This window comes from Peromyscus maniculatus, chromosome 6 (genome assembly GCF_049852395.1).
Source record: "Peromyscus maniculatus bairdii isolate BWxNUB_F1_BW_parent chromosome 6, HU_Pman_BW_mat_3.1, whole genome shotgun sequence".
Lineage (NCBI taxonomy): Eukaryota > Metazoa > Chordata > Mammalia > Rodentia > Cricetidae > Peromyscus > Peromyscus maniculatus.
The window spans coordinates 72,413,020-72,557,198 of NC_134857.1; the positions used below are offsets into that span (position 1 = coordinate 72,413,020).

Here is a 144,179-nt window from a genome sequence, read left to right on the forward strand (position 1 = left end):
TCTGTGGAGTTAGGTGGCTAACTGTGTGTTATAAGAGGCCAAATTACGACAAAAGTAAAAATGCAGCTTTGAAAACACCCACTATCCATGACCCACATCCTCAAGACTCAAATGGATGGCAAAGACTACAAAGTCCCTCTATTGTATCTCAGACAAGGCAAGCAGCGCAGCATCTCCTCTCTGTGGGTGGCTAATGTACTAAATAATAATAATAATCTCTGCTCATAAAACTACTGAACTCCTGACATACTCGACCAGCGGAAGCTGAAATAACCAAAGCAGTATGCCTGAGCAACTCAGGATCTCTGGTACCTAGTGAATTTCCAGAACACTGACAATGGCTAGATAATCTCCGCAGAGAAGGGCCCATGCTCTCTGTGCCAGACCTAGACCAGTCAGTTTCAACCGTGACCACACAGGTTCCCTGCAACAATCCCAGGCAATCGGGATTTCCATTCATATCTGCCTAACCCTCAGATGCATGCCCTCTCTACCTTGAACTAGATTACTAAATGTGACTACAGAATAGTATACACCATAGACAGACTCCCAGGAAAACATACTTGTGTTGCAGAATTCAGATTTGCTTAGGACAGGATCGCACTATGCATCCCAGGCCGTCCTTAAATTAACAGTCCTTTCTGCCTCCACTGAATACTGAGATTACAAGCATGGGCAAGTCACATCCACTATAAGCAAGTTGGATTCTAACTGTAGCTTTAGTGTTGACTTTTTGTGTAATCCTATATGATCTTGTAAAAAAAAAATGTAGTTTTTTTTTCTTAACAGATTAAACTTTTTTTTTGTCAGAGATAAGAAAACTACTGAATGAAGCCTATAGGACTCAAGGTATAGAGTTCTGGTCCTTTCAAGCCACAGCTCAACCTTCCCACTCATTTTCCACAGCTGATCTTCTGGCACAGGGTCAGGCTCTGAACTCCTGTGTAAGGTGACTACCAGTCTCTCCCCTTGCAGGCTGCCATGAGCAGACTGCTATGCTGCACAGAGAAATGGAGACAAGTACTCCCACAGGCAGACAGGCACCTGCTGTGTTTGTCCAGCCCCTATAACGCGTCACAACAAAATTCTGCCTGGCCCTCATACTCCCGAAGCTCTGAACTGTAGCCAGCTCCCCCTCTGCTCCTAGTACAGGAAGGGGCAAGAGACATGATTCTTTTCCAGCAGGGTAACTGTGGCCACGTGGATCATTCATGACCACAACAAAGGAGCTGGGCTTTAAAGGCTATGCGTAGGCAGGACTCTCATGGCTAAGGAGTGTGGTAATTAAGCCAAGTCATAGCTGAGGCACACACAAGGAGATGAGGCTCTTGGAGGGTTGGAATTAGGAGCGGAGTGGCGGGGAAGTACTTGTCCAGGCTTGTCCCATTGTAGGAGAAGAAGCATGATGATGAAATTCCACTTATATTCCAACCATGACCTCCAGCTCTCCCAAAACCTCTTTCCAGAAGCCTCTCTTCCCCTGAAAGGTCTGACTCCTTCACTAAACATTTGACATAAGGATAAATGAACAAATAAAAGAATGAACCAGGGAAGGGGGGGGGAGAGAACTCTTTCCTGGCCCCAACCCCACTCTTCTTCCCTGTTTTTTCCTATGCCAAGAGTGTGTTAGGTGGGCCTGACCCAGTGGGTGTATCGCTCAAGCATTAACTGAACTTACTTATGGGACCAGGCAACAAGTCACAGAGAATCGGGGACAGTGTCCTTCCCCAGTTCTACATAAAATCCACCAGAGCCCATAGGCCATCCTCAGTGGCCTCTGATCTCTAATCCACTGGCTGAACTTTGCTGGCAAAAGATTATTCTCCTTACACAGCCAAGATAACTTTGCAACTGGCTTGCTCCTGGTATGCACTACTGTTTTCTTATTGTCTTTTTCCCTTTTTTCTTTTCCTGGCAGGGTCTTGTTATTTTAACTTAAGCTGACCTTGAACTTGCTATGTAGCCCAGGCTGGCCTTGAACTCCTCACCTTCCTCCTGCTCCACATCTCCACCCACAAGTGATGAAACAATAGATTAACAAGTACGTCCTACCATACTCATCCTGTTCACCCGCTTTTCTCTCTGTGATCTCTTGGGACCCTGGATTCAGCATCCTGTTAAACTGAACAGCCAAGAGAATGAGACATAGACATGAGCTTAGAACAGCAACCATCTGCTCTTCTGGAAGCCATAGGACTAATACCTGCCAAGGATGGCTTGGACATCAACCTACTTGCATCAGGAGCAGAGCAAGTTGAACTCTGGAGGGTCTATGACAGCAGTTCCCAATCCCTTTGGGGGTTGCCTAAGACCATCAGAAAACACAAATATCTACATCATAATTCATAACAGTAGCAAAATTACAGTTATGAAGTATCAATGAAAATAACTTTATGTTGGGGGTCACCACACAGGAGGAACTGTATTAAAAGGTCACAGCATTAGGAAGGTAGAGAACCACTAGTCTGTGAGTTTGATTCTCCCCTAGCACTGACTTCAGCTTGCCTGCTCCAGAACTGCCTGGCACACATCGCAGCATCACAGATGAAGCCAGCCTCCTGCTCGGGACACCTCTGAGCCCTGTACTGTATCTCAGGAATGGCCTCCCAGATGGCCGAGGAGAGTGGACATACAGCTCTTTCTAAGGAGCAAATGCAGTTCTCCTGTCCCTTCTGTATGTAAGGTCTTTATACCAGCTGCCATTCCCTGGACCTCTTGAAATCACCGTGGTCCAGCAAGGGTCCTGCTTCCAACCTCTCTGAAAAATTGAACCATGACACATTAGTGTCTTTGCCACATTCACAATGAAACTGGGCCAGAACCTTGAGGGAAACCTTCCCGTTTCTGAGCTACAAGCTCTCTGGTGTACTAGGGTGATGAGCAAGGAAAGGTTATAGGGAAAACAGAATATCTAACTGCTTTACATCCATCAGCAAGTGGGAAAGCACAGGCTTCCGCACATCACATGCCCCAAGTTCATTCGAATATGGCTGACAGCAGAGGTTCCAGGGAGCAAAGAAAACACTCATCAAGTGAAACCCTAATAACAGCTAAACTATGGTGGAAACTTCACAGATTACAAAGCGCACTTACCCCTACCCATTTTCCTCCACTCCAACTTTACCTCAGGATATATGCATTCCTTTGATCAACAAATCTTTATCAGATGCCTATTACCAGAAGTGCTTTGGTAGCTGCTGAGTTACAAGTTGTGCAAGACCCTGGGAGGCACAAAACAACAGAGGTAACTCCATATCCCTGACCTTTGCTCTGCCTCTCAGCAACTCAACCAGGCAGGTTTTGCCTGTTGTCATCCTCAAGCCAGGGCATTCAAGCTTACCATCCCTTCCCATCTTGAAACAACTCTAAACAGTCAGCCTTTACTCAAAAAGTAAAAAAAGTTTCCATATCACCAAGCAACTCCACTCCTAGATGAAGATGAAAAAAAATAACAAAATCATAGAACCACACAAAAAATACCTGACTGTTCATGGTATCGTGATTCGTAAGAGTCCAAAAGCTGAGCCACCCCCAAATGCCCATCAAAAGATGAGTGAATAAACAAAATGGTTCATTTATATCCTAAAAGTATTAACTTGGACATAGAAATGAATTATTAATATATGCTATAAAATGAATAACCTTGAAAACATTATGCTAAGTGAAAGAAGCCTAACAGTGGAATGTTCTATGACTCCATTTACATGAAAGGATCAGAATAGGCAAATCTAGAGAAACCCAAAGTTTTAGCACCTCACAGGGATAGCAACAGAGAAGAATAAGAGATGAATAGTGGTGGGCACAGGATTTCTTTTGGGGTACAAAAGTGTTCTAAAATTGGGGGCCAGAGAGAGGACTCTGATAGTTAAAAGCACACGCTGTTTTTGTAAAGGACCAGAGCTTAATTCCAAGCACCCATGTTAAGTAGCTCACAACTCCAGCTCCAAACAAAGCTTTCAACATCCTCTGTCAGACTCCAGGAGCACTTGCCCTCATGTGTGCATATCCCTACATGCATACACATAATTTCAAATCAAAATCTTTTTTATAAAGTATCTTAAAATTAGATTATGATAATAGCTGTACAACATTAAATGGTGTTGAATTGTATACTTTCAGTGGTAAACTGTATGGTTTATAAATTATTTCAAAGCTTTTTTTTTTCTTTTAAAGATGTCTCATTATGCCACTGAGGCTGGTCTCAAACTCCTAGCAGTCTTCCTGTCCCAGCCTCCTAAGTGCAAGGATTACAGGCATGAATCACCATTATAAACTGCAAGTAAGGCCATTAGGAAAAAGGAACTGTAGTGGTCCAGAACTGTATTTCTGGGACTTAAGAGGCAAAATCAGAGAATCGTTGTTAATCCAAGCCCAGCCTGGCCAATAAAGGAAGTTCTAAGCCAGTTTGTTTAACAGCGAGAACGGATCTGTAGAATCCAGAAAAACAAAAACAGGAGAATTGCCACGAGTTTAAGGATGCCCTTGTGGCATATTGTAGTTCCTCACAGCCTGGGCTACAGAGTCAACAACAAGAAAAATTAACAAATAAACAAACAAAAAACAAAATACCTCAAAAACCTTTCTGATTAGAAAGATCCAAACGTTGCCATCTTAAAGACATCTGTTTGGTCTGTAGCATTCCTAGCCATGTTTTAGGAAATAAAAATCCTCTGGGCCAAGCTCAACAACAGCTTCAGATACTTACTAGCACATTTCAATTGGGTTTATGATAGAGCATAAAGCATTGGGGAGGAGAGAGATGAGATGCTCTTAGAACAGAGTCCAGTGGTATAAGAGGCACAGAGACAAGCTGGGGTAAAGATCTCAGCTCTAGAAACACTGTATGTACTCCAGAACTCCCAGGCGGAATTCCTCCTTTGGGCTCAGAGCATACTCTCGGACAAGGCTAAAATATTGCTGAGGCCAACGTTGCCTTAAAAATCCCCTGACTCCTACAGATGTTATTTAGGGAAATGGCCTATAATTAGGAATGTAGTTCACTGAAAAGAAAGACTTAAAATGGCAATTTATTTATGTAATGATAATAAATGACCTTTGAATATCAAGAAATCTCAAAAGAGTCTATTAATTAGTCCTCTCTGGTGGGTGTTCATTTGTCCCATCTGTAGCTTTAGGCTCCTGCTGAATGCCAAGGGGTAGCAGGAATGAAGTGCCTACCTAACATTGCACCGGGAGCCTTCTCTTGTAACCCAAATAGCCATGTTTGGGATTTCTGTGGGCTTTATCTGACTAGAGAGGCACCCAGCATTTCATCAGAAGAAGGAGGTCTGAGAATTGTGTGATAATCATCTCTGATGATTTGGCCAAAATACAACAATGGGTCTTCCTGAAAAATCCATTAACTCAGACTCATACCTGTCAGGTCCAACAGGCATATCTTTATCCAAGGTAAATGAATACCAAAGGCTTGCAACAGGGTCAAGAGTCATACAGAGGGATGATGGATGGCTTATCCGGTTAAGATCCTTGCCACCTGACAATGCAAATCTGATGACCTGAGTTCCATCTGGAGAGGCCATGTAAAGGAGGGGAGGAGAGACTCCACAAAGTTGTCTCTGACCTCCACATGCATACTGCTGCAAACACACTGTGGTACACATGTGTGGGTGAGTATGCACACACACAAATAATGATGATAATAATAATAATAATAATAATAATAATAATAATAAATGCTTTTATGAATTCTCCCTTTTAATTTTCTTAAAAGAAAAACACTTAATGGGCAAGTAGAAATTTTACCTCATTTCACACCAGTCTTCAGGACTGTCAATAGTAAACGCAAAAAGTTGCATTTTCTATGTAGATTTCTTTTTTCTTTTTTTTAAATTCATTTTACATATCAACCACAGTTCCCCCTCCCCTCCTCCCAATCCTCCCCCACCTCCCCCAATCCACCCCTATCCACTCCTCAGAACCACCCCCATCCATTCCTCAGAAGGGTAAGACCTCCCATGGGGAATCAACAATGCCTGGCAAGTTCAGTTGAGGCAGGATAAAGCCTGTCCCCTCCCCCCATCAAGGCTGAGCAAGACATCCCACCATATGGAATGGGCTTCAAAAAGCCAGCTCATGCACCAGGGATAGATCCTGGTCTCACTGCCACGGGTCCCACAAACAGACCAGGCAACAACACTGTTGCCCAAATTTGGTCCCAATGCAGGCTCCCCAGTTGTCGGTCTAGTGTTTATGTGCTCCCACAAATTCAGGTCATCTGTCTCTGTGGGTTTCCCCATCATGATCTTGACACCACCACCACCACCACCACCACCCACCCCCTCTCACGTAATCCCTCTTCCCTCTCTTTGACTGGACTCCTGTAGCTAGGCCTGGTGCTTGGATATGGGTATCTGCATCTGCTTCCATCAGTTACTGGCTGAAGGTTCTATGATGATAGATAGTCAAGGTATTCACCAATCTGATTACAGGGGAAGGCCAGTTCAAGCACTGTCTTCACTATTGCTAGGGGTCTTAGCTAGGATCAAATGACTCTGAGATATCATCTTACAACCATCAAAAATGGCTAAAATAAAAAACACTGACCACAGCCTATGTTGGAGATGATATAGAATAAAGAGAATACTCCTCCACTGCTGGCTCTAGTACAAACTTGTACAGCCACTTTGGAAATCAGTATGGTGACTTCTCAAAAAATTGGAAATCAATCTACCTCAATATCCAGCAATACCACTCTTGGGCATATACCCAAAGGATGCTCAATCATATCACAAGGACACATGCTCAACTATGTTTATAGCAGCATTATTTGTAATAGCCAGAATCTGGAAACAACCTAGATGCCCCTCAACCAAAGAATGGATAAAGAAAATGTACATTTACACAACGGAATATTACTCAGCTGTAAAAAAAAAAAAAAAATGACATCAGGAAATTTGCAGGCAAATGGATGGAACTAGAAAATATCATCCTAAGAAAGGTAACCTGGACTCAGAAGGACAAACATGGTATATACTCATACGTGGATACTAGATGTAAAGCAAAGGATAACCAGAGTACAACCCAGAGCTCCAGAGAAGCTAGGAAACAAAAAGGACCCTAAGAAGGACACATGGATTGCCCTGGGAAGAGGAAAGAAATGAGGTATTCTGGGTAAACAGGGAGTGTGGGTGGTGGTAAACAGGAGGGAATGAGAACATGAGGGGATGGGTTGGTTGGGGGAGGGATGGAGTGGAAGAGAAATGAAAGAGATATCTTGATGGAGGGAGACATTGTGGTATTAGGGAGAAACCTGGTGCTAGGGAAATTCCCAGGAATTCTGTGTAGATTTCTACACCAAATAATCATCTGTCTTATCTCTCTAAAGAGAATGCATGTGCTTTCAGTGTCCAAACTATTTTTAGGCACTGGAGGAACAATGGAAATCAAATAATAGATGTTGGATTGGCTAAGGAATTCTCTTTTCAATGCTAGATGCCTTCACAGGATGTCTTTAGTGAGTTATTTTGTTCTTTTTCACTTTAGTCTGTGAGGGAAACTATTTCTCTCCTAGAGGAATGGGAAGCAAAACAGGTCTGTGAGCAAGGGCTTTGGAATGAGGAAGACATGGGTTCAGACCTTAGCTAAGAGAGCTACAAGCAGCACAGCCTTGAACACATTATTTATCCTTCTCTCACCCTTAGTTCCCTTGTTTAGAAAATGAAAATAATATTCCCTCCTCCATGCCTTATTTTGCATTTTAGCATATATAAAAAACCTATCTGAGGATAGTAGGGAGACTTCAATAGCTGGTGGCTTCAAACCTCCTACCTTTGAGATCAAAATCCACTGAGAAACAATAAGCAAAATGGCATAGGTCTTCACAGAGTTCATAGGTGCTAATAAGGTGGCAGGGCAGCCATGACTGCTGTCTCCATTTTCCATAGAGGAAGAGTGAGCTTTCGTCAAATTGTGAATACAGTGAAGTTAACACTACATGAAAGTCCCTGGTAGACCTGCGATTGGAATCACCGAATCTTAGAATGCTTGCTTCCAAATGAAAGCTTCCAACTTCTATGAATGTCCATCTGCCCAATATTACCCAGGACATCCCATGATTCCATCAGTACAGGGCAAGCACAAGCAATCTATATTATTCTCTTTTTTCATTTGCTTGTTTGAGATATGAATCTTACTGTGAAGCCCAGGCTGGCATCAAATTGGTGATCTTCCTGCCACAGTTTCTCTAGTGCTAACATTATAGGCATGCAAATGTAACTATTTCTAACTCCCAAAACCTACTCTTCTTCCTACATATCCTACCACCTAGTAGGGTTTAATGTTTTGTGGGGGTTTTTTTAATGATTTATTTTTTTTTATGTGTATGAGTGTTTTTGCCTGTATGTATGTCTATTGCCACATGCCACATGTCTGGTGCACACAGGGGTCCACAGAGGACATCAGATCCCCTGGGACTGTAGTTACAGACAGTTGTGAGCTACCATATGGGTGCTGGGAATTGAACTCAGTCCTCTTCAGGAGCATCAAGTGCTCCTAACTGCTGAGCCATTTCTCCAGCACCAAACCAAAGGCCTATAAGAATGAAAACCAGGAAGGCTGAGGAGAAGGCTCTGTTGACCAAGTGCTTACCGCACAAGCATGAGGGTCTGACTTTGGATCCTCAGCATCCATGCAAAAATCTAGCGCAGCAACATGTGCCGATAACCCCAGCGCTGGGGAGGCAGAGACGGGGCAAACCCTGGGGCTTGCTGGTCAGCAAGTCCAGCATTAATGATGAGTGAGTGCTTTGGATGCATTGGGTCTGGTGGCACACACCTTTAATCCTGACACTCAGGAGTTCTCCATGAGTTCTCAGCCAGCCTGATCTACATGCTGAGTTCCAGGACAGCCAGAGCTATGTAAAGTGAGCTCTGGTTAAGCAAGAGACTTGTCTTAAAAAGTAAGGTGAGGGGCAGCTGGGGAAGACAGTTGATGTTGAGCTCTGGCCTATAAGCATACCTGTTCACACACAGGCCACACACAGAGACACAGGCACCCGCACATAAACAAAGAACAGGGATTGTGTTTTGACTCTGGACCTACAAACTGGCCTTCCGTATGCTCACAAGTATCCACTGAATAACTGACTAGGTGATTCTGACCATGCTAGAGAGCTTAGGTGTTAAGTAAATTCATGGAATGAAGCTCCTACTTATAAGATCATGATAATCCTGCGACAAACACAGAGAAAACAGTTGAAGCAGCAGGAAAACCAGACTTCAAAGGACAGAGACCCTGGGAATGCCAGCAGAGTCTCTTCGTCTTAGATTCCACCAGCCTCATTCTGAAGTTACATTCCTTCATTATATAGTGTGGTCCTTTTAGTCACCTAGATTAAATCCTTGGGATGATTCGTGACATCCCCACTTTCTTTTCCACTTCTTGAATCTATAAAAAAAATGTTTTCTTTCCCTATTTCATCCATCCATCTTCCTACAGTTTAATTTGCTCCATTAGGATCAAAGCCCCTTGCTTCTCACCAAAGCCACACTACTGATTCCTAACTGGCCTCCCTGTTCTGACATTCCTCTTTCAGGTCCATCCATTCACCACAAACTACAGTGATTCATGTATCCCAGGCTGCCCAGAACGCTTCCACTTTCAGCACTCGTGTCTAATCGTGGGAAATTCCTCAGTTCTAGATTAATGGAGAAAACTAGTCACATACTGCAATGAACTTAAAATCTTCCCCCAAACAATGCTGACAGCAAAAACAACAAACCCTTAATTAACATGTATCACTAAAATAAACCCTTAAATTGGGCGCTAGTTAGCTTCCATAGAATGCATAAAAATGCATATTAGCCAGGTGTGGTAACACACCTGTAATCCTAGAAGCTGAGTGCCTGAGAAAGGATGATTGTCATGAGTTTGAGGCTAGCCTGGTCTACATAGTGAGATCATTCCTCAGAAAAGAGAGATAGAAATAAAGAAATGAAGAAAAGGAAGGGAGAGGAGAAGAGAGGAGAGAGGAGGGGAGGGGAGGGGAGGAGAGGGGAGGGAAGGGGAGGGGAGTGTACTGTGCTAAGAAGGTAAATGTGCATCAGGCCTTGTGAGAGTCCTTCAGCAGGTCATTCAGTATAACTAGAAACTTCAGTCTCTTCATCTGTAAATGAAGAAGCTAAAGCTAAGCTTCCCTTTCAGCTCCCGAATTCTCTACCTCTACTCTTCTGTCACTCTCTACTTCCCCAGGCATAGGCACCCATGTTAATTCCAGCCACGTGGGGAGTTCTCAACTATGCCGCTTCGCTTCGGTCTTTGCTTTCTCTCCTTCTCTTCCTAAGTGTTCCAAAGAACAACATAAATCTTGCTTACAAAACAGGAGTTGAAGGAATGCCAAGGCCAGCCCAGAAGAATTCCATCCAGATTTTCTAATTATTGAACACTTCGCATGTCCTACGCTGGTCTTTCAAAGTCTTTTTGATGTGAAGCTTCTTTAGTCCAATTAGACTAAAATCTTTCTGACCTTTTATGATTCCTTTTAAAAAATCCTAAAGACAGAGTAAATAAGAGCAAGTGCCATCACAAGCAATTGACTTGGAGACTAATTATATAATCAATTGATGTAACTAATTATATAATCATATAATCAATTATTTAATATGATTATGTATTCCATATGTAATTATATACAACTGGCACTTGTGAGACAAAGCAGAAAGGCAGGTGAATCTCGAACTCTTTGTTCCTTACACAAGATTCATTCTCCAATGTGTCCACAATTCAACAATTCACTTAATCCTTGAAGATTTATTAAGGATCTCTATGACAAGACACTGTGCTGATGTGTCACAGGTGTTACTGAGATGGGCGATAAGTGGAGGCTCAGGTCACAAACAATATCTCTATCTCACAGACATCATAAGCTTCCAGCTTGTCCCCTAACTCTAACTTTTTTGTAAGGCTTAAAGACTCGAGTGTCATGCTGGTGGTGCACACCTTTAATCCCACCCAGAATTTAGGAGGCAGAGGCAGGTGGATCTCTGAGTTCTAGTCCAGCCTGGTCTACAGAGTGAGTTCCAGGACAGTGATGGCTACACAGAGAAACCCTGTCTCTAAAAAAGCAAAAAGGAAAACAACAATAAAACTCTCAAATGTCAACTCTACCTTCATCACCTGCCACCCATTATGTCCTTAAAATTGATCGTACAACTACTTCTCCTACTAGCCTGCAGAAAAGAATGGCCATTAAAAATAGTAAGATATACGAGTATCTACTTGTACAAGCAAAATATAAGTTTAAGATTTATATTTTCCAAGAAGTATATCCTGACCAAATGTATAGACTCGCTAATCTCTACTTGAGTGGGATTTTTTAATAGAACATATAAACATCTTTCTTTGGTATGACTGAACTGTTATCTACCCCCATCAGCCTTGGTATGGAACAATTTCTAAGGATCGATTCAGCCAGAACCTCTGTCTTTTCAACCCTGCAGTGTGTAGCACCTACACTCCCTTAATTAAGTGGGGCTGAGACTTGAAAAGTGTCACCTACTACAATGACAAACAGGTTCATGAGCAAATGGGGGAAGTAAATAAACCAAACGGTTTGCAGAGGGAGAGGTCGAGCAGGGTTGAACTGGGCTGAGCTGGGTTGAGCCCAGAATGATTCAGACACCCACCACAGAATGGGTGTCTCCTGGGATGACTTAGTAGGATAATTAAAAACCTTATAAATAGGATGGATTTTCAGGTCTCTAACATCCTCCCTGGCTCCTGAATCTTCAGCTCACTCTTCCTCCAACAGGTAAGACATGCATGCTGGAGCAACAGCAGTATCTACAAGTGTGGCCGTATATACTCCTTATAGTAGAAAGCTAGGAGGTGGAGGGCAGAGACTGTTTCCTGTCGGTGATACTCTTGGGCACCTTTCTGCTTCCTTTTCAGAGCTCTATCTTAGAATAGAGTGCTAGAGCAGCCTACCTCTAACTATGTGGGCCCTACCTATCCCCAAATGGAGCTTCTGAATGACCGGTTGACAGCTGCCTGTTCTGGAGTGAAGCGCTTACCTTTTGTACAAGTTAGGCAAGGCCTGGACCCTGGGGACTCAGCAACACCCAATTTCACTATCATCAACAGTCACAAAAGCCGCGGCTTGTCCCGTGCAATCAATTATTTGTCCCTCACATGTACAGGCATTACTGTCTGCCCATGTTTTGTCATTTGGGGAGCATTTTCAGAAGCCTGTGAGCATAGTTTTTTGTACCACCAGAAGGACTATTGGCATGCAGATTGCAGAAGACCCCAGCTCCCCAGCATGGCCAGTGCTGACCTGACTGTGCAGTATCTGTCATGTGTGCAGCGTGTCCACTTGCTGCTTTTCTCTGTAACTTTTTTTTTCCCTTTACTGATTCTGTTTAATAAGCTGGTAAAAGAGTTTTCAAGAACTTAACCTCTCAGAAAGGCTTCTTGGACCACTGAAAGAGATATTTTACCTCCTTTCTTGCTCAAAGAAGACTCCTTAGAAGATAGATACCTCTTCAATGGCATGCATTTACTGATCTCTGCAGTCACTGCTGGAAAACTGCACACTTCTGTACTTCCCTCTGGCCCATCCTCTTTGGGCTAACCTTCCTTCATTTTTTGCTCTCACATGAGAGTCTCAGTCAAGCAACTCCCACCCAAAGTAGAGAGGAAGGCCTGTGAAATGTCTACTACATAGGTCTAATTTTTTAAGAATTTGCCTTTTCCTAGCAAAGAAAAACTGCTTTGAATCACTGCCATGATAATATTTGACATTTGGAGCCTGAGTGTTAGTCACATGACTAGCCTAAAATTATGGTTAAGAAGGGACTCTGTGGTTTCTTAAACCTCTTTCCCAAACCCAAGCAACCACTCTCTGGAAATACCGACTCCAGGTCTTCATCCCACACATAAACAAAATCTTCTTTCTTTCTTTCTTTTCTTCTTCTTCTTTTTTAAAGATTCACCTGTATTTGCCAGAATGCCTCAACTTCTTAACAGCATACTCAATGTGAGTAAGGCATTCCAGAAATATGCTGAACACCATGGGGCATGCACTTCACTGAGCAAGATGGAGTTGAAGCAGCTGCTTCTCACTGAGTTTGGAGACATCCTTCGGGTAAGACACCCAGGATCTTGATCCTGTGGCATGGAATGCATGATTCTGGTGTCTGCATTCAAGATATCTTGTTAGTATTTTGCTTTGTTTGGTTATTTCCCACCAGTAATGTACTGATAAGCTCCTTCTAGTTCAGACAGTTCCTCAGTAGTTCTTATACACACACACACACACAGACACACACACACACACACCTCCTTCTTTGTACATGAACAAAACACAGAACAACTTCAAACTAATGGGGAATAGCTTTTTAAAATTCTGTCATTCATATTTTCTATATGTAATCCTGTGCACACACCTTCTCAGGTATTTATTCATTAATTTACTAAAAATTCATTGAGTGCCTATTCCATACTGGCATGGTGCGAGTTATGGAGGATACAAACATGAAGAAAACTAACTTCTTTTCCTTTGATAATGTCACAGTGTAGTGAGAAAGAGGTATATAAACATGTAGGCTATACCATATAGAAAGATATAATAACCTTCTCAAATGATTCAAATCCATTGTTAATATAGTTGCCTGTTCCCTGTGGTCATACCCCATTGGTTCATCAAAAGATGAGGTTCAGAAAACAAGCTGATCAAAAACTAGAACCAGAACCAAGCCACTTCACATTAATAGTTTCACAAAAAGAAAGGAAGAAAGAAAGAAAGAAAGAAAGAAAGAAAGAAAGAAAGAAAGAAAGAAAGAAAGAGAGAAAGAGAAAAAGAAAAAAAAGAAACCCTGTTTGGGAGCTGATTGAGGCATTAAGACTGATAAACAATCCAGCATCCATAAAAGGACATTTGGTTTTTTTTTTTTTCCTTTTTTTCTTCTCACAGAGACCAAATGACCCAGAGACTGTGGAAACCATTCTGGAACACTTGGACCGAGACAGAAATGGATATGTTGATTTTCATGAATACCTCTTGTTGGTGTTCGAATTGGCCCAAGCCTGCCATCATAAGCTAGATAGTAAGTTGTATGGAAGCAGAACCTCCCCCCGGAAAGAACAGGATCAGAAAGGAACACAGAGCCATAAGTTTTCAGAAAACACAGGCAGACAACATAGGCAGAATTCTCACAACAGTCAGTCTGAGGGACAAAGTCAGGATGTCCAACATGATCAGTCTCAGAAACAAGATAAGGACTCTCACTGCAGTCACTCTGAGAGACATGATACAGACTCTCACCATGGTCAGACAGAGAGACAAGATAGGGATTCCCACCATGGTCAGTCAGAGAGATTCCATGGGGACTCCCACTATGGTCATTCTGAGAGAGAAGACACAGATTATAGCTCTGATCAGTCTGAGACAGATGATCAATACTCTAGCTCTGGTCAAAGATTGAGTTATAAATCTAACAATGACCAGGCCAAAAGTCAAGGATATGTCTTTGCCTTAAATCAGTCCAAGAACCCAGCTCAAGTTTCTCATTATGGCCAGTCTAAAACATTTGGACAACAAAGCAGCCATGGCCAGTCTGGAAGACTCCGACAAGATTCTTATTCTAGTCAAACCAGTCAACAAGAATCTGGTTCTTATGAACAATATGGAAAGCAGCATCAGAAATCAGGCTACAGTCAGACAGACAGACAGGCCCAGAATTCTCACAATAGCCAGCCAGACAAACAAAGACATAGTTTCCAACATGATCAGACAGATGGACAAAGCCACAGTTTCCATTATGGACAGATGGATAAGCAAGGCCAGAAGGGTTTCCAACGTGGTCAAATAGATGGACAAGGCCAGAGTTCTCATGACCAGAAAAACAGCAAAGGCCAGAGTTTTCATTATGGTCAGAAAGGTAAACAAGGCCAGAGTTCTTACCAGGGTCAATCAGACAACGAAGACCAGAGTTCAAGCTGGCATCGGACAGACAGACAAGGCCAGAGTTTTCATTTTGATCAGACAGGCAGTCAAGGTCAGAGTTCTTACCAGGGTCAATCAGACAACGAAGACCAGAGTTCAAGCTGGCATCGGACAGACAGACAAGGCCAGAGTTTTCATTATGATCAGACAGGCAGTCAAGGCCAGAGTTCTTACCAGGGTCAGAAAGGTGAACAAGGACTGACTTCTCACTGGGGTCAGAAAGGTGGACAAGGACAGACTTCTCACCAGGGTCAGAAAGGTGGACAAGGCCAGACTTCTTACCAGGGTCAGAAAGGTGGACAAGGACAGACTTCTCACCAGGGTCAGAAAGGTGGACAAGGACAGACTTCTCACCAGGGTCAGACAGGTGGACAAGGACAGACTTCTCACCAGGGTCAGAAAGGTGGACAAGGACAGACTTCTCACCAGGGTCAGAAAGGTGGACAAGGACAGACTTCTCACCAGGGTCAGAAAGGTGGACAAGGACAGACTTCTCACCAGGGTCAGAAAGGTGGACAAGGACAGACTTCTTACCAGGGTCAGAAAGGTGGACAAGGACAGACTTCTTACCAGGGTCAGAAAGGTGGACAGGGACAGAGTTCTCACTGGGGTCAGAAAGGTGGACAAGGACAGACTTCTCACCAGGGTCAGAAAGGTGGACAAGGACAGACTTCTCACCAGGGTCAGACAGGTGGACAAGGACAGACTTCTCACCAGGGTCAGACAGGTGGACAAGGACAGACTTCTCACTGGGGTCAGACAGGTAGTCAAGGACAGACTTCTTACCAGGGTCAGAAAGGTGGAAAAGGACAGACTTCTTACCAGGGTCAGAAAGGTGGACAAGGACAGACTTCTCACCAGGGCCAGACAGGTGGACAAGGACAGACTTCTCACTGGGGTCAGAAAGGTGGACAAGGACAGACTTCTCACTGGGGTCAAAAAGGTGGTCAAGGACAGAGTTCTCACTGGGGTCAGAAAGATGGTCAAGGCCAGAGTTCTCACCAGGGTCAACCAGACAGTGAAGACCAGAATTCACAGTGGCATCGGACAGACAGAGAAGACCACAGTTTTCATTTTGATCAGACAGGCAGTCAAGGCCAGAGTTCTTACCAGGGTCAATCAGACAACGAAGACCAGAGTTCAAGCTGGCATCGGACCGACAGACAAGGCCAGAGTTTTCATTATGATCAGACAGGCAGACAAGGCCAGAGTTCTCACCAGGGTCAATCAGACAACGAAGACCAGAGTTCAAGCTGGCATCGGACCGACAGACAAGGCCAGAGTTTTCATTACGATCAGACAGGCAGACAAAGCCAGAGTCCTCACTGTGGTCAGTTAGAGATTGGGAAAACTGAACTTCAAGGGCAAAACAGGTACTTCCAAGGAACTGATGAAACAAGGAGAGATTCATATGTTGAGCAATCTGGAAGGTCAGGAAAACTAAGTCAACAGACTTCAAGAGAGGAAGTGAATCAAACCCAGAGACAGAGATTCCAGGATAGAAGGGATCAGCAAACTCACCACCAGGCATGGAAACCTGAACAAGATAATCAACACAAACTCTTAGCTCAGATACAGCAAGAAAAGCCATATTCCCATAATGAGTATGACTGGCAATCCCAGAGTAGTGAGGAGGGCCACTGGGTAGAGGAAGAGCATCACCAAAGCTGGGATAGGCACAGTCTTGAGGATCAGGAAAGTCTATATGAGATGCAGAACAGGCAAACCCATGAAGATGAAAAAAGCCATCAGACAAGGGATAGGCAAACCCATGTAGATGAGAAGAAACAGCAAAGACAACACAGGCAAACTCATGAAGAAAGTCAAGATCATCAGCATGGTAGACAAACCCATGAAGATGAGCAAAGCCATCAGAGACAAGACAAACATCAAAATCATCATCAACAGTGGGATGAACAAACTCATGAAGAAAATGAGAGGTTTCAAGGATCCCAAGACCAATCCAGGAGTTTTCCCAACAAAGAAAAATTCCACATGAATGAAGATGACCAGTGCCAAGGATCCCAGGACAGACATTTCCATCCAACCCATGGTGGTGAGAGGTCCCAAAGAAGAGAACAACACAGAAACCACCCTACCAAAACAGCTAATTCCCCCAACCCCCTCTATGATTATGTACGAGAGCAAGCAGCTTATCAATACTAGGCTGCCTGAGCAGCAGAGGTAACATAGCTTGAATCTAATGAAGAAACCTACATGTCAATTCACCTTTGCTTCTGTTTAAAAGGTTCAAGTTGTATGTCATCCTTCTCTTTTTCGTCTATCTATGAGAATGCTTCTGAAGACTAGTCTAGCAACCACTTTTTGAAATTTCAATTCTTTGAGTAGCAATTCTAGGGTTATTTGGTTGGGTGGAGTAAATTAGATGAACTAACCAATCTTTATTTTGATGACTTTGTAGATTTAAATCATTCCTAGTTTGTTTTCAGTTTAGGTGATACTTGGTTGAATCATTGAATTGCAGAAAATTCTCCCTAACGTTTAGTAACAGGAAAAGGAACAATGGAGACTTATACTACATTTGAAGGAAAGGATTTTGGACTTTGAGTGCTGGAGAATGGGAGACAATTCTGAAAACCTTTCCAACAAAGACCACATGTAAAACATTATATTAATTATATTAAAATACTCAATAAATGATTGGTGAGCAATGATGTTGATGGCTTTTTCCTTTCTTCAATATGGAAATATGACCTTCACTTATGGACATTTTCTAAGAATAAATTTTCATTTCTTAGGGTTGGAGAGATAGTCCAGCATCTAAGAGCACTTGCTATTCTTGTAAAGTTTTGGGGTTTGGTTCCTACATCCATGTGTTGGCTCATAACCATCCATAACTCCAGTTAATTGATAGCTTGGGCTACCAGGGATCTTCAAACAGATGAGATATAGTTTCTCTCTATGCGATGGATTATTAGGGGTCTGGTCAGCTCTCATGACCCATCAACAGAGGAATAAGAGCCTAGACATCAGAGATGTCAGTGTCATAGAAGCTCTCTGTGATCTGTAGCTCTCCTAGAAGAAAGGCTTCTCACTGTGCTTCATCAAAGTCTAGAGTATGAAGCTTGTGGTTCCACAGTTTCCCTAGCCCAGTCTATTTCTTTCTTTCTGATCCAGACCCTTCCAGATGCCTCTAGATATTTTCTCTCTCTTATTCACCACCACCACCACCACCACCACCACCACTACCACCCCACCAATGGAGCAGTCACATTTACTGGGCACCCTTGCATACAAAAATAACACCGAGAACAACTATTAAAAAGATGTCAAGCCGGGCGGTGGTGGCGCACGCCTTTAATCCCAGAACTCAGGAGACAGAGCCAGGCGGATCTCTGTGAGTTCGAGGCCAGCCTGGGCTACAGAGTGAGTTCCAGGAAAGGTGTAAAGCTACACAGAGAAACTCTGTCTCGAAAAACAAAAACAAAAACAAAAACAAACAAACAAACAAAAAAGATGTCAGGGCTGGAGACATGGTTCAGAAGCTAAAAGCCCTGGCTGTTCTTGCAGAGGACCCTTTGGTTCCCAGCACCCACCTCAGGTAGCTCATAACTCTTTGTAACTCCAGCTCCACAGGATCTGATACCTTCTTCTGGCTTCATTGGGCACCCACAAACACACATGGCATACATTTACACAGACATACGCATAAATAAAAAAAATATATTTTAAAATATGTTTCTCACAATGCTCACCAGATAAATCAGAATGAATTAAAAACTTTCATACTGAACATGTAAAGACATAGGAAAAGGCTTTTGGCAATAATCTGGACTATGACTCCACCAAGAAGACAAGAAAAAATAACTAAGTGGTACTACAGCAAATACAAAAGCTTCTATGCAGCATAGGAAGCAATCAATGGAATGGAAAGGCAACCAGTAGAACTGGAGAAAGTTTTGCAAAACATATATCCAACAGGGATTAAAATCCAAAACATGTAATGAATTCAGACAACAGAGATAAAAACAATCCATTAAAAAATAGGCAAGACAGTGGAATAGACATTTTTCAAAAGAACACACACCTATGGCCAACAGGTACACAGAAAGGTTCTCAGCATCAGGGACCACCAGGGAAATGAAAATTAAAACCACAGTAAGATGTGGCCTCACACCTGACAGAATGGCTACTCTAAGAAAGACGGGATTATGGAAGAGGTTTGGAAGACTGTGCTCTGTGAGAAGAACTGTAAGGTAGAGCATACAGAGCCTCCATGAAAACAAGTGCAGCTTTTCCTCAAAAATTAGGCATAGACATATGATTCAACAGTCTTAGTAATGGTTATATCTTTTTTAAAGTACAAAATCAGTATTTTGAAGAAATGTCTGTACTCTCATATCTATTGAGCATTGTTCACAATAGCTAGAATATAGATTCAATAGCTAGAACATGGATTCAACCCAAGTGCTCAGCCATGGATGTAGGAAGGGTGAAATATATGTAAGTGTATATGTTTGCCTATGTATATAAAATATGCTATATATAAATATACATTATGTATAAAAATAATACCATTTGGCCACAATTTAAAAAAAAAGAAGGAATTCTGCCATTCATGATAGCATGGATAAAACTTGAGGCTATGAAGTTAAGTCAAGTAAGAGAAATACTAAGACTGTAATAATATCACTGTTCAATAGAGTCTTTAAAAGGTGAACTCATAAGAGCAGAGACTAGGACAGTGTGGCTTCTCAGCACCGAGGGACTAGGAAAGGATCTGCAGTCAGAGGACACAGACTTCCAGCTGTAAAGATGAACAGTAAGTTCTGAGGGCTACTATTAATACTGTGTGGGGACTGTAGTTAACTTTACTATTATATACTAGGAATTTGTAAAGATGGGACATTTTAAATGTTTTTAATAACACAAAAAAAATATACAAGGTCATATACATATTAAGTAACTTTGTAAAGATAATTATTTCATAATACATCACAGTGCATAACTTCGATCTTTGTGATTTTATCTGTTGTACTTCAATATAGCTGGAAAAAATAAAATACATAAATAGCATCAAGAGGAGAAGGGGGGATGAAGGGAGAAATAGTCTGAAACCTTGAAATCCAGTCCTGACACAGTTATTAACAACACAGCAAACCCGGGACCAGTCATGGCCCTAGACTGTACTCCAGTTTTCTCAGCCTTAAAACAGAAGGTTGTTTGTATTTTGGCACGATACAACTTATAATAGTTCCATACTGAAGCATGATGGCTTTGTAACTAAATATCTAATCAATCAACTAACATGGTTATGGTACAATAAATATAGCAGAGGCCTTAAAAAAAAAAAAAAATCTTTGATGCAAGATGGAGAAAAACGTTCTGTGGGGTTCTAGCGCCACCTGTTGGTCACAGGATTCCCAGCGTCCAAACGTGATAGCTAGACAATGACAAGCACAGTTGAGAATGGTGAGCAGGTAAGGCTGTTACAGCCATGTTACAGCCAGTTTCCCTGTGACCGCTGCTTATGTGAAAAGGGTACAGCTGCCGCTTGATTGGTTGGCCCTGGCAACGGTGTCATGTTGGTTTTACATTTGGAAGGGTTTGTTCCGTTGTTAGAGGAGAGTTTGGCTTTGTATCTCTGTCCCAAACCCAATGCTGTTGGGCTTTGCTTGCCCCAGAACAAAGCAAGCACATGTTCTTCTGGTTCATTCAAAAACTTAAGTCACATCAACAGTTATTAAACACTGTTAGTCCCCGACTGTTCAAAGGATGCTGTGGAGGGAAGAGCAGCGTTTACAGCCAAAGAGAAATGGGTTTCAGGTGTAGCCCAACAACTTAACTTTCTGGGTGACTCGAGCCTCGATTTTCTCAAGTTAAAATTATTACCCCCTCTGAGGAGTGGATGGGGATTATATATGGGGTGGGGGAGGGCGGGAGAAGGGGAGGGAGGGGAACTGGGGTTGGTATGTACAATGAAAAAGGAATTTTTTTTGTTGTTGTTGTTGTATTTTTGTTTTTTTGTTTTTTTTTTGTTTTTTTTTTTTTGGTTTTTCGAGACAGGGTTTCTCTGTATAGCTTTGCGCCTTTCCTGGGACTCACTTGGTAGTCCAGGCTGGCCTTGAACTCACAGAGATCCACCTGGCTCTGCCTCCCGAGTGCTGGGATTAAAGGCGTGCGCCACCACCGCCCGGCTGAAAAAGGAATTTTAAATAAAGAAAAAGAAATAAAATTCTGATAATGTACACTATCTGCTTTGGGTGTCTATAAGGGTTCATGAAATCCCTGCTATGGTGCCTGGCATGACCTAAGCACTAAAGAATTGTTAAGTTACAACTCAGGGCATGTAGCTCAGGGGCTGAGGCAGTGCTTACCCATGAGAGGATGCTTGCTGTTTTCCCTGGGCTTACCAAGGGCTGAGACAGAAGGTAAGGTCGCAAGAAAGAACATGCACAGGGGCTCAAGGATGTTTGTTCCCCAGGGGTAAGGCAAAATAATTGTCCTCTCAGTAAAGAGGACAAGTGTCCTCTGGGCATTGCCAAATCATCAGGAGTTAAAAGGCCGGTGAGCTTTTTCAGTCAGTATTATATTCACCCTTGAAATCTCACACCAAGTTTTATCTTTGTGAAGTCATCCCCTCCCAGTATCTTAGTTGTTCATTTTTCTACCCCACCTTTCTGCTTCTACCATTCTCTACTGTCGACTGTGTGACATCCTAATTCATTCTGTTGGTCAGACCCCCTACACATACGTATATAGACTGAGCGGGTTATATTTAGGAATATGTATGCATATACAGATACATGTATGCATGTAACAATAATTAATGGAAAAGGGGGCCATGGATTTGGAAGAGAACAAAGAGGGCTATATGGAAGGATTTGGAGGGAGGAAAATGAAAAGGGGAATTATATGATTGTGTTATGATCTCAAAAATAAAGAAAGCATTCTTAATTTATAATTTATAAGTGTGCATTCCTCACTGGTTCTTGAGATCTTTATTTCTAGGGTCTAACTGTGCAATGTCTCTAATTACAGATACACATTACACACATAACACATCAGGGCTACAATCCGAGGGTCCCAGGTTCACTCATTTGTTCAACAAACACTGAGGGTAATTTTTCTGGAACTTTTGCTGGGGAGTAGGGATATAGATCCAGGGTATCCACCACCAGAGACTCATATTCTGTGAGGCAAGAAAACAACTATAATTCCCTGTGATTACCACCAAAGAACAAAACATTTATTTACAATTAGTAGTAAAGAGAAATAATGAGTACTAAGTTTTCCTAAGGCTCTGAGCATGAGTCATGCATTGACCCCTTACCCTCAGATCTCCTGAATCCTGGTGAGTTGGAGTTTTTGTTGTCTACATTTTACAGATGACAGAACAGAGGTACAGACACACACACACACACACACACACACACACTATATATATATATATATATATATATATATATATATATATATATATATGTACATATATATATAAATATATGACTTTGGGAGTCCATGTTTTCAAAGACTCCATTGCCTCCCAAGCCAATGAAAGAAGATCACTATAACCCAGAGAAGACTTGCATGTAACTGAATCAAGGAATGTCTTTCTAGAATAGCTCCATGTGACATGGCATGCAAATGAATCTTATCACAGCAGCCCTCAAAGAGTGCACAGAATACTGAAAGAGATGGTGGTACCTATAAATCAGAGCACATTTAGTTTAAAGACGCTGTACTGCAAGGCTGGCGGCGGGGGTGGGGTGGGGGTGGGGGTGGGGACATGGGGGAAGTAAGCATCACATCTGAGCTGGGGAATTTTGGTGAGACTGGCTGGAAGAGGCGAGCGCTTGACCTGGGCCTTTAAAGATGAGTTGGCTTTGAAGAAGCAAATGTGGGCGAGGAGGTGGAGTGAAGGTCACCAGGTTTAATAGGCCTGAAAGATCTGACTAAGGGTTTTCATTGATTCTTGTCGCAATAGGACAGCAGCATACTGCTTGCCTTCAGGAGGATAAAGCATGCTACAGAGACTTTAGGTTAAATTAACAGAAGTCATGACCAGGCAGGAAGGAAACAAAACTGTGCCTGACTACTGCTCAGCTCAGACATTGAGGAGCTCTGAGGTAGCCTGGAGCTCTTCCAGAGGGATATGTCAGGATTTCTCTCCTAGGGAGAACTCATAGGGTGTTAGAAGCATTGGTAAGTGCTCAAAAGCTGCCACACAGAATGGGGAGCCATTCTACATTGCTGGAGAGAATAGGACCAGCAAAGGGTACAAGCTGAAAGAATATGATCTGACCCAATTTAAAGAGAAATATCTTATTTATAACATCCACAAAGTGAAGTTCTCTGTTGCAGAAGGTTGTGATACTGAGTCACTAGTGCTGCTTAAGAAAAGCCTGGCTACCAAGGTTACCACAGCAGGGTTTTTGTGACGAACAAATGTGGTACTAAATAATTTCTAGGTTAACCAAGTAATCCAGCCCCATAATTCTGTGATTTAAATGGACCATTATTCCATATCTCACACAACCCAGAAGCCTCTGTTTTGGCAACTTTATCAAATGGGCAGGCTTTACCAGAATTTGGTCTTAAATCAGGACTATGCTAATTCGTGTGCCTTGCCCCCACCTTAGGTTCAGGCAGGTGAGTTCATGGTGAGTAGGTGAGAAACAAAATCAATGCTTCATTCCTGCTCCCTAGTGTGTCTGAGTAGAGTGGTGAGAAGCTTGGAAATCACCCCACAGTTGCTTCCCCAGGAGCATCCATGCTCTCTCCAGCTGCTGCCCATGTGCTCACTTTGAAAACACAGAGGTTGAGAAGGGTATCCACACAGGAGGTAGCTCTGGGATCTATCAATTCAGCCAAGGTCTGGGAAATATCTACATATCCAACCTTATCAGTCTCTTCAGAGAGTTTTTACCTCATGTTTGCAAACAAATATGTCCTAATTCTTCTCTCCATTTGTGTTAAAGCATCCTTTATTTTCAGAAAATTTCTTCTCAAGTAATACATAAATTTCCAGATAACAAAAGGCCAGAATTTGAAGGAAGATCAAGCAAACTACCCAAGATCTCCTCCTTTCCAGAATGTATTCTTTAAAGGAAAAAAAATCCAACTAGCTAAAGAGGTATCTACTCACAGGAACTCATAAGGATTGACTACAATTCGGTGAAATAAAAATTTTACCAAGAAACCAACAAGAGGTAAGAATAAGAAGAGGAATCAGACTTCTTGAACTAGTGGCTCTCTGCCAGCTCAAAATACCGTGGTTGTTAAATAAATATACATCACTCACGGTTTACGTATTCTCTCAACAAACACTGAGTGCCTACAATATTCCAAGAACCATCAAAATACCAGGAAAAGAAACATTTTAAAAATATGTTAACAAAAGGCATAGTTTTCTATAGTTTACATTTCCTAATTGCTAATTTCCTAAGAAACAGTAAGAAATAAATATATAAGATAGAAATTATGCCAAATACTAAGTGTTACAGAAAAAATAAAATAAAAGGGATGTTAAAGATCATGGTTTTAAAGAGAGATCTCCTAAGAAAGGGGCACTGTAGCAAAGAGTTGAAGCAGGTACGAGAAACAAACCAATGAGCATTTTTTTGAGAACACTCCAGGCAGAACTAGGGCAGCTACCAAGGTGCTAGGGCAGTGTCCTGCCAGGTGTGCTCAGGGAAGGATGAGGAAGAAAGCAGATACTCTGAGAACTAGGTTGTGAGTCCTAGGACACGAAATAAGAGAAGAAATTCTGGCCAGGTGTAGTGGCACACACCTTCAATCCTAGCACTTGGGAGACCAAGGCAGGATGACCTTTCTGAGTTCAAGGCCAGCTGGTCTACATAACAAGTTTCAGGCCAGCCAGATCTATGCAGTGAGACCCTGTGTGAAAGTTCCCCAGAAAGCTAGAAATAGATCTACCACATGATGGAGCTACATCATGCTTGGGCATATTCCCAAAGGACTCTATATCCTATTACAGACATACTTACACATCTGTATTCATTGCTGCTTTACTCACAGTAGCCAGGAAATAGAATCAGCCTAGACATCCAACAACTGATGAATGGATAGCAAAAATGTGGTATATTAATATGATGAAATAGTATTCAGCTGTTAAGCAAAATAAGATTATGGAATTTGCAGGTAAAGGGATGAAGATGGATACAATCATTCTGAGTGAAGTGACCCAAACTCCTAAAGACAAACATGCCTAGTCTTAGTTTCTCTGTGTAGTTTTGGTGCCTGTCCTGGATCTCGCTCTGTAGACCAGGCTGGCCTCGAACTCACAGAGATCTGCCTGGCTCTGTCTCCTGAGTGTTAAAGGTGTGCACCACCACCACCACGCAGCCTTTCTCTCTCTCTCTCTCTCTCTCTCTCTCTCTCTCTCTCTCTCTCTCTCTCTCTCTCTCTCTCTCTTTCTTTTTTTCTAAGGATATGACCACTGATATGTCAACGATGCTCCAGAGGACAGTCTCATACAGCAGCACAAATAAATTGGAGGCTATATCGAAATATGTTCTAAACATTTATCCTTAGAGCCACAGATAAGTACAGTTCTCACCTCTCATCAAGGAAACTTCTCTTTGCAACAGATGGAGATCATTACAGAAAACCACAACCAATCAAAATACAGAGTTGTGGAGCCCAGTCCCAATATCTACAACACAACTTCACCTACGGCTCAGGATCATTACAAAAGAGGGGGTGGAGAGACTGTAAGGGCCAGAGAAACAGGAAGTTTGCTGTGAGGATGCGTCTTCTAAACCTATGAAGTCTCATTAAATTGACTGCCTAGATAAGAAACGAACAAGGACAACAGCAGCATACATTAACATGGAACGGGGGAAGCTCATGAGGCCTCAGATGGAACAAAGAGCTACAGGCAACGAAGGAATCCTGAGAGCAGGAGAACTAGGCTTCCCCAGGGAAGAGCATTTGGTTGGTTATCCAAAACCACATGGTCAGCCCTGAAAACATACAAACAAGTAACATTCAACAGAATGAGCCAGTTGTACTTATGTATTTAGGAATGTTCTCTCTCTCTCTCTCTCTCTCTCTCTCTCTCTCTCTCTCTCTCTCTCTCTCTCTCTCTCTCTCTCTCCCCCCCTCTCTCTCTCTCTCTCTCTCTCTCTCTCTCTCTCTCTCTCTCTCTCTCTCTCTCTCTCCCCCTCTCTCTCTCTTGCTCTCTCTCTCTCTCTCTCTCTCTCTCTCTCTCTCTCTCTCTCACACACACACACACACACACACACACAAATTAAAGAAAAAGAGACCATAAAAATCAGACTCTGTGGGTTTAAAAAGAAGGGGACATAAAGTTGTGTGGGCAGAGAAAGGGGGAGTGAGTGTGGGAGTTGTGTGAGGGGTAATATGATTAAAATTCTTGTAGAAAATTCTCAAAGAATTAATGAAAACTCTTTTTGAACAGAGCAGTAACTCTGTAGTCCCACTGCTCATGGAGGCTCCCATAGGCTTAAGGACTTTAGGTTGTTACAGCAAGAGAAGCCAGTATATGGTTTTGCCTCAATAGCTTTCCATTTCCTGCACTTGCCCTGAATGTTTACATTCTGGTGCGGTGTGGCCTACAGGTCTGGACTAGCAGTGCTGAGTCAGGTGACATCCCATGCCTCTGTAAGTTGTCACCTGATTCTTAGTCCTGTTCAAAGATTCAGAAGTCCTGTCATCTGGCAGCAACATCTTCAGGAACTCAGCATGTGATTAACCAGCATAGACCAGCTGATGCTGGCTAAGAACAGCAGCCCCCTCAGCTAAGCAGGGTCAGAGTAACAACACATGGTTTCTGTCTGTAATTAGTTTATAATATAAATACAAAATCAAGCGCACATACTTTAGGATGATTTAGTAAGCACTCTATGTTATACCTATATAGAACTGTTTTCCAGCTCTACTGAGATACTATTGACAAATATTTAAGACATGCATGATTACATATGTATGAATATAGAAAGTTAAATTATGCCACTATCAACTTTATATATACACACACATATATAATATATATACATATATATATATATTCTCACATAGTTACCCTTTTCTTACGTAGTGAGAACATGCAAGGCCTACTTTTTGTAATTACAATATAGTTAATACAGTCACCATGCTATACATTAGATTTCCAAAACTGATTCATCTTGCATAATTGAAACTTATGTACCCTTTAACCAATACCATCCTATTCCCCATATTTCATTGTTACTACCTAAAAATGAAGTGATTGTTAAAATGTTGATTTTGTGTCCTCTGACTTTACTGAATTCACTTATTTTCAGGTTTTTTAATGGCATCTTAACAGAGACACATGGCAGGTCTCACAGCCTGAGCTCTATCTCCTGGACTCACAAGATGGCATGAGAGAATTGTCTCTCACAAGTTGTCCTCTGGCTCCACACAGATGTGTCAAGTGTGCACACACATAACATGAATAGATAGACAGACAGACAGATTGTTAGATGAAATAGGGAGAGTAGAAACCCTTGCCTTTTTCCTGATGTCATAGAAGTCTTCAGATTTTTGTCATTAGACATGACGAGATTGTCACATTCAGTCTTTCCCATGCTGAGATGCATTCCTTCTATATTTAATTTGTTGACAGGTTTTTGTTGTCGTTTTGGTTTTCTAGACAGGGTTTCTTTGTGTAGTTTTGGTTGTTCTGGAACTAGCTCTGTAGACCAGGCTGGCCTCAAACTCACAGAGATTCATTTGCCTCTGCCTTCTGAGTGTTGGGATTAAAGGAGTGTACCACCACTGCTTGGCTTGTTGACAGTTTTAAATCAAAAAACGGATGCTAGATGTTTTTAGGTTTCTTTTTTTTTTTTTTACATTTATTTTATTGAGACTATCGTGTTTTTTTTTTTATTCTGTCAATGTGGTATCAATCACATTTATTAACTTGAGTATTCCTTGCACCTCAGAGATCTTACTTTATTAAGAACCATGATCTTTTTAATGCTCTGTCAAACTTGACTTGCTATTATTTTGTTGAAAATTTTTACATCTCTTTTCACCAGAGACATTGAATTATAATTTATTTTTCTACAGCACCCTGATTTGACTTCAGTATCAGTATCAGTATAATGCTGACCTCATAAAGGTGAGTTTGAGACTGTTCCCTTCTCTCTGACTTTTGGAAGACTTGGAATGAGAGAAGTGGCTCTCCTAAGTTGTCCCCAGACCTCCACATGTGTGTGGCATGCCCACTCCCATACTAAATAAATATATAAATTATGTAATTTAAATTTTTTGTTTGATATAATTTACCTGGGAAAACATCAGCTATTCTTTTTTGTGTGGAATGGGGAAGGATTTTATTCATTTTTCCTTGTTCAGGTTCTTTATTTCTTTATTTCTTCATGATTGAGTGCTAATAAGTTTTACTTTTCAAATTTATCCCTTTCTTCTGCACCAGGTATCTGTTGACTTATGATTGTCGGTAGCCATCTCAAGGTCTTTTGTACATCTGTAGAATGAGGTTTTGTATGTTCTTTTCTGTTTCCAATTTTATTTATTTGATTCTTGGCTCTTTTGAACTCAGCTTTACTAAATCTTTAGATTTTCAGTTTCATTTGTCTTTCCCAAAAAGCTCAAATTTTAATTTTGTTGACTTTTCCTGTTTCTGTTTGTTTTTGTTGTTTGGTTTTGTTGTTTGGTTTTTGTTCCTCTTTCATCTCTGCTCTGATCTTTATTCTTCTTTTTACTGTATACTCATTTGTTCTGATTTCCTGGTTCCTTGAGGTAGGGGATTGGTTTTGTTTATAGACATCTCCCGTCCTTTCACCTAGGAGATTATCATTATATACTTCTTTCTAAGAATGACTTCTACCCACACTGGTGAAGTTTTTGGTGTGTTGCTTCCATTTTCATTTGTCACAGTTATTTTTTATTTTTCTTTTGGTCCCCCTTTGACTCTTTGTGTGGGATTATGATTCAATATTCATATATTTGTGAATTTTCAATTTTACGTCTGTTATTGATTTCCAGTTTCATACCATGTGGCAAGGGGAGAAAGATGCTTGATATCATTTCAACTTTCTTAAATTGAAGGTTGTCTTGTGACTGGACATATGATCTATGGTGGAGGATGTTTCATGTATACTTAAGAAAAATGAGCATATTCTGCTGCTGTTTGATGGGACGTTGTGTGTGTGTGTGTGTCTGTGTGTGTGTATTAGACCCATGTTGTTTAAGTTCACATTGTCCTTGTTCTTTATTTTTTGTCTCAATCTTTTTGTTATTAAAAATGGCATACTACTTTACAGGTATGTAGATGCTTGATATTGAATATGTACATAATTACTATTTCTTCTTAGTTTATTGATCTGTTATTCTTATAATAATGACCTACTTTGTCTCTTGTGGAAATTTTTGATGTAAAGTCTATTTTAGGTGATATAAGTTTCTCTCTTTTGGTTACCATTTTACCATTGTAAAAATATCTTTTTACATCCTTTGCTTTAGCCTGCATGCATCCCCAAAACAAAAGAGGCTCCCTTCCTTGTAGATAGCTTATAGTTTTATCCATTCAGGTACTCTGCTGATTATAGAATTTAACCCGTTTACATTTAAAGCACTGTGTTTACCAATCAGGATTGACACTTGTTACTTAGTATTTCTAGTCTTCTGCTCGGCAGAGCTCTTGTTGCTTCTCTTGTTATCTGTTTTTGTGATTTGATAAATGTTTGTTTCTTTGATTGACGTTTGTAGTCTTAAGTTTTGATTCCTTTCATTGTATCTTTTAAAACCTACTATGGATTTTTTTACATTAATGGGGTTTATTTAAAACATTTTCTAGGGCCTGAAGAGATGGCTCAGCAGTTAATCTTCCAGAGGGTTCTGTTCCCAGCACTCACATGATGGCTCACAGCCATCTGTAACTCCAGTTCCACCTCCCTCTTCTTCACAGATATTGCATGCTCTGCTCGTGTGCACAGACATATATACAGACAAAACATCCATATACATAAAAATAAATCAATAATTAAAAAAACAAATAAACATCAGTTAGATGCTAACACCTTCAAAGTACATCACTTTGTACAAGAAAAGGATTTAATACAAGTTGTGCTAATAAAAATCCAAACTAAATGATGAGGTGCATCTCTGCTTCCTGGTGGTACTCAGGAAGCACCATTTCCTAATTCCTAGCACTAAATAAAGTTGCAGAATTCTTTGCCTAGTCCTTTGAGAAATTACGAAGACAATTTAACAACAAAGCAGGAATCTTCTCATGCAGAAATACATAGCTGGCTTTGCTCCCATCTATACAAACAATCACAGGAGATGTGAGGGTCCACATACATGGGTGCTTCCAGGTGATCTAAAGGAATGTCTGCATGCTGTGGTCCCTCTAATGGGTAAAGTACTTGGCTGCACACTACACTGACACTTTCTTTTATCTCTGTCACTACTTCATTAACACCATATTCTTGTAATGTCTGCTTCCTGGCCATGTCTTGTAATTTGCATAAACCTTGCAGAATTCACGTTCTTGGCAGGAAGATAAAAGGACTGTTTTTCCCTTGTAATTAAGTCTTAGTCACCAACCAGCTATGGTTTTAATTATTCAGGAATCTTTCCTTAAACTTCAATTTCTATTGCTAAATGTTTTCTCCCTTTCAACCTCAGCCTTCACTAGACTGTTTTCTTCTGAAACTGAGGTGATTCAGTGGTGTAACTCTCATTTCCACTCCTAGGCATTTGCTGGTCCTTCAGTGTTTGCTTCTCCAGCCTCTTTCCTGTTACAGACCAATGCCTTCTTTCCTGTGCCAGTTGTGTTAGGCGATTGCTTCTGGTGGACTGTCTGTGATCCTCAGGGGTTCTTCAGTGTTCACATCTCCAAATATGCTGCTCAGTGCGATTTGTAAAGTATTATAAAGTAAATAAATGTTTTAAAAAAATTTTAATTTCTTGTAGAAAAAGTTGGAAGTGGTGAACTCCCTCAACTTTTGTGTCTCTGTGCCAGTCTTTACCACTCTTTCTCTTCTGATGTGAAAGACTGGCCAAGTAGAATGTTCTTGTGTAACCATTTGTTTCCTTCCCATGCTCTCCCGGGCTGTAAAGGACCTGCTGAGAAACCTGCTGGCCATTTGCCTGTCGACACTCAACTCAGCCACTGTGTTCTTTAGCTCAGGGGCTCATTTGTTCCTGTATCACTTTCCTGGTGGGTTTGTACTCACTGCGCTTCTTTAGAATGATCTTTCCCCTCCCACAGGACAAAACCTTTCTTGCTGGACGTAAAACACCCACCAGAGAGGCCTGGCCAGTGTCCTCTTCCATGGACGAGAATCTTGGGTGGAGAGGTCTGGGGTCACCAGTCCCACAGCTACTGCCACACTGGCTATCGAAGACAGGTAGAGTGAACCTCAGGTAGCTCTGCGAGGAGAAGGCACCTGGGGACAAGTTCTTGTGTGGGGCTGAGGGCCTGGGAAGGGTGAGGGATGGATAGGGGCCTGGCTTTCTCCATGTCAGCACAGTTTAGTCCTGGAAATCTGGGGCAACACGGGAATGAAGAGAAAAGACACACTATGAGAACAAAATAAGAGCCACATTATTTGTTACTAAGTCTCCATACCTTACAAGAATAAGTTTCTGTTTCCTAAGCCTAATGTATCCAGCAAACCATGGTTGTCAACCTACCCTGGACTTGTGACCCCATGATATACACCCACCCCTTTGCCTTGCAAAACTCCTGAACCTGTGATATATGATTGTCCTTTTGCTTTACAAAAACGTGTCTTCCCAGACACTTTGATGACCCCCTTTCCACATGATGTATTCTTGCACTTATCTCTCCCACAGGCAGCCTGGAGCTCTGAATCTCCCCACTCTTCTGTCCAGGTGCTAACAGGCAATTGTCCCGACAGTTGTTTTTGATCAACCCTCACCCTTTCCCATACAAGGGACCTCAAAAGCCAGTGAGGGGCTGCTCTCTGGAACCCCAACTTAGTGGGAGTCCTTGTGTACTTCTAAATACAGCTAGCTTTAATCAGACAGTCATGGAAATGTTTTTTCCTTGGGTCTAATAACACATGCAGAAAAGCTGGGACCAGGTGGGCCATGCTCACTCTGAGGGGGATTCAGCACAGCTATTATACAGCACAGGGAGTGGGACTAGCTAGTCTCTTAGGAGGTCTCTGCAGGGGAGCAGTCTTGGGTAATGTCATCCAGGAGGAGGAGCTGTCATTGCTAGTTTTTGCACACACTGCCACCATTCCCATATAGACAAGAGGAAGGTTTTGCCAATTCTGAGTCTGACTGGTATGGGAAGGCTTTACAATGGGTCCTTGACGTGGCTGTGTCCACGTCAACACATGTTCATTCAAGGACTCCTTGGTTCCCCACAGCCTTGAGGGAGTAGAACAACACCCTGGACACACAGACTTCCAAATGCTGTAAACCAAAGGCCCTGTGTGTGGCTGGGCTGGGCTCCATGGCAGGCTGCCCTTCCTCAGGGGCAGTGGTGGAAAAAGCCTCCATTTGCTCCAGGAGTGAGGGTCTAAGGTAGGTACATACTGGCTTCAGGAGAGCCTCATTGGCATGGGTGGATGTGATGCAGCTTCCCTGAATCTTTGGGGCTGGGATCCTGAGGTCCTTGGGGTCCAGCCTGGCCTCCTAGTTTTAGGGAGAATGTGGGGAGATGATGGACCACAGCTTGCAGAGGCTTCTGGAGCCTGGCACTGCACATGCCCCACCTGTTCTGAAGGCAACTTCCTCCTGATCCCAGGAGAAAATGATGGGACAGCTAGCAGAAGGGGAGAGTGGAAGAAAGGAAGCAATAGTGGCCTTTGATGATAAGGCAGCAGTGGAGGATAATAACCTTGGGGGGTGCTGAGGGGAGTCTGGTGTCTAGGATGTCAGTTGATGGACATCTGTCTGGCAGAGTGCCAAAAGCAGAGGGCTTCCCAAGTTCATGAACAGCTGAGGGCCTGATTCTCTGGGTTTTATCGCTGGGCCCTGGGGTAGGAGATTCAGCTGCCCACTGGTTATGCCATTTCTGGTTGCTATGGATAAGCTGGCACTGGGCAAGATGGTACAAATATCCCAGAGGACAGTCAGGGCAGAGCAGCATGTGCTTTTTCTTGCATGTTCCAGATAAACAAGAGTCCACCATGGCAGGGAGATATGGTAGCTAGCAGCAGGCATGGCAGCTGGAGCAGGATGTTGAAAGCTCACATCTTGAACCACAAACTCAAAACAGAGAGGAAGAGGATTATTTTTGAGATTTTTGTCTAGTAGTTCACAGATCTCTATTTTTTTTTTAGCAACACTTCTGGTGTTTTGCTTTGTTCATTGGTTAGGCCATGTTTCCCTTATTACACATGATCCTTGTGGCTCTATGCTGGCACCTGGAAATCTGAAGATACAGACATCTCTTCCAAGATGAGATTGTACAGAGAAATCTAAAGATCAGCCAGTCTACCTATAGAGTGTAGGTACACCCACTTAAAGGGTAAAGCCTGCTGCTAGAGTTCTCAAGGGGCACCTGAAGTGATATTGTAAGTGGAGCCTGGGTACACAGTCACAGACCTGGACACAGGACACACAAGGACAAATTGAACACCATTGGAACTGACATTCATTTGGGATCCATGGAAGCCAGCTGGCAGATCCTGGGTCTGACTTGTCTTTGCAGTAGACCTGGAACTTGGGTCTTCAGAAACAAGTCTGGAGCTTGGGACCATGGGAACAGTCCTGGAGCCTGGCACTGATACAGACTGAGAGCTCAGGTTTTGAGAACTCAGCCTAGGAGTTAGCTTTGCAGAGGCTATTCTGGAGATTGGGTCCAAAGAGAATGGCCTGATGCTGGGGTTCATGGCGATGTCCATTTCCTTCACTCACATTTTCCTGAGAAAAAGAAATCTCTCTCTATGGTGTGTTATTTGGTCTTCGGAAAAAGTGTACTGTGGTGTATTAGTCAACTTTGCATCACTGTGACGAAACACCCAAGGAAATGGGCTTAAAAGGGAGAAAAGACTGGGCTCATGATTTCCGAGGTTTCTATCCACATTAGCTCAATCCTGCTACCTTTGCACTGTGAATGTGGCTGAAAATCCAGAGATCTGGTAGTGTGGCTCAAGCCACAAAGTCCAACTCTGTGTCAGGCTCCTGGTGGAAATTCCACAGTGCAAAGCCTGAAGAAGCGGGAATCTTTTTCTAAGATGTGCATCAATAGAAGACATGTTCTATTCTGGGCAGTTTTGGGAGACAGCCTTCCTCCTTCTGCTTCCCACTGATTCAATGGTACCTACCCAAATGGACAGTGATTATCCCATGTGCCTTCCAGCACCCCAGACTGCTGGGTATAACTAACATGATCTAACTTCCTTCCCCTAGACTCTGCCTCATAAAGCTCCCTTCACAAACATACATAGATGTTATGCTTTCTAAGTTCTCTTGGTATTCCCTCCGTTAGGTCGAATTGATACCCAGAATTAATCAACACTGAGGCTAGTGATAATTCTATTCCACCATCTTGTTGATGTCACCCTCCCATAGGAATGGCTTTTTACAGTCTTGAATGTAAATCTATATCAGCCTTTCAAAGACAGTATTTCTTTGAATTCGTGATAGGTAAACAGACAGACTTTAGTGATTTTTCTATAGGCATTCAGCACACCAACATGAAATGGCTAGAACTGAACTTAGCTTTTTAGCACTAAGCTTAGCCTCTTGTCACCTACCTAGGTCGTCTCTGACACAGAACTTACACTTAAGAAAGCATCTAAATGGGAATCATCGGAATCACATAAAAATTAATGAGATGTTTCTTGGAAGAAGAACTCTGGGATAAGTCTGTAAAACACAATGGATGTGGGTTGCTGATCTGTAGAAAGGCTCTCGTCCTGGGTGGAGGGCCAGCAGAGACATAGATGTACATCTATCAGGCTAAAAACAGAGGCATGATTACACAGGCAAAGGTTGTGTTCCTGAGTAGCTGAAGGTTGTGTTGAACAACAGAGCATACTCCTTTTCCCCCTGAGATCTCACATCCTTTGTGGCTGTATTTCCCTTTTTCTACAGTCTTTCATTCCTGGAAATGTCTTAGGTTCTTCTCTATTCTGTCACTTTTAATGAAGATTTTCCCACTCTTCAACCAGGTGCTTCTTAGTGCCAATGACATTTTACAATCTGGAGAGTTCTAAAACACCATTTCTAGGGTCACACTGCTAGAATTCTAATTGCCTGTGTCTGTGGTGTGGCTTTCTCTGTAGGAATGCTTAGATATTGTCCTCGGTAGTTCTAATGCGACCAATGCACTACAACCAGACAAACTCATTTTTTATTTGAGATTTTAAATTGTTTTTAGATTTATTTATCTTATATCTATGTATGTTTGGCCTGTATGTGAATGCGTGCATGTGTGCGCGTGTGTGTGTGTGTGTGTGTGTGTGTGTGTGTGTGTGTGTGTGTGTGTGCATGTGTTTGTACCACATGCCTGCAGAAGCCAGAAGAGGGCATCAGATCCTCTGGAACTAGAGTTACAAACAGTTGTTAGCTGCCATTTGGGTGCTGGGAACTGAACCCAGGTCCTCTGCAAGAGCAGTAAGTTTTCTTGATCACTGAGTCACCTCTCCAGGCCTTGTGCTTGAGATTTTAAATGTCAAAGTCCTCATGATAGCTCACAAACCTCCACTAGCAGCCTAGATTTCTCTCCTGCAGTCCAGACTTGTATGGCCTACAAGCTCCTGTACCTTTTTCTCTAGATATCTCATGCACATCCAAAACTCAACAGGCTGAAAGTGGGAAATCCTTCTTCCATGTTCCTCTCCACTATTTTTGTACCAACCAAAACTCAGGTGGAAGTTTAATTAGCGATGTAATGGTGGTGGACCTAGATAAGGAGTAGAAAGCTGAACTACAGTATTTGCATCTGAGCTAGAGAAAAATCATTTAAATTATAAAGACTTTAAGGCATAGAAACTTCTTAAGGTTTTGTCCCTTTAAGAGATGTTTGGGTCATTAGGGCTCCATCTTCCTTAAGGTATTATACAGTATCCATGAGAGCATATTGTTATAAAGCAGCTGACTTCTTTGCCCCTTGTCTCTCTTTATCATGTGCCCTCTTGCCCTCCACCTACTTCTATGAGCTAGAATCACAAAGTCTTATCAGATACAGCCATCCAACATTGGACCTTCCAACCTCCAGAATTATGAATCAAAATAAACCTCCCTTCTCTGTAAATTAGCCAACTTTGGACATAGGATTACTATTGGTGAAATTATTAAGGCCACTCCATGTGGTTAAAAAAGAGGTTTATTTTGTGGGGTAACTTACAAGTGAATGGATAGTTTACAGAGTCTGGGAAAGGCGTGGTGCAGTCTGGAGGTGTTCTTTGGAGAACTCTGCTTGGTCTACCTCCAGTGTCCAGAGTCCAGGAACTAAGAGAGCCAGCACACCCAGATCTCAGGTCTTTAGGGTCCTCTCTTGGCCCTGCCTTGTAGACATGATAGTTACCGAAGCCTCAGTGGGGGTTGGAACTTCCAGATCAAGGCTGGAATGGCTACCCACTACAGATTACAGTAACTAGAAATGGACAAAATCACCCACCCCATTAAGTTCCTACTACCTTCCTAGCGACACAAGCCAATGACCCAGACCTGCCTCATTCCTTCTTCTTTCTTGCCTTCTGCATCCAATGCGTCAACAAAACCCATGTGTTCTCACTTCAAGTCTTTATAAACTAAATGAATTTTCTCTAACCCGACTGCAAATGTCTTAGTTCAGCCCGTCATTTCTCATCTATTTTACTAAATAACTTCAATGTCTCCCATCTTGCTTTCTTCCAACTCATGATCAGTAATAATGACAGTGACATTTCTTTTTTTTTTACTTTATTTACTTTTATTTTCTGTGCATTGGAGTGAAGGTGTCAGATTCTCTGGAATTGGAGTTACAGACAGTTGTGAGCCACCATGTGGGTTCTGGGAATTGAACCCAGGTCCTCTGGAAGAGCAGTCAGTGCTCTTAACCATTAAGCCATCTCTCCAGCCCTGACAGTGACATTCCTAAAAATACAAATTTGACTACATTGTCATGTCCTGCCAAAAAAATCCTGTCATGGTTCTCCATAGTCTATAGGATAAGACCTTTAGTCCTTACTTTTGCTCACAAATTCCTTCATGATCTCTACTGCTTCGGTCTCCCAATCTCACCTTTCATCACACCCTACACCCAACTTGTCCCACAGGATGTGGCATAATCTTTACCTCTTAGCTGCTCTCCTTAAGTCCAATTTATGGGTGAAGTACCCCTTCAATGTGCTCCCATAATACCTTCCATCATAACCTTTTTTATCCTGGATTAAAATAATGTGTTGATTTAGATGACTCTGTGACCACACTTTAATCTCCTCGAAGGCTGGGTCATGTATTAGTTCTCTTTATACCTCTAGTTATTTGCACATCACAAGTACTTAATTAAGTTAGATGACTAAAAAAGGAAGGAATGAATGCTGGCTGGAGGAGGTCAGCTGTCAAAAAAGGTTGAAATGGCTGACAGTTTTATATTTAGCAGTAGGTGGTCATGGTAACCTTCTTAACTAGAAGAGGGACACAAATAAAAATAGGATATGAGAAAGAACTCTTTGATAATAAGTTATATGATATAAATGAACCTTACAAAGTAGGCATTGCCTATAATGATGTTCTAGGTTTTGCTTTAAGTCAAGAAGCTGAGGTCATGAGTGTGATTTTTTTAGTGTCCTTCATCTGCTAACTGATCTGCATCACATAACTTATTATAAAAATATTCTTTTACATGTCCCTCTTCTGATTACAATGACCATCTACTGTTAAATATAAAATTGTCCTCCATTTCACTTTTTTTGGTAGCTGGCCTTCTTTATTAGATTTTTGCTAGCTAAATTAACTAAATTAAAAACTTGAAAACTTTCTGAAACTGTAAATTATTATACAAATGTAGTAAATTAAAATCATGTAACTAACAAGAGGTATGAGGCCATCAGGATGCCTCCGTTGATAAAAAAGATACTTCCTCCAAGTCTGATGATCCAAGTTTAATTCCTGGGACCCAAATGGTAAAAGGACAGAATCAACTCCAAAAGTTGTCCTCTCACCTACACACACATATACACACCATGGCACAAGAGTACACATGCATATAAATAATAAAAAAGTAAATGAAATTTTAATGTTGGGTTATAAAGAACTTAAGTAAAACCCCAGGCATCAGAGCCTTGTGAAAAAGAGCTTGCCAAATATCAGCTCCCCATTTCCCTGTCATGTGACCCTCAGGAGATCACCTAGCTTTTCTTATGCCAAAGCTAGGCCTCATCAGCAAAATATACATAGGTTTATTATGCTAGTTTTATACCTTATAAGGAGCATGACAAACAGAAGGCAACCAATAAATTATAGTTTCCCATCTTCCTGAGCAGTCACTCTACATTCAACCTGTGAGATACTATCCTGGCCTTCTGATGAAGGTACCAGAATCAGAATCCAGAGTAAGGAGAGGGATACACTTACTCAGGCTTCCTCTAAATAGGAGAAAGATGGGGGAGAAACTCTGCACACCAGGTGAGAACCACAAGGATGCAATGTGCTAAACGGTGATCTAGATAAATGAATTACGTCAAAGATTAACAGTGGATGATGGGAGAGGACAACAAAACAGTTCTGGAACCTGAATTTTAAGCAGGTGGGTCCATGGCAGAAATGAGACTGGGTGGTGTAATGGTCTGGTAGTGAGGTCAGGGACAAAGAATCTCTCCTTCACATCCCTCCTCCCTTGTGTTCATGAGTCATCCTGTGGCCTTAGGCAAGCCTTCTAAAGGCTGCCTCCACCTAACCCTCTAAAAAATGGGCACCGTAAGATTATAAGCACATCAGCAAACTGAAGAGCTTTGGATTCCCATAGCACAAAGCTGCTGAGATGTCAGATTTCAATGGTGGTCTGATATAAAAAGTAGCCTGAGAACCTGAGCCTGGATTTCTTACACATCCAGTTAGAAAAGACCACTACCAGAGCAAGTGCCCATCAAATAAGTATGTCCCCCAAATTTTAACTTTTTGTAGGAACAAATATTTAAGGCAGAAAAAATCCCAGCAAATACCTCATAGTGGCAGAAACTGTTGATCTATGAAGAAAGGAAAGAAAGGGCAGAACTCGGCACTCATAGAATGTCTAAACCACATGAGGCTTGGTGAGTTCCCCACATGGGAATCTCTTCTAACCTCACCTCTCTCTTCATGGATCTCTTCCCAGGATTCTGAACTTAGATGTTAAGAGAAGAAAAGGACACGCAGAACCTGGAATTCTCTCCCTCGTTGTTTTCCTATAAACTCAAAATAATCCACAGTTTATGATCTTTTTTTGTTGTTGTTATAGCGCATGCGTGCACACATACACAATCTTAAAAAATGAAGGAGTCATTATTGTAATTTTATAGATAGACACCTCATGCCCAGAGAGTTTAGCTGACTCACCTGAGATCACAGAGAATACCAATTCTGTGATGGATCTGTAACATGAAACCCCAGGCTCCTAATTTACCACATGGCCAGGCAGAATCTATTAAAAAATTAACTGTCTCTAAAGAAAACACATTCTTATATCCTCACACTGCCTCACACAAAAGAAGTTCTCTACAGTAACTGACATCCAAGCACATACTCCATAATCAAGATCATAACCATAATCATCATCATCAATATAGATGGTATAATGAACCAAGGGCAAGATTAAAGTTTAGTTCAGAAGATCTCTGGCTCGTTTTCTGGTGTTTGTTACAGGCTCATGCCTAAACACTTCTCACTTTTGCTTCCTGTGAGAATTTTGAAGGGAACAATTTCTTCTGTGGTTAAGTTCAGGGAGCAAGATGAAGCTCAGGGAGTAGCCACAGAAATAAGGAGGGAGACAGCATGCTGCCCACCTGAATGGGGCATTCCTGCCCAAACTTTCTCGGGAGCATTCTGTAGAATGCCAACCATCAGAAGATAAATAGAGAAGGAAAACAGTCAGCAAAGCCCAAATTTCATAAATGCTTTCTGGTAGAGTCCTTATTGGAAATTCACAAAGCATACAAGAGGTTCTGAAAAGCCTCCGGCACAAGAATACTGAGTAAGTACCTGAGTAAATGACTTGTCTCCACTTAATCCTGAGCTCCCAAATTCTCTAACAGTGGAGTCAGTGCACCCGAATCCCTAGGATGATCCTGTGAGACTAGAGCTAGAACAGCTAATGCTGCCCCCAAGAAGCTCCTCCTTCATCAAAAGCTCAGAACTACTCACCATCTGTGCCCACCTCTAAATGCCTGGAAGTTGGAATCATTTGTTCGGATAATTATGTCTTTTGGAGAATAAAGGGGAAGATGGTACTTTTTTAAAAAGGTACTTCTTCTCCAGAAGAGGGAGAGGAATAACATGTGATACCACATGTGAAATTCACAGTGGGGGGGCGGGGTACCTTGTTCTAAATCCCTAAGGTTCCTACATCGGCAGATTGGCTCAAAGAAGAAAGCCCTTTCTAGACAATCCAACAAGAGGCAAGCTCAGTTCAGCCGCTGGATGACCTAGGGCAGGCACCTTAACCTCTCAGTGGCCCTGTTTCCACACCTGAAGAGTGGAGGCGGCAGCACTTCCCCGGGCTGGGCTGGAGGGAGAACAACCAATAAAAAGAAGGTTGTAAAAACCCTGTGCAATGCATTCCGTGTCCTGTAAAAGCTTAATGATTATAATCAAGCTGTTGTTACAAGTCTGCGAGCTCCCCTCATGACACTCATCAGTCACTGCTGGTATCTGATAACAGGGACACTCTAGCCTATGCCTCCACCACCTGCACAAACTGGTCCCAACCAATGCTGGTTTCTTCACACAAAGTTTTCAGGGGAGGGGGAATGTTCTAATTTCTAATTGCCAGCTCTCATCACCACTATGTTTTTTTGTTTTTTTTTTTTTGGTTTTTCGAGACAGGGTTTCTCTGTGTAGCTTTGCGCCTTTCCTGGAACTCACTTGGTAGCCCAGGCTGGCCTCGAACTCACAGAGATCCGCCTGGCTCTGCCTCCCGAGTGCTGGGATTAAAGGCGTGCGCCACCACCGCCCGGCATCCCTCACCACTATGTTTTGTTGGTTATAAGTTCCTCCCAGCCTAACAGAACCTTGAACTTGTGTTATGTAGGCTGAGGGGGTCTCCTTCATGAAGTTGACACTGCTGTAGAAAGCCACCCTACTTATAGACTGAGATCCTTCTAACCTCAAGGAGTCTCTTGGTAAAGGTTTAATCTGGTCCTTCTCATATTAAAGGGACAAATATTGAATGACAGTAAAGAATATGGTTTTTAGAGGATGCTAGATTTGCATTCAGATTCCAGTTTTGCCACTTTTCAGCTTGTTTGATCTCAGGTTCATCTTCATCAATTAACATTTCCAAGTCTCTATTTCCAGGTCAGCAAAGTAAGAATAACCATGTCTACCAGCCAGAACTGATGGGAGACCTAACTGAGACACCTACTTTTCCTCCCTGTGCTGGAACAATCCAAGGCCTCACACATACTGGGCAGGCACTCTGCCTTTGAGCTAACAACATTTACTATTGACGAGACTGAATTGCTCAAATGACCAGGATGAATGAGGTAGATGATTGAACAGGAACAAGAGGCTCCTTTAGAGTTACCTTCTAGTATGGGCAAAACCAGTCCACCTAACCTCATCTATGCTGGTGCCTCAGGCAGTTTCCTTACTGGGGCAAAATCTGCTGCTCAAGTCCTCATTTGAATAATAATAGCAGAGGAAGCCTAGACTAGCCAGGTGATGCTCTTTGAATTGTTTTTGAGATGCAGATAGGAAGCCAACCCCAAGGCAAAATAATTTATTTTCCCACACTTTTGCTAATCTCCAAAAGGAAGCACTGAGCAGATCATTGAAGGTGGCAGTATTGGCCTGTCACTGTCTTTGCCCACCCCATCTTCATTCCCGTCAGCTGTACCATGATCCAGTCACCCATTCTGTTCTCCTATCAAGATTTAAAAAGATAAAATTCCTCACCCTCTTCACTAGACTTTTTTCAAATATTTCTCTCTTACCTTTCTTCCTAATCTTCCTATGGAAAAGGGACTTCTGAACTCTAATAGGATATTTTCTGGTCATGCTGTTGAGTGTGATCTTGTATGTGACATATAATGCAATTCATTCATACTTCCAATCAACAATTATTTCCTGAGTGACAGCTGGCAGGCACTGGGAACAGAGCATCAAGCAGGCATAGAATCTGCTTTCAAGGAACCTGTGATTTATTGTACTCAATAACTTCCTAAGTTAATGTAAATAGATAGTTGAAACTATCATTCTCTTCTGTAAAGTCAAATGTTAAAAAGGTCCATAGAGACATAACCCTTTGTTAAAATATGGTCAAGTCTCCACTGTAGGCAGCTCTCATATCTCAAAACACATTTTACTTGATCCCACACCCTTTCCTCACTCTGCCTGGAATGTCTCTATACCTTTTGCTCTGCCTAAAATCCATTCATAAGTTTCACCTCTTCACTGAAGCCCACCCAAAGGACTTCACCCAGTACTACTCCCTTCCTCCTTTTTTAACCTGTAGGGTGTGTGTGCACTGGAACTGGTCTTTGCAACTCTAGTAGTCTTTGAAGGCACTGGATCATGCCTTTTCCAGGGCTACTCTCTCTTTCCAATTTTTTGGTAAGCTGGGTAGCAAACTTTTGTGGAATTCATGGAATAGGGGGTGGTGGTGTACAGAATCAATCTTCTAGAGCTTATATTCAAAGACTTCTGAGTTTTACATCTTGAAAAGTCTAACAGACAAACTCTAAAAACTAAATTTGAAGAATGCTGACCCTGAAAGAAAAGATGATACTAATATCAGAAAAATTGATTTGTTCTTCTAAGCAAAACATTCTAATTATTCCTCCATTTTCTTTACACATACATGTTATAATTCACTTCAAAGATCCAATCTGCACTGCTAAAAGCATGGTTTTATTTTTGTAATTTGGAAGATACTCTCAGAAGATGCCCTTATAGATGAACCTTTAATGATTCACCCTCTGCCCAGAACTGACAGGGAGCAAAAGCAAGGCGGGGCTTGGTCAGATACTCAGCAATCAGCATCCACACCATTCTTCATCTGCAGATAAGGAAAAGCCTCCAGTCATACACCTGATAGAATAGCTGAGTGGCTAATGTGAATTGGATAACCACTCCAGTGAGTTTTAATTTTTAAATATTTTAATTAAAAATATTGCTCTGAATTGCTTAGGGAATAATAATGGGTGTGTCACTGGATCTCTTGCAGTTCATAAGCATTTATTGGGCCCTTTATTCTATTCAAAGTATGGTATAAGTCACTGGACCATGTTACACTATACATTATGGAATATAAGAACTGTTTGCACAGCATTTGCATTGATTAGGTATTAAAGATAATCTAGAGAAAAAGCACATGAGAAGATATGCAGTACATATGTAAATTCTACTACGCCATCTTCTATGAAGGACGGAGTGAGCATTCTTGGATTTGGGTATCACCAAAATCCTAGAACAAATCTCTACAGATAAAGGAGACAGCTGAACAGACTCATCAATAAAACATAGCCTTCTTTTTGCAATTAAAACTTTCTTAAGGCAACCTACCCTCTCCAAATCATCAAGATGTAGAGTGTAGTATCATATGGTAAGTATTCTAGGCTTGTGCTATGCCTGAAATGGAACAGAGGACTCTATAAATGGTATGGACCTAAAGAGACTTACTGTGGGAAGAACCAAGAAATATGTAGTCTGTCATTGATCTTAACTAAAGCTCTGTCAAGTCATATCCTCATTTGAGGCAAATGGACAAAGGCATCAGACTGGTCCTCTCAAAGCCCCTCTATTCTTCTTCTATTTTCTGACCTAATTTTAGAATGGTCTTAAGGATGAAGTAGGAAAGGGAAATCTAAAAGGAGACAACAAGAAGAAACCAGTACAAGAAAGAATGTGAAAGCAGGATAGTGAGTCTGGTGTGTAACTCCAAGGACCACACACTCCTTTGAAGGGGTCACAGTGAGCCAGCGAACACTGAAAATTCACTCAGATCCTAGCCTCCTGCTTTATTCTACTTCCATCCTTACTTGGATCCAGGGTGGGATGCCCAGAACCCAGCAGAAGATTAGAACTCAGTAACCAAGGACATCAAGTTACAAAGTCTGGGTCTAGAAGAAACCCTGCCAAGCCAAACTAGCCAATTTGCCTGTGCTCTTTTCCATATCAGGGAGTCCACAACCCAAAGCATCTATTTAGTGTTAAACTTTAGCATTCACCTCCTTTGTGGTATGCCTTTTTAACAAACTTCTCCCAAACTATGTAAGTTCTCCAGTCTCACACCCCCAGAAGGATCATCATTCTATTAGAAACATAGCTTAGTCTAAAGAGAACATAAAGTATCACACAGTACTTCAAGGGGCTATAGCCCTTTCTCAAACAGCAGCTAGGACTCTTTATAAAATAGATCACATATAGTCTCTATGGCCTACTCAGACACCTCCTTCCTTCATTCATTCAAGGTATTCATTAAATTATAAAAATTAAATCTAGCTGTGTCATTAGGGGTGAGATTTTTGTTTATTTTGGTGTTTTTTTTTTTTGACAAATCCCAATGCTCTGTGAGTTGGAGGAGTCACTCAATGGGCTAAAGATACGATTATAGAACAGGGAAAACAAAAATGATCTAAAACCTCTGACCAGTTTACTGAGAAAGCCAGGCTCACTCTGCTACCCTGACGTGAAGGCAGTAGTGTTATCCTTGGGCACCCGTGCCAGTCACCCTGCATGGCATGACGTGAGATGAAAGCGTCTGCTGACTCTTGGAGGTATAATTACCTAAAGGGTGGGGGTGTAATTAAAGTAAGGATAATTTACCTTGAAGAAGATAAAAATTAAGAATATTAATGATCATAATAATTAGCTCTTTTATATCTAAGAATCACAAAATGCTTTACAAGCTGTAATTATCACAGCTCCCCTCTGAGGAAGGGATTCATATCTTCTAGCTCCTCACTTAACAGAGGGGTGAAGTGATGGACATGGAAGAAAGAAGAGAGGGTGGAGCACTGCTTCCTCCCTCACCTGCCCTGTAAGCAGCAAAACTCACAGGAGGCCCCAGAAGGGCTGCTTCCCATTATGGTGAGAAGCCTCATCCTCATGCCATCACTCAAACAGGTGACCCATCCTACTGTAAGCAACTCATCTCATTCAGACCTGCTGGCCACTGCCAGGACACAATAAAAGTACATCAGTGAGGATTAGACACATAGCAGAAATAAAGGTACAGCGCTACTTTCAAGGAACTTAAAACCTAATTGAGGAGACAAAACAAGCATCCATTAAATTAGAGAGGAATACGAAAATACTAACCAGTTCAAGGTTATGTGACGCTGATGATGATACTTGCTGTGGGGAGAAACTGTCTCTGCATGGAAGATCATGACATAGAAAGGCTGAAGACAGTCTGGGAGAGGACATGGAACTTTAGTGGAGCTTCAAGTAAACTATGTTAGGTTTTTGCCTGGCAGATGAGAGTGCCAGTCACCGAATAATAGAAAATAATCGGGAAACCTGAAAGACTTAACACATAATTATGAAAGAAAAGGTCTCCTGGAAGTGGGTATTAAGAAAGCTTACCAAAGAGTCTCACTTCTTTCAAAGCAATCTAAACCACCTTATTTTGGATGTTTTCCCAGATTGTCAACAGCATCATCCATGTGGAGATCTTGAGAAGTCTCTTGGCTGATGAGGGCACTGAAACCTTCTTTTCATCTAACTTTTTACCTTGTAAATTATCCAGTTGGTCTCAAGCAGAGTCTGGGCCTGGTTAAATGTCACAAAATGTCAAGTCTATTAATTTCTTTTCCTGGATTCTAGCAAGGGAAAGGTGTACGAAGGAGCCCTTGAGTGAGATAAAAAGCAGGAAATCCTAATACTTTCCTTTCTGTTGCTAGAAACAAGAGCCTCATCCCCCAGGCTTCAAGATTGAATGGCATTAAAGTAAATGAATGACAGAAGCTTTATTTCTGGTCTAGGCCAGCAAAATGGATCAGCTGGTAAAGATCCTTGCCACCAAGCCTAATGACATGACTATGATCTCCAGGGACCACATGATAGAAGGAGAGAATCATTCTCAGAAGTTGTCCTTTAACACCTGCGCCATGACATGAGTTCACACACATACACACACACACACACATACACACACACACACACACACACACACACACACACACAAATAAAGAAATATATGTGATTAAAAATTTCCTCATAAATACATTTAATTACTTTCTTTTAATTCTTCTGTAATAAAGGATCCAAGTCCCAAACGTCAGTATAAAACTACAGTTATGTTCTTGGGATAAAGAATATTCATGGAGAAATAAAGTAGGGTACTCAGTTCATTCCCATGCTAGTTGGTAATGTTCTTTGACCTCTCAGTACCTCAGTTTCCAGTCTTTAAAAAACAAAGACAATGAGAGCCAGTGAGATGGCTCAGTGGGTAAAGGTACTTGCTAACAAGCCAGAAGCCTGAGTTCAATCCCAGGAACCCACCTGGTGGACGAAGAAAACCTACTCCCGTAAGTTTTCCTCTGAGCTTCACACTCAAGCCCCTACAAACAAGTAAATAAACGTAATTTTAAATATTTTTAAACAATGAGATCTTTTGTCTATAAAATATGAAGATTTGGTGGTACAAGTCTTGAATCCCAGTACGTAGGCCACACAGGCAGGGGGATCTCTGAGTTCAAGGCCAGCCTGGTCTACAGAGCAAGTTCTAAGACATCCAGGGTTATACAGAGAAACCCTGTCTTGAGAAAACAAAAACAAAAAAAAAATGAAGATTTCCACATTATAAAACCATTGTCTTTGATGATACATGATTGGATACTACCATTCTCATAGATTTCTAGTTACCTTTAAATAAAAATAGACTGAACCAATTTGTTAGAAGTTACTTTTCTACATTTGCTAACATTTCTACATCTTTTGCTGAAACTATAAAACAATTAAAATTGTTTCTTTGTCCAAAAATCAAATTAGAGACTGATACTGAAATTAGCTTTTTCATTATTATTATTGTTAGAAAGGGTCATACTATGTAACTCTGGCTATTCTGGAACTCACTCTGTAAACCAGGCTGGCCTTGAACTCACAGACATCTATTTGCCTCTGCCTTCCTAGTGCTGGTGTTAAAGGGAGTTTTGTTTTGTTATTTTCTGTATTCTTTTAAGAATCATGAGTATTTGCCTGCACATTTTTATATGCATAGTCTGTACATGCCTGTAGCTGCAGAGGCTAGAAGAGGCCATCAAATCCCCTATAACTGAAATAACAGAAGGTTGTAAGCAGTCCTCTGCAAAAGCAGCAAGTACTCTTAACTTGTGAGTCATCGATCTAACCCCCTGAAATGATATTCTTATTCCATTTTATTTTAGCCTTTGTCTAAAATAAAAGAACATAATGTAGCATTGTAGTGCTGTTAACAGGCTGAAGTTACTTAGAAATGGACCAAGAGACCAAAAGAAGAAAAGTCATTCTCTGAGACTTGTGGGTTTTTTTTTTTTTTAAATATATTCCTTTATGTTGTACTCGCTTTAGAGAGGACTGGGTAAAAAAGGCATTACTAAACTTAAAACTTTTTTCAGGATGAAAAACCTGGACTGAGATTTCATAACAGATTACACCTGAGTGGATAAAAACAGAAGCAGACTCCTGAGGTGGCAACCAGGGGTCAAAAGTTGGAGGCTATTTTGGACTATCTAGCAAAATCCTGAGAGAGAGAGAGAGAGAGAGAGAGAGAGAGAGAGAGAGAGAGAGAGAGAGAGAGAGAGAGAGAGAAGAGAGAAGAGAGAAGAGAGAAGAGAGAAGAGAGAAGAGAGAAGAGAGAAGAGAGAAGAGAGAAGAGAGAAGAGAGAAGAGAGAAGAGAGAAGAGAGAAGAGAGAAGAGAGAGCAGCTCACAAACAGAAATCCCTTGAAGGATGTCTAGGCAAAATACTACAAGTGTCAGAGAGAGAGAAAGAGAGAAAAGTGTTTGGCAGCTTGCAGTTAGTTATGTGTGCACATTGCTCAAGATGGCCAAAAGACTAAGAGAACTGTATAAAACATTACTTAGAACTGAGTAAGAGAAGACTTACTCTTAAAGGATTTGCCATATCAAATTAATTCACTGACCCCAACAGATAATGACAGTTCTGACAGTTCTAGGGAAACTTGGAAATCCCAGACTTCCGTACTGAAGGTCTTGAAGAAGCAGAAATAAAACTAGGTTTACAACTGTCTTTTCCTCTCCTGTCACTTCAGCCTTCTACTTAATCTGTGTCTGGAATAGCAGTGGGCGAAATAAGAAACAGACATCCTGATTTCCACATACTACTGAAGAATATAAAACCTTTGTTTCATTGTTTTTATTTTAACAATTACATTCTCCTCAAAATTCCAAAAACCAATACTTGCCTTTGGTGGAGACAGAATTTCAGAGAAGCCACTGAATCATTTAATAGTCTCCATAAACCTATTATGAACCAAAGTTTCATGCAGTATGAAATGGAAGGGTGGGAGTCACTGGCAACCAGGAGCAAATCCAGTGCCTTACAATAAAATAGCACCAAGATTCACAAATGATCACCAGGGTTGAGAAAGCTCTGACAGCTATAATGGGCTAGAATGACCTTAATGTGCTTCCAGGAGAAGCCAACTCAAGTGTTCAGATGTCATAACCATTAGTAACTTAGGCTGAATGAGATGATTATATCTACAATCATGCATTACAGTAGCTCTTTTTCTCCAGGGGCTTCGGTGTGCTAGCAAGAAAAACAAATGAGCAAATTTCATTTAGATTTAATATCTCTAAGAATGAAATTTCACAATATGCTTTCTCATCAACAGTTTGATAAACACATAATTTAAGATACTCTCCAAATGTATTGACTTAGGAAGCAACCCCTAGCCTGTAGGAAAATCTGAGGAATATAAATGTAAAATAAATTTCCCACCTCAATTTTTTTAAAAGAAACTCGGTCCCTCTCATGATCTTCAAGGTTCCAGGCAGGACTGATGGTCATCTCTTTATGGTCTGCTACATGCCATACAGAAGTTAGCTGGTTCTCTTCAGTTTATGATAAAGCTCCTGTTTAATGTCAACCTAGAATTTGTATTTTGCACAAAATAAATGGTTTAAGGGGCTAGAAATATGCTCAGCAATTAAGAGCACTTCCTGCTCTTGCAAAGTAGCAGAATTTGGTTCCTTGTGTCCATGTTGTGTGGTCAGTCTCAGGGGAATCCCACACCTCTGGCCTCCATAGGTACCTGTACTCATATGTGCACGTGCACACACACACACACACACACACTTAAAATTAAATCTTAAAAAATAATAAATGACTAGAGGTTGTGTTTTTTATGAAGTCATAATAAATCAAGATTCAGAATATTCATCACCTTTGTTTTAATGTTTTTAACAAAGAAAGATTAGAAAAATCTGCCAAATATTCTCCCTTTTTGTGTTAGGTGGGGCCAGTACCCAGTCAGGAGGCAAGTCCTGTGAACCCTGTCCAAATAGCTACGTGAGCAAATAGTGAGATAAACAAGCCATTCCTGGAGACAGAGGTGGAGCCGGGATTTGAATGAATCAGGTCATCCCACAGAGTGGGTGTCTCCTTCCTAAGTTGCTCCCGGGGGCACAATTAAAACCCCTATAAAAGGCCCGACTCCCAGGGACCTAGCACACTTGCCAGCAGTGTCTGCGAGCACTTGCCTTCCTCCTCTGGTGAAGTGGGTAAGTCCCATCCTGTGGGATGGTGTTCTTCTGTACTCTTCGTTTTCCAGCCATGGTACATGTTGGGGGAATGAAGGTAGGCTCTAGGTTCCAGAAGGGATCTCCACCTTCCAGTGTTGGCTAAATCTCACTTATTCCATCTCCTCCTTCCCCTTCTCTTTTTTGATGAGGTCTCACTGTTTAGCCCTGTCTAGCCTAGACTTTACTATGTAGATGAGGCTGGTCTCAAACTCATAGAAACTGGCCTGTCTCTGCCTCTGAGGAGCTAAGATTAAAGGAACGAGCCACTATGCTTGGCTTGTCTTATCTTTTTATGGTTGGAGCCCTCACTTGAATAGCAGTAGTTCTCTCAAGGCTCTGAACTCAATACTTAGGCACATCAAAAAACACCGTGTGTGCCTCTTATGAGGCTCATCTTTCTGAAAAAAACGATCAACCCCAAAGTGCGCAAAATCTCTGATCTCTTTTTCATGTGTTCAGTATGACATAGGCATCTTCATACAGTTCACATCTGAGTTGGTATGTGAGGTTTTGGAATTCAAATGATAATATAGAACTCAACTAAGTGACCTACTATGCAGTCAGCCAGCAAAGCCATCCAAGTATTCTTTTAATAAGGTTTTGTTGTGGCTGTGTGTTTGCTTTGTCTTGGCAATACTGGAAATTGAACACATTATTTTGCATATACTAACAGTCACTCTACCACTGAGCTAAATTCCCAGAGGCCCCCCCTTTTTATAACACCAATATTCAAATGATTTTACTTCACTTAACAAAGGCTAGTCTTAAGACCAATATCATTCAAAGTTCTCCAGGCTTGTCTGACCTATTGACTCTGATTCACCAATCAGGATTTCTCAAATAATTCCAGTAATAGAAGATATGAACAGCCATAGTATATTGGAGTTAAGACAGATAACATGCAGTCTGTTTTTCTGCCTTGCTGTATCTAAATGTTACAATTTTTTATTTTGATGAGGAAGCACTCTTTGATCTTAGAATTGGTGACATGAATTAGTCCCTTATGGGCTATACATTTAAGGAATGATTTACATTTCCTTTTCACTGTTCTGTTTGTTGCTATGTTTTTGCAGACACAATTGTCTACACATAGCTCCATTTACTTTTAAAAATGCTCAAGTCTTCTTTCACATCTTGGCTTTTTTTTTTAAAACCTATCCTTTTTGCTCAACTTTAGGGGTTGTTGTGAGTAGCAATATGTAGAATTTAAATTCTTATTCTTGTCTCCTCATTATCTATTCTGAAATATGCTGAAACAAAAAAAAAGAGAGGAGTGTATGGATAGTCCACATCGATGGACAATGAAAAGCTGACTTTTCAGTTTGAAGGTGGTTTTCTTGGCTTTGAATTTTTCAATATTTCTCTTCCTCTTTCAGAATATAGTAGTCAGGGATAAAGTGCTCTGAAAATGCAAGTTGCAATAACTACTAATAGCAAGTCTAAAGATCTGTCTGAATTGGTGTAAGTCAAGTTTCCCTAAAATCGGAAGCCCAGATTTGCTTCTGAATCCTATCTTATTGTTCTAGGTTTACTTGAATTTGAAGGAAAGAAAAAAATGTCTCCACTTTTAAGAAGCGTTATTGATATCGCTGAAGTTTTCAATCATTATGCCTCACATAGTTGTGATGGAGCATCACTAAGCAAGAAAGACCTGAAGAACCTCCTTGAAAGGGAACTCGGAACTGTCCTTCAGGTAATATCTGACAAGAAAAAGAAATCTATGGGTGTGGAGCTCTCATTTTTCCTCCCAATAAAGACCAGAGTAAAAAATATCGATTAAAATGGATTTTTCAGCATAACAGGTCACCATCACATCCTCATTCATTTTTGAGCCTGAGGTATTTAAATTGGTGTTGTAATCTGAGTACTAAAGAAGTTAATAGCATGTATTTAATAGACTTGGTGGTACTGTTAATGGGAATGTTAATTAATAGGGCATTACCACTAATGATGCCTAGTCAAGTTAATAGACTTGAAGGGACTTTTTTTTTTTTGCTCCCAACTTTCAGCAACTGAAATCTGCCCGTTTCTTGACTAAAATAGTGTTGCTGTAAATATCTTAGTTCTTCTTCAAACATGAAATAGAAATTAAATCAGGAGTACTGGCTTTTTCAATAGAAATATCTGTCGGAAATCTTCATAAAATTTCATTTTATCGATCACAAGGAGAAATTTATTCTCATTCTGCCATCTAGAAAGAATCTGTTGTTTTGATCAGCACACAATTACAAAAATTTCCAAGAAGGGTATGCTTTGAAATGAGTCGTTCACATATCATATGGGAAAACAAGACAACATACATACACTATGCATTTTCTAATTGCTCTAAATATCTCCTAATATCAACACAATATAAAATAGGTGTGAGAGTAAAAGCTTACTACATGTAAATAATTAATTATAAAACGTTTGTTTTAATCTTTCAGAGACCACATGACCCCGAGACGGTAGACCTGACCCTAGAACTTCTGGATCGCGACTCCAATGGGCGTGTTGATTTCAATGAATTCCTCCTGTTCCTTTTCAAGATTGCTCAAGCTTGCTATTATGCTCTTGACCAGGCTGCAAGGCAGGATGAGAAGACAGCCCTGCCTAGGGAAAAGAGGAACCTGTCACAAGATCGCAGGCAAGAAGACCAAAGGAGATTCGAGCTCCAGGATGAAGAACCAGGGCGCCGAAGCCGGCAGAAGAGACATGAGCAGGAGGAGCGTGCTGAGGAGCTGAGGAAGAGGCAGGAGAGACTGGAGCAGCGCTGCGACGAAGAGCCCCGACTGCAAAGACGAGAACTGCAAGAACTGGAGGAGCGCCTTGCAGAGAAAGAGCCGCTAAGCTGGAGCCAGGGTCCTGATGCTGAGGAGTTTTCTGAGGAAGAGGAACAGCAGAGGCGAGAGAGGAAAGAACTCAGGAGCGAGGACCACACGGAAGAGAGACGGCTGCAGGAGCGCGGGCGAAGAGAGCTAAGCGAACCCCAGCGGAGGCGCGAACCCCAGTTGAGGCGCACGCAGGAGTTGGTGCCCGAGGAGGACGAGCAGACGCAGCTCCAGGAGCCCGACGAGAGCTTCACACAGAGGTGGCAGCGGCAGCTCGAAAGCGAGGCAGAAGCCCGTCAGAACAAAGTCTACTCCAGGCCTCGCAGACAGGAGCCGGAAAGGCGTCAGCTCGGGGAGCAGGAGCAGCGCCGCGACCTCCGCCCGCAGCGTCCCGCTGAGGAGGAGCACCTGGAGCAAGAGCAGCAGTTCCGCAAGCGGGAGGAGCAGCGCTTCCGGGAGGATGAGCTGCAGCGAGCCCAGCTCCAGGACAGCCTCCTAGAGGAACGCCTGAGGCGTCGTCAGGTGGAGCGCCGCGACCAAAACAGGAGCGGGCAACTGCGGGAAGAAAGCCAGAGGCGCCACACCTTGTACACCAAACCCAGCCAGAGGCAGCAGAGGGAGGAAGAGCTACGTGAGGAGCGGCTGCTGCAAGAAGTGGAGCAGCAGCGCCAGCAGAGGGGGAGGAGATATCGCCAGGAGGATGAACGGCTGCAGCAGGAGGAAGAGCGGCTGCAGAAGGAAAGGAGACACCTGCAGGAGGAAAGGCAGTATCAAGAGGAGGACCTGCAGCAGGAGGAAGAGCGGCTGAAGCAGCAGGAAGAGCGGCTGCGGAGAGAAAGGAGAAGCCTTCAGCGGGAGAGGCAGTGTCACGAGGAAGACGAGGCGCAGCGGGAGGAAGAGCAACTGCAGCAGGCGGAAGAGCATCTGCAGCGGGAGGAAGAGCGGCTGCGGAAGGAAAGGAGACTCCTGCAGCAGGAGAGGCAGTATCAAGAGGAAGAACTGCAGCAGGAGGAAGAGCATCTGCAGCGGGAGGAAGAGCGGCTGCGGAAGGAAAGGAGACTCCTGCAGCAGGAGAGGCAGTATCAAGAGGAAGAACTGCAGCAGGAGGAAGAGCATCTGCAGCGGGAGGAAGAGCGGCTGCGGAAGGAAAGGAGACTCTTGCAGCAGGAGAGGCAGTATCAAGAGGAAGAACTGCAACAGCTGCGGGCTGAAGATCAGCGTAGGGATCTGAAATGGCAGTGGCAACCAGAGAAAGAAAATCAAGTTCGCAGTCACAGGCTCTTCTCCAAGCGCAGGGAGAATGAAGAAAAGATCCGGCAGCTGGAAGATTCTCTGGAGCAAGAGAGACGGTTACGTCAGGATCGGCGGTCCCTGCAAGACGAAGCGGAAGAGAAGAGAGAGTTGGAGCAGGAGAGGAGGCGCCGACAGCAGCGCGACCGGCAGTTCCTAGCAGAAGAGGAGCTGCAGCGAGAGCACCAAAGGGAAGCCAAAAGACGAGATGAGACCTTCCAGGAGGAAGAGCAGCTCCTGAGAGACTCGAGAAGACGACCAGAGGAGAGGGATAGGAAGTTCCTTGAGGAGGAAAAGCAGCTGCAGAAGGAACGGGAAGAACTGAGGCGGCGGCAAGAACAAGAGAGACAATTCCAGGAGGAAGAGGAGCTGCACCTCCAAGAACGCGAGGAAGAACTTCAGCAGGAGCGCAACAGAAAATCCTGTGAGGAACAGAAGCGCCGCCAGCAGCGTGAAGAAGAGCAACATCGCCGCCGGGAGCGGCGTGAGGAAGAGCAGCACCGCCAGGAGCGTGACAGAGGTTTCCACCAGGAACAAGAGCGCCGCCAGGAGCGTGACAGAGGTTTCCACCAGGAACAAGAGCGCCGCCAGGAGCGTGACAGAGGTTTCCACCAGGAACAAGAGCGCCGCCAGGAGCGTGACAGAGGTTTCCACCAGGAACAAGAGCGCCGCCAGGAGCGTGACAGAGGTTTCCACCAGGAACAAGAGCGCCGCCAGGAGCGTGACAGAGGTTTCCACCAGGAACAAGAGCGCCGCCAGGAGCGTGACAGAGGTTTCCGCCAGGAACAAGAGCGCCGCCAGGAGCGTGACAGAAGTTTCCGCCAGGAACAAGAGCGCCGCCAGGAGCGTGACAGAGGTTTCCGCCAGGAACAAGAGCGCCGCCAGGAGCGTGACAGAGGTTTCCGCCAGGAAGAAGAGCGCCGCCAAGAGTGTGATAGAAGTTTCCGCCAGGAACAAGAGCGCCGCCAAGAGCGTGACAGAAGTTTCCGCCAGGAAGAAGAGCGCCGCCAGCAACTCGAGGAAGAGCAGCTGAGACGCCAGGAACGTAACAGAAAATTCCACGAGGAAGAAGAGCGCCGCCAGGAACGTGGCAGGAGATTCCAAGAGGAAGAAGAGCCCCGCCAGGAACGTGGCAGGAGATTCCAAGAGGAAGAAGAGCGCCGCCAGGAACGTGGCAGGAGATTCCAAGAGGAAAAAGAGCGCCGCCAGGAGCTCGAGGAAAAGCAGCTGCGAGACCGAAAGTTGAGGGTAGAGGAGCAACTTCGCAGGGAGCGCGAGGGAGAGCTGCGGCGCCGACAGGAATGTGACAGAAAATTCCGCCGAGAACAAGACTTCCACCAGGAACTGGAAGAAGAGCAGTCGAGGGATAGGAAGTTGCGCCGGGAACAAGAGCTCAGGCGTGACAGAAAATTCCAAGAGGAAAAAGAGCGCCGCCAGGAGCGTGAAGAAGAGCAGCTGAGGGATAGAAAGTTCCGCCGAGAGCCAGAGCTCAGGCGCGACAGAAAATTCCGTGAGGAAGAAGAGCGCCTCCAGGAACTCGAGGAAGAGCCGCTGAGACGCCAGGAACGTAATAGAAAATTCCAAGAGGAAGAAGAGCGCCGCCAGGAGCGCAAGGAAGAGCAGCTGAGGGATAGAAAGTTCCGCCGAGAACCAGAGCTCAGGCGCGACAGAAAATTCCGTGAGGAAGAAGAGCGCCTCCAGGAACTCGAGGAAGAGCAGCTGAGACGCCAGGAACGTAACAGAAAATTCCAAGAGGAAGAAGAGCGCCGCCAGGAGCGCAAGGAAGAGCAGCTGCGAGACCGAAAGTTAAGGGTGGAGGAGCAACTTCGCAGGGAGCGCGAGGAAGAGCTGCGGCGGCGCCCACAGGAATGTGACAGAAAATTCCGCCGAGAACCAGAGCTCAGGCGCGACAGAAAATTCCGAGAGGAAGAAGAGCACCTCCAGGAACTCGAAGAAGAGCAGCAGAGACGTCAGGAACGCAACAGAAAATTCCGTGAGGAACAAGAGCACCGCCAGGAACTCGAGGAAGAGCTGAGACGCCAGGAACGTGGCAGGAAATTCCACGAGGAAGAAGAGCGCCGCCAGGAACTTGAAGAGCAGCTGAGACGCCAGGAACGTGGCAGGAAATTCCAGGAGGAACAAGAGCGCCGCCAGGAACTCGAGGAAGAGCTGAGACGCCAGGAACGTGGCAGGAAATTCCACGAGGAAGAAGAGCGCCGCCAGGAACTTGAAGAGCAGCTGAGACGCCAGGAACGTGGCAGGAAATTCCAGGAGGAACAAGAGCGCCGCCAGGAACTCGAGGAAGAGCTGAGACGCCAGGAACGTGGCAGGAAATTCCACGAGGAAGAAGAGCGCCGCCAGGAACGTGGCAGGAAATTCCAGGAGGAAGAAGAGCGCCGCCAGGAACTTGAAGAGGAGCTGAGGCGCCAGGAACGTGGCAGAAAATTCCACGAGGAAGAAGAGCGCCACCAGGAACTGGAGGAAGAGCCGCTGAGACGCCAGGAACGTGGCAGGAAATTCCACGAGGAAGAAGAGCGCCGCCAGGAACTTGAAGAGGAGCTGAGGCGCCAGGAACGTGGCAGAAAATTCCACGAGGAACAAGATCGCCGCCAGGAACTTGAAGAGCAGCTGAGACGCCAGGAACGCGCCAGGAAATTCCATGAGGAAGAAGAGCGCCGCCAGGAGCGAGACCGAAGATTCCGTGGGGAACCAGAGCTCCGGAAAGAAAGGGAGGAGCAACAGCTTTGCCAAGAGCGTGACAGGAAATTCCAGGAGGAGAAGCAGCTGCGCCAGGAACGTGAGGAACTGCAGTTGCGGAGGCAGAAACGAGATGGTCAGTACCTAGCTGAGGATCAGTTTGCCAGGGATAAGATTCGTCGTCAGGAACAGGAACAGCATCAAAAAGAGGAACAACTACGTCGCCAAGAGCGGGAGAGAAAATTCAAAGAAGAGCAGATCCGTCGGCAGGCAGAGCAGAGGCGCCGCCAAATCCTGGAGAGTGGCGCACGCCAGTTTGCCAATGTCCCAGTGCGTTCCAGCCCTCTCTATGAGTACATCCAAGAGCAGAGGTCTCAATACCGCCCTTAAAGGATGCTGCCAACGTCCTGGCAGCAGCCAAATCTTTTTTTCTTTTTCAAGCAAAAGAAAATGAGAAACACTGGGTATCAAATGATAACTCATGTGTTTCTGGTTGTGGGAAAACTATATAATCTTAGAATGTCTTTTCCAGAATCTTAAACTATACCTGTTTCATTTCTTTCTACTCCTGTCTTTCATTCTGCCTCGGATCTTTATTGCAAGATGTCTTTGTTCTTTAGTGCAGATATGGTGTGCACTTTTAAAAAGAAGTCATTTAATTTTTTTAAAGGAATTTTGTTTGAGGAGCACATTGATTTATTGCCTTCATAAATAAGAATAATGTAGCAATTTGATATTCAAAATAATTGAGCCACTATTTTTAGTGGTGGATCATCTTGTTGGGAGCTCTCATTTTATAAGTTTAAGTTGGCTTTTTCTTTGGCCTAAATTTCATTTGTATTCTCCTCCAAACAGTTTTCTTGATTTTTGTTGCGTAATTTTGCCAGCCCTCAAATAATGCAGGGGAATGATTTATGCAGAAAAAATACCATGTGAAATCAGTTCATAACTGAAAGAAATATCTGTTAAGAGAAAGACTTGGACAGGAAATTAGAATTTGGCATTGTATTTTTATACTTAGCACCACTAAAAATTTCATGAAGCAAAAGCAAGGTGTTTCTCAAACAACTCAAATTTAAAACTGCTGTAATTTGTAGAGCTCTGTTCTATTTCCCCAAGTTTGGTTGGGTTTTAGAATATTATTACTTTTGTACATTTTGGTTTAGAGGGAATCTATTCAAGGCCCTGTACACATCTGTCTTGTTTGGGTCCAACAAGAGTTCAGAGTGATGGAAGAAGGAAAGGGGAAAATGTATGAACAGAGGACAAATTTCTAGAGGTCTCTAGACTTATCAGCCCACAATTATTTGAGGCTTTATACTACCTTAAAGACATTCTTGTTGAAAAAAATGGACTGTAGAAAATCAATAAATGTTTGGCAAATAATTATCCTTGTCTGTTATAATTATGTGTCTATCATAACTCATATCTAATCTGGAAGTGCATATATTTCCAATCACATAGTATTTTTACTATCAGCTATGTCCAAATATGAAAGGAGAGAGCCTTCAATTTTCCCTACAATTTTTTCCCAATTAAGGTGACTTCTATATTATTTCAGAGTAAAACTTGGACAGAAAATTAGAATTGGGCATTATATTTTTATACTTAGCACCACTTAAAGTCTCCTGAAGCAAAACAAGGTGTTTCTCAAATAACTCAAATTTAAAACTGCTGTAATTTGTAGAGTTCTATTCCATTTCTCCAAGTTTTGTTGGGTTTGAGAATATTACTATTTTTGTACATGTTTGAGTAGGGAACCTACTCAAAATCCTGTAAATACTTGTCTTGTTTTGGGGGAGGTAGGGGGGTGATAAGTATTCAATGAGAGTTGAATGAAGTTAAGGTTACCCTTATATCATTTCCAATACCACATAGACTCGCTTTCCATATGTTTTGTTCTTGATACTACCCCTTTCTGAATGCTTTCTTGCAGTGACTCACACTGGTCATGACAAATACACTGCATGCACAGAGTTTATTACTTTCCTTCTAAAATGGAGAAGCTACTTTGTGTCTAATCCAGAGATGGAACATGACCTAAATTTTTGGAGGAGCTTTATAGATAACAATTATTGATCCAGAGATTTAAGCAACATAGTCCAGGAGGTGCCTGAATCAGAAAATGTTGAATAGCAGTTCGTCTAAATGTCACATTGCCATCCCACAATGCAGACACCCCTGTGCCACCTGCTGAACTGCATTATTTAATTGAGTTACTGGGGAGAAAATTCAAAAAGACCTTATTAAGAATATTGCTGCCAGGCATTGGTGGTGCACGCCTTTAATCCCAGCACTCAGGAGTCAAAGGCAGGTGGATCTCTGAGTTTGAGACCAGCCTGGTCTACAAAGTGAGTTCCAAGAAAGCCGGGGGTACACAAAGATAGAAAAAAACATCAGAAAGAAAGGAAAATAATACCACTATTTTTTATTGTGAGAACCTTGGAAAATGCCCTAAAGCTGCAGTCAACACATTAGTCAATGGTAAAAAGCTAAGGAGGCTAAGCCTGTAGCTCCTGAGTATCATTCTGGTTGAATAAGAAGACCCTTAACTGCAAGGAGTACAGACTCTCTTACACTTTAACACAACTGGAAGATATTCCTAAAAATGGGTGAGGAGTAACTTAGTAGGAGCAGAGATTACTCAAAAGCAGCTACATCATTGAAAATCCTTTCCCCAACATGGGTAAAGATTCACAAAAGCCGCACCTCCAGAGCTCTCAACACAGCTTGCAGACAGCTTCGTGGTCTAATCATGTCTTTCTCTGCAATTCTGCTGGTCAGTGTCTTCCCCCAAAAAGTGTTCACTCCTTTTCATACTAGTGGGAAGAATATACTTCCTTTTATAGTACTGGCCCTCAAGAGTCTTCCAAGTTTTCTGTTTTCCAAGACAGGTGGAGAACATTTTTTTTTTTAACCTTCTGAGGCTCATAAGACTCTTGTTCCTTTCTGGAGGAAATGTTTCAACTCAGAGGAAAATGCCATGCAAGAGTTTAATATGAAGTAATTTAAAAAGTGGCTTTCCACTTAGGGTATATTCTCTCTCTCTCTCTCTCTCTCTCTCTCTCTCTCTCTCTCTCTCTCTCTCTCTCTCTCTCACACACACACACACACACACACACACACACACACACACACACTGGTTTATATGTCGAAGTCTTAACATTCAGTAACTTGAGATGTGCCCTTATTTGGAGAAGTAATTAAAGAGGTAATTAAAATGAGGTTATTAGTTTGTGTCCTAATCTGATATGGCTGCTATCTTTATAATAAAACAACTTGAACACAGACACAAACAGAAGTAGGGAGATATGAAAACACAAAGAGAAGATTGTCACCTACTAGTCAAGAAAGGTATGGAATAGATCCTTGAATAAATGTATTCAAGCCAGCAGTCTGTGGCACTTGGTTATGACATCCCCACCTAATCCATCACATAAGGTAGAGCTGTGCTCTGTTGCTAGGTAAGCCCCTGTATTACCATCTTTACCCTTAACATTGTGCAAACAGGTCTTGCTTGGTTGCTTTATTTTTTGTTTTTTCTTGCATAATCATCACAGATACCACCAGCAGGCTGAAGTTTTACAGCCTTCGAATAATGCAGGGGAGCAACATCTACAGAAAAACAAAACAAAACAAAACAAAAAAAACTCCTTATGATGTAAGTCAAGAATTGGAAGAAATATCTGTTAAGAGTAAGATTTAGCTGGAAAATTAGAATTTGGCATCATATTTTTATATTTTGCACCACTTAAAATATCATAAAGCAAAACAAAGTGTTTCTCAAACTTCAGAACTCAGACCAGTTTTATGATGACATGAAAATAATCCTGTAAGAAAACAAGAAGCTAGGGTTCATTCATTCACCATTTAGTCAATAATTGTTTATTGAGCTTGTGATCTGTGCAAAACATTTTTTCCAGGCAGTACACATGCAGGGTGAAATAGCAATTCTGGGCTCTTCTTTCACTTTCATGTCTTGAGACCTTGTGTAAGCCTCGTGGACATTCTAGGTTTCCATTGATTTATATTCCATCTATAGGCTCAAACAGCCATCCACAACGTTATCCCCAGGACTGAAGAAAATTACATTCTATTTCGAGGCGGGGCAGAAGATCATGAGCATGAGGCCAACTGAGCTACAGAATGAGATCCAAGTTAACCTAGTCTACAGAAAGAGACCCTGACTCAAAAAATAATTATTTTTAACTGGAGCACTCAACGTGTTCCACTGGGTCTCTCAAAGTGACTTAATTACTCCCACCCCCAACTCCTAAGACTAGCTAACAGAAAACAGGAGAAAGACTTAATTGACTATAGTAATCATGAGAACACATTTCAGTTTCAAACCTTATTTCCCCAGCCAAACATCCCTGAATTCCCCTCTATTTGTCTCCCCAGATACTCTCCCGAGCTCCTTCTTATCACCCAGGTTTATTGATTAAGAGAGAACATTTTAAACTGACTTCATTTTCTTTAATCCTCTTACTACCAAAGACAATGACCCTTCTGCTTTACAACCTTAGTATGTACATTTGATTATTCTCATTCTTTTCTAAGGAGAAAACTTAGTCCTAGAGTTTACTCCCATTCAAACAAAACTTCAGTAGCTGTCAGTATTCAACAGGAGGCCTGTGTCTGCTTCATCTTCTATACTAATTACACATGGCTAATATGTGCATTCAGTCTTGATAATTGTGAGGTATTTTTTCAGCTGGACCTATAATCTTCTGAAGATTATAATCTATGTAATATGTAACATATAATTAGCACATTCCCTTGTTAGTAATGAGCTGAGAGTCACATGTAGTAATCTAAAGCAAGTCCAAAAGATTCTAAGTGTTTATCATTTTTGGAACCCTCAGGCTGTTATAAAACCTTATAGAATTTAATTTTTATTACTTCTTTTTAAGAAATGTGTCACATATTCAGGAAGATACAATACAGGACTTGAGTCTTTAACTTTATGCCTGTCTGCCACAATCTAGTACCCATCACCTTCTCAACCTTGGATCTCACAGTATCTTTGGGGCCAGCTATATGCTCAGACTTAATCTTTAGGACAGCATAGATTTGCCCTTGTTTCACAGACTTAAAATAGAATTGTACCTTCATGGTATGCCTCCTCCCCTCCTGTATCCAAGGGAAATTTCAACTCAAGTTATAAGGCCTAGATAATTTCCACCTCCTCCCTAAAATCTTATTGCCTGGACACACAATATTTCTCTCCATTGAGACTCTAAGATATGTTATCTTCAGCAGGGCAAAGTGGCACATGCCTTCAATTGCAGCACTTGGGAGGCAGAGGCAGATGGATCTCTGAGTTTGCGGCCGGACTGGTCTATGGAGGGAGTTGCAGGACAGGCAGAGCTACACAATGAGACCCTGTTTTAACAAAACAAAACAAAAGAAACACACAAAAAGGTATGTTATCTTTACCAACCATTAATAGATTGCAATATTCTGCCTCAGTCAGCTTTACTTTTGTTTCTCTTCCTAATTAGATTGTTATAAGACAATAATTTGGACATTTTTTATTTTGTATGTTTTTTCCATGAACAATAAGCAACATGGCTCTATGAAGTTTTGAGGAAATGTATGGACTCTATCACTAGAAAGAAAATCATATTTAAAGCTTTAGACTGGGATTTGAGAAGTTCTTAATTATGAAAGCCTTCTTAACTTCACACACCTGGCGTAACTGGGAGAGTTGAAGTGGAAACTGGAAAGAAGGTGAGTTTTGTGCCATCCTGCTGTCACAAAAACTAGAAAAGAACAGATTGTAAAAAGATAGTTATCAGGGCTGGAGAGATGGCTCAGAGGTTAAGAGCACTGGCTGCTCTTCAGAGGTCCTGAGTTCAATTCCCAGCAACCACAGGGTGGCTCACAACTACCTATAATGAGATCTGGTGCCCTCTTCTGGCCTACAGGCACACATGCAGGCAGAACACTGTATACATAATAAATAAATCTTAGAAAAAAAAAAGATAGTTATCAAACATTTCTGAGAAACCAAGTAAAATAAGGCTAAAAAGTGCATATTTGGTAGCATGGTCATCAATGATAGATGTTGGAATAGGGTGGGGAGACAAGGAAAATAAACAGAAGCATGGGAAGATGTAATGAGTTTTTGTACAGTCAGACGGCTCCTGAATGATGACACAGAGACTTTATTAATTATAAAAGTTTGGCCTTTAGCTTAGGCTTGTTAGGCTCTTATAGCTTAATTAATCCATATTTTTTAATCTACATGCAGCATGGCTCATTACCCCTTCATTCCTTCTCCTCTTTCTCTCTCTCCCTGGAAATCTCACCTATTCTCTCCTGCCTAGCTATTGGCCATTCAGCTCTTTATTACACCAATCACAGCAATACAATTCACACAGAGTACAAATATCCCACAACAGGAAGATAGGTTTCACAAAAATGTGAACTATGAAGGAGGAGAGGAGGTTTGGTGTGGTTGAGATATATGATGGGACTTGAGTTTGTTTTAATGCTTTGATGAGAAAGGACTAACAAGAGGATGAAGTAGAAAAGAGAGGAAATGATCAAATTTTATTAAACGATTTTAAATACTTCCATCAAGTCTGATGACCTGAGTTTGATCCTTGAAACTTAAGAATAGACTCCATAAGTTGTTCTCTGACACAAATGCTGTGACATGGGTGTGTAGGTATGTTTAGAGAGAGAGAGAAAGAGAGAGAGAGAGAGAGAGAGAGAGAGAGAGAGAGAGAGAGAGAGAGACTGAGACTAAATAAATAAAAATGTAATTTTAAAAAAGATGCAAGTTTATAGAAACTCTTCAGTTTCAATATCCTTATAATAATCCTAGCCTTTGGGATTATGACGAGTATAAATAACCTGTGTAAAGCATAAAGTGAATAATCAATAAATAAGGGGGATGCCCATTGTCTAGTTCAATGGTCATGGAAATACAAAATCTACAGGAAGTAAGCCTTATGATATAGAATTAGAGGTAGGAATAAGCCCAATCCTTTTCATTCTGGTGCTTTCATTTCAGAAGACTTCCCTCAATCTTGTCTTCCTTAGTAAACACTTTCTGACCACACACTATGCTCTAGGCAGTGAGCTGGCCTGGCACATAACAGTGATCAAGGCGACAGACCATGTCCAAGGTGTTAGTTTCGCAGAAAACACGATACGACAATTATTTTATGAGATACGTTTACTTTCCCATTATATCCTGTGATTCCAGATCATTTACCCTCCTTTCCTCATCTAAGGTAGTCTAATGTCGACCATGAGAGACCAGCTCCCACAATCAGCTCAGGGTAATAAAAGGAATGTCTCAGAGTAGTGAGGGATAGGAAACTTTCTTATCTGAGGGTAATTAGGAATAAGTTTTTATCTATGAGTGGTGAAATAAGGAAACACACATGATTTCTGATGTTAACTTTCTCTTTTACTTCATCTTAAGAAATTGCCTCTGTCTCCACATAGCTACATATCTCCACACTGCTGCATGCAGCTATATATCCTTCCATACATTCTTCTTTTCATATAGCTACACATCTTTCTTTTACATTATTCATTCACCTTTTACTCACTCACTCTTCCACCCAGTCACTCCCTCATACTTCTCTCATGCTTCTTCATCTCTCACTCAGCACACACACACACACACACACACACACACACACACACACACACACTTCACTCACATTCTGCAACAGCTCTCACAAAGCTCTGCACAGCCGTCTCTCTCCATACCACCTCTGCTGCTCCCTCACAGCCAAACTCTGGACAATTATAAATTACATTTTCAGGCTCCTACCCATTCTCAAAACACAAGATAAGTCACGTAGTTTCTCTTAGACTAGTAATGTCACATTGACCCAAGCATGTAGCTCTAAGTTGATGAGGGGTCCCAGACATTCATAATTGGCTGAACCTTGAGCAGTCAGAGTACGTGCAGAAAGAGAGCAATTGCAAGGACATGTCTTGATGTAAACAGCCTTGCCTTGTTTTAGCAATAAACAACACCTGGGAATTAGTCTGTGTGTGTATTCTATAGAGGGAGCTTAGTCTGTCTTGGACTAGTTCTAAGGTCTTTTCAAAATATGTAAAAAGCTGTCTTTGAGACTGAGAATACTGTTACTCTCCTGTGTCAGTAGAGAAGAATATTCTGGTAATATTTTTGTTCATAAGAACTATACATCTTAAACAGAAATCATAACCTGATCATCCGCAACTATAAGTGCCCAAAGATGGAAAACACACTAAGGGATCCAACAACTGTTCTCATTAGGGACGCACAGCAGTGGCACCTGAGAAAGTTACAGACAAAAAGCAACTGGTTTCCACAGCCAGTGACCCCCTGGCCTTGCCAGGTGAGGTTACCATCAGGGAGTTATACGTCTGGTAGGTTGACTTGTCAAACACTAGTTGTCACTTGCTGTATACTGCCATGGCCCTCAGCAGTAATCAAACTTAGACACTGTAGAAATTTACTGAAGGTCAGGTGATAAATTAAGTACAAAGTTGAACGCCCTTATTTGTCTATTCAAAGTTATTCCTTGGTCACCTGATAAGTTTATGGAGTGTGAGCATAAACTAACTACACTGTACACACTGATTATACATACATACACATATACATATATATAACAGTACACATACTATTAAATGCTTGCACAACCTACACAAACATTTTTCTATTCAAATATAAAATGATGTGTTAGCTATAACAAACATCAACCATTTCATTTACATTATTGTTCTTGATAAGAATGGCTTGTTAAGGGGTAATTTGGAGGAGCCAGTGACTTTAAAAGTTTGAACGTGATGTGCACGAAGACCTACACACCAGATATGCATTATGTGATGGTTTATAATAATAAAAACCTGGAAACCATCAAAATATCCCCAATTGGGTAATTATGTAAACTATTATAATCCACTCATATGACAGACTATTACATACACATTGAAGCATTTTTTAAAGTGGAAAATTTAGAAAAGAAACAAGATGAAAAAACAAACATGCAGAATAAAATGTAAACACTGGTGGTGAGTGAACTGTAAGTGGTAGAGGCTGCCTTTAACCCAGTCTGTCTAGTTCTAGCTAAAGAGGCCTTTCTTTCCCAACCATCCAGAAGAGCTAATTGCCATAAGAGTCTGTAACTAAGCTCTTCTTCCAGGCATTTCAAATGCAACTGGGAAGATTCAGTTGTTGTACACAAAATGCTTGTGAAAGGCAGAGCCAGGCAGATCTCTGTGAGTTCAAGGCCAGCCTGGTCTACAGAGCAAGATCCAGGACAGGCACCTAAACTACACAGAGAAACCCTGTCTCAGAAAAAAAAAAATGCTTGCTAAGAAAGATAGTTGATAAATGTCAACTTACCTGGTGTTCAGTAATTAAACATTAGAAGTCACTTTAAGTTAGTTCAGAATGTAAATGACAACATATTACATAGTAGTGAAAATCTTATTAAACAGAAAATAAAATAAGTATTCTGCCCCACTCCAGGCCCACTCTTCAGAGAAATGCTGAGTGTGTGTGTGTGTGTGTGTGTGTGTGTGTGTGTGTGTGTGTGTGTGTGTGTGTGATGTATACCCCAGGGGATGTTCACTTGCTTTCTATGGAAGTATGTGTGGCAGGAACAGCCGAACTCTGGAAAAGCACCTGAATAGGGGAGTGAGGATTAAGAAGAGACAAGACACAGAATAGAATTGGGAAGACAGTCAGTGAATACTGCAGCCCCGAATTTATTTCTCATGGCCTTTATATACAGAAAGCAAGGAGGCAAAAAGATTTCTTTATCTTAAGGACACCATGGTTCAAGGAACAGACAAGTATAAACACCTCCTTAATTCTCAGGACATCTGGTGACCATAGCCTTTGGCAAAACATCCTTTTATTCATCCCTGAGGAGCAAAAACAAGCTTGAACTCCCTGACCCTAAGTCAAGATGGAATCAAACCACAAGATGGAGTTTGCTGTGGATATCATTCTATATAAATAAAACACTGATGGCCAGTGACCAGGCAGGAAGTAGGTGGCCAGGCAGGAAGTAGGTGGGACAAGGAGAGAGGAGAATTCTGGGAAGCGGAAGGCTGAAGAAGAGACACTGCAGCCACCTCCAGGAGAGGCAACCTGTAAAGACGCCGGTAAACCACCAGCCACATGGCAAGGTATAGATTTATAAAAATGGGTTAATATAAGATAAAAGAACAGTTAGCAGGAAGCCTGCCACGGCCATACAGTTTATAAGTGATATAAGTGTCTGAGTGATTATTTTATAAGTGGATTGTGGGACTGCGGGGCTTGGGGAACCTGGAGAGAAGCCCTCCAGCAACAGGAGTTACTGTGGGCTTCGACATATGTAGAAGCTAGAGATGGACATAAGCATGTCTTCATCAGTCATGTCTCCACCTTATTTGTTTTTTAATATATTGATTGACTGAGAATGGTCTCTCACTGAACCTACAGCTCACCATTTTGAGACCAACCCCCACCACTACCCCCATGCCAGCTCTGAGTTTATTGATGTGTACTACTGTACCTACCTCTTTTTTACATAGATAAAAAGACAACAAAAAAAAAATAGCCAGTGTGGAGGAATAAGAGAAGAAAGGGAGTCCTGATACATTAGTGGAACCTGAAAGGGAAAAATCAGTAGCCATCTTGAGAGACGCATCTCCTTCCCCTCCTCCAAAGGTATTTGCTGATCAGCAGTTTTAGAAGTGACCAGAAGTTGAACTTATAAGGCTGGGACAATAAATCTATGTATCCTGGACTTGGCAAAACAAGATACGGGGAGTAATGGGCTCAACTGACCTCAGAGGAGAGTAGAACTAGAACAATAAATCTGAATGTATACATCCTGGATTCAACAAAAGCAGGACATAGGGAGTAAAAATTTGTGTCTCTGTAGATACCCTGAATCCTGTTAGCCAACAGTAACCTCAGCCAGTAAGAACTACCTCACACCTAGCCCCCTCATCCAGTCCCAAGCTGCATGTAAACCTTTCCTATATAAACCCCTTAAAGTGAGTACTCGGGGCTGTTCTCCTCCACCTGTTGTGTCAGATGTTGGGCGCAGACCAAGCTTACTTGCTTTGTTATTAAAAACCTCTGTGTGCTTGCATTGGATGTTGGCTCTGTAGTGGTCTTGCTTGGGGGTCTTGTGACCTGGGCACAACAAATCAATAAAGGAGGTTCCTCAAAAATGAAAACTATTGGGTCTGGGGAGATGGCTCAGCAGTGACAAGCTCTTGCACTCACACGGGAAAACTTACAAATGCCTGTAACTCCAGTTCCAGGGGATCCAGTGCCGTCTTTTGGTCTCTGTAGGCACTTGAACACATGTGGAGCACATACATATGCTCAGTGAGTGTCTTAGTTTGGGTTTCTATTGCTGTCAAAAGACACCATAACCATGGCAACTCTTATAAAGGAAAACATTTAATTGAGGAGGCTTATAGTTTCAGAGGTTTAATTCCTTATCATCATGGCGGGGCATGGTGGTGTGATGGCAGACATGGTGCTAGAGAAGGAGCTGAGAGTTCTACATCTTGAACACAGGCAGCAGAAGGAGAGATTGTGTACTAGGCATAGCTTGAGCATATATGAGACCTCAAAGCTCACCCCCACAGTGACATACTTCCAACAAGGCCACACCTCCTAACAGCACCACTGCCTATGGGCCATGCATTCAAACACATGAGTCTATGGGGACCATACTTATTCACCACCACAGTGACATACACATATGTATAAAAAATTTTAAATTGTTTGAAAATATTAAGTAGTAGATATTTTCCTTCATTTACTTATTTATTGGAAGAGGAGCAAGCTCATTCTGAGTGCATACATGGAGGTCAGAGGACAACTTGCAGTCATCAATTCTCTCTCTCTACCATGTGGGGTCCAGGAAGTGAATCAGTTAGTCAAGCATGGTGTCTTTATCCACTGAGTCAGTCTGTAACTAGAGTTTTTAAACTTTCTTCATGTTTTCTGAATTATATTTGTTTTCTCTGGGATCAGTTTTTCTATCCTGTTCATGCTGACATTTGTATATGTGAATATTCTTACTTGCCAATTTAATATCAATAAAAGGATAACGGGTTTCTTCTAATATGCATTAGTAGGCTTATTTCCACAAAATTTGTGACAGGGTTGGATAAAGTGTGAGATGTTTAAGCATTAAGTGGCTAGCTGGCTGCAGAGTCCCTCAGCACAACCAAATGTCATGATGGAGCATGTTTTCCTAGAGTGCTCATGTCTATATTAGGTGTTTTACTTCCCAGTCAGTCTATGGGTTAGTCAACAAATACTAATAGAACACTATATTTCTGGTTATCTCCTAGGTGGGTAGAGTCCCATCTCCAAGAATCTCACATTTAACATTTCTAGAAGATGTTTAATTCCTTCTGGGAGGATCCAGTTAATAATTTACTAGGAAAACAACTTTACCAAGGAGGCTAGATAGTAAATACCCACATGTCTGTGTTGTGTGCCTAAAAGTGGCGGAGGGATGGGAATGATGTCACTTCGGTACTTATATAAGAAATTCTAAAAAAACCCCAAAATATCACTTCTTGGTAAAACTAACAAATGTACATTTAATATATACCACACCCTTCCACAGTAAAATAAAAAGGAAGAGGAAGATGGAGAATAATCACTTGTCTCTTACACAAGCCTGTTTACAACCATGATTCTCATTTGCATACACGTTGTCTCCTAGTTCTGAACTCAGTGCTTCTTCATATTCTAATGGCAAGACCTGTCTTCACTTCTGTAGCATTGCTAGAACACATTCCTACGAAGCCTTCTCCATCACTGCAGTCATGAAGAGCTGCTACTCCTTCCATTTCCATTTTCTACCTCTATATGAAAACCTCTTACTCATTTATGATTCTCCCATAACTTTGTCATCATTCTGATTTATTTTTATTTAATTTGATTTTTATTTTATAAATTATATATATATACATTTAAATTTATTTAATAAAAGGGGTATTTTTAATTAATACTTTTATTTTAGAGAATTCTAGGCAGGGCATTAAAAACATATGTTGTTGAGATGGTCAGGTGGCTCAGTGAGTAAAGATTCTTGCTGCCAAGACTGATGACCTGAGTTTGAGTCCCAGAATCCACATGATGGAAGAAGAGAACTCTGACTACTACAAGCATGCTGTAGCTACACACACACACACACACACACACACACACACACACACACACACACACACTAGATGGGGGTGGGAGAGGGAAACAGAAAGAATAAATATTGTTGTTAAAAACATTTTAAGAACATATATTAGTTCAGTCTACCATAATCTTAAATAAACTTCCATTACATTTAGAGTAAGTAAAATAAGATTGTGAAAATATAAACATAAGCTAAAACCTTTACTTCTTGTCAAACTTTACATTGTATAATCATTAAAAATTATAAATTATTTTTTGGTCATTCTCTCTAAAGTAGCTCTCATATATGTTTTACTTGATGTTTTTATTCAAGACTTTAGTGGTGACCTTTCAGGAAAAATAGTTCTCAGGCTTCCTCCCACTTCCTCTCCCTGCCCCTCCTCCTTTTGACCTTCCTCTCCATTCCCTCGCCCCTTCTCATTTCTATGTCATACTTAGATAAAATTAGAGGGGTCAGAACATTACCTAGTCATGATTCCAGAGATCTGTTTAAGGCAAGAAAGGGCCACCTGGCTCTTCTTTTTGGCCATGAAAGAGGTATCCGAAGCTTACTGTACTACAGTCTAAAGACTTTTAAACACAAGATGCAGGGCAGACACCTTCCCGCTCTGCCAGCTCTCTCTAAGTCACCTCCCATTCAGAGTGTATGAATTAATAACATGATTTTCAGTACACACTGGGACAACAGAGTGTCTGTAAAAGGGATTGTGAGTCCGCTCTGTGTTCAGAGATAAGACAAAAGAAAGCCTTGCCTTTCTTAATAGGAACGAGCATATAAAACCATAGACATTCAAAGCTGAAAGAGCTGGAAAGCTATCCCAGGGGTTAAAAGAGCTGACAGCTCTGGCAGAGGACCAAAGCTCAGTTCCAACACCCACCACCCACATCAGGCAGTTCACAGCTGCAGCTCCAGGGGACCCAATGCCCTTTTTTTGGCTTGTGCATACAAAGACATATGAACATAAGTAAGTGTTAGAATAAATAAAATAAAAGGTATCTGGCTAGGGCACAATGTCATGGAATAGTAAATTATGTGGATACAATTTGGTCTTTGGAATCTGACACCTCATCAGCAGGAGGCTCTTGTTGGTATTGTTCCCAAGCTAACTAAATTTTCTGAATGCTGAACATGGTGTCTTGTGTTTCTTCACACACTACTTACTCTTCCCATGGCAGGGCTCCCCATAACCTAATAATGCAGCCTCTCTGTGAACAGATCCAGAAACAGAGAACTTTGGCTTTAGGAGAGGCACTTCTCAGTGTAGACAACTCTACTCATTAGAAAATTCTTAAGAAGAACTAGAGTCTGGCTTCTAGAAAGTTCCAACCATGTAATCTGCAATCTTTCAGCTGCAATCTGTCCCTGTATTACACAACATTGGGAGATTGCATTAATAGGAAGACTCTGGTCTCAGAGACATATGTGTTGCGTTTATCTAATTATTCTTTATCAATAAAAATTGGGAGTCAGATATCGGGGTAAGAACCTGAATGACCAGAGAAGCGGTGAAGCAACCAGTGACCCCCTATTTCTTCCCTTCCTCCATCCAAAAGGCCTGAGATTCTCTCTAAGCCCTGCCTTACTACTTCCTGTCTCTCTAGCTGTCCTCAGTCCTCCAAAACTTCTATGGTTAATTTTGGTCAGCTAGTAACTCTGCCCTCTGATTCAAAGCAAACTTTATTACCAGAATTCAACCAAAATATCACACAACACATATGTTCTGGAGACATTTAAATTCTGAATCTTGACACTTCCATTTACTAGTTATATGTCTACACCCACGTTGCTCAACAATCAAGAGCCTTAACTTCTCCATCTATTAAGAGGATAATAACTATGTACAAGTATTATGAGGCTTAAGATAGCCCGTGCAAAGCAGCTGATATGTCATGAGCATTCCTTTCTCTTCCACACCCATGGAAATGGCTGCTATTTGGAAGACAGTTATTTATGTGCCCCCTGAGTGTTTCCTTCAACCACTTCTCACAAGACTGACCATTGCACTACAAGGCAAGGACACACAACATATCCAATGCTAAATAAACCAGTGCATGACAGTGTTTGAAAAATAGTTTGTACAGACCGAGTGTTAACTAATCAAAACCAAACTGACCTCGTGCTGACCCTAACTTTCAGGAGCAGGACTTCTTTGTGGGGAGGGGTGTGCTGAAACTGTTTAAAGGTACAAGTTGTCAGGGTGGAATTTCCCTGACCCTCGGTTAACTTGTACTCACCTTGTCAGGAAACCCAGAATAAAGGTTTTGCTGAATAACAATTCCCCCTTTAGCCTGTTTTCTCACTTTCCCATCTTCATCTTTTCGTGCTCTTCACCTAAGTTTTTCACTCTTATTTCTGTAGATCGATCCACTTCTTATGTCCTTTGAAAGAAGAGCAAGGATGTCTTAAAACACACCCTTGTCTTGCCTAAAACATCTAAGAAGACAACAGAATAATTTCCTTCTGAATTAAATAGTTCTAAAAGGGACCCAAATCTGCATGGCAATAAAAACATTCTTCCCCATGAGCATCTTAGACTAATTTCCATCCCTACCTCAGTTTCCATAGCTCCCTCTCCCCATTCCAGAGAGAAAGCAGTCATCTGGATGCTCATGTCTGAGCTCCATAAATTATAAAAATGCCCTCTAAAGGCAGCTGTCAATCATATTTTAAAAATAGCATCCACTTAGGTAAGCAAGGTTTTGCATATCTAACAAGAGATTGTTTTTTTCTATCTTGGCCTTTGGGCATGGAGAGCAGAATATGAAAACAGCTGAATCAACCAATATCTCCAACCTTGTCCCATGATTAAGCAGGGCTTTATTTTAAATACATGATTGACATCCCTTTCTCAAGGTTAGGTCAAACAGAGGTCAGACTGCAGGCAGAGGGAGGAATCAGATGACCCGTGATTTGTCAGCCAGAAATACAATTATGTCCTTAGGTTAAGAACAGAAAGACTGAAAGAAAATAAGAAATCCGCCACCCTGAAGCCCTAAAGATATTTCAAAATTATAACCTACAAAAATCAGTAAGTGGAAAAGAGATCTTTCCACTTCTTTTTGGTCAATCTGATAAGACTTAACTGAAGCTACCTCCTGAAGGGGGAAACAACAGCAGGGAGAGCCGAAGACAGAGAGGAGGAGAGACTGGGTTTGGTGGTGATGAATCAGGTCATTAGACCCAGAGGGTGTCTCCTTCTAACTAAGCAATTAGAGACTCAATAAAAAGGTCCCAGTGCCTGCCGTGGCTCACAGCCCGCTGCCCCACATTCCGCTTGCTCTCACTCCTGAACAAGGTAAGTAGGTAAGTCTCATAGACTCCAGTGTGCCCAGGACCTCTGCGGCTGCTCTGTTTCTATGTGAGACTGTAGAGACTGTCGGTGGCTCAGAGGAAAGTCAACCTTTGCTCAGGATGTTAAGCTGGGAGTCCTGCCATCCAAGACACAGTCTGCAAATAGAAAAAAAAAAAATATAAAGCCCATACCATAAGTTCTATTTTCTAAGATGTAGGACCTAGATCCCTATTAGATGAAAAAGTAGATTGAATTAGATCATAGCCAATGAGGGAGGGTCAGGACTGGGTTTTATCACTGAGTTATCATGGAACAGTGCTACTTGGCAAAAAATGAGTTACACAAGGGTTGGTTTTTTGAACATGACCCCTCTTCCTTCTAAAAGTTTTATTAACTTGACAGTTACATGTTCTTTCCTAGCAGACTAGGTGAGACTGAGCCAAGGGTAGGGGAAAGCAGATGGACACTCTCAAATGGGGTTCAGTGGCTTAATCTCCCTGTCGACTTCATTTGTGTGTTAATACTTAGGTTTGAGTTTTTTTCCTTTCTTTCTTTTTTCCTCTGTTCTTGAAATAGTGTTCCCTCAGCACATGAGTGTTGCTGTTTATGGCAGCATGAAGTGTCTATTCTAATGCCCACCTATATTGTATCTAACCTCACCAATTGTGGTGTCCCTTGTAAAACTAAATCACTCTTCCAATGCAAATACAATATTTAAAAAAAACAGAATACAGTAGGCATTGTGGGCAGAGTTAGGCAGGTGCAGGAAGGATGACCTTGACCTTGGCTTGCTTTTCCTAGAGAGTCAGTCTATCCTGGGAGATGAGCCTTTTTTTTTTGTTTGTTTGTTTGTTTCTATTTTGTTTTTTTGTTTGTTTTTTGCTGTTGTTGTTTTGTTTTTTAAAGATTTTTTTTATTTTTATTTTATGTGCACCAGTGCTTTGCCTGCATGTATGTCTGTGTGAGGATGTCAGGTCTGGGAGTTACAGACAGTTGTGAGCTGCCATGTGGGTGCTGGGAACAGAATCCACTGACATCCTTGGCAAGAGCAAGTGCTTTTAACCACTGAGCCGTCTCTCCAGCCCTGACCTTGTTTTCTTGCAGCCTCTTCCAGGTTGTGAAGATGTCGAGGCTCCTGAGAGGTGTCTTCTGTGTCATTGAGACATTCCACAAATATGCCAGTGAGGATGCTGACCACAAGGCAAAGCTGACCGGAAGAGAGCTGAGACAGCTCCTTGAGGGAGAAATCAGGAACTTCCTTCAGGTGAGGAGCTTACTAGTCTCCCTTTGCCACTTTGTAACCCAAGCAGGAAGCCAGATTTGTCTGCTCTGCTCGCTGTCACTTGGCTAGCTGGCTCTCTGACTGCACTAAGCTTTCAACAGTTTTTTTGTTGCTTCCGCCCCCTCCCCCCCAGTCTGAGCGGCCTCTTCTATGCAACTGCTTAGTCAGTCATGCAGAGGAAAGGCTGCCATTGTGTAACTGTTGCTTCATCCAGGCAGACTTCTGCACAGGGTCATAACCCCATTATGCTTCTAACTCAGCTCACATGTGATGCAATTGCTAGTGCTAGGCTTAGTGCTAAGACGAAAAAGTGGATCAGAATTGATGGGTTCTCACTGTTCAAGGCAATTTCACTGTTAAGAGGGGTAAGGTTAAAAAATTTTTTTTAAAGCTCTTCAGGAGACCTGAAGATACTTGGAACACATGACCACATGTAAGTAAACAGATTTTCTTTGTGTTTACATGCAGCCACATGTCTTTCACGCTGTGGAGAGAAAGCTGAACCTTCTGGATATTGACAGAGATGGTGCCATCAGTTTTGAGGAATTTCTCCTTGAAATCTTCAGCTTATTGAACCTCTTTTATTTTGATATGTCATCACTAAATACAGAACCAAGACCGATGTCAGAGTCAGAGAAGATGGATGATGCGGACCTTCTGGCAACCACCAGAAGGAGTCAGCAGGTAGCAGGGGTGGGACCAACTCAAGAAAGGCTGGTGTTTGCATCATCAGCTCAGCCCAGCCATGAAGAAGGTCAGGCGGGTGAACACAGTAAGACGAGCCCACAGGAAGACGTTAAGACTCACAACCTGCCACGAAAGGTGTCTGAGTCCAGTGACCCTGAGAACCAACACCCAGAAGAAGATGGTCAGGAAGTCGCACAAGATGTACCAGCAACAGAATATGATGGAGTCCAATTTAAGAGAAATATGCCAGGAGAAGTATCCAAACAGAGCAGCAATCCAACACAGGCGATCCCCAAAGAAGGAGATAAGTCAATCAGGAGGCAATGTGACACCACATTAAGTGACCATATGGCACAGAGACCATCTGGAGACGAGGAACATGCTACAGAGAAGAGTATTAAGAAGCATTCCACAACACAGGATCCATTCCCACAAAAAGAAGACAGAGCCGTGTCGGAGCACACTGATTTGTCGATACAAGTTGCTGCTGGGAAACCATCTCACACCCAGAAAGTTATTGAGCTTATGGATGATACTAGAATATCTGAAACTCAAGAACCAGAAAAAGATGCTGTCAGAACACCACCTGAAACCACAAATTTAGAGGACCCCAAGGCAGACAGAACATCTGAGACACACGAATTGCCAGAGCAAGAAAGAAAACGTGAAACACGGAACCAGTCTGCCCAAAGTGGGAGCAGAAATGACTCAGAAACATCTAGTAAAGGCAAAAGGGAGGATGGGAGGAAAGGCGAGGAGAGAAAAACTGGACCCCCAGCACCAGAAGCCCAAACACAGGGTGAGAAGTGTGAAGAGTTCTCAGGATCTCGCAGGGGAAACGGTGCTGGAAAGGGTTCTGGTACTCAAGGGCTAAGCTCAGAGGAAGGAAATCAGAATCTCCCTGAAATTAAGGAAGAACCCATCTCAGGAAAAGAGGCAAGACACAGCGAGGGAGACACAGAAGACACATTTTTGACCAACAAAAACAGCCCCGCAGCTGAAGAGACACTGGGAACAAGAGAAATTTCACAGGAGCTGGCCCCACTTGAGAAGCAATCTCAAGGGAAAAATCCAAGAGCCACCAGGACTCCTGACAAGCCAGTCAGGAAGCAGGACCACAGTGAGGGGGAAGATCCTGAGTTAGCAGTTACACAGAGTGGTGAGGGCTCTTGTGAAACTCCCAACAGCCTGGCTCCAGAGGTAGGCAACAGCAGCTCGGATTCAGGGGAACTACAGATGCCAGGGGATTTGCAGAGTCAGGAAGACACCCGTGGAGATGCTAAGCCAGGAAGTGGCAATAACAATCCAGATCCCCAGAAGCAGGGAGCGCCAGGCGAGAGCAGCAGAGTGCAGGAGGCTGTAGTGGTGTCAATCCAAGAAGACAGACAGCTCCCAGAGGAACAGGAACAGCCTGCCAGAGAGAAGCAGCATGGTCCAGGGGCAGCTGTGGAGCCCACTGAAGGAGGGGAGGTACAGGAGTCCACAGCAGGAGGTGAAAACAGAAAATCCCCAGAGGCAGAGAGTTCCGGGGCCCAGTGAGTCTACTAAATGTTTATCTATGTGGCTTGCTGGGAACACTGAATTAAAATCGATAATTAAATATCCTGATGATCAATTTCCTTTGTTGGTTCACTTCTTTCTTCATTCTCCATCTTGGGAGACACTAACAGAAACAAGCACAATCAATTACTTGGGTTTTTTTTCTCTCTTTCTCTAAATACCATAATTAGAGAACGATGCTCTCAAGTTTAGCAGTGACCCAGGAGTAGTTATCATATATTTCCTGAAGCCAAAGCACCAACCCGGTTCTCTTAGCATTCTGTTCTGACTTAATATTTTCCCAGTTAACTTATACCTCTTAGAAGAGGTACATCATCTTGGGTACCATACCAAGAAATATATCAGATATGTGTATGTTATGTGTATTTATGTATAAATTATCTAGGTACTCTCCACTTGACACACCTACAGACCTGTAACCTCCATGGCTTTGGACATCCCAGCACCAGGCACTGACAACCGCCTGTCCAGAAATGCTCTCTTCATGATCTATCTCTACCTCCCTTGTGAATCCTTCCCCTCCAGTTTCTAAGACTGTGGGGCCTTCTAGGCTTTCTCCTTCGACCTCCACCCCCGCCCCCCATCCACGTATGTTATTAGCTACACTGATGCCCTCAATCTGTTTGTTCAGACCTGACTCCACATGTTAAGCCCACCCTACAAATAAGTTGTCACTTCTGAGATTGTCAGCCCCTGCCCCCTAGACTAGAATGGTTCTCTTCATTTCCTTTCTTCTGCCATTCCCTCAATCCCCATTCCATCAGAGTTCAAAGACACAAATACCAAAATCATCATCTGCCTTGCTTCTTTTTAATCTATGTATCTAATCCACGGCAGTGTCTCTCCCTCCCATTTTACCAAATGTCTAAATGTTTTCTGTCCTATGGGGTCCAACCCCAATGACACTTCACTCATTATAAAACCTTTATTTTAAAAAGTGCATGATACAGGGTTGGAGAGGTGGCTCAATGGTTACGAGCACTTGCTGTCTTCTAGAGGACCTGAGTCCAGTTCCCAGCACCCACATCAGGCAGCTCACAATTGTCTGTAACTCCAGCTCCGGGGAATCCAGTGCCTTTGGTCTCCTCAGGCCTGGCACTCATGTGCATATCTACATGCAGATAACACACCTATATATGACTGAAAAGAAACCTTTAAAAAAAAATCTGTGGTAGTGTCAGATACTGGGTATGGCATTAAGGGTATAACTGAAACCAGGACAAATCAGAACTCATCACCTTGGAGCTTACATGCTAGTAAGGGAAGGGAGCGTCAAACAGTAGAATAAGAAGCAAACAAGGGAGCTCCAGGCAGTCCAGCAATGAAGAGGACGGACCGTGGGAGTGGTGATGAGGAGGTGAATGTCAGAGCCCAGCTTTAACCTTGTGACCCCTCTAGGTTCCTCCTGCCCAGCAGATCTAAGCTCCCTACAGTCTGGAGTCCTCACTTGGGCTTCTGCTCTTAACTTTCTCCTGAGTTTTAATTACAGGTGTGCTAGCTGAAACATCCTTCTCAGTGCATAGAAGGCTCTTTGGTGGCAAGATTTACAAAGTGAACATCTTACTGTTCTTCCTGAGCCTGGAGTTGGACCTCAGATATCTATTATGGTTTCAGTAGGTGTTTGTTGAGCAAGCAAATGAATGGCTGCTTCATTTCAACATCCTCTTCACTAGGTTCCCATTGCCAGTCCATTCCCATTCAAGCACTCTTGAATTTTGCAAGACACTGTTTTCATCTCTTTACCTCCCTCTATTTAAGAACTCTTAGTGACACCTTATACTTTTCCGTGTACCACATCAAGCCTAAGCTGACCAAACTCTCTCTATTATATCCCTCTAATTACAATTGACCACCACTTCCTGCAGAAATCTTTCTGAGAACATCAGCTTGCTCATCTAATTGTCTCTAACCACTACTTTGATCATATCCTACTAAGTTTATAGGGACATTAATGGGATTGAATGCATGTAAGTGTATTTATCAAGCACTGGTTATATGCAAGCCACTGTGGTAGACACAGGCATGCTCAAGTGAATGGGAAGGTCATGATCCCCACCCTCATAAAGGATACAGCCCTGTATAAGACAACTGGAAAGTCCTGCAGAGAGCTAACCAGAAGTTAGCAGTAATGTGACTTCCTCCCACCTCTATGCTGCATGTTCTTGTGGATCATCCTCCCTAAAGCTCTCTTCCTCTTCCTCTCTACTTCCAACTATACCTTGTTCTTGAAGCCCTAGCCAAAGTCATAGTTCCTGTAGTAATCTCGTACTGATCCACACACAGCTTGCATCTCTCAGATTAGTGCTTACTGTATACTAGTTTTTACTAATTGCTCTCTCAATATTATTTCCCCAACTGCACAGAATATAAGCACTGAAGAAAAGGAATTGTACCACTCCAGCACCTCAAGTGTTCCTGGGTGCTTCCTTACCTTCTCTTATGATAGTACCACCTGTGTAAGTGTCATCTAATCCACACAGCAATCCTGGAGAAATGGAAGAAACAGAGATAGTGTCCAGAATAGACAAAGAATGCCTACAGGATTAGGCAACAGAATCTGAGAAAACAGAAAATGGAAAAAGGTATTTAAAACACACGAGAGAGGACATCAAAACACCAGTGAAAATTTATTCAGTCCTATTAGATAGAGGTCAGATGAATGCAGAACAAACCACACAGATCTAGTCACACCCAATACACGTCTGAAATTGATAGTGGTTCTATCAAGTGTGAACAGGGACTTATAGCAACTAGAACTCTCATCCTGAAAAGGAGCATAAGCGTACAATGATCCTTTAAAGACATAAATGGTAATAACTACTGCAGGGCAAATTTTATACCTATATAATTCTACTGCAGAAATGGACTCAACCCAGAGTGCCATTAACCTGAGCATTCAGGAAACTGAGAAAGGGGATCAGGAGGAGTTTAAAGTCAGCCTAGGCTACATAACAAGACTCTATCTCAAAAAAAAAAAAAAAAAAAAAAGAAAAGGAAAAAGGAGAGATAAAAGAAAGGACATGACTGCTCCTAGGTTTGGTGGAGGAGAAAGTTTATTTTGTTATGTGGAGAGCATAGCCAGAAACTGCGACATCTAGGAGAGTCCAGAGTGGACATGACTCTGGGCCCTGTGAGGAGAGGAGGGAGGAGAAGGGAGAGGAGAGAGGGGAACCAGGTGCAGCAGCCAGGAGGCCCAAAAGAGAGTCCAGGAAAGACTAGGGAACCAAAATGGTTGAATTACACAGGGAAGGGCAGCTGAAGTTTAGGGTAGTCGGTGAGGTATGCCAGCCTGGAGGGCCCTGTAACAGGAAGGGACTAGGGGACTCAGGGAGAACCTGGGGGGCCAGGTCTGCTTTGATATGTTAAATAGGCACCTCTGTCATTTATCCTGGGTTTAAAACCTAACACCAGCATGGTTCACAACAGCTCAAAAGAGAAAGCAATCCAAAGGTCCACTAAGTAAAAAAAAGAAAAAGAGCAATATATTGTGCTATATACGTACAGTGAATGATTGTACAAAAATGAAACCACAAGAATTAAACCTATGCGCCACAAAAGACTTTCAGGAGCATGATGCTGAAAAAAACAGAGCCAGACACAAAATCCATCATGCTGAATGACTACATTTACATAAGGTTTACAATGAGGGAGAAACTAAGCTGTAGTATCAGAAATCAGAATAACGCCATCACTAGGAAGGAAGGAGGGGGCAGAGAATGGGCAGTACCAGCATTAGTTGACATTTTCTGTATGTTGATCTGGGTGTTGTCTACTTTGTGATAATTCATTATGGTGTACACTTGTGATTTGGATATTATACTTTAATAAGAACATTTGCTTAAATAAATAATATGTAAGAGACTGCCCAGCAAACCATGTGGCATTTCTGTGGCGTTTCTATTGCATTTAAAGTGCCCAACTCCTACTGACTATCAAAACAATGCTGAATAAAAATTGACAGCTGCTCCTCCAGATGTCAGGATGCAAGTTTCTAAGAACAGAGTAAAGGAGGAAGTGATGAGGAACACAGGCTCTGGACCCAGACTGTGCTCGGAGTAGACTAAGTCCTAGGTCTGTCCAGATGCAGTTTGTTCTTGGACAACTCCCTTAGCCTCTGCTTCACTTTGTGCACCTGTCAAAAAGAAAATGTTGCATCAAAGGACTGGAGAGATAGCTCAGTGGTTAAGAGCATTTGTTCTTGCAGAGGACCAGGGTTCAATTCCCAATACCCAAGTGGTGACTCACAGCTATCTGTAACTTCAGTTCCAGGGGATCCAAAGCCCTCTTCTGACTTCCAAGGGCATCAGGCACACACAGGGTGCACATGCATACATGCAGGTAAAGCATTCATACACATAAAAAAAATTTAAAAAGTTGCATGAAAACTCAAGTTCACCAAGTAACCCTGAATGTTACCTAAGGAACCCGTTTGTAGGGGCCCCCTAAACCTCAGATTATGAAGTAATGTACTTGTGTCTGAAGAAAAATGACGTGAATTCTAGAGAAGTTAGGTAACTTTCCATGGTCACTTAGGACTCAGCAGGCAGAGCCAAGGCTTGTCCACAGGCTTCCTACCCTCCAAGCCATCTCCTTTTGTTACTTGGATTTGCATCCTTAGGTAGCAGATACCCCAGCATGTCTTTCTTTCCTTGCTCCATTGCTATAGAACATTCAGTTTCAGCATCCATACATCCAAATGGAAGACAACCCAAATGGCAAAGGGTACTTCAAGGAAACAGGCTTAAAAATCCACCTTTCCTTCCAGCCCAGCTTCCCCCCTCCTGCTGAGTCAGTAACAGCACTGATGACTCCTGAGATTTTGAAGAGCCCATTGAAGATGCCAATGTCCTGAATACCCCTGATCAAAGCCTCCCAAGAGGGCAGGTGGAGGCCAGATTCCTAAGCCAATCAGAACCACCTCATAATTACACCTAATACCCATTCTGCATGCCCTGCTGATCTACATGAAAGGTCACGCCACTTGCAGTCATTCTGGATGCTCTTACTCATGGAGGGCAGGAAGTCAGGGATTCTGATTGACAGAAATCTGACCTTGCTCATTTCACTGCAGAAAGGTGGCTGCCATCTGTCCAGGGAAGGAAACTACTCTGGCATCTCCATTTTCAGGTCATCTTGCCTGACACCTGTTCTTCTGGATTGGGGAATACAAAAATCAACCCCCCAACACAACACCTGGAGAACCAGCACACTGTATTCTCACCAAATACTATAATGTGACCCGTCTGCTGGGAGAACCATCTTTATAGACATTTGTATATGAAGTATAAATCCATTATTTCTCAAATATCCTAAATTCTACCCAGAGCCGGAAGTCTGTTTTGTTTTTTCAGACAAGGCCTTGTTATGGAGTCTAGGTTGGCCCTGTACTCAGAGTAGTCTAGACTTGCAATCCTCCTTTGTGCTGGGAATACAGGTAGGTGTGTTACCAAGCTGGTTTGGGGGTTTAAATCTTAATGCAGCCGTAAGAAGAATTGTATTGATCTGCTGGCTTCAGAACTACCTTCCCTGTGTTACATATTAAAGTCACAGCCTCAGTTTTTATGCTCATTGACTAAAACTCAATCACACTATTATTATTCAGGACATATTACATAGCCACTGCCTTCGCTGGCAAAGCACTGTTGAGAACTTTGTCCGTCTGTTTTATCACAGAGTCACACTTTTATGAGGTCTCATATGAGATACTCTTTTTTAGACTTCAATACTAAATATCTCTTTTTCCCCACAAAAAGGATGGAAATTCTATCATTTTCCAATCTTGTGAGTAAAAGGCTAATGGTGTTTCTCCTGGGAACTGCTGCCAGAGATCTCTGACTCAATACTGGTGTGCAAGGACAGCAATTGTCCCAACCCTTGGGGTTGGCAAATTGAATTCTCTGTTTCTCTACTTCTCATTCTTTTTTTTTTTTTTTTCTCGAGACAGGGTTTCTCTGTGTAGCTTTGCACCTTTCCTGGAACTTACTTGATTGCCCAGGCTGGCCTCGAACTCACAGAGATCTGCCTGGCTCTGCCTCCTGAGTGCTGGGATTAAAGGCATGTGCCACCCTTCTTTTTTATTTTACTGTTCAGCTGTTACGTGTCTTATTGCACACACTGTGTTTTGCCCTGCCCCTGTGCCTGTATTTATCATGGCCACTTTGGCTTGGAAGAACAAGCTGGATTTCCTCTCAGCCAAACTCCATGTTCTCTTGGGAGCCTTTCCAAGTGTATTGTTTTATTTTCTATTCCTCTAATAAAATACTGGTGGTTGGGAATTTTCTAAGGAGAACCTATCCATCTGGAGATTCAAAAAAACAAAATATGGCACCAGCATCTGTTCAGCTCTGGTTAGAAGATTATAGGCCAGCAGCTCCATACACATGCCTCAGGAGCCATTCACATAGTGTTAAGACAGGGCCTCTCATTGGCCTGGGGCTGGCTGGTGAGCCTCGGGGATCTGTCTCTGCCTCCCCAGCATTGAAGTTACAAGCTTGCCCCCCTGGGGATTTCTTCTTCTTTTCTCCTTCCCCTTCTTCAACACAGAGTTTCACTGTGTATTAGTGACAGACTGGGCACTCACTCTGTAGACCAGGCTGGCCTCAAACTCACAGAGATTTGTCTGCCTCTGCCTCCTGAGTGCTGGGATTAATGGTATGCACCACCACGCTGGGTGTGGTTTTGGAGATCTTAAGTCAGCAAGCACTTTTCTGACTGAGTTACTTCCCCAGGCCTGTAATGATTTTTAATAATAAAATAAAAATTTTCCTCCTAGGCTCATGATAATTAAGATGGTTAGAACCAAATAGGAAAGGCCCTTTGGGGGCATTTACCCACCACCCCCACAGTTCCCCAGAGTTTTCTTGAGTGTGAGCAGCAGGAAATATTAGATAGAAGGATTTATTGCGGAGATAAACAGATAGAAAATAAAGGATAGCCTCGAGAGGGCCTGGAACCTTTTCCAATGGGCCCCAACTGTCTCTGCCCCAGGGTTTTTATAGAGACACCAAGGGGTGGAGCAAATGACCTCCTCCCCCAGCACAGCCAAGTGCAGACCATCTCAGACACCTGCACTCAGGCCCGTGGTCCTAATCATCCTCTATGCGGACCTGCTGGGTAAAGGCCTGAGGAACCCGAGAACGGGCTCCCACAGCCCTTAATATTAGTTACTTTGCTATTTCTGTGATAAAATACCATGACCAAGACAATTTATAGAAGGAAGGGTTTATTGGGGCTTACAGTCCCCAGAGGAATAAGAGTCCATCACCTTCATGGCTGGGAAGCATGGTGACTGGGCAGTAAGCTGAAAACTAAAATCAAGAAAGAAAAGTATAAATGTCTTAGAATTAAATAACAATCAAAACACTACATACTAAAACCTTAGTGATAAAAATGTAGGCAGTCCTAAGAGGGACATTTATAGCTCTATGTACCTACATCACAAGCTCATCAAGATCTCAAAAATATCACTTAATGGTGTACTATAAGGCCTTAGAAAATTGAGAAGCCAAACCCAAAATTAGTAGGCAAAGAACAGAAGTGAACATGAAGGAAAACAAACAAACAAACAAACAACAGCAACCCAGCCAAAAACTGGACTAAAAAAAACAGAACAGAGAGTTCTCAAAAGAAGAAATACAAATGGCCAAGAAACATTTTAAAGAGTGTTCGACATCATTAGTCATCAGAGGAATGCAAATTAAAACTATTCTGAGATTCCATCTCACTCCAGTCAGAATGATTATCATCCAGGGGAAAATGACATCAAATGTTGCTGAGAATGTGTGGAGAGCACAAATTGGTGCTGACACTATGAAAATCGGTGTGGAACGTTCTAAAAGATAAAAATAGAATTTTCATTTGACCCAACTATAGTACTCCTTGCCTTATACCCAAGACTCCATATCCTACCAGAGATACTTGCATATCATGTCTACTACTACTCTATTGACAATTCCCAGGAAATGGAATCAGCCTAGATGTCCATCAACTGATCAGTGGGTAATGAAAATGTGGTACCTATGTGCAATTGAGTTTTACTCAGCAGTACACAAAAGAGACATTGTGAAGTTTGCAAGAAAATGGATGGAACTGGAAAATATTCTACACAGGGTGGTAGCCCAGTCTCAGAAACAGAAAAACTCTCTGCTCCCTCCATTCAAGTTTTTAGGCAGGCTTGAGTTGGAGAGAGTGTTGAATGAGGCCAGGAAGCAAGAAAAGAAGAAAGTGTGTGAGGGGAGACCCTAGAGATGGGACATACAGTGAAAACGTGTGATATGAAGGGAGGGGGAAGGGATTTAAAATGGGGGTGGAGGCAGGGGATAAGGAAAGGAAAAGGTGAAGGGAAAGGTGAGCAAAGGTCGAAGATGTGTGAAAAGGCCATACAGAAACCTAATACTCTATAAGCTAGCTGGAAAGTACAATTATAAAAGAATTTGCACAGAGGTGTCTCTCATGGTTGGCTCCTTCTAGAAACCATAACTTTGTTAGGGGATCAGGGCGCATGTTTTGTTTTTGGTTTGAGGGTTTTTTTTGGGGGGGTGTTTTGTTTTGTTTTGTTTGAGACAGGATCTCTCTGTGTAGTCCTGGCTGTCCTGGAACTCACTCTGTAGATGATTGACTTCAAACTCAGAGATATCCCTGCTTCTGCCTCCGATGTTCTGGCATTAAAAGAGTGCACCACCATGCCTGGCCTAGTCATAGGTTTGAGGCTTGTTCCATAGTAGGAAATACAATGCCTAGTACTGTAAACCTGCTCAAAAAAACCTATGGCTGGAGAGTCACAAGTCCTAGGGGGGGAACATTCTTCAGGCATTTTGCTGAATGGACACATGGTCAAACTGCATTATTAGTATTGGTGTTTATACCCGTAGACTGGTGCTGTCTCAGCCATGGTCACAGAAGCTGCTTTCTGCAACGAGTGATGGCTAATAGCAAGATTCAGAGTGAGTCAAACTAGCTTCCAGCGTCTTCTGGTTCAGGGCTCAGATCTCGCTTCTGGCATCCATGACTTCTACCATTACTTGTGTTGGGGTCCGTGTACTCTAATCATCTTGTGAAGTCTGGTGTCTCTCTTGGATTTTTACTTTACCTTTTTCTAGTTGCTTAATTTTTAGCCTGGTTGTGTGCTGTCCTGGATTCTCAAATCTTTCCTTTAATTCAGGGCTGAGAAAGAGTTTTTTGCTCACATACTAGGACGTCGTTGCTCATGACACCAGCAAAATGAGTTAACTGAAATGACTTACTTTCTTAGCTTTGTGATGTAGTTGTTGAGGGATTTTCTCAGTTTTTCCAGAAAGAAAATATTTTTGAATCACTGTTTACTTTTCCTTTACTTGTGTCTTCTCAGTAGGCATGCTCTTAAGTGGCATTTATGTTCTATTTTTTAATTCCCATTTTGGGTTTTGTTGTTGTTGTTGTTGTTACTTCATTGGATAATATTTTCTGACAGTACTTTTTTTTCTATCCTTCTCTTCAAATATATGAGGGATTAAATGTAGCCAATTTAGTTTGAGGCTGTGAGTACTTGAATTTCAGCCTCATTTCTACCCCTACAGTCATGGAACTCTGCTGACCTGAAGCTGGAGAGCAGGTTAATGGGCCAAGGAGGAAGCCAGAGGAAGCATCCTGGTCCCAAAGCCTGACCATTACTTTCCCACTACCATTGTGGAGAAACCTATCACTTACCTACTTTGCCAGGAGCCACATTTCAAAGCCCAGAAATGCCTTCATGGCTCTAGAAGACACCCATCTCCATGGACCTATTGTTCTCTGTACACTTCTCCCCTTTAGTCAGAACAGCCTTCATCAACTACTCCCCCTTCCCCTGCCATACACATTAAGCAAAATTTGAATCCACATGCTCTGTGTCTCCTCAATGAGACACACTGAATTTTGACTTCCATTTCTCACACCCAGAAGTAACCTTTGTTGTGCCCAGTTTGTCACCCCCAGAAAGACCACCAAGGACGAGCATACCAGAATGCAAAAACAAGGTTTATCTGTTGTTACAAGTCATGACAGGGAACTCTTCTCAAGCATTCACTGGCCTCAGCGCAGTGAGGCAGGGAGGAGTTACTCTTTCTTGGGGAAGTTAGTTTTTATAGGCAAAATCCATAAAATTTCTTAGAAGGGAGGGGGTTAGTACGGGTCCATCCTTGATTGGTCCAGTTTTTCCTGGGCCTGGACTTTGTCTTATTTTACCTTATCTGTTTGCCCTGTCAGGAGTTTTACAACTCATCTCCTGGGTCTGGTCAGGTTATCTCTGGAGAGGGGCATCTCGTAGTTAATTGGTTACCACCAGGCACCCTAACTTTGTTCTTTTGAAAACACCTGTCTTTACCCTCTCCAGGAAGGGGGAACTGACTTATTTTTAAGATATCTCTTTTCTCAGCTCTTCTGGGTTTCTGGGGAGACTGTGTCTGGGTCTTTTATCTCCAATGCTTAGATTAAAGGTGTGTGCCATCATATTCCCATCCCATTTGGTTTTGAGACAGGATTCTATATCCCAAACTGGCCTGTGTTATACCCAGATCGCATCCCCAAAGCCGCCACTGGAGACTTTAGGTACAGAATGCAAAAGCAAGGTGTATTCTAAGTTTACAAGCCTTGGCAGGGAGGCTCAGCAGGAAGGCTCCGTCCAAATCTCTCATGCACAGCAGGGAGGTTGGAAGGAGTATTCCCCTTCCTTTGTGAGGCTAGTTCTTAAAGGCACAGACCATATAATTCATTTCAACTTGCCTCCCTTTTTTAGTCTTTTGGTCGAATATCCTGACTCTGTTTTTCAAAGTCCCTGTAGCAGATACAGCCACCTGGGAAAAAGGGGTCTAAGTTCTTATCTACGCTTAGGAATCCTGGTTTAAGCTTCTCTTTGTCTGTAGGGGATAGAGTGGGGGGTTTTACTGAAGGTATCACACCTTCTCCTAACTGCTGCTAATGAGGACACACACAATTGTCCAGGCTATAGACAAAGCATTCCTTTTTATGTACATATTTTTACTTTGAAATGTTTCACAGGCTGGGAAAATGGCTTAGTTGGAATGTTAGGTCTGCACCCAGGCCAGAGATTTCAGTCTATTGACTGGGCAGGTTCTCTGAAGGGGCCTTGGATGCTACTCTAACAATTTCTGGAAGTCCCTGTTTTTAAAGGAGACCCTTTACCGAGTCCATCCTGAACTCTGTAGAAAAGAAAGCCTGGGGGACCAATTCTGCGGAGATATGGAATTTCTTGAAAGCATATTGCATTTTTTTTATTCAAAACTTTGAAAAGATTTGTCTAAAATCAATAACATCGTGTTTAGCAGTAAAACAGCATTCCACCAGTGTTTACAGAGCGCCTCCCAAGGAGCAGGCACTGGCCTGGCTCAGTTGAGAGCCTAGTATTACACTAGTGTTGACACAGCACCTCCCAAGCCACACGCAGCGGCGTGGCTCAGACTAGAGCCTAGTGACAATTACCATGGAAATTAAAAGATAAAAAGATCTATGCAGAAAGAATGGACATTATAAAACAGAAAAGCAAGAACGAAACGCCCATCAGAAGTAGGGCAGGAGAAAGCCTGATGCAGGAAGCCCATTGGAATGTGTCTCAAGCCCACAGGATTTTGCACCAACACAGAAAGAATGGGAAAGCAAAGAAATTAGACACACAAATAAGAAAGAAGCAAAAAGATACATTATTGCTACTTAGGACAGCTGAAGAACTGTCTCAAAAGATATCAGACGTTTAGTAATATGTAGTTATTACACTTGATTTTAGCCAAAGTCTGAGAAGTGGTAACAGGTAGTTCTTGAATAAAAGTATCCCCATATATAAAATGATATCTTTCTGATATACCCAGAGAGCCTGATACATACATATAGTATATGTACATATTATGGTAAAGATTTGGTTTACAACAATAATAATACCACAGCAGCATACTTCGGAGTGATGGATTTGAAACTGATTAGGGAAGCAGTGGGTCATCAGACAGTCAGACTTCCTATGACAAGTGGACAGTTAAACTACTGATGATAAGGGAACAGAAAAACAAGAGGCCTTAGACAAACTCATTAAGACCAGCAACCACCTAGCAGCAACGAATTTACTGGAAGACTGTGAGTCTTCTTCTACCTGCATTGTAACACACTGGCAAAGTAAGGTCTTCACTCCATGGGGATTTGTGAGGCAAGTGAAGCACATTTGAGCAATGGGAAAAGTGACGCATGTGCACTGAAAGTCTCTTATCTTCCAGGGAAAGGGCATGCATATCCAGACCCTTCTCCATAAAATGAAGTAGTGTCCTTGCTGTTAGAGGCTCTGCCTGGGGACTAGCCTGATGGTCCCCTTTTCTGTAACAGAATTTCACTTCAGCTTCAGAACTGGCTAGTATTTGGTTTCTCTCCTGTGCAAAGGAAACATCCACCCAGCTGGTGGCAAGATTTGCCTATGATACAAAATTGGCCTAACCAGCATAAAAGAGATTATTGTGGTGGCTCCTGTTTGTAATCCCAACACTTGGGAAACTGAGGCAATATGAGATCATCATGAGTTTGAGGCCAGCCTGAGTTTATAATGAGTTGCAGGGTAGCCTGGGCTACAGAGTGAAACCCTGTCTCACAAGGAGGAATAGAAGGGGAAGGAGGGGGAATAAAAAGAGGAGGAGGAGGAGGAGGAGGAGGAGGAGGAGGAGGAGGAGGAGGCGGCGGCAGCAAAGCCTGACTGAGAACCTAGAACTCATGAAGAGATATTCTAAAATCTGGATGCTAAAACTTGGGAGATGTTTCTCTGGGAAAGAAACAGAAGATGGGATGTGGATAAAGAGGGGGAGATATAGGGCTGTCTGGCTTGTCTTATTTGATAAGGAGAAAGTGATGGAGAATAGGGAGTAGAAAACTAAAGAAAAATGAGGAGATAATTGGCAAAACTGAAAGCCGAAGGGCGGTGTGCGTTCAGGGCCTGGGGGATGCCCATAATGAAGGCATTGGCAAGACTAGATTAGCATGTGGGTGGGATGGGGTGGGGAGGACCTGAATGAGCCTGTACCGGACAGACCTGTGGACTCTGCAGTACAGACAGCAAGCCTGTCTGCCAAGAGACAGGGCAGAAAGTTAACACACTGAACCAGGAGGAGAAACAAATCTCAGGGGTCAGGTCACCCCGAGACAGAAATGAACCAGGTGCAATCTCACTCAACACTCACCCAGCCCTCACATGCCACCCTCTGAAGGGGGGGCGGGCAGTCCTAGTCTTTGAAGACCTTCTATCTATATGTGTGACTATGACATCAGAGAGACAACACAGTTGAACCAATCAGAGAACAAAAATCCATTATGTGCTTGTCATTGTAATAATGTCTAGAATGGCATTAAATCCCAACTCAATGGGCATGGTTCTTAGACAGCTGCCCTCAGTGCCGCTGTATTCTCATCTGTATTGCCTATGTCAACTGTAGGCATTCATTCAATAGATGTCATTGCTTTCACGACTGAACCCTGACTTCTCTCTCCATTCATGCGTTGCAATCCCCCACTACCAGCACTCCACACCCATACATCCTCCGTTTCACAGAGTCTATCCTCACCAGACTCAGTCAACTCACCACAAAGTACACAGCTGCTCCTCTAACCATCACACAGAAAGTACCTGATCCCGGAACTGTGCGCCTGAGACACACTGTGTTCTTATGGCTGAGGTTTGTGCGCCACCTTGTGGTAATTTGGTGTAGTGTCCCATGTGGACCTAACACTTGTTCCTAACAGAGATGCTTTATGTCTCCTTGAAACGGAGACTCTCTTCACAGGCTCACCTGTAACTTAGACTGTAAAGCAAAAAAGACTGTATAGTTCCCAAATCCAGATCCTTTGCCGTTCCTTCTAAAACACTGAATTGTATGGTGAATGATTAAGGAGCATTTGAGAGTAGAAATTGAGCATTACATTAAATACAACCCTCCAATTTAAAATATGTATGGGCTATGAGGTGAGTGGTCGGGGGTGATGTGTAAAAAATTTTCTCTATTCTCTTGAGCCAGAAAGCGCCCCCAAATACTACAAATCAAGAGGTTCAAATCTTTGTGTTCACTTTAAGAACACCCATCAAACGCAGGTCATCAAAAACATGCATAATTTGGCCAGCTACGGACCTGAACAATGAAACCTGTTTCTATTGTTTGAGCATACAGTAGCAGAAGTGGTAAACATGACCAGACCAAACAGTGGGGCCAGACAATGGGTCAGGGCCCCCCAAAAAATTCTGAGTTCCTGTTACATATCCTTTTAAATGAAAAACATAGCCCTGAATTTAAAGGTTTCAATGCAGATTATACAGTCACTGGGCAGATTCAAATGAACAAAGCACCCTGATGTGCCACTGTACCTACAGAGCCTGTGGATGGACTACTCCACTCATGAGTCTCCCTGATCACACCGGAAAAACAAATTTCCCCCAAATCAGAAGGAAAGGACACCCTTTAAGTAGCAGGTTGATGACAAGAGACTAGACCTAACGATTGTTTTTAGTAAAGGAGAAAAGATACCCCTGGGTTTCAGAAATACTAACATATGAGTAAATGAGTAGCGCAAGGTGGCTTTTGTTTTCAGTCTCTCCTGGGCAGGACGTCATTGTTCCCCACAGTCTTGAATGTGCTTATTTCAGCACCCCTGATTCTGTAGAGGGGTTCTGAAGTTAACAGGGGTGCCACTCATTTGTTCACGATCAAGACTGTAGACTGAGAATTAACTACCTATCTCCACACACAATCTGCTGAGTGATAACCTTAGAGCCAGAAGCGATGCCTTTCCCCAGCCCACCTCTGGCACTAGCACGGGTGCTGTACTGTGTGTACAAAAGGAGGAAATCCTAATCTGATCATAAAATAGCTCTTTGGAGTGGAGTCTTGAAGAAAAATGTTTTGGGATAAACTTAGAATGAGGGTCCAGACCAAAGGATGCTATCAAAGATGGCTACCAGGGTTAGAAGAGACAGCTCTGTGATTAAGAGCATGGGCTGCTCTGGTGGAGGACCCTAGTTCAGTTCCCAGCATCCACATGGTGGCTTATAACCATCTGTAACTCCAGTTCCAGGGGATCTGAATCTGTCTTCTGGCCTCCTTGAATACTTATGGAACATGGTGTACTTGCATACCTGCGGGCAAAATACTCAAACACACAAAATAAAAATAATATAAAATAAATACTTTTTAGAAGTCGATGACAAACTTCCATGTGCAAGAAGGAATCTGGGTTTTTCCAAGAGAAAAGAATGAGAAGGAATCCAGAGGTAGTAGAAGGCTGTGTAAGGCATGATGGGACCCTACCCAAGATACCTAGGCCTAAAAACAGTGCACCCTGAGATGGGCTGATAGAAATCTGAGGATAGAAGAGTTTAATTGACAGGGTTAAGGAGCAGGAAGCCCATGTTGGAAGGCTACCATGAGAATGTGAGGATGAGAACCTTGGACACCTAGAAAGATCACCCGGAAGAATAGGGTGGCCTGCTGCTCATGGATTTAGTGAAGAGATGGCTAAAGGGTCGGAGAATATCTGGCTGATGCAAAATATATGTCTTGGGCTTTTACAAATTCTCACCCTATTTCACTCTATACCTTTAATCCAAGATGACCTGCTCTCCAACCACCTAACAGCACCAGTCGCACAAATGGCACCGATGACATTACCCGGAAGGTGTGACAAAGCCCGTGTGGTAGTTTAGAGGAGAATGGCCCCCAGAGGCTCATGTGTTTGGATTCTTGGCCCTCAGTTGATGGAACTCTTTGGGAAGGATTAGAAGGCCCTTTTGGAAGAGGCGTGTCACTGGGAGTGGACTCTGAGATTTTAAGAGTCCATGCCATTCCCAGTTAGTTCTCTTCGGGTTGGTGAGAGCTGAGCCTTAAGCCCATTTAAGCATTTAGTCAGGAGCTGCATTTAACCGCCCCAGCTCTAGGAAGCTGGTGCCTGCGCTGTGGCAGGTGTTTTTACTTAGTTTTTTGTTTCTACTTTAAGGTACTGGCTACTCAAATGCTCACTGTACAGCAAAGCCTCTTAAAGGAGCCATATCCTTTTTTACCCCCAGCTTTCTCAGGCCCTATGTGGAATTCAGGCTCCATGTTGGAATGCCAAATGTAGCAGGCTTTCTCTTGGGCCACCAACCAGATCCCAAATCATGACACAGAGACTTATTATTAATAATGAATGCTCAGCCTTATCTTATGCTTGGCCCACTTCCTCTTATAACTTACATCATCTATGTTTTGCCTCTGGGCGTTTAACCTTTCTTTCATTCTGTATGTCCTACTTTTCCTGCTTCCTCTGTGTCTTGTTGGCTGGCAGATGCCTGGCTGGCTGTCCCCAGGCATCTCTCTCTCTTTTTTTCTTTCCTTCTCTTCCCTCTCCCTAGCCTAGATTCCTCCTCCTACTTATTCTCTCTGCCCTCCAGTCCCGCCTATCTCTCTACTGTCTAGCTATTGACCATTCAGTCTTTTATTAGACTAATCATGTACCTTAGGCAGGCAAGGTGAAACAGTAACACACTTTTACATAATTAAATGCAGCATAAACAAAAGCAGCACACCTTTACATAGTTAGTGTAATATTTCTCAACATAAACCAATGTAACACATGTTTACATAGTTAAAGTAATATTCTGCAGCAATCAAGTGAAGAGGCAGTCTAAAGAATGAGAGAAAAATCTTTACCAGCTGTACATCTAATGGATTAATATCCAGGAAAAAAACATATAAATAACTCAAAAACTAAACATCAAGAAAACAGCCTAATCAAAAAGTGGGCTATGGAACTGAATAAAGTATTCAAAAGAAGAAATTAAAGTGGCTAATCAATATATCTGAAGGTAAAAGTAACCTTAGCTATCAGAAAAATGTAAATCAAACTACTTTGCAATTCCAGCTCTCCTTAATCCGACTGGCTACCAAGCAAACAAATGACAAATACTGGCAAGGATGTGGGAAGGAGGAACTTTATCCAATCTCCATGGGAGTGTAAACTGAGGCAGTTACTGATAGACATCAGTGCAGAGGCATCTTAAAAAATCAATAAATAAAAGTAGAACTATAAGACCCACCTACACCTCATGGACATATATCAAATGAATTCTGCACCCTACATATAGATCTATTTGGGCATCAATATTCATTGTTGCTTTAGTCACAATAGCCAGGAGATGGGATGAGCCTCTGTGTTCATCAACTGATGGATAGTAGATAGCGAAAATATGGTACATTCACACAATGGAATTCTTTTCAACACTAAAGAAAATTATTGAGAGCTGCTGGTAGCAAAAGACCTTGGGAGTATACAGCAGGTGACAGCTAGTGTTCAGAAGGTCAACCTATCAGAACCAAGGGTTCTGTTGGAGAAAATCATCCCAAAAGACATTATGTAATTACTGCCTTTTGAATGAATTGGCTCTCTTGTTGTAAACTTCTTGTGCAATAACAGCTATGATTCTCCCTACTTGCCATGCATTTCCATGTTATGTGTACATGTAATCTCATGACTGCATCTCAGTCTTATGGGCACACATAATTGTGGATAGTCTAGAAGATGGTTTCTTATTTAACTGTATAATTTTTATGAATAGAAACATACTAAAATATGCTTCATATTAGGTCTACTATTCCATGTGGACTGTAGACACTTAGAGGTCTTGTTCTCCATCCTTAGCCACTGACAAGGCAAAACTGGCCAAAGTGTCCTTGAAGAACTTTCACAGAGAGGAATTGCAGGTGCCTGGCCTTGTTGGATCAAAACCCTTCAGAAGAATTATAGTGAACTAGAGGTGATAGTGCAGGTGTCTGGCCTTGGTATATCTTAGTCCTTCAAGAGACCAAGAGCACTTATGTTGCCCTAAGCTTCCTCCACCAGCACCTCCTCACTCTGATTCAAAAAACAACTAACACTTTGTATTTATTTCTACACCAGTTTTTAATGCAAGATTTTAGGCTCAGTAGACTAATTATGTATGTATAAATCCTGAGATTCAGGCAATTAACAGAAAAAGGCTGTTAACTGGCTAACCATGTCTGGATATTTTTAATCATATAAAATAGTACACGTATTCTTTGCCCTTTCCTTAAATCTCTCATTGGTTTAATTTCTTCCCTTGTAACCCTTGTAGCTCTCCCTTTAAGAGATAGCCAGAACTTTTTACAACTTACAGCTGTTGTCAGTCACCATTTAAGCTGACCAAGTCTTTGCCAAGTGTGACTCTTATTAGAAAACTTGTCCAGGAGAGTTTACTTTGTAGTTTTTTACTAACAAGTTGCTAATGAATGGAGATATATATTCTTGGGGGAGAATGAGAGAAGAACTTAGACCATTGAGAGAAGAGCAGAAGAAGGGACAGAGAGGATCTAAGTATGAGAACAGAAAAGAAGCTATGTAGATAGAATTGACTTAGAAGAACAAAGTGAATAGACTAAAGAACTCAGTGTACTTAGATTGATTTGATATCCCTAAGTTTAGATCCTCAGCTGGTTGTTAGATTCTTCCACAAACCCTGGGAGAAAACAAATAGGGGCTGAATCCCTTTTGTTTTTGATAGAAAATGGAGTCATGAAATTTATAGGAAAAAAAATGAGTGGAACTGGAAAATACTATGCTAAGTGAAGTGACCAAACCTAGAAAGACAAATGCTGCATATTCTCTATTATATGGATCCTGGCTTTGAACTTTCAGATCTGTGTTTAACCTGGTGTCTGGAAGGACAGGAAACGAGAAAGGGGCCATTGTGAGGGAGGAGAAGGCAGGGGGACCTTAAGGGAGGAGACTATGCAACAGGACCCTAGACATTAGCAGGCCCTCAGATCTTAGCACTTCCATGATGGAAGTACCATTTAGGCTGTAAAGCCCAGTTCTTAGACTGCACCACCTGTCAAAACTAAAACAAAGGCCTAATCCATCAAATGTGGAATATTTCTTTACACCGTGAATATATGTCACTATGATTGGTTTAATAAACAAGCTGACTGACCAATAGCTGAACCAGATAAAGTTAGGTGGGAGAGCCTGTAGCATGAATCTTCAAAGTTCTTATTAGTAAAATCAAACCTGAGGCCAGTTATTGGGGTGAATGCTGGAAGATCAGAGAGACAGAACAAGCCACAGCTTCCTCACCTTGCCAATTCCTCAGCTGATCCTGTTTCCTCCGACTGGAAGCTTTTGTGTCCTCATCCCAATTTGGGTCTCAGCTGAACCCAAATTTTGTGCTGCTCAAAGCCTAAAAGCTTAACCAAACAAAAATGCTTTTAGTTTCTGGTCTTCACGACTTATATATCTTTCTCTTTCTGCTGTCACTCCCTGGGATTAAAGGCTCACTTTCTGGGATTAAAGGCGTGAGTCACCAAGTTTGGCTGTATCCTTGAACAGATGGATTTCTGCCTCTGGAAAGCTAGGATTAAAGGCGTGTGCTACCACTGCCTATCCTCATGTTTTATATTGTGGCTGTTCTGTCTCTAACCCCAGATAAGTTTATTAGGGCTAACAATTTTTGGGGAACACCATACCACCACACTGAGCCTAACTGAGAATGCTGGGAGGAAGAAGAGTGGAGCCAGGAGTCATGAGCAGACACAGAGAGAAGCAAGATGGGCATGCCACACTGAGAAAAGGTACCAAGTCACATGGCAAAGCATAGATAAGAAATATAGGTTAATTGAAAATGTAAGAGTTAGTAACACTCCTGAGCTATTGGCTGAGCATTTATAATTAATATTAAGACTCTGAGTGGTTATTTGAGAGCAGCTGCCAGCACAGGAAAACCACTTACAAAGTCCATAGTTCTGACCAAGTCTCTAAATGTACTAACTTTAGTTTTTACTCCTGTAGTTCTGCTTCTGGCCACTGGTTCTTGTTAACTGAAGTGTGTCAACCCAGAATATGGTTTTTGTGCTTAAAATCTCACCCTGAGAAAGGCTCAGTGCTACACCAGGATCCCGAACACCCAATGTAGTTGCAGGACAGTTGATAAAGATTTTCTATTGGCTTAAATCCATGTCCCAGCAGTCTTCTCTGTCAGATACTCTACAACAAATACAGAACACATGTGTTATGAAAGTAGAGTGTGGGGATTCTGGGAATGGAAGGGTTTAAAAAGGGATAGGAGTGGAGAGGTGAGAAAGAGGGGTGTTAGTGAGGAAAGATAACCAAAACTAAAGATGTATGAAAAAGTCATAGAGAAACTCACTATTTTACTAACTAATTTAAATATATAATTAAAAGAAAAGAGTTTGAACAGAGGTACCCTGCATGAGTGGATATGGTGCTCCCAGAAGCCATAGGTTAGTAAATGAAAGCCCCAATACCAGGCATGAGATACCTCCCCAGGAACTGTTGGTCAGGGAGACCCCAGTGGGGTCATTGCCATCGTTCTTATTTGCCCATCAGAACCAGATGGTAAGATCTGCTACTGAAGACACCACACACCTTGATTGTAAGCCATAGAGAAGTCAAGCCAGAAGTGAAATGGAAAAGACCTTCCTGCTGGTTTGCTTTCTCAGTGCTGGAGTATACTTTGCAGGATGTTGGGGGAGAAAAGCCAGGGATGGTCTTAGCCAGCTGTGAACCCCATGAGTTATAAAAACACCTGCTGTACAAGATGTGCCCATTGGGCAATACCAGCTACGGACTAAATCTGAAGCACACTCCTCAGGACAACATCCATGCCGGGCACTGTAAACCCAGTGAAAAGTCCATGACTAGGAAGGTCTTAGGCCCTACAGTGGAGAACCTCTCCTGATTGCTGATATTGTCCACTTGATGGCCTGGAATCACCTAGGAGAGAGCCCCCAGGTGTACCTTCGAGGAATAATTTTAATTAGTTTAGGCCTCCCAAGTCTATGAGGGGTTGTTTTGATTAGGTTAATTGAGATGCAAAGACCCACCCTAAAACTGGATTTGGGTCCTGGACTGGATAACAGAACGCTAGCTGAGGGGCTAGAGAGTTGGCTCAGTAGTAACAAGCACAGTTGCTCTTGTAGAAGAGCCAAGTTTGGTTTTCAAAATCAACTCAAAACTGTCTGTTACTCTCTCTGGGGGGATCCAATGCCACTGCCCTTCTAAGGCACCTGTAGTCATGCTCACATGTTCACATACAAACACTCACACATATAACTAAAAGTTAAAAAAAAAAAAAGTAAATGTTTAAAACCTAGCAGGAGCACACATCACTCTCTTCTTGGCTGTAGATGCCAGGTGAACAGCTGCTTTGAGCTTCAGTCGTCATGAAGTCCCCACCATGATGGCCTATGCCCTAAAACTGTGAGCCAAAATCCTTACATAACTATACTTTCTCATTGGGACTGCCAGCCCACAAATAACAACATGGAGACTTATTATTAATTATGAAAGCTTGGCCTTAGCTTAGGCTTTTTTCCAACTAGCTCTTATAACTTAAACCAACCTGCTTTTATTAATCTACGTTCTGCCACAGAGCTCAGTTACCTCTATCTACTCTGTACCATGTGCTCGATGTCTTTTCTCTCCTTGTCTCGCTTCCTCCCTCTCTTCCTGGAAACCCTGCTTATATTTGTGTACATTGTAAAGTTTTGTCTCTGCCTAAGACACCTCCTGATTGGTTTAATAAAGAGTTGAATGGTCAATAGCTAGACAGGAGAGAATAGATGGGACTTCCAGGGGGAAAGAGGACTCTGGGAAGAAGAAAGGCTATTTCACCAGCAGACTCAGAGCAAGCTGATGTGCCATACTAAGAAGAGGTAACCAAGCCCCGTGGCAGAATGTACATTTTAAAAAATATGGGTTAATTAGATTATAAGAGCTAGTTGGGGAAAAGCTTAAGCTACGGCCAAACTTTCATAATTAATAATAAGTCTCCAGGTCATTATTTGCTGGCCGGTGGTCCAAAGGGAAAGTACTCCTGCAGTAACCTCATGAACACCTTCCCCATCCAAAACTAACTATTGACAAGGGCAGTCTTGCACGGGCCCAGTACGTGTAATTACAGCTGTATACTGTCCACGTTTGCAACAGTGTGGTGCCGAGAAGATGACATTCCGCACCCTTTCTCCCGGTCTTCTTGCTCTTCTGTTCTTTCAGCTCCCTCTTCTGCAGCGTTAGCACAACCTCTTGAGCCTCAGCAATTGTGGTAGGGCTGAATCCTGAACCATCACTTAACCTTAGCATCTTGGACAGCCTTGTGCCCTTATTTATTGCTGTTCACTGCAAAGGGAAACATCTCTGATTAACTCACAGAGCAGCTTTTGTCTTTGAGTATAAACACAGCTATTCAGAAGGCAGTTTTAATGACATGTCAATTTAGCCAAGCAGTGGTAGTGAGTTCCTCTCTAGGGCTAGAACCTCCCCCAGTAGTCTGTTTTTTTACTTGGTTCACAATACCAAGCCTCCATTCCCTCCTGGGGAGCAGGCCTCAGAACAATCCAGCCACCATTTCACAGCTGGGCAAGTCTGGCCTGGCAGGCTGGCCTTGTAGTTCATCAGGTTCACATCTAGGTAAGACCTCTGATGGCTCTTCTTCCCCAGCAGCCCCCATAGTTCCTTCCAACACTTGGAGAAAACTACCTGTACTCTGAGAAGTTATTCAAAGAATGGGGAAAGCCTATTGCTTCATTACTTATTATCTGTGTGCTGTGGGACGGTCTGTATGACAAATTGCTCTCATTGGTCAATAAATAAAACACTGGTTGGCCAGTGGCCAGGCAGGAAGTAGGTGGGACAAGGAAAGAGGAGAATTCTGGGAAGTGGAAGGTTGATGCGGAGAGACACTGCCAGCTGCCGCCATGACCAGCAGCATGTGAAGATGCCGGTAAGCCACCAGCCACGTGGCAAGGTATAGATTTATGGAAATGGATTAATTTAAGCTATAAGAACAGTTAGCAAGAAGCCTGCCGTGGCCATACAGTTTGTAAGCAATATAAGTCTCTGTGTTTACTTGGTTGGGTCTGAGCGGCTGTGGGACTGGCGGGTGACAAAGATTTGTCCTGACTGTGGGCAAGGCCAGAAAACTCTAGCTACATCTGTGTACTTATCTGACAATAAAATATGATCAGAGTGCTTCATCACAGGCCACAGTTATTTGACAGGAAGAGTGTGTCTAAAGGAAAAAGAATCACTCACAAAGCTTGTATTTATTATGTAGTCTTGTGAGTAGACATTTTTTGCTTAAATGTGCTCTTCACTGTTTCTTATTTCTGAAGGGTTCTTTCTTGTTCTGGAATCGCTATTTATTATATTTCCATGGCGGATGTTTTAGAAGGTAGCTCTGTCTGTCTCTGGTGAGAGCGTCACCAGACAGACACATTTTTGCTTGTTTCTAACGTTCTTCATACATGAGGATGAAGTGGAGACTTAAATTTTATTAGTTGCAATATTATAAAGACAATAGCTGATGACAAAATATGGCTTTTAGGGAGCATTATTCTGTTTCAGTCTTTTGAAAAGAAAGCTTGGGGCTGGTCTTGTGGCTCACAGTTCAGGATACTTGCTGCTCTTGTAGAGGCCCCATGCTCGGCTCCCAGCACCCATGTTGCAGCTCACAACCCTCTGTAACTCCAGTTCCCCTGGATCTGATATGCCCTCTTCTAGCCTCAACAGGCACCAACATTCACACGGTACACAATGTATACATTCAAGGACAACACATAAAGTAAAAACAAGTAAATCATAAAAAGCAAAACTTAAGGGAATAACATTTAAAAGTTCTATTAGTGTTATGAGCAACATATAAACAGATAAATATTTTGTCCTTTTATTTTTGAAGTAAAAAATCTTTTGTTACAGGTACTTTTTGTGTATATAAGTAATACTTTGGAATTATATTATTTAATATTAGACTGATGTCATAAATGTAAAAACTGAAGAAGGCATTGCATCTGTTTGTGAATCCTTTATTTCCTACTAAAGTAACTGAAAGAGATTATAACGCTAACATGTGAACTGCCTTTCCTTGTAAGCTATTGAGTTGATTCCTCTAGTTTTGCTAAACATCGTTCATGTTTTAAGCTTTTAGCCCAACACAATTTAAAAATTATGCTTAGGACTGGCCATAATGTACGTATTCTGTAATGTTTGTGTGTAATTTTGTTAAAGAGGTATTTTCCCAGGTGCCTATTACTTGATTAGTCATTTGTTAAGATAATGCTACTCTGGTTAAGAGATGTCAAATTACACATGAGAGATTGGGTTTTAGTCTTTTGGTTTTTGTTTTTGCTGTTTTGAAATGAGGTTTTATGTGTCCCCAACTTTCCTGAAACCTTCAGTGTAACCATTGATGACCTTAAACTCCTGATCCTTCTTTTTCTACCCATACCCCTCCACACCCACCCCAATACTCCTCCACACCTGTTCCTCCACTCCTCACACCCACCCCTATACCCCTCCATACCCATCCCAATACTCTTCCACACCTGTTCCTCCACCCCTCCACACCCAGCCCTCCACCCCTCCACCCCTCCACACCCACCCCAATACTCCTCCACACCTGTTCCTCCACCCCTCCATACCCACTCCTCCACACCAATCCCTATACCCCTCCAACCAACCCCTTTACCCCTCCATCCCCACCCCTCTACCCCCACCCCTCCGCCCCCACCCCTAGTACAGAGATTGCAGATGTGCCACCATACTCCAGGGCAGATATTTTAAGTCAAATATTAGTGTTTTCTTCTATCTCTAGATTTCTATGTCAAATCTAAACATTATTGTGTAGATTATGTAAAGTAGATTTGGTTTGCAATTCAGGGACATTTTATAACCAATAGATGCCAAGTGCTACATATAAGACCAGTATAGACAACAATCAATTAAATTAGTTTAAATTAGTTTTTTTAAAACACCTTCTTATTTTCTCCACCTAGGAATTATCACATCCTTATTATACTCAATTATACTAAAAAAGAGGGGTTTTGTTTGTTTGTTTTAAAAAGCAGTGACGATATTACACAGATTTTGCAAGGGAGAAAGAGAACATCACCATGGTGATGTCTGTATCCTTCACTGTTGCTGTGGCGGTGGTCAAACCATCACAGCCTGCTTCCAAACAGTTTTGTCGTTTTTGAAGTTTCTAGTACAGAGTTAGGACACACTCAGGAATTTGGAGCTTTCTTTTCTTCACATAAAGGCAAAAAGAACACTGGCCAAAGAACACATTGTGTAATTACCAAATTAGTCACAAGATGGGTATGGAAAGCCATTGCAAACTCCAGCAGGAAAGGCGAAATTGACCATGTGAGTGAAATTTTGCACTATGAATCTTCATATGGCAGTTCCCTGGAGAGTGAAGTATCTTCTTCCTGAGACATTTTCACCTCAGGGTTTGTGACATCTGTCTGGGGGGGTGTGGTGGGGGGGTGCCCATCTTCCTGTCTCTCTGCTGCATAGGTGTCTCTCTGCTGCATAGGTGTCTCTCCGCTGCATAGGTGTCTCTCCCAAAGACAAATGCTGAGGGAAGAAGGGAAAGGGATTGCCCTAGAGAGAAGACCACAGGCGGGTCAGACACCAGTGCTCCACAAAGAGCTTTCAAGTATCAATCAGTGACAGAGGATGTGGTGTTCTCATCCCACTAGTTCAAAGAACTGGGTTGTGCAAGAGCGTGAATCATCTCTTTTGGGGAAAGGACAGGGTGTTATTCTTTCATCTCGTAGGTTCATGCACCAGAACTACTCTAGGTAGTTTCTATCTAACAGGACAGAAAACTGTAACTAGGCAACTAGTAGAAACAGATGTGTATAAATAAAGTCTCCAACTGGATTAGCCATTTGAACTGATATTTATAAATGGTTTGCACTTACAGAACAAAGAGGACAGTCACCATTTTTCAACAAAAATCCAGAGCCATCAAAGACTTTTTTTTTTAAATGAATTGCTTTTTATCAATGCAAGTGCAAGAAAAACAAACAAAAACAACAAAAAACCCGAAGAAAATACTAAGTTAGAGCCTGTTACAAGGTATCGATTCCAGGTTCTTGCATGAGAGTTCACAAACAGCTAATTACTTCAAATGTATCACATCTATTACACATAGTTAGACACACAAATTCAAATACACACAGTCTAAGCAAATGTATGTATGGTCTGGGGAGGCGTTAGCTGATTTGGTTTTTGAGACATGTTCTCACCTGGAATTTGCTAAGTCACTTTCAGTGATCCTCCCACCTCTGCGTCCCAAGAAATTAGAAGCATGCTCCCCCCCACCCCATAAAGTTATTATCACTGACCCGTCCATAAGTTACATATAAAAACGATGTGACAGAGAGGGACAGAAAGACACTGCTGGACTCGGATGTCAAGCAGCAACGATGATTTATTTTTTCTGGGGTATGTAGATTTCTTTAACTCTCAAGTTCCTCCTTAGTTGAGGAAGTAGGAAGCAGAGTGGCCAGAGAAAGACATGCCCATCCTGCCCACCAAGGCTACTTAATCTTAGGCTGTGTAGGTATGTGGGGGATGGGACACCACAACAGCACTTCCCCCTAGCTACTAGCTCTAGCATCTTTAGAGGTTGAGGGCCGGTGCGGGTGGGCGGAAGGGCGGGGAATGGGGAGAAGGGGTGGTGGGGAGTGGGGAGGTCAGAGGGCGGCGTATGTGGGGGCTGCGGGGGATGGAGGGGCGGGGAATGGGGGCGGGGAATAGGGGTGGGAGGGCGGGGAATGGAGGGGAAGGAGCGGTATTCTGAAGTTTCCCTTGCCTGCAGGTGTGTCTCTTATCTCTAAATCTGAGTCTGGCTGCTGTAGTCAGGAATGCTACTTCCTTGCATTCTGGCCCCTGAGATCCCCGCACCCAGCGCACCTGGCGGGGCCCAGCAACCCCGCTGGTGCGCTGGGGCTGGTGGTGCTGATTTAACAAATCTGAGTCATTTCCTGGTCGTTGCTTAGACACTTCGACTCTGCTCCAGGGCAGGACATCACCCAGCGGAATCAAGAGCATTTTTTCGGACTCCGTCATCAAAGCCCATACAGTTTCCTGCCCACAGCCAGCTCTCTTTAACGATTCCCAACAGTGGCGCAGAGCATCCACTAGGCTCAAGTCTACTGTCCACCCGGCCGGACCCTCACGGGTACCCCAGTCTCAGGATACCTGCATCCCATCCGCCGCACACTCTCATAGTCCACTGAACTGACACCCAATGTCTGCGCAGTAAAAATATACTAAGTAAGTAATTTTCCCAAGTGCACACTATGGTCCTTTTCAGTTCGCTTTTTTGGGGGGTGTGGGGGGGTGGGCGTTGCCGCTGGAATCGGTAAACTAGGGTGGCATTTAATTTACAGGAATCTGGATGAAAGGCGTGTGCCACCTGCCCTACGTTTACACTGAAAATTCAAACTGCTTAGCTCTAGACCAGTGTTTGATTTTCTCTCTTCCAGTAGGCCACGCCCGCCAAACCACAAGGAGAGGCACTAAAAACTATGCAATCAAAAATAAAATACATCTTTAAGAAAAGCTAACTGGGAAATGGCAGGCCGTTCCAGCAACCCGGGGCTAAGAAACAGGTAATTCCTGTTTGCTGGCTTTTTGCCTTAGCTCTGCATCATGAGATGACTAAGAAACCGGATTGCCACCAAGTCCTGAGACCAAGAGGAAAGAATGAGAGGTCCTGGACAGGCTGGGAAACTCTGGAGGGAGGCAGCCTGCCTCAGACAGTGCCCAGAGGCCACTGCTCCACAAGTGTCTCCTCAAGGTGAGACAAGCATGCCTATTGTTCCATGCCTGGCTTTCCAAGCAGACATGCTGGCTTGCAATCCTAAGAAGGGACTTGTTTTCCCTCCCTCAAAGCATTAACCCTTGAAGGGCAATTTTGTAGAATCTCAAATTTCCCAACGCTCAAATCTGGAAGCCACTGGTATTTGATCTGGTAGGTTTTCCTCGGTGATGTCTAGGCATATAAATGATCTGGAGCATTTCTTGGGAATGCAGCCACTATTAAAGCATCCATTCACCTACCAAGTACTTCTGTGTTTTAGTGATCCTTTTGAAAAAGGGACTAGAGAGGTTTCCCACTGGTTATGAGCACTTGCTGCTTTTCCAGAGGACCTGGTTCAGCATCCACAACAGGTAGCTCATAAACATCTGCACTCCAGCTCCAGGGGATCTGATGCCTCTGGCCTCCACTGGCACCTGCACTCACACACACACACACACACACACACACACACACACACACACACACACCTAATTACAAATAATAATAATAAAATAATAGAATAATAGAAGCTCTTAATCCTAAAGATAGGAGAAAAAAAGACCACTGACCAAAATCATCATGGTCAAATTAATTAAAGCAAGCAATTAATTAAAGCAAGTTGTTTTTATTCATGTACACAGGCTGCCTCCCCCTAAGACAGGGCTTGAGAGGTCAGCATTGAATGTGAGGAAGACAAGTTTTTTATAGCTCAGGGGTAGAGGAGTTTCCAAATGGGGCATTTGGTGGGCAAAATAGATGGGGTTATAGGAGCAGAACATCATAACAAGTTCATCCTAAGAACCTCCTGAAACAAAGACATGGTTTCAAGGTGGGTATAATAAGGTAGTCATAACAACTTTTTGAAACAAAGGTAGGGTTGCCAGATGGTTACTAACTTTTTGAAACAAAGACAAAATTGCAGTTCCTGGAACAGGCAGTACCAGGATCATTTGTAGTTAAGGTTACAGGTGGGGCATAGCCCAATCCTTGAGAAACAGGTTGAATCATAAACAGAAATGAACTTAGTTTGTCTTTACTACAAGATGACTTTTAAGCCTCAAATGGAAGCAGGCTGGTTCTTCAAAGCCTTGAAGTAATAAAAAGCCAGAGCAAGCAAAGCAACAGCAATACCCAGCCTTGATATACAAGATTAACTAAAGTCATCTCAACACTTGATCCTTAGAAGACGGAGATTCTTACAGAGTGGTAGTGGCGCACACCTTTAATCCCAGTACTCAAGAGGCAAAGCCAGGCGGATCTCTGTGAGTTCGAGACTAGCCTGGTGTAGAGAGCAAGATCCAGGACAAGCACCAAAGCTACACAGAGAAACCACTTGAAAAACCAAAAAAGAAAAAGGAGGAGGAGGAGGAAGAGATTCTTGCTTAACTCTGGATCTGGAAGCTCTTCTTTTTCTGCTGTCAGCCGGACTGTACTACATCTGCCTGTGTGTTGCCAGATTTCTGGGCAAAGGATGTGAAGAGACAGCAGGGCCATTTCCAGGAAGAGGCACCTCTGCAGACTTTGTAAAAAACACTCTGTGTGGGGCTACATCCATGTTTGAACAGTGTGTAAGCCTGCAGCTATAAAGTAGTTGACAACAGGACTCAGGGCTTAAACTTTAGGGACTTATAGATACACTGAGACTTCTCTGCAGAAATTGCTTTGAATACAGGGAAGGGATGGGTCTGGAGCAAATGATGGGGGAACAGCATGCCAGGGAGCAGGGTCAGGGAACAAACCCAGGATGATAAAGCAGAGGACCTAGAAAGCAGCGATTCCTTCAGCCACAGTGAGTTTGGGAGCTTAGTCAGATCCAAATCTCTCCCACTCACGACCTCCAAGTAAACACACGGAGGCTCATATTACTTATAAACTGTATGGCAGTGGCAGGCTGCTTGCTATTTGTTCTTATATCTTAAATTAACCCATTTCTATAAATCTATACCTTGCCACATGGCTCATGGCTTACCGGTATCTTACATCATGCTTCTCCTTGTGGCTGGCTGGCAGTGTCTCTCTACCTCAGCCTTCCACCTTCCAGAATTCTCCTCTCTCCTTGTCATAGCAGCATATATTCACAGCATGCAGGACATCCTACAGCACTTGTGACATCCACACTGATGATCTTTGTTTCTAGAATAAGCAAAAATGCATAGGGAACCCTGCTGAGAGAGAAGTGTACCTTAGAAATGTTCCTCCTTCCAGGATGATTGCAGTTAAGGTTTAAAGAGTACATATTCATCATGCCTATTTTCCTTGGATTCCAAATATCTAAATCACAAACAGTCACCTTGTACTGCAACTTGTCAAGGAAAGTGTACAAAATATTAGTCTTTGTGATAAAGTTGATTTCACGCCCTACCCCCAAACCCCGTGAGGAGCTGAAATTGTATCGCTAATTCCTGAATGTGCAAGAAGCAGATGAAGTCCTGAGTGAATGTGTGTTGCTGATATGAACCCGGCCATGTCGAGGACCCAATGCCTCAGACCCATGGGAATGGCAAAACTGCCCCATTGGTCCACATGCAAACATTGACAGTGTATGCAGAAAATGTCAATCACAGCTTCCTCCTCTCAGATATAGACTGCTTTACTACAGAGATCTCCTACCAAGAGTAAGCAAACCTGTTTTGTCCTTGTTCAGCTGTATACAATAAACCTGCCTCTTGGATTCAGATGTATAAAATAAAGCATTATGTTTTGAGGTTGCTGCTGGTGGCGATGTGTCTCCATCAGAGCATACAGCCCACCTAATCACAGCTTTTCTGTATGTGTGTCTCTTTCTTCATCCCCTGTCACCTCAGTTAGGTCAACCTAAAAGCTGTGCAGGTCACAACACTCCTAATTTCTACCATCAGTGACTAACTCAAGCTTAGCGGTACAATTTCAGACTTCACATCTTTCCTCCTGGACATCTAACCCAATGACAGAGTGAGAAACACGAGGAAGCATTGTGGATTTCTACACCGCACCTCCATTTTCACTGTTTACTGCTACATAACAAACCGGCTTGTAACTGTGGCATGAAGCAGTGGTCCTCAGCCTCACATGGCAGTGGGACTGGGGCTGGAGGATCTATGGCTGAGTTGGCTATCAGTCTCCATAAGTCCTCTTCCTGTGGGGCTGTCTATCAGACAGCATGAGAGACCCCAGTACTGAGTTTCCTGAGTGACCTGAGAGAGTGAGCCTGGAGAGACTAAATCACGCATTCATATCACATCTCAGAAATCGTGTAGCAATACTTACAAAGTGGTCACAAGCCCACTGAGATTCAAGGAAAAGAAACAGAGGCCCCCATCTCTGTTTGTTGTTGTTTTGTTTTCTTTTTGTTTGTTTGTTTGAGACAAGGTCTCATGAAGCCCAGGCTAGTTTGAAACTAATAATGGGGGGGGGGATGACTTTAAACTCCTGATCCCCCTGCCTCCACCTGCTCAGTCAAGCTGAGATCTTAGGCTTGTGTGACTAGACCACACTGTAGGTTCCACCTCTTGTTGGGAAGAATTTGAAGTTTCACTGGAAGAAGAGGGTGTGAGAGGCAGGTAGTATTGCAGCTACTTTTTAAATTTTTGTTTTTGTTTTGTTTTTCGAGACAGAGTTTCTCTGTGTAACAGTCCCCACTATCCTGGAACTTGCTTTGTAGCTCAGGCTGACCTCAAACTCATAGAGATCTGCCTACCCCTGCCTCCAGAGTGCTGGGATTAAATGTATGCGTCACCACAGCCTGGCTATTGTAGCTACTTTAAAAACTACAATCTACTATAGCTTTCCAGGATCCATTAGACCCCAAACAAATGGCCTCAGCCAATTAAAGGGATTCCGTCCCTTTGGCTGGTGATTAGTACAGGGATAGGCAGCCCTAAGCCATTTGGGCAGCATCTCTGACAGAAATCTGTACCATGCATTTCTGGAGGCTGAGAAGTCTAAGGCCAAGGAGCTGACAGGCAAGTATTACCGAGTTCTGTTTGCTGGCTCACAATTGGAAGTTTCTAGTTGTCTCCCCACATGGTGAAAAAAAGTGAAGAGAGGCCTGCACAAGGCTTCTGGAAAAGAGAAGCAAGCCTTCCTTGGAAATGAAGGAAGTGTGCATACCTCTGAGGTGCCCTTGCTACCGGTGGCCATTTAGTGGTTATAAGGGTAATGTAGACCAGAGTGTGAAATAGAGAAATGCCTGTTGCTGATGTTATCACTAAATCTAAGAGCCCTGGAGACTATCTTTTCTGGAGATAATAAATAATAATTTCAGTGATTTTTAAGGGGCCAGAGAGATGGCCCAGTGGTTAAGAGCACTGGCTGTTCTTCCAGAGGACCCGAGTTCAATTCCCAACACCCACATGGCAGCACAAAACCATTTGTAACTCCAGTTTCAGTGGACCCAATGCCCTCTTCTGGCCTCTGAGGGCACCAATGTGAATATTATGCACAGACACACATGCATGCAAAATAGCCATGCACATAAAAAGAAATAAAAATAAATGTTTAAAAGAAAAAATTTAAGTCAACTTGAGTCAAGTTTCTATGACTTGCACTCACAAGCCCTCTAATAGTTCCTTCTTGCTGTTCCTTCTTGCTGTGAACATGTGTTGCCATGATTGGTTAATAAAGAAGCTGCTCTGGCCTATGGTGAGTCAGGTTATAGCCAGACAGGAAATCAAAGAGGCAGGAAGAAGAAAGGAGAGGCAAAGCCCAAAGAGCAACATGCCAGCACACCAGTAACACTATGGTCACATGCAATACATAGATGAATAGAAATGGGTTAATTTAAGATAAAAGAGCTAGTTAGCAAGAATTCTTAGCCATAGGTCATACATTAAGCCTCTGAGTGATTATTTTTTAAGTGAATGTGGGACTGCAGTGAGAGAGATTTGTCCCTACCTGGGTGGGACAAAGGAAATCTTTTGACTACACATTCTAAAGACTAGGAACAGTCTGATTGTCCTTTGCTTTATATCTAGTATCTACTTATGAGTGAGTACATATCATGTTTGTCCTTCTGAGTCTGGGTTACCTCACTCAGGATAATATTTTCTAGTTCTATCCATTTGCCTGCAAATTTCATGATGTCATTATTTTTCTCCACTGAGTAGTACTCCACTGTGTATTTGTACCACATTTTCTTAATCCATTCTTCATTTGACAGGCAAATTCATAGAAACAGAAAGATTACACATTATCTCAAGATGGAGAAGAAAGGAATATAGAGCAATGATTTCCTAAGTACAGAGTTTCTGTTTTGTGTGATGGAAAAGCCCCACAAATGGACAGTAGTATCAGGATATAATATCATAAATGTAATAAATCAATACAATTAATGTAATTAATGAATATCATAATATAGTTATTGAATGAATACTGCACATGTAATCAATGAGTACCACAAATGTAATTAATATCGTGAGTGTAATTAATGAATATCATGAGTGTAATTAATATCTTGAATATAATTCATGCCACTGAATTGTGATCTTAAAAATGGTTACAATTGCAAATATTATGTTCATTAAAAAAATAAGGTGGAATGTAATCACCATACATTATATGTGTGTATGAAACTGAAGACAGCAATGTTCTAAAATAGAAAGTGGTGATGGCATCATGGGCCATGAGGATGCTGGGCTAAAGTCTATCAAACTGTGCAAACAGGCAAATTGTATGTTATGTGAATTATTCGTCAATATAGATTTTATAAAATGTAAAAAAAAAAAAAAGCTAGGAACAGCTGACCTAGCCTATCCTCCTCTAACTGCCTCTAACTGTGGCAGGAAAGGGTTAGTGCGGAAGAAACGAGGTCAGAGGACAAGTGTTAACTAACTGGTTTCCTGTTCCATATAAGGACTTTGTCCTCCAGAACATGTCCTGAAGGAGCTGACAGCCTAATTAGGAAAGATGGTTAGCTGTCATGACTGACTGTATCTCAAGGCACCAGAAAAGTACAGATAAAGGACACAGTAGTGACATATAAAGGAGAGAGAGAGAGAGAGAGAGAGAGAGAGAGAGAGAGAGAGAGAGAGAGAGAGAGAGAAAGAGAGTTTCCTCAGTTAGAAGATGAGTGAAGGCTTCCTAGAGAAGGTGTTTTTATGTTGTCATGTTTTCATTTTTAAATTACGTGTGTGTGTGTGTGTGTGTGTGTGTGTGTGTGTGTGTGTGTGTATTTAGGGAAATGCTTGTCTGTGCCATGGTGTGGAGGTCAGAGGACAACTTGTGAGACTTTGTTCTCCCCATCCACCATGGCGATCCTGGGAATTGAGCTCAGGCCACTATGCTTGGCAACAAGAAGCTTCCCCTGCTGAGCCATCTCACCCACCTGAGAAGGTGTTTTGGTTAAGTCATTATGTAAGTACTGTGTTACCTTTCTAATGCTGTAACAAGTGCCCCATAGACTCTATTAGGAGGGAAGAGCTGCTGGGACGATGGTTTTGGGGGTTTCAGTCCTTGCTCAGTCAGTCCTGCTACCCTGGGGCCTATGGCAGGGTAGCACAGCATGCCAGAGAGCATGTGGCGAGCAAGCTGCTCTCAGCTCATGGCCAGGATACACAAGCATACACACACACCATATATACAAATATACACACACAACTAACACACATGAAAATATATACACACAACACATACACACAATACACATATAAAAATATACACACAATATACACACATATACATACAACACATATGCAATTACATACACCCAACACATACAAATATATGCCACACACATAAATATATACACACAACACACATACAAATAAATACACACAACACACACATACACTAATATATACACACATATACACACAACACAATTATATACACAACACATACACAATACACACACAAATATATACACACAATATACATACAACATATATACAATTATATACACACAACACATACAAATATATACACATACCACACACACATAAATATATATACACAACACACATGCAAATATATACATGCAACACACACATACAAATATATACACACAACATACACACAGCCCCCCAAATACACATATACACATAACACACAACATACAACAAATATACACACATGTATACACGTACACACAATATGCAGGACACACAGAAATACACATAGACACAGGCACAGACAATACACATAAAAACACATACCAGACATATATGTACACACAGGCCCAGAACACACACACACACACACACACACACACACACACACACACACACCAAAATATGCATTTCTCCAGGACCCTCCCGAGAGGAGCTGAAATGGTTGAAGCCTGGGGATATCCAGAGGGGGACCTTGTCTCCAGGGAAAAGATTTATAGCTGTCAGATGGCCTTGCAAGAGAGACTGAGCTGAGACGGGTGGAGGAGGGGGGGAATCATACCTTGAAACCCATTAGCTTTGCGTATCTCTTGCTTTCTATTTAAGCTCTACCCTAGTGAGAAATGGTTTTGTTTTCTATTAAAGGTGGCTAGTCCACCAATGGCCGATATTTTATAAACACCCCATCCTGTGAAATTTTGCTGTACGTGCATGTTTGCCTGCACAGCCCTGGGACTGGACTCTCTATCCCCCCCTTCCCCTTTACTCCAATTATGAATTAGTCAATAGCATCAGATTGTGAGGCCCAGCTCTGGCCAGTGGGGTAAGACACAGTTACTGACTGAGTTAGACTAAAAGCCAGGTGAACGTCCTGCCCTGGTGTGCTTGCTAGCCTGCCTTAGGTTGTGCCTTGCTGGGTTAATTTCACTTAGTTGGTGTATTGACACCAAGAATATTCTTTTCTGATGCCCTCATGTCAGGACCCTTGAAGATGGACTTGCGGGTATCAGGGTTGGGGTGGGGCGTGTTACTGGATCTCTTTGCCCCTCTTCCTAATGTCCCTCTTCCACATTGAATAAATCACCTTTCTCTGCTTTGCAGAGAAATATAATTTGGATCCCTGAGGATACAGACTGTGACCCCTAAGTCCATCAACAATAGCATGGCTGGAAACCAGTGATAACTGGTTCTCCCCCCCCCCCATTTTTTTTTAATTAAGAAATTTTCTACTCACCCTACATACCACCCACAGATCCCACCTCCTCCCTCCTCCCACCCTCTAGCCCTCCCTCCCAAGCCACCCCTACCACTCTTGGGCATATACCCAGGAAATGTTTAGTCTTACGATAACTGGTTCTTAAGAGTGAAAAGCAGCTGGAAAGACAACTCTGCCTATAGGTAGCAAAAGTTCAATTTGACTAGAGCTCATAGTGAGCAAAAAGAAAACAATAACATTAACAACAACAGAAATTGTTGGAATTGAGCCACAAAAGAGTTTGAATTCCAAGAAGAAAAAACCGGATTTTAAAAATAATTAAGCAATATAGAGACCCTCTGAGAATAACTGAGAATAATCCACTAGCACTGTCAGGTCACAGTTGAGTGGACATGTGTCTTTTATGTCCTTGGAGTACATACATGTCACAATTTTCTGTGGATCATTGTGAAAGAGCAAATGTCTCAATTTTGCCAGCAGCAGTTGAAGACCTAACAGTAGTTTTAAAGGGACAGTGTAATGGCCTCTAACCACCAGCAGGAAAGAGGTCTGGAAGAATAGGAAGGAATGTAACTGTGCAGGCAGGGAAGCGCACACTTAGCTCTCACCAATGTGGATAAGAATGCTGACGCTGCCTTAGAGATGTCTCTGCAACAAGATGAGGGAAGAGTTATGAGTGCCAGCAATTAAGGCAGCGGCTGTAGGAAGTGAGAGGAGGGAAGAGTCTGGAAGAGCAACGGTAATGATACCCTAAGTCTGCAAAGGGGTTTACAAAGGACACTTTCATTTAATCCACACAGCAATCCTGTGAGTAGCGATTAACATTTGCATAACACTACCCCATTTAAAGAGCCCTCTTATATTTGTTATCTTCCTAATTATCAGTCCCATTTAAAACACGAAAAGCCTGAAGCTCAGAATTGGAGAACAGCTGCAACTCACTAAGACCTTTGCTTTCCTTGCCCAGCATGTCCATTCCCGCCGTAGTGACATCAGAGACCCTGGGTCATTTCTCAGCTTTGCGGATGTGGCCTTAGTGCTCGAGGGAGCAGTTAGGTCTCATCTTTAAGAGGTAAAATTCTAGCTGAGGAGAGAGCCCCACCCTGAAGACTGAGTCAATACCTCCTGACTCAGGTGGCTGTTTTTTAAAGGTCTATTCTTGTTGTATTAACCAGATTACACTTGAGTATCTTCCAAGACCGGAATGATGACTTTTAAAAAATCTTTGTATACTCTGAATCCTACCTATCCAATAAATACTTGTTAAAAAATTTAATGAGTAAAGGAACATAAATTTGAGACCTTCGAAATATCTTGAGTCTTCCTTTAGAAAAATATGAAGAACCAAACAGTTATTGGGAATGGGTTATTTAACATTGCCATGAATTTTAAATGGCACATTCCATTCAGTCCCATAGACAATCACTGTGTCTTCCCATCTGCTAGTCGCTACAAATAACACAAAGATGAGCAAAACATATCTATGACCTCAAGGAATTCACGTGGTGATTGAAAAGATAAAGCACTAACATCAGTTCTATAGACATATAGCAGAACATTATAAATTCTTGGGGTACAAAGGAGAGGGCATACGGATCAGCAAAGATTCATAATGGAAGAGATTGGTTGAAGGAGCCATTGTATTTCACTGCAGGGAACTAACACGAGATCTGCCTCAAATGGAGACAACACAAGGAATGGCAGAGATGTACAGAGGACTTGGGGTAATCATCAGGGGTTCCACTTGATTAAAGCATTGATACCTGAAGGAAAATGCCAGGTGACATTTTGACACCCTCAGCACCAAACTATGAATGCCACACATGAGGCCCCCGAGCCGCTGTAATCTGAACACATCCATCAGTGCAGATGGCCCACTCAAGCCCCTTTCCCCCAGCTGCTGATTCCATCCTGCTCCTTCCAGCTCTTCCTTTCCATCTCCGTGGAGTAAGTCCAGCTACCCCCAACTCCTCTGGGACTTAATCACTTTCCCCCTGTGTATCTCGAGTCTTATTCAGATAGTTTTGCCACCATAGATAAACCTACTTGAGTGTGTTTTTTGTGGGATGTCTGACTTGTCACATGGGTGGAAGGGTCTGAACTCTGGTCCCATAATTGCACACTGAGCACTCTTAAACAGTGAGCCATCTCTCTAGCCCTTGCCATAAGTTTTTAAATTGCCACTTCATCCTCAATTCTCTCTGGCTGCCTCTCTCTCCCTCCTCCTTTCAGACTCAATGAGTCCATGAGCACTCCACACTTTCCATCCCCACTCTTCATTTACTAATCATTCCTCAGTCCACTGCCATCAGTCATTCTCCTTATCCTTATGCCACATCTGTTCCATCAAAAGCCTCTAAGGATAAAATTACCAAATCCATTGGATGTGTATCACCTTGTATTGTTCTCTGGCTCTGCTCAGTCTTTCTCCTTGTGAACCTCTCCCTGTGCCTTTGATGGCACCAGAAGGTCTCCTAGTCCCCAATCATTTTTCTTCTTACTTCTCTGCTGGCACATCTTCCCACACTTGCTCTTTAGTTGCTGTTTATTCACCTGTGTCACACCTATAGAACAGAGCCTTTTCTGGCCTGGCTAACCACTGCCACCTCAGTGCCTAGACAGCTCTCCACACACAGAGACCTTCCTGTCAGAAGAACTGTTAAATGTTGGAAACGCTGTAGTAATCAGGGCACCATTTCTGTCCTTCCTCTAGGGAGGAAGACAAAGTGAATAGAAGATGTCAACAAAGTGTAGAAATAATGATGATACCAGAGGCTGTGGGAGAATGAGCTGGATAAGGACTTGCTTAAGCCTATCTACATTGAATTGTCCTGCTGGTCTCAGCTTCAAATGGAAGACAAGTGTCAGTATGGAACCATGATCTTCTACCCATTCCCAAATGTCACACACTTTGGGTTCTGTCCTGCCACCACGCCCAGGTACCAGCTGAATACCCAGCAGAACCCTTGGTTCTCTCTCTCTCTCTCTCTCTCTCTCTCTCTCTCTCTCTCTCTCTCTCTCTCTCTCTCTCTCTCTCTCTCTCACACACACACACACACACACACACACACACACACATCCAAACAACAGCCAAGAGCCGTAGTTTGGTTTCTATCACTGTGATAAACATCACGACCAATAGCAACTTTGAGGAAAGCATTTATTTTAGCTTACAGTCCGTTATGAAGGGTCGTCAGGGCAGGAACTTAAGGCAGAAAGTGAATCATAAGCCATGGAGGAATTCTTCTCACTGGCTTGCTTAGTTTGCCTTATTATACACCCCAAGACCACCTTCCCAGTGATGACTGGGCCCTTCCACATCGATCATCAATCAAGAAAATACCCCTGCAGGCTTGTCTACAGGATAATTTGATGGGGACATCTCTCCACTGAGGTTTCTTCTTTTTAGATGACTCCATATTGTGTCAAGTTGAAAACAAAACAAAACAAAACCTAGCCATCATGCTGAGCAAGGCTGAGATTGCCTTCTTAGTGTTTGGCAGTATCCTGTCCGCATCACCACGGCCATCTCACTGTGGCTAGTAGAATGCCCTACTATGTTTTTAGCCTCTAATCTCTTCTCTCTACTACCTTTTTTTACACTTATAAGAGTGAAAAAAAATCACCTCACTCTCCTGGTTAAAAATCTTCTTTGGTTAGAATCCAAATTCCCAGGCATAGCACTTAATGACCTGCATTTGCCTCATATTTACAATCATTTCATTTCAGGAAATCCAGTGCTACTGAATCACCAGCATCTACTGATAACACACATCAGGTCCCATTCTTCATTATAGTTGCACCAATTATTAAAACTTCCTCTGGAGATACTGATCAAATCCTTAAGCATTCTACATGAATAACTCTGAATCTACATACCATTATTCTCTCCTGTATAGATGAGAGCAGGCAAATTAGTGTAGCCAACATATCACAAGCACAGAGGATCGAACCCTAGCCTAAGTGCTACCCACAGTCTGTAGCCCTAAAATGTTCCTCTGCGGCCTGGCCTCACCTTGCTTCACAGTGGTACTCATCAACTAGTGACTTCTTATCCATTTTTGAATGCCCAACTCAAAATTGACTTTTCTCATGATACTTCTATTACTATGCCAGAGTTGGTTACTCATCCCTTCCCAGCAATGTCATGGTAGCTGGCCATGATCCTGTTAGCACATTCATCACACTCTTGTATGCTCATTAGGGATGTACTCAACCCTATACAAGAATCAACTTACATATGAGAATTATTCTGGGCCGTGGAAATTCCCACATTTATTTCCTGATCAGCCCTTTCATTTACCTGTGTTACCTCATTTTTTTTTTCTTGCTAGCAATTTACCAGTTCTTATGCACCCCCAACTTCTTAGCCCTTTTGATTGACTCATTGTTGGCCAACCTTGCCAAACACCCTTTTTCCACAAAGCTTCCGCCTTGGTCACACAGGAGTCTTTTTTTATTTTCAGTTACCAATTGACTTATTTTCTTCTATCACGTACTTTTTCTAAATCTCACAGCTTGCACTTCCTCTTGGTGTCTTGTTCATAATTCCACTTTCTCCTGACTTTCTAGTTCTCTCTGTGCCTCAGTTCCTCTAACTGCCAAATTCTGCATGTGTTTCTAATTCCAGCTTGCAAGGATAAAGGACAGATTTGTCCCAGCTTATTTTAGGATGAAGCCTTTCCCGCCTGCCATCCTATGTATCGGCAGGCCTTGAATCCAATCAGTTGTGACAGTGGACACAAGGTCAAATCACAAACAGCCTTGGACACCAAGTCTTCTCCTTCAGCAGAAGCTGTAAGGGAGGCATCTTCTCCCTAAAAAGATTATTATACAGGCATGTCCATGATTGGGGTATGCAGTAATCTAGACTAATGGCTCTTTAGTAACTTTTATTATAGATTTTTTGAGAATCTGATAAAAGCTATATATCTTCCTTTGAGAGAGGGGAAAACCTCTTATGCAGAAAACTGCTTTTGAATATTATTTTAAGATGGCTTAAAATTGTTTATTCTGTAGAACATTTGTTTTAATGATGCAAGGATATGTTGCATTCTTTTATGTTGCATTTGTTTAACTCTGTGAAGATGTGTTACTTTGCCTGTCTAAACACATGATTGGTCTAATAAAGAGCTGAATGGCCAAAAGCAAGGCAGGAGAAAGGATAGGTGGGACTGGCAGGAAGAGAGAATACATAGAAGAAGAAAAAGAGAGAAAGAAGATTGGTAAACAAGAGAGATCAAGGAGTGAGAAAAGAAGGGGCCAGTCACCCAGCCAGCCATGGAGTAAGACTGAAAGTAAGATTACAGAAGTCAGTAAAGGAAAAAAGCCCAGAGGCGAAAGGTATATGGGGCAATTTAAGTTAAAAAAAAAAAAAGCTGGCTAGAAATAAATCAAGCTAAGGCCAGGCACTATAAGAAAGAATAAGCCTCTGTGTATTTGTTTGGGAGCTGGGTGGCGGGTCCTCCAACTACAGCAAACATCACACATACCTTTAGGATTTTTAAGAAGCCTAGCAGCCACCTCCAATGCCCCACCTCATCTGTGTGAAGTCCATCCCTGGAGATCCTCAAAGGCAGGCACTGTATCACATTCGTGTTTGTGTTTGCAGAGCCCAGAACAGTGTTTGGCACATAGTAGGTTCTCAGATGGAATCAGAAGAATAAGTTGACACTTTATTCGTTAGGGCTGAACAGGTTATTCAGAGCCAAAGGGGGCTAAGAAATTTAGATTTTAAAAAGTTATTTAATTCGTTATTAATTAGTGTGTGTGTGTGCGCGTGGGAACTCATCATAGCTCACATGTGGAGGTCAAAGGCCAAGGGGGTGGCTCTCTTTTTCCATTATGTGGGTTCCCATGATTAAGGTTAGGCTATTGGCTATTACCCTCTTAGCCAGCTCACTGACCCTGGAAGTTTCGTTGATATAAAGGTACCAGAAAGTCACTTTGTTACTTTTATTATATCATGTGTTACTTTGAAGTAAGCAGTTAATCAGAACTGCACATCAGGAAAATGTGGGGTTTTTTTATTGATTAAATTTTTTTTTATTGGAGGGCAAGGGCCCAGTTATGAAATCAAAGGAAAAAGGGAGTGAGAATGTTAATGAGATAGTGGGAGTGTGGTAGAATAATGATAGATGAGTCCAAGTACAATAAAGCTGACATTACAAGGGTCTTGATTTAAAAAATATGTGAGCCGGGCAGTGGTGGCACACTCCTTTAATCCCAGCACTCGGGAGGCAGAGGCAGGCTGATCTCGGCGAATTCGAGGCCACCCTGGACTACAGAGGGAGTTTCAGGAAAGGCACAAAGCTACACAGAGAAACCCTGTTTCAAAAAACCCCATATATATATATATATATATATATATATATATATATATATATATATTGTGTAAGAAAGACTTTAAAAAAAAACCATGGTGGTAATGTTTTCAAGTAAAGAAAATGGAAAAATGGCCACATCATTGGCAGAAATGGAGAAGTGGGGAGAGGTATAGGGAGATCTAATTATTTCTTGAATTATTGAGTTTTAAACACAAATGGGGCTTTCAAGTGTGTTTCTTTTGGTTTGGAGTTTAGTTTCCTTTTGAGACATGGTCCTGCTCTGTAACCTAGGCTGGTCGGGAACTCACAGTGTAGCCCATAGGTTGGCCTCAAACTTGGGCCAGTCCTCCTGCCTCAGCCTTGAAAGTGCTGAGATTACAGGCCAGAGTCACTATGTCTAACGAGGTTCTAATCCCGCGCTAGGAACTGTGAGTGGGAGGTAAAGATGAAACTGGAGAAGAGGGTTTGGCCTCATGTACCCAGGAGTCAATAGCAGAAGCTGGCAGCAGACTCTAGCACACATTCACACAATGCTCCACTCACATCTACTCTGCAGGTTTTGGGGTCCCCCTCAAAGGCATCACTCTATGTGACAGTCCTAAACGTCTTACTAAATAGTAAAGGCGACATGACTTGTTTCTAGATGAGGAAATGGAAGCTCGGAGGGGTGAGGGTTCTTGACAAAAGTACTGCAGTGATGTTATGGACCTAGGATTAGCTAAAGTGCTTCTTCATACAATCCCCAATATGGAAGACCATGTCTCAAAATAAATTTTTTTTTAAATCACCACTATTTATTAAATATCTTCAGTGTAGTATCATAGACAGCCCTGGCTCCTAGGGACCTTCTTGACAACTATTATCCATTCTTCCTTTTGAAGGGATTCTTCTGCTTATCTAACCTGAAGTGCAAATGGTCCCAGGCACGGAAATGACCTAGGAGTGTGGACCGACTTCCCCCAAAAGGAGATTACAAGGGAGAGGGAGAGAGGCCTGTTATGTCCCAGGGACGACAATGGGTGTGCCTGTGCCTGAGTCTAGGCAAAGCGAGTTGGGAACGCAGCAGGGACAGGCCGAGGCCTGCGGAGGGGCGGGGGCGGGGGCGGGGACCGGCCCAGCCTGAGTCAGGCTGAGGGGCGGGACCGGGACCAGGGTCGTCACTCCTGTCCCCGCAGTCGTCAGCCTCAGTCGCCTCCGGACCCCGCTCCTCACCAACTTGGTAAGCCTAGTTTTTGAACTTTTAGATGTTTTTCCCGTTCCTCTTCAAAGAAAAGAACAAAGGGCAAAGCTACGCGTGCTCTTGGCCGGGTGTGTCTTGGACTAACGTGTGGACGTGGCAGAACATAGATCAGGAAGGAGAAACCGTGTAGGAGGCAATTAGAGAAGAGCGGAGGGCACGACGAAGCCCTCAAATTACACCCTAATGACAGCCCAGGGGAAGAAACGGGGATCTTTTTGTTCTCCCAGGCGAGATACGGTCTAGGGTTGGGTGCGGTCGCCTGACTGGCCTCGGAGCCCGGGTGGGTGCGGCCGCCGGAGTCCCTGGGCCGTGGGCCCCTGTGCTCAGCGGGCATCGGGGACCTCGGCCGAAGCCACCGATTCCAGGAAGGCCAGGAACTCCGCTGGAGAGCTGGAGACCTGGGGAAATTCTGTGCGGTGTCGCCAGGCGTTCGTGCAGATCAGAAAGTGAACGTTTCAGAACTTAGCCTTCCCGAGTTCTGGGGAAATCAGCTGCGGGAAGCCGCGGGCAAAGGGCCAAGGCACACATGCACAGAAACTGCAGCCTGTTGCAGCCCGCGGAAGCGCGGGCAAGAAAGTGGGAGGAAGCCCTCCCGGCCCGCTCCTTCCCTCTCCCCTTTACTCCCCCCCCCCTTGCCATCTTTTTTAGCCACACCCTGCATCACCTGCCTGTTTCCTCGTTTTTCTGACGTTCCCACTAGTTCACCCCCAAAGTCTGCTTCCCTTTGTCTCTCCAGTGAAGAGGATCAGCAGACTTGGGAGAGTGGCCCAAGTGGGTTTCTGCCCTAGCCTCAAGCTAAGCATAGATTTTGTTTTTTAAATGGTTGGAAGACAGTCGAAAGGAAAACGATCCCTTGTGATACATGAAAATCATATGAAAATCAAATGTATAAAGTGTACAGGCACCCCCACATCCTTATTCTTCATGTATTGTCGCCCTTGGCGCCAGACTACCGTGAAAGAGTCACAGGACCATAGAGAGCTAAAACTATTCACAGCTGCCCCTTGATTTAAAAAGAGAAAAGCTTGCAGACCCTGCCTTGGTGTGTCAATGTCCTATCACTTCCTACTTACTTTTTCCTCCTTCCCCTTTTCAGCACACAGGGAGGGGGTGCCTTGGGCCCAGCACCAACGGGTTGTGAGGTGGAGGGAGATGGATGAGACCCTGAACGCTGGAAGGAAGAGCGTTGGGGTTGGTTAAGAATGAAATAGTTAACTGGTGTATTTCGCTTGTTCCCGTCAAGGGGAGGCTTTCCTGGAATGTTGAATGTTTAGGGTGCGTTTTAAAAATTCTTTCAGTGTGTGTTTTCTCCTTGCTCTCACTGTTCCCATCACACAAAGGGGTGCTGGTGTGGAGGGTGTCCTTTCTTTCAGCCACTGCGCACAAGGGCAAAACCTTCCCACCCTTGCGATCTGTTCTACGAGGGAAGGGGACGCAAGCATCTGTAGGTGTGGAAGCTCGGTCAGAGCTGGGCCCCTCAGCTTGGAACCTTCTCCCCAGTCCAAGCCAAACCTTCAGCTACCACGTGACACACTAATACTAAGGCAGGGAGATTTTAGTTTTGATAGGAGGAGCATGTTGTGCAAACACTTGTTTCTAGGCTGTGGTGTTTTGTTTGGTCTCCAGGTCCTGAACCTACCAACACTTTTCTCTCCTTTAGTAAAAGTTCCCCCTAGGGGATTTTAAGTTCTTCAACATTGTGACTGTTGAAAAGAATTTGTCTCTAGAGGGTTCAGGTGCTCTGTTCCTAGGTGCAGCGGGCCACAGCAGTGCAACTTTGATGGTAAAGTACCTAAAGATAGGAGGTGCTAGGAAGGGAAACCAGGGGCCATGGGGCTGCTAGCTTTTGTCATCTTTAGCACGTGTTATTGCACAGTCTGAATGCTTTCATCTTTTGTATCCAGGGAGTGCATCTTAGAGAGAACTCAAAAGCTAAAATCCTAAGTTGCAATTGTTAACATCCATCCAAATTGTAGTTAATTAATATCAAGCAAGAAAGCTTCAGGGTGTGGCCTGGCGGGTGCCAAGAGATCCTGCAGTTGTGCTCTTATCCACCAGGGGGAGCACAACAACTCAGTTCTGGGTTCTGGGCTCAGATTTCTGAAGAATGACTCAACCCAGTAGAATTTCCTTTAGGAATTCTGCGGTGAGAAAAGCAGAGTCCTGCACAGGATTTGAACTGATGTTCTTCCTGGTACAGCCACAGCTTTGGTTCAGCTCTGCCATAAGAAATTCCAGCTACCATTCCTCTGGAAATGAGTGGCAGCTGGATGAAGCAAAGGCAGATGTCAGCAGAAAGAAACCTGGGAACCAAGAGCCTAGGGGTGATCTGCCATGGTATTTCCCCTCTCATGCCTCAGTTCTGTACAAGTAAAGTTAATGGTATACAGCTGTCTGTTTTAAACACACACACACACACACACACACACACACACACACACACACACACACACACAGAGTACATGTATGGTTTCACTAGTTAGGCCAGGTTAACCCAAACTCTTGATCCTCCAAGTATATGCATCCTCACACCCAGCTGAATATACTTCTGCACATCTAATATGTCCTCTCTCCATCTTGGTGCACAATTCCAGATATGCTGTTCATTTTTCTTCAGAGAAATGCACGGGTTTCAAGAGTTTGGTGTTACTTTAAAGGCATCTCGATCATCACAGCAGCCTCTCCATGCTCTTGGGGAACAGGTCACAGTAATCTCCCTCCGAAGTTCAGTGTGTGTGGGGGCGGGTGTACAGGTTATACACGTATTTACTTACACTGTCTAAGTGTATGTGGGTGTACAGGCTATGCATGTATTTACGCACACTGTCTGAGACTATTAGAAAAGTTTCTCCCTCGTCTGAACCATGTAGTGTTTTCAAGCACTAGGACTTCCACGTGGAGTGCCTTACCGCACCGGCAACACATACAGTGGAGCTACAAGAAAAAAGCTGTCACTTTCTGTGGTGTCTGCCCTTCTCTGGCCCCCTATAAATGGGCCAGACACTAAGAACCTGCTTCAACCCGAAACGAGGCGCCGTGATCCTCCAGCACTCTCCATTCTCCAGCTATATATGTAATGAGCTCCGCCTTTTTGTTTTCTTCAAAGGCAAAAATGTCCAAACCTACGGAGACTGAGCGATGCATCGAGTCCCTGATTGCTGTTTTCCAAAAGTACAGTGGGAAGGATGGGAAAAGCTGCACACTCTCCAAAACTGAGTTCCTCAGCTTCATGAACACAGAGCTGGCTGCCTTCACCAAGGTACCTGTCCCAGCCCCCATACACTGACTGCTCACTGAACAAAACAGGAGCCTGGCAGGATGGCCAAGCATGGAGGATCAGCCTCTGCCTCCTCCTTTTTAGCTCCAGGCCAAGGGTCCATTTCTCAGCCCTTGCTGAGTCCCTGGATCTTGGGGTGAGCCCCATGTGAGCCATAGCAGTTGCCTGGCACTGAGAGTGGCATGTGTAATGGCATGTGTCATAATAGAAGCACTTCAAATTTTATTCCCCCACCCCAAGACTGTAGGGCAGCCCTGTCCAATCAGGTTTTCTGCAATGAAGGAAATAATATTCTATCTTCACATAATAGTAGCAGCCACCAGTCACTGGTTATGACAGAAATTCATTCTACTTGAAATATGGCTAAGGGCTTTCTAAATTAATCTAGATGCAAATATAGATAGTGATGATTGTGTGTGTGTGTGAGAGAGAGAGAGAGGGAGGGGGAGGGAGAGAGAGAGGGAGGGGGAGGGAGGGAGGGAGGGAGGAAGGGAGGGAGGGAGAGAGAGAGAGAGAGAGAGAGAGAGAGAGAGAGAGAGAGAGAGAGAGAGAGAGAGAGAGAGAGAGAGACAGGTGGGGGATGAGCCTTCTCAGGCAGGACCTATAACTTTCTACCTGAAACCACTTATTTCCATAGGGTTTACATGTGGGCCTTGCACGAAACACTTTTACTAAGTTGAATAACCCTTAAAGTCACAAAAAAACAAAACAAAAAAAAACCACAGGACAAGGAGCAAGGAAGTCTGGGTTCATGTCCAGGTCTGCTGCTAAAGCAGATCCCTTCACCTCTTTGAATCTGTTACTTCATGTTGAAAAGGGGAATATTAATAACCCCTTTCCTGGACCTTATACTCTATTGAGAAGAAGATGTGGCAGCATATTTGAAAGCACTGCAGAAAGTGAAATATAAAAATGGCCTTGTCTTTGCAGAATCAGAAGGACCCGGGTGTCCTGGACCGCATGATGAAGAAGTTGGATCTTAACAGCGATGGGCAACTAGATTTCCAAGAGTTTCTCAACCTTATTGGTGGCTTGGCTATAGCATGCCATGATTCCTTCCTCAAGGCTTCCCAGAAGTGTATCTAACCCTCCCACTTCTCTTCAGCCACCAAGTCATCACATCCTCCCCCATCCACACCTGCACTGAGCCCACCACACCCACCATAACATGCAGCTCGTTCCTACTAGCAGAAATAAAATGATACCATTTTTTAATGTATGCTGAGAGTCGGTAGGTTTATGTGGGGGAGGGTGACTTATAGGAGGAATGTAATGGAAGCCGTTACCAGAAACTGCCTAGTAAACAGAGAAGATGTCTCTTGGGTGCACACAAAATCATGACCATTGAGTGATACAACCAGAGTCAGCTCATATTTCTAAGGTTGCTGGACAGAGGCCATTTGTTGCCATCATTCACTTATTAAATGTCTATGTCACAGGCTATGAGAATGCAGTCAGACAACCAATCTCCTGCCTTTGATTTCTAGTGGGGAAGAGAACTAGAACCAAGGGTTGTCCTGATAGGACAGATGTCCCAGGAAGGAAAGGTAATGGGCATGTCACAGTGACTGGATAGTGCACTGCTGCTATATGAAAGACAGAAGAAGCAAGCATTTCAAGGCTGAAGAGGACATTTCAGGAGAAGGAGCTGGGAAGGTTAAGGAACAGAATGGGGCAAGAGCTGTCAGTGCTTTGTGTTTGGTATGGACTTCCTCACCTATGACTGGCTTTAGCTGATAGAATGTCTTCAGTCTCCAACCCCCCTGCAAGCTGCACAGAGAAAGGATGGTGAGGAGCCAGTAGATAACAGATTAGAGAGAAGTGAGGTGAGAGAAGCAGGTTTCAGCAGTGCCTTATGCTTCCCAAGGAGTTAAGCAAAATAGACCAGACTGTGAGGTTGTTTTAGCCTGTGAAGATCCAAAATGAAAGTAAGTGCCTCAGGCTAACTAGTACTATGCTTTTTAGGTATAAGTATAGCTTCCTCTAACGGACTTCCTTAATTGGCTAGTGGCACATGAGTAGGGGGGATGTTTGTAACCTGTAATGGTCTCCATATTCCTTTTGCAGGTGCACCCTGTATTTTAAAAAAAAAAAACAATAACAAAACCCTAACATTACCCCCAATGAAGAGATAGAAAAGCACCAAGCATATTAATGTTATACTGGTCTGTTGACCTACAAGAAAGCAGTAACTCCCATTTGAGACATCATGGTCCAAGGGGACTAACTGGGAGATCTTTACTTGCCTGGTGATACCAGATTCTGGTGAGAAGTAAGACCAATTAGCGTCAAGCTGTTAACTGAAAATTCCAACATGAAACCCATATGGAGTGCCTGCTCCCTGCAAAGAGAATGAATGGTAGAGAGATGCTAGGAGAAGAGGTTGGTTTGACAGAGCTGATGAATTCAAGAGAGTGCTGTGCTAAGTGTACCATTGGACGGGCTAGGTACCAGGGACACTTACATCTCCTTACCTGGTTCTGCCACCTGAGCTTCAAAACTGCCTCCTACACACCTTTACACAAAACAATACCAGGAGTTTTTGTTTCATGTATTCATGAATTAAGTAAATATTGATTTGAATAGTAAGACTGTTCATAGTATCTCCCATGGAGTAATGAAAAGGGCAGAGAAGATTTTTGTTCTTGAGAACCTTGCACTCTCAGGTTCAACCTGTCCAGGCTGAAGTTACCTACTGTCTTCTCCACCTGCAGCCCATACTCTCTACTGGCCTCATCTCAGGCAATGACACATAGTGGTCCCACCGAAGAACACAGAAATCAGCTTCAAACTCTTTTCTTCCATGTCTTACTTCCCCATCCGATGGCAGCCAGTAACCATGTCAGAGGAACAGTAGGTGGCAATTGGGGTTCAAGGTGTCAGCCCAGTAGTAGAAAAACTCTCTGATAGGAATAACCTCATTAGGCAAGGCCATAAGACTATAGACACCAGAATGTCTTTCGGTTCTGTTGTCCCTCTATATGTTTGCTGCTATAGTCTTTTCTATGGTATTTGACATGGTATATATGGATGTGGGGAGTCTCCCACTGCCTGTATTGTAATATGTTTATCTCATGATAACATTCTGATCTACTGGGCACTTATATCTGTGGATTGTCAGAAAGATGACTCCTCCTTAAGCTGTATTGTCTAATTGACACAGAGTTTTGATGAATAAAAATAAACACTAAGATGTTTCATAGCTAAGACCTATAAGCTCCATGAGGCTTTTAGTCACACTTAGGAGCTGTTTTATATCACAGCCCAGATTCATGATTTAGGAAAACATTTGAGTCTAGAAAACAGGCTAGCTCAATTTCCTTCAATCTTAAAATGCTGAGAATTGCAGTCACAGGTTTCTTGTGTACCATTAGGTGATATTAGCCTCAAAATATCTTTAGACTAGATCAGATGCCTTGCTAATGGTTTTTAAAATAAACAATCCCAGATTAGCAATCTTTAGTTCACAAGGATATAGCCAGGCTGCCTGGCTAGGTTGTAAATACAAAGACAGACCAATTATTCCTAGTGGGAAAATGATTAATTATTTTCACCCATTCCTGACCTCAATTTGGTCAGGGCTTCAAAAAACAATTTGACTCTGTAGCCCCAAAATAAGGGCTACAGACTTCTTTCAATAGTCGAGTCACAAACAGGACAAAAAGTACATTTTGAGATTTAAAGCAAAGTACATTTTGAAATTTAAAGCATCACAGAATCTTCAAAGTGCAGACTTGAGCTGATACTAAAAGATATATGGTACCTGAGCCTGAACTGGAGAATCTATGACACCCTTAGTGTCTTGTTATTCCAGCCCTCACCAGGCAACTCTGAGACCTAGGAGAATTCAGAATTTATGACTTCTAATTACAAAGTGTTTGTTCAAATTGTTCACATAGTCATCAGTTAGTTTGATTTGCCTTTCCCTTTCCTGGGACATGGTGTTTTTTGTTTTTTTAACTTATAATCATTCACTTGAGAAGTGGTACATAACTTCCCTATGACTCCTGTATTGCCCAAAAGAGTTAATTGGGGTGTATAAGTTGTAAAAAGACACAAGAGAGGGGAGCAACGAAGGAGAACAACATGTGAGAGAATAAAGAAAGGAAGGAACCATCAAGAGAGTGCATGAGAGTCCTAATTTTCCCTCAGGTAGAAAAGTCATAGCAATCTGAAAGGATTTTAGCATGTAAATGATTAAAAGTCCAAATAAGTAGAACAAAAAAAAATCAAATGCATAGAAAATGAGGACAAGACACATGAAGAAAAAAGAAACAAATAAGGATGCTATAAGTTAAATCATTATGCAAATATATAAAGGCTCCTGAACTGAGTGTTTCACCTCCAGTTCATGGCCCAGCTCCAGAGATACGGAGAGGACTTCTCCCTCCCCACTGAGTCCCAGGAAGACTTGAGTGACTCACTGCACCTGCCCACCTCACAAGGGCCCGATTGTACTGCCCAGTAACGGCAAGAGAAGCGGTGGGAAGAGGACCACACCCGAGTAGTAACTGTGATACTACTTTGATTCTGACTTCATGCATACTTTGATTCTGACTCTTCTGAATCTCATAAGCCTTGCCCTATCACCACTAAGGGCATTCCTGGATGGCCACAGTCAAGGAGGAATGTTGGGAGGAAGAAGCAAGTCTGCACTGGCTGGGAATGGCCTTCTGAATGACCTCAGCAGCCTGGGAACACAGCCAGCTGGGGGAGAAGGGAGCATCAGCTCGCCTGCCTGCACAGCCTCCTCCATTGGGAACAAAACCAAAGATGAGAAATGTCCCTGTTCCAGAGTCACTGCCTTTCCCCACCAGCAGCTTACTGTCAGCACTGTCATGATGCCTCGCCTAGAGGTCACCATGGATTCTAGTAAGAATGCAGAAAAACAAACAGAAAGGACAAGGACTCAGGAATGCTGCAAGTCCACGAGTTGATCAATTTTCAGCAGAGGAAGAACCCAGCGTGAACCTTGGGAAAGGTTAAATTAACACCACCTTGGCAGCAGAGGTTGCAAGGTGGCCAATGCTGGCTCCCCCTTCTCACCCCTTCTCATCCACATGCTGCATTCTTCCAGGAGCCAGAACCCCTGTCCCCAGGAACCAACAGCCTGTTCTCAGCCTTTATCATCCTAAATTAACAGAACTGTGGGAGACACTGTCGATGGAACCCCGACATCATTGTTATTCCTACAACCTCACAATACCAGGCAACACTCGTCCTTACATTCTAGAAAGCCTGCCATCCATCCCACTAGTTGTGTGACAATGGGCAAGTTCTGAGTCTCCTCTTCCTTCCTTAATTGGAAAATGGAGATAAAATAGACACAATTTGTTGACTGACTCTTAATTTTTCATTATTTTTATTTCATATATATGGGTATTTTGCCTACATGTATGTGAGCACAGTATATACATGCAGCACCTGAAGATGCCAGATGACATCAGATTCCCTAGAAGTCGAGTTACAGATGGTTGTGAGTCACCATGAGGGTGCAGGTCCTATGGAAGAGTGCTCTCAAAGGCTGAGCCATCCCCCCAGTCCCCTAGCTGGTTGGTTTTAAATCTTCTGTCCCCTTTTATTTTCATCATAGAAATTTAAAAGTGTAGTCTGGATCACAGGTCTCCCTTGCAGCTTCCTGTTGATATTAATGGTAAAAATGGTCATAGCTAATAACTTACTGATCGTTCACAGCACAACAGAGGGACTTTCTATCATTATCTGTTACTCCTCTTGACAGTCCTATAGTATAAGCTCCACCACTAACAACTGTTTACAAGTGGGGAAACAGAGGCACCATGAGTCAGGACTTACCCCAGGTCTCAGAGCAAATAAGATGCAAGATCAAGCCAATCTGACTCTGAAGTCTGACGAACCAGCAAGCTCTTCTTCTCTGCTCTCTCTTCTCTGTTTGCCCTGTCCCACAGATTCTCCTGTTTACCTTGGTTTCTTTTCTTCTTTTTCTTTCCTTCCTTCCTTCCTTCCTTCCTTCCTTCCTTCCTTCCTTCCTTCCTTCTTTCTTTCTTGATGTTCATTTTGTTTTGTTTTCTTTAAGAACCCTCTTCCGAGACAGGACGGGTGGTGGAGACAAGCAGACGCAGGTAGGTCCGCAGCAGCGACGGCGGCCAGCAGAGGTGGACGGGCCCAGCAGCGGCCCGCAGAGGTAGATGGGCAGTAGACGGGGCCCAGCGGCAGTGGCCGACAGGGACATACAGGCCCAGCGGCGGCCTGCAGAGGTAGACAGGCCACACAGCGGAGACAAGCAGATGCAGGTAGGCCCGCGGAGGCGGCCCACTGAGGTAGACGGGCCCGGCGACAGTGACAAGCAGAGGTAGGTAGGCCCGCTGCGGCAGCCAGCAGAGACATACAGGCCCAGCGGCAGCCCGAAGAGGCAGACAGACCCAGCCGCAGCTGACAGGGACATACAGGCCCTGCTGTGGACCGCAAAGGTAGACAGGCCCGGCGATGGAGACAAGCAGACGCAGCTTGGAACAGGGACGCCTCTAACCCCAACACCTGGGGAAGAAGCTATCTCCGTGGGTCGGAGCTAGAACAAATCTGAACACTCTGTCTGAGGACAACCCAGGGCCCATTTGCTGATCCTGTGAAACCCAACAACTTGGAGGTGTTGGTGAGACTACCCCGCTCAGCTGAAACCCATCTGGGAGAGGATTCAGACGCCTACAGTTGGAAGTCTGAAGAAACAAGATCAGCCGAGGAGTTGACAAATAAACAAAACATGACCTGGTGCTGAAGAAGAAGGCACTGCCCAGCCACCAAACCAGATCACCAGAATCATAAGTATATACTTCACCGACTGAGATCAACTGCCCCTGAAGAAATAGCCCAATAGCACCAATTTAACCAAGAACACCTACTAAACCAAGACTAAAAATTAAAACAAGAGAGGCACTCTCAGACACAGACACCACCTGCACCTCACAGAGGAAGAGATGATTAGACGCCAGTGCAAAAATACAGGCAACAACATAAAGACCTATATGGCAGCATCAGAACTTAGTGATTCTACACCTGAAAGACCTGAACATACCAAGACAGAAGAAACAGAAGAAATCAACCCTAAAAATGACTTTAAGAAGATGATAGAGGCCCTTAAAGAAGAAATAAAACATTCCCTCAAAGAGGAAATAAAAACTTTCCTTAAAGAGGAAATGAAAAACTCCCTTAAAGAGGAAATAAAAACTCCCCTTAAAGAGGAAATGAAAAACTCCATTAAAGAGAAAATAAAAAAACTCCCTTAAAGAAATGGAAGAAAAAACGGAAAAAAAATTGGAAGAAATCAAAGAAAGCCAAGAAAAAGCAATTAAACAGATGAGAGAAACATTCCAAGATCTGAAAAATGAATTTGAGACAATAAAGAAAACACATGCTGAGGGAATGCTGGAAATAGAAATCCTGACTAAATGAACAGGAACTACAGAAACAAGCATAACCAACTGATTGCAAGAGATGGAACAGAGAATCTCTGACACTGAAGACACAATAGAGAAAATAGATTCGTCAATCAAAGAAAACACTAAAGACAAAAAAGTTGTAACACAAAACGTCCAGGAAATTTGGGACACCATGAAAAGACCAAACCTAAGAATAAAAGGGATAGAAGAAGGAGAAGAATACCAACTCAAAGGCACAGAAAATATATTCAACAAAATCATAGAAGAAAACTTTCCTAACCTAAAGAAAGAAATACCTATGAAGATACAAGAAGCTTATAGAACACCGAATAGGCTGGATCCAAAAAAAAAGTCCCCTCGCCACATAATAATCAAAACACTAGACACACAGAACAAAGAAAGAATATTAAGAGCCGCAAAGGAAAAAGACCAAGTAACATATAAAGGCAAACTCATCAGAATAACACCAGACTACTTAATAGAGACTATGAAAGCTAGAAGATCATGGACAAACCTTATGCAGACACTAAGAGACCACGGATGCCAACCCAGACTATTATACCCAGTAAAACTCTCAATCATCATAGGTGGAGTAAACAAAATATTCCAGGATAAAACCAGATTTAATCAATAGCTGTCCACAAACCCAGCCCTACAGAAAGCACTAGAAGGGAAAATCCAACCCAAAGAAGCTAAACACATCCATGAAAAATCAAGCAATAGATAATCCTACACCAACATACACCAGAGAAGGACAGCACAACACAACCACAAAAAAATAACAGGAATTAACAATCACTGGTCATTAATATCCATCAATGGTCTCAACTCACCTATAAAAAGACACAGGCTAACAGAATGGATAAGAAAATAGGACCCATTAATCTGCTGCATACAAGAAACACACCTTAACTTCAAAGACAGACACTACCTCCGAGTAAAGGGCTGGGAAAAGGCTTTCCAAGCAAATGGACCTAAGAAACAAGCTGGTGTAGCTATCATAATATCTAATAAAATAGACTTCAAACTAAAATCAATCAAAAGAGATCAGGATGGACATTACATATTTATCACAGGAAAAATCCACCAAGATGAAGTCTCGATTCTAAACATTTATGCTCCAAATACAAAAGTACCCACATTCATAAAAGAAACACTACTAAAATTTAAAAACGCACATCAAACCCCACACATTAGTAGTGGGAGATTTTAACACACCACTCTCACCAAAAGACAGATCTACCAGACTGAAACTTAACAAAGAAATAAAGGACCTAACAGATGTTATGATTCAAATGGACCTAATAGATATCTACAGAACATTCCATCCTAACACAAAAGAATATACCTTCTTCTCAGCACCCCATGGAACCTTCTCAAAAATTGACCACATGCTTGGACACAAAATAAATCTCAACAGATACAAAAAAATTGGAATAACCTCCTGTATCTTATCAGACCACCATGCCTTAAAGTTAGACTTCAACAACAACAAAAATTATAGAAAACCCACAAACTCATGGAAACTGAATAATGCCCACCTGAAACATCAATGGGTCAAGGAAGAAATAAAGAAAGAAATTAAAGATTTCCTAGAATTCAATGAAAATGAAAGTATAACATACCCAAACTTATGGGACACTATGAAAGCAGTGCTAAGAGGAAAATTCATAGCTCTAAATCCACACATAAAGAAGAAGGAGCAATCCCACACCAATAAATTAACAGTACAACTGAAAGCTCTAGAACAAAAAGAAACAAACTCACCCAGGAGAAATAGACACCAGGAAATAATCAAATTGAGGGCTGAAATCAACGAAATAGAAAACAAGAGAACAATACAAAAAAATCAATGAAACAAAGAGTTGATTCTTTGAAAAAATCAACAAGATAGACAAACCCATAGCCAAATTAACCAAAAGGCAAAGAGAGAGCACCCAAATTCACAAAATCAGAAATGAAAAGGGACACATAACAACAGACAATGAGGAAATCCAGAGAATCATCAGATCATACTTAAAAAACCTGTACTCCACAAAAATGGAAAACCAGGAAGAAAGGGACAATTTTCTGGATAAATACCACATACCAAAGTTAAATCAAGACGAGATAAACCATTTAAATAGACCAATAACCCCTAAAGAAATAGAAACAGTCATCAAAAGTCTCCCAACCAAAAAAAGCCCAGGACGAGATGGTTTCAGTGCAGAATTCTACCAGACTTTCAAAGAAGAACTAATATCAATACTCTTCAAAGTGTTCCACACAATAGAAACAGAAGGAACACTACCAAACTCTTTTTATGAGGCTACAATTACCCTGATACCCAAACCACACAAGATGCAACAAAGAAAGAGAACTACAGACCAATCTCCCTCATGAACATTGATGCAAAAATACTCAACAAAATATTGGCAAACCGAATCCAAGAATACATCAAAACAATCATCCATCACGACCAAGTAGGATTCATCCCAGGGATGCAAGGATGGTTCAACATATGAAAATCAGTCAATGTAATACACCATATAAACAAACTGAAAGAAAAAAAACCACATGATCATCTCCTTAGATGTTGAAAAAGCCTTTGACAAAATCCAACACCCCTTCATGATAAAGGTCTTAGAAAGATCAGGAATACAAGGAACATTTCTAAACATAATAAAAGCAATTTATAGCAAGCCAACAGCAAACATCAAATTAAATGGAGAGAAACTCAAAGCGATACCACTAAATTCAGGAACAAGACAAGGCTGCCCACTCTCCCCATATTTATTCAATATAGTACTAGAAGTTCTAGCTAGGGCAATAAGACAACAAAAGGAGATCAAAGGGATACAAATTGGCAAGGAAGAAGTCAAACTTTCACTATTTGCAGATGATATGATAGTATACATAAGTGACCCCAAAAACTCTACCAGGGAACTCCTACAGCTGATAAACTCCTTCAGTAAAGTGGCGGGATACAAGATTAACTAAAAAAAATCAGTAGCCCTTCTATACACAAATGATAAAAGGGCTGAGAAAGAAGCCAGAGAAACGTCACCCTTTACAATAGCCACAAATAATATAAAATACCTTGGGATAACACTAACTAAACAAGTGAAGGACCTTTTTGATAAGAACTTTAAATCTCTAAAGAAAGAAATTGAAGAAGATATCAGAAAATGGAAGGATCTACCATGCTCATGGATAGGTAGGATTAACATAGTAAAAATGGCAATCTTACCAAAAGCAATCTACAGATTCAATGCAATCCCCATCAAAATCCCAACACAATTCTTCACAGACTTGGAAAGAAAAATACTCAACTTCATATGGGAAAACAAAAGACCCAGGATAGCTAAAAGAATCCTATACGATAAAGCAACCTTTGGAGGCATCACCATCCCTGACCTCAAACTCTACTATAGAGCTATAGTAATAAAAACAGCTTGGTACTGGTATAAAAACCGACATACGGACCAGTGGAATCGAATTGAAGACCCTGACATTAATCCATGCACATATGAACACCTGGTTTTTGACAAAGGAGCCAAAACTATACAATGGAAAAAAGAAAGTATCTTCAACAAATGGTGTTGGCATAACTGGATGTCAATATGTAAAAGATTACAAATAGATCCATATCTGTCACCATGCACAAAACTCAAGTCCAAGTGGATCAAAGACCTGAACATAAATCCAGTTACACTAAACTTAATAGAAAAGAAAGTAGGAAGCACTCTTGAACTCATTGGCACTGGAGACCATTTCCTAAATAAAACACCAACAGCACAGACCCTGAGCACAACAATTAATAAATGGGACCTCTAGAAATTGAGAAGCTTTTGCAGGGCAAAAGACACAGTCAATAAGACAAAAAGACAGCCAACAGAATGGGAAAAGATCTTCACCAACCCCACATCTGACAGAGGATTGATCTCCACAGTATATAAAGAACTCAAGAAACTAGACATCAAAATACTAAACAGTCCAATTAAAAAATGGGCTAAAGAGCTAAACAGAGAATTCACAAAACAAGAAATACAAATGGCTGAAAGACATTTAAAGAAATGCTCAACATCCTTAATCATCAGAGAAATGCAAATCAAAACGACTCTGAGATACCACCTTACACCTGTCAGAATGGCTATGATCAAAAACACCAATGACAATCAATGTTGGAGAGGATGTGAAGCAAAGGGAACATTCCTCCACTGTTGGTGGGAATGTAAACTTGAACAACCACTGTGGAAATCAGTATGGTGGTTTCTCAGAAAATTAGGAATCGAACTACCTCAAGACCCAGCCATCCCACTCTTGGGCATATACCCAAGGAATGCTGATTTATACCATAAAGATACATGCTCAGCTATGTTCATATCAGCACTATTTGTAATAGCCAGAACCTGGAAACAACCTAGATGCCCATCAATGGAAGAATAGATGGAAAAAATGTGGTACATATACACAATGGAGTACTACTCAGCAGAGAAAAACAATGAAAGCAAGAAATTTGCAGGCAAATGGATGGAACTAGAAAAAATCATCCTGAGTGAGGTAACCCAAACCCAGAAAGACAGTCATGGTATGTACTCACTCATAAGTGGATTCTAGATATAAAATAAAGAACAATCAGACCACAACCCATAGAACCATAGAGGCTATATATATAGCATGGAGATCCCTAGGACCATTGTGGCTTATAATAAATTTCAGTTTTACTCAATTATTGAAAAAAAAAATAGCCAAATGAATGGAAACACATGAACTATGAACCAAAGGCTGGGGGGCCCCCAGCTGGATCAGGCCCTCTGAATAGGTGAGACAGTTGATTGGCTTGATCTGTTTGGGAGGCATCTAGGCAGTGGGACCAAGTCCTGTGCTCATTCCATGAGTTGGCTGTTTGAAACCTGGAGCTTATGCAGGGACACTTGGCTCAGTCTGGGAGGAGGGGACTGGACCTGCCTGGACTGAGTCTACCAGGTTGATCTCAGTCCTTGGGGGAGGATTTGCCCTGGAGGAGGTGGGAATGGGGGGTGAGCTGGGGGTAAGGGGAGGGGGAGAATAGGGGACCCCCTAGCTGATATGTAGAACTGAATGGTATTGTAAAATAAAATAAAATTAAAAAGAAAAAAGAACCCTCTTCCTACCCTGACCAGACAGCAATGCCTCTGCCCTCAATTCTTTCAGCATGGTCTGTGGAACACATCAGGGCTCACCGACATGCTGGTTTGGTCCTTTCAGCAGTAGACCCAGATCTCCCAGTCTAGGTGAGGCCTGAGACACTGCGTTTCTGTCAACTGTGAGGCAGTGGTGAGTTCTCTGTTGCCTGTCATGAACCACACTGTTGAAGCCAGGATCCATAGATCCACACATATACTTTTACCAGGTGTATTTATCAAAATACGGACAATAATGATTTCTGAAGACCCTTTTTTTCTCTTGATGTTTCTATACTGCACATTTTTACTTAATGAAAACTCCCACACCCCTTGGCTCTGTGTGTGTGTGTGTGTGTGTGTGTGTGTGTGTGTGTGTGTGTGTGTGTGTGACAGAGAGACAGAGACAGACAGAGACAGACAGAGAGGGAGGGAGGGAGGGAGGGAGAGAGGGAGGGAGGGAGGAAGAGAGAGAGAGAGAGAGAGAGAGAGAGAGAGAGAGAGAGAGAGAGAGAGAGACAGACAGACAGACAGACAGACTGACAGACAGACTGTACCCATGTGTGCACACAAGTGTGTTGGAGGGACATACATGCAGTGTGAGAGCCAGAGTTCAATGTTGGGTCTTCTTCTATTGCTCTCCACTTTATTTTTTGAGACAGGGTCATTCACTGAACCCGGAGCTCTGAATGGACAGGTCAGCATGCCACCAGCTGCTGCCTTACACATTTTTTTGCTGTTGTTTGTTTTTTGTCAGTCACCCCTCTTAGATTGAGTTCTCCAAGAGAAAGACTGTATCTTTATTTTTTTTTATCCACTGTGTTTTGTAGTTCTAGACCTATAGCTGGCACTCAGTCAATATGTAAATAAATGTACCTCCCAAAAGTGAGGCGATCAAATATCTCAGTATACACAGGGCAATTGGTTCCAAGTCTCCTAAGGGCAAAATCTAAGGATGCTCAAAAAATGGCACAGCACAGTATTTGCATATTGCCTATGCATGTCTCTTCATATTTTTTAAGATCGGCTCTAGATTATTCATAATATATAATGCAATATAAAGGTTATGCAAACTATTGTTTCACTGTGTTATGTAGATAATAGTGACATTTTCATGTTCAACACTGATGCAGGTTTTTAAACTCTTCTTGCATATTTACCATCTATGGTTAGTTGAATATGTACCTGCAAAGCTCATGGACTCAGAGGTTCAACTTTATTGGTTATTGTCCTAAAATTGATGATAAAGAAACAGAAGTTAGGTGACTTTTCCTAAGTTACAGTCCTAATGAATGGGAACCCCTGAACTCAAATCCCAAAAAGCTAGTCTCCTATTTTACTGCAGCTTCCCCATTGAGTATGAGTGAGAAAAAATATTTTGTCTCATGTTGTGTCAAGGTGATGGACCAGTGTCTCATAATGGGAAACCACTTTGTCCTTAGCAGACCTTGATAAAGCTCAGGCTAGTGCGTCCACTGCTACCTTTAGAAACTGATGGAATCAAGAATATGAACATCTTTTAAAATCGGTCAGGCATTAACTTATTTGATTGTTAGAATAGGTCATGTATTTTAGAAGTGGAAATGGGGAAGAGAGGGAGAGAAGGAAGGAGGGAGGGGGAGATGGAAGGATGGAGGGAGACAGCATTCAGACTGAGACAGAATGCAGTATATAGGAAGAATCCACACATCCACTCTTGCTCTCCTCCGATGCTCATTGGACTTGTAACAGTGTGCCAGATCACTCTCCTCAGTCATCACTGTAGTCCTCGGGTTTCCACTCTCCCTCAGTCTCCACTTAGAGACTGCACTATCCTCTAAGACAAGCCTCCGTCCCCCAGGAATCTTCTATCACCGAGGGAGCAAAGCTGTGCACAGGTGGTGACAAGGGGCAGGAATCAAGGGGCCACACCCAACTCTAGGCTAGGGAATTCTGTGGAGCTTCAGGGGGAAAGAAACGCCTTCTACTCAGAACCCTAAGACTATGTCCTCCTACAGCCAGTCCTCAATTGGCCTGTCAATCTTTGATTCCCTTCACCACCTTCCTTAAATGCAAGGAGTGCATCACTTTTGTCTGTCCATACCCTGGAGCTTCCTGTTCAGTGTCTGCACCCAACTCCCCACCATGCCTGTAGAGAGATGGCTGAGCCTGTCATCCTGCCTAATCCCATGCATGAAACATGTGCCAGGGGCTGGGTTTTTCCCAGGGAAGTGGTTCTCTATGAAGTGACAGTTGGGAAAGTCCCAATCTACACCACTAGGACTGGATTAAAGCCAACTCCATGAGATGGAACCCATGCCTGACACTACTAGGGTGGCCAGGAACCTGAGACTAGATAGGCCAAGGATCTAGAGGAGACCAAATCCTATTGCCCTGCCAAGAGAACATAACAATAAAATGACTTCTAATGACATTTGATATACTCATAGAGAAGCTTCCTCCTGCAGGAGATGGGAGGTAACACAGAGACCCACAACTGAACAATATGCAGAGTGAGAGACCTTGGAGCACTCAGTCCTAAATGAAGTGTCTTCATCAAACCCTTCCCCTTAGGGCCCAGCAAGTTATACAGAGGAGGAGGGGGAGGAGGAGGAGGGAGGAAAGAGTGTAAGAGCTAGAAGGAATGACTCCAAGGAAACAGTGCTCTCCAGCACAATAAGATTGACATAGGTATGAATTCACAGAGAACTGTGTCAACAAGCCCAGAGCATACACAGGTTCAAGCCAGAAGGAGTCCCAGCAGTGACATTGGGTAGTGGACACAGGCACCCACCCCTAACCAAGAACTAGCTGTAAATGATACCACTTGTGAAGGAAAAAATTAGTTTTCTCCAATGGGGTCTCACTGGATATATTCACCAAAATTTCAGGATAAGCTCCATGCCTAGGAGTAATTGACCAGCAAAAACCAAATCAGTGGTATTTTTTGTAGGCTTTTTGTCTCATATTGCTTTGTTTGGGCTTTTTTTTTGTCTTAGTGGTCTTTTGCTTATATATTTTAGTTTCTAATTTTGTTCTTTTGTTGGGAGGTTTTGTGTTTGTTTTAGGGGGTTTGGGCTTTTGTGCTTTAAAGAGAAATGGCATGGAGTTGTGTGATTGGGAAGGCAGGAGGGTCTGGAGGAGGTGAGGGAGGGAAAGTGTGACCAGGATATACTGTATGAAAACATTTTCTTCAATATAAAAACAAGCCAGACAGTGGTGGCACACGCCTTTAATCCCTGCACTTGGGAGGCAGAGTCAGGCGGATCTCTGTGAGTTCAAAGCCAGCCTGGTCTACAGAGCGAGATCCAGGAAAGGTGCAAAGCTACACAGAGAAACTCTGTCTCGAAAAATCAAAAACTAAACAAATCGAACTCAGTAGGTTATTATTTTTGATGGAATATAAAAAAAAAAGAGGACACGAAGTCGAGAGGGGGTAGGGATGGATCTGGGAGAAGTTAGGGAGAATAGGGTATTATGATCAATGTACACTATATGCATGTATAAAATTCTCAAAGGCTTAATACAATATGTTTAAAATAAAGGTGCATAAGATACACAATGGATTATTACTAGAATCACAACACTAATCAACCTGAAATGATGGTTTTTATTCTGGGGTTGAATCCAGGGTCCCAAGCCTGCTAAGCATCAGTTACTGCTGAGCTACACCACCAGCCCCTAGAATACCTCTTGAGATAATTCTACAAAACAGAACACGATGAACTATAAAATCATCTGGCGTCTTGAAACAAACAAACAAAAAACTAAAAAAAACCCAAAACTCTAAAATCATTTTGACATTTTTTTTTTTTTTTTTTTTTGGTTTTTCGAGACAGGGTTTCTCTGTGTAGCTTTGCGCCTTTCCTGGGACTCACTTGGTAGCCCAGGCTGGCCTCGAACTCACAGAGATCCGCCTGGCTCTGCCTCCCGAGTGTTGGGATTAAAGGCGTGCGCAACCACTGCCCGGCTTCATTTTGACATTTTACTAGGAGAGACATAGACTACTCTTCGGCTCTTGTATGACATGACCAAGGTGCACCTCTGCAGTGGCCCATGGATTGACAACCTCTAGAGCTCCAGCAGCTAGGTTCTAGACTGTCAGAGAACCTGTGCTCAATGAGATCAGAATAAATTTACTTAGAAGTCCACCAACGAAACTGAATTCTATGCCAAAACTCAGTTTTGACACATCTGGAACCCAACAGAGTTCAATCAAACATCTCTCAGTTCACCTTTTTAAAAAAGCACCCAGTGCATTCAGGATTCCTTTCCCCGCGGCTCTGAGAAGTTACCAAAGGCGAGAGCACACAAGGCAGGATGCAGTCCTCCATCGGCCTGTGCTCAGCCTAGTAGATCTTCTTCTCAGCTCCGTATTGGATTTTCGGAATACAAGCACTGTCTCTGTTTGAGCCATTCAAGATTACACAAATCCCACCAAGTAGCTATTCTCTCTGTGGCCACCAGAGGGTCCCACAGCATTAACTAGAAGACAAGGTCACGCCCACTCCCAGTACAACACCCAGTTTCCAGCCAATAGGAGGGACTGGGAGGCCAGTCCTGAAGGCTTTTACTTTTGAGGAATCTCCCAACATTTTACAAGAGGCTTGGGCCACTGGAGTTTCAAGGAGTCAGGTTTCTGTGAGTCTGAACATTGCCAGGCACATTCCAATTTCACTAATTAACAAAGAGTAGCTATAGTTCAAATAATTGTTTCTCTGATGCGGTCTCCAGGGTTTCTGCCAGTGGCGCCACTTGTGTTAAGGAAGGGAAAGCTTGTAGACTGGCAGTTGGCAGCCACGAGGGGCACGCTGTGTCTCGCAGGTCTTCCCTCAGTGCCAAGCACTGGATTTGGGCACGCTGGCATTCCATTCCAGCCTAATTACTCAACTCAGGGTGCAAGGTTGTGTTTTCTCCTCCTTGGAAGAAAGTCGTGGTAATAACCGGGAAATCAGTTTTGCTGAGGACTAGAAAACGGTAGAAAATTCCATCTTCCCTTGGCCAGCTATTATTCTAGCAAACTCAAATGTTAGAATTGATTATCATCTGGTTCTAAATCTTTTTTTCCCCCTGGCTTATTAACAAACTGGAAAGGGAGGCTGGAGAGAGAGAGAGAGAGAGAGAGAGAGAGAGAGAGAGAGAGAGAGAGAGAGAGAGAGAGAGAGAGAGAGAGAGAGAGAGAGAGAGAGAGCTCATTTGTTAAGAGCATTGGTTATTCTTCCAGAGGTTCTGGGTTTGATTCCCAGCAACCACAAAGTGGCTCTATAACTCCAGTCGTCGGGATCCTAAGTCCTCTTCTGGCCTTTTCAGGTACTGCATGCATGTGGTGCAGAGCTGTACATGCAGCCAAACACACACACACACACACACACACACACACACTGAAAATTAAAAGTTCTTAAAGAGGCTGGAAATATTCAGGAAAAATATTTTTAAACAATCAAAAGGTTTATTTAAAGGATTATTTCAAAATACAAGGCATGAATGACTCCTTCAGGATGGCTGCAGGGTAGGAATTTGAAATCCAAGTCACAGGAGAAGAAAAGATGCAACAGAGACTTTCCCATTGCACAACGCACTCACATCACAGAAGCAGGTTCAACAGAGGTCTGCCTGGCTGTCTCCCATGCTCTACCTATTGGTCAAAGCCATTTCTAACTTGAGAGGAGTACTTACTAGATGACAGGCACTCTGCTAAGTATTCACATGTATTTTCTTATTTATATTCATAACATCCCTGTGAGGTGGGTGTCTGCTATCAAGTCTCTTTCCAGAAGAGAAAGCTGGGCCTCAGGAGCTTGGGTAACATATTCAGGATCTCGTAGATAATGAAGGGCAGAGAAAATATGATTCACTCCCAAGCTGATCTTAATCTGCTGAGCCTGCTCCAGTTGGTAGCGGGTTGTTTGTTCTAGTGCCAGCAAAATATTTGAACAGGTCCCTGTAAATGCTACCTGTGTAGGCTCATCTCTCGTCGCTGCTCCCCTTATTCAGGGTGCTTCAGACACAGTGGTGATTTTTCAGTTCTGCTGTCAGACTAACATTCACATCACCTTTCTTCCTTCCCTCTGGAGACCTCCCATCTCTGCTAGCAACTCTAGTGCCTCTACTGCCTCTAAATCTGGGTTTCAATGTCCCCAACTCACAGCAGCTTTCTCTGACTTTCTACCTAAAATAGGATCTGCCCATTCTTCTCATAGAATCTTATTTTTTTTCCATTATGGCACTTATTGCAACGAACAGATTTTAGTTTTCATATTAATTTGCATTTCATTCGTCCTTTCCATTATGAAAGGCTGATGTCTTAGTTGGGGTTAGTATTGTTGCAATGAAACATCATGACCAAAACCAGATTGGGGAGGAAAGGGTTTATTCGGCTTATGCTTCCATACCATTGTTCATTATTGAATAAAGTCATGGCAGGAACCTGGAGGCAGTTGCTGATACAGAGGCCATAGAAGAGTGCTGCTTACTGGTTTATTCTTCATGATTTGCTCAGCCTGCTTTCTTCTTATACCAAGGACCACCAGCCCAGGAAATGGCACCACACACAATGGCCGTCCTCCAATAATGACTAATTAAGAAATGCCCTACAGGTTTGCCTACAGCCCAATCTTATGGAGGCATTTTCTCAGCTGAGGTTCCCTCCTCTCAGAAGACACTAGCTTGTGTCAAGTTGACATAAAACTATCTAGCACAGCTCATCAGGTCAGTGATTTTCTGTCTGGGTGGACAGCATATGTCCAGTAGCCATCACTGTGGGAATTAATAGGTCACTCCGTAAATATTTTCACAGATTATAATCATTCACACTTGCATCTTTCCTACAGAAGGAAGTGGTGATTTCCAGTACAGAGCTAAGGGGACTTCTGGAGGGCTGGCAACACGGTTCAGCAGTAATTTCAGTAATAGAACTGTTGCTCTTTCAGAGAAGATGAGTTCAGTCCCCAGCACTCACATCAGGCAGCTCACAACTGCCTGTACCTCCAGCCTCAGGGGATCCAACATCTTCTTTTGGCCTGTGTGGGGTACCTGCACACCTATGACATACACTCACAATGGCACACATACATACACATGAAAAAATAAATCTTTTTTTTTAATGAGAGAACTTCTGTAGGCAAAAAAACAAAAAAAACAAAAAACAAAAAACACACAAAAAAAACCAACCCATTAACACTAGTCTTTTGAATTCTGTCACTTTAAGGCAGAGGTAAGTTATGCAGCTTGGCTGAGTCCCCCCCCCCCCCCACACACACACCTTTGGTAGTGGCAAACAGTCCAGTCTTGTTTTTCTAAAGCTACTTCTCTTGCAAAGTAGAAGATTACTCAGAAGAGGTGGGACCTGCTGGGACCGAGCTGGACAGCTTCATGTTCATTAGACAGCTTGGTCTTCTCCTGTGCCCTAGAAGATGAATCCACCCCCATTTTACCCACAAGGAAACTGGCTGGCTGTGGTGATGTGCCTAGAGCATAGGGCTAAGTAGGAGAGTTGCTCACTTCCTGTTTACATTCTGCAGTGGCTTCTCATTACCGAGGAAACAAGCTCCCACTTCCTAAGCAGGTGCCAAGAAAGGCACCAGTGCCAGGACTCTGAGCTTTAAGAACTTTGCATTTTCCCCATGCCACTGGGGCAGTTTCTGGAATCAGTACACTCCTGAGCCCATACCAGCACCTGCTTTTTCTTCCTATCTACCCCCACAAAAACACGTTTGCTACTGGTTCTTTAAGAGCCACACAAGTAAACTCACAAAACGATGCATTTCCTTGTAGGAATTCATATAAAGCAAGCATGTGGCCAAGATATTGGTTCAAAATTGTTCCTTTTATATATTATGTGATTTTCTACTTATGGTAGTATAATAGTTAGAAACAACTTAAATGCTCAGCTCTCACTATTTTGGGGTACACTGGTACAGTCACATTTATTTAGACCAGTTTCTTTTCTTTTCCTTTTCATGTTGCCAGCAAGAAGAAATCTTGACCAGATCAACACAACTGAAGTCCCTGAAGGACAGTTGTGACTCCTCCAAGAGTATTGAAACCGACCAACAAATTTTCTTCAGCTATGATTTATGTGTACCTAGTCTCTGGGTAGACAGAATGTTAAAGTAGGCTGTACAGATTTCTGCATGGTACCACACATGAAGAAACAGTATAATTTCCAGGACCTATGAACACTTCATCCTATCAGTGTTTAGGACAGACTGGTCAATGACCTTGTACTGCCCAAAATACTAGCACTCCAAAAGAATGTCTCTCTATTCACTCAGGTTATGTTGTAGCAAATAAACCCCCTAATTCTTAGGTCTTTCTTATCCACAAAACTGGCCCAGTGATGGGTTCCTGGTCAACAAGTAATTTTCTGCCATATAGTGATTCGGGGACCCAGGCTCTTCCCAACTGTGGCTCTTCTGTCTTTAGATCCATGGAGTCCAGCAGACATAAACAAAAAATATGGTGAAATCACCTATACTGCCTGAGTCTGGAAATGACTCACATCACTTGCAGTCTCATTCTGTGGATGATTAGTCACAAAATCGCAGCTGGATGCAAGAGGTGCTAGA

The 144,179-nt window shown here is 42.6% G+C and overlaps 4 protein-coding genes and 1 long non-coding RNA gene across 7 annotated transcripts; all 5 read left to right on the plus strand.

The window, feature by feature from the left end:
• Positions 1-12,964: 12,964 nt before the first annotated feature.
• Rptn (repetin) lies at positions 12,965-17,128 on the plus strand. 2 transcript variants are annotated; one of them, XM_076574504.1, is made up of 5 exons: positions 12,965-13,102; positions 13,931-14,652; positions 14,866-15,113; positions 15,546-15,725; positions 15,798-17,128. In XM_076574504.1, exons 1-5 carry the CDS (start codon positions 12,965-12,967, stop codon positions 17,126-17,128), a joined length of 2,619 nt encoding a protein of 872 aa, XP_076430619.1. The 2 variants fall into 2 exon arrangements, with proteins under 2 accessions (XP_076430619.1, XP_076430618.1); XM_076574503.1 differs by having other exon boundaries at positions 13,931-17,128.
• Positions 17,129-51,292: 34,164 nt separating this feature from the next.
• Tchh (trichohyalin) lies at positions 51,293-57,944 on the plus strand. The gene is made up of 2 exons (XM_076574505.1): positions 51,293-51,454; positions 52,188-57,944. The coding sequence occupies exons 1-2, from the start codon at positions 51,317-51,319 to the stop codon at positions 56,946-56,948; spliced, it is 4,899 nt and encodes a 1,632-aa protein (XP_076430620.1). The 5' UTR covers positions 51,293-51,316; the 3' UTR covers positions 56,949-57,944.
• An 8,691-nt stretch (positions 57,945-66,635) lies between these two features.
• Positions 66,636-76,618, plus strand: Tchhl1 (trichohyalin like 1). The gene is made up of 3 exons (XM_006976192.3): positions 66,636-66,716; positions 74,139-74,298; positions 74,785-76,618. Exons 1-3 carry the CDS (start codon positions 66,709-66,711, stop codon positions 76,540-76,542), a joined length of 1,926 nt encoding a protein of 641 aa, XP_006976254.2. The 5' UTR covers positions 66,636-66,708; the 3' UTR covers positions 76,543-76,618.
• Positions 76,619-102,815: 26,197 nt separating this feature from the next.
• On the plus strand, positions 102,816-107,185 carry LOC143273903 (uncharacterized). Of its 2 annotated transcripts, none has more exons than XR_013052201.1 (3): positions 102,816-102,967; positions 103,407-103,683; positions 103,896-107,185. It is a non-coding gene; the product is annotated as an uncharacterized LOC143273903 (long non-coding RNA). The 2 variants fall into 2 exon arrangements; XR_013052200.1 differs by lacking the exon at positions 102,816-102,967 and having other exon boundaries at positions 103,210-103,683; positions 103,896-104,209; positions 105,415-107,185.
• A 12,456-nt stretch (positions 107,186-119,641) lies between these two features.
• On the plus strand, positions 119,642-124,293 carry S100a11 (S100 calcium binding protein A11). Its single transcript, XM_006976191.4, has 3 exons — positions 119,642-119,776; positions 122,904-123,056; positions 124,005-124,293. Exons 2-3 carry the CDS (start codon positions 122,910-122,912, stop codon positions 124,158-124,160), a joined length of 303 nt encoding a protein of 100 aa, XP_006976253.1. The 5' UTR covers positions 119,642-119,776; positions 122,904-122,909; the 3' UTR covers positions 124,161-124,293.
• The last annotated feature ends 19,886 nt before the right edge of the window (positions 124,294-144,179 follow it).

What these genes read in the sequence shown, in the direction of transcription:
- Rptn (XM_076574503.1), top strand. Translation starts at nt 12,965, where the DNA reads ATGCCTCAACTTCTTAACAGCATACTCAATGTGAGTAAGGCATTCCAG. An exon ending in AGTTTGGAGACATCCTTCGG is followed by an intron (nt 13,103 to 13,930) that starts GTAAGACACCCA and finishes TTCTTCTCACAG; the next exon opens with AGACCAAATGACCCAGAGAC.
- Tchh (XM_076574505.1), top strand. Translation starts at nt 51,317, where the DNA reads ATGTCTCCACTTTTAAGAAGCGTTATTGATATCGCTGAAGTTTTCAAT. An exon ending in AACTCGGAACTGTCCTTCAG is followed by an intron (nt 51,455 to 52,187) that starts GTAATATCTGAC and finishes TTAATCTTTCAG; the next exon opens with AGACCACATGACCCCGAGAC.
- Tchhl1 (XM_006976192.3), top strand. An exon ending in AAATCAGGAACTTCCTTCAG is followed by an intron (nt 74,299 to 74,784) that starts GTGAGGAGCTTA and finishes GTTTACATGCAG; the next exon opens with CCACATGTCTTTCACGCTGT.
- S100a11 (XM_006976191.4), top strand. Translation starts at nt 122,910, where the DNA reads ATGTCCAAACCTACGGAGACTGAGCGATGCATCGAGTCCCTGATTGCT. An exon ending in AGCTGGCTGCCTTCACCAAG is followed by an intron (nt 123,057 to 124,004) that starts GTACCTGTCCCA and finishes TTGTCTTTGCAG; the next exon opens with AATCAGAAGGACCCGGGTGT.